The following is a 126,167-nucleotide window of genomic DNA, read 5'->3' on the forward strand; positions in this document are numbered from 1 at the left end:
CAGATCAACAAAACTAGAAGCTGGTTCTTTGAAAGAATTAATAAGATTGATAAACCACTGGCCAGACTCATCCAAAAGAAAAGAGAAAGGACCCAAATTAATAAAATTATGAATGAAAGGGGAGAGATCATGACTAACACCAAGGAAATAAAACAATTATTAGAAATTATTATCAGCAATTATATGGCAATAAATTAAGCAACCTGTAAGAAATGGATGCCTTCCAGAAACCTATAAACTACCAAGATTGAAACAGGAAGAAATTGACAACCTGAAGAGACCAATAACCAGTAACCACGTTTAAGCAGTGATCAAAAACCTCCCCAAAAAACAAGAGTCCAGGGCCTGATGGATTCCCTGGGGAATTCTACCAAACATTCAAAGAAGAAATAATACCTATTCTCCTAAAGCTGTTTCAAAACAGAGAAACAGATGGAAAGCTCTCAGGCTCCTTCTATGAGGCCAGCATTACCCTGATCCCCAAACCAGGCAAACACCCCATCAAAAAGGAGAATTTCAGACTGATATCCCTGATGAATATGGATTCCAAAATCCTCCACAAAATCCTAGCTAATAGGATCCAACAATAAATTAAAAGGATCATCCAGCACGACCAAGGGGGATTTATCCCTGGGATGCAAGGGTGGTCGAACATTCACAAATCAATCAATGTGATAGAACACATTAAGAAGTGGAGAGAGAAGAACCATATGGTCCTTTCAATTGATGCAGAAAAAGCATTTGACAAAATACAACATCATTTCCTGATTAAAACTCTTCAGAGTATGGGGATAGAGGGAACATTCCTCAAGTTCATAAAATCCATCTATGAAAAATCCATAGTGAATATCATCTTCAATGGGGAAAAGCTGAGAGCCTTTCCCTTAAGATCAGGAACACGTCAAGGATGCCCACTCTCGCCACTGTTGTTAAACATAGTACTAGAAGTCCTAGCAACAGCAATCACACAACAAAAAGAAATAAAAGGTATTCAAATTAGCAAAGAAGAAGTCAAACTCTCTCTTTTCGCAGACGACATGATACTTTATGTGGAAAACCCAAAAGACTCCACCCCCAAATTACTAGAATTCATCCAGCAATTCAGTAATGTGGCAGGATACAAAATCAAAGCACAGAAATCAGTTGCTTTCTTCTACACTAACAATGCAACTGTAGAAAGAGAAATTAGAGAAATGATTCCATTTACAATAGCACCAAAAACCATAAGATACCTCGGAATAAACCTAACCAAAGAGGATCTATACTCTAGGAACTACAAAACACTCATGAAAGAAATTGAAGAAGACACAAAAAGATGGAAAAACATTCCATGCTCATGATCGGAAGAATAAACATTGTGAAAATGTCTATGCTACCAAGACCAAGTTTACCCATCAATGAGAACAGAAGAACTCCAACCATAGGGGAATACTGCACATAGAATTCATGGTTTTTTACCATGATTCTTTAGACTTTCAAAGTTAATTCTTTTTAACTGTCTTTTCCTTTTTTTTTTTGAATTGCTCTTTTTCCCTTTTTCTTTTTTAAATTTTTTATTGTTATGTTAATCAATATACATTACATCATTAGTTTTTGATGTAGTGTCCCATGATTCTTTGTTTCTGTATAACAACCAGTACTCCATGCAGAACGTGCCCTCTAAATACCCATCACCAGGGCGCCTGGGTTTCTCAGTTGGTTAAGCAACTGCCTTCGGCTCAGGTCATGATTCCTGAGTCCTGGGATCGAGTCCCACATCAGGCTCCCGGCTCTGCGAGGAGCCTGCTTCTTCCTTTGACCATATCCCCTCTCAGGCTGTTTCTCTCTCTCTGTCAAATAAATAAATAAATAAAATCTTTTAAAAAAAATAAAAATAAAATAAATAAAATAAATACCCATCACCAGGCTAATCCATCCGCCCATCCCCCTCCACTCTAGAACCCTCAGTTTCTTTTCCAGAGTCCATCGTCTCTCATGGTTCGTCTCCTCCTCCGATTTCCCCCCCTTCATTCTTCCCCTCCTGCTATCTTCTTCTTTTTTTTTTTTAACATATATTGTATTATTTGTTTCAGAGGTACAGTTCTGTAATTCAAAGGTCTTGACCAATTCACAGCGCTCACCAGAGCACGTACCCTCCCCAATGTCTATCACCCAGGCACCCCATCCCTCCCACCCCCCACCATTCCAGCAACCCTCAGTTTGTTTCCTGAGATTGAGAATTCCTCATAAGAGTGAGATCATATGATACATGTATTTCTCTGATTGACTTATTTCGCTCAACACAACACCCTCCAGTTCTATCCACATTGTTTCAAATGGCAAGATCTCATTCCTTTTGATGGATGCATAATATTCCATTGTAAATATATACCACATCTTCTTTATCCATTCATCTCTCAATGGACATCTTCGCTCTTTCCACAGTTTGGCTATTGTGGATATTTCTGCTATAAACATTGGAGTGCACGTACCCCTTCAGATCCCTACATTTATATCTTTGGGGTAAATACCCAGTAGTGCAATTGCTGGATCATATGGTACCTCTATTTTCAATTTTTTGAGGAACCTCCATACTGTTTTCCAGAGTGGCTGCACCAGCTTGCATTCCCACCAACAGTGTAGGAAGGTTCCCCTTTCTCCACATCCCCGCCAACATCTGCCGTTTCCTGACTTGTTAATTTTACCCATTCTGACTGGTGTGAGGTGGTGTCTCATTGAGGTTTTGATTTGGATTTCCCTGATGCCGAGTGATGTTGAGCACTTTTTTAGGTGTCTGTTGGCCATTTGGATGTCTTCTTTGGAAAAATGTCTGTTCATGTCTTCTGCCCATTTCTGGATTGGATCATTTGTTCTTTGGGTGTTGAGTTTCAGAAGTTTTTATAGATTTTGGATACTAGCCCTTTATCTGATATGTCATTTGCAAATATCTTCTCCCATTCTGTTGGTTGTCTTTTGGTTTTGTTGACTGTTTCTTTCGCTGTGCAAAAGCTTTTTATCTTGATGAGGTCCGAATAGTTCATTTTTGCCCTTGCTTCCCTTGCCTTTGGCGATGTTTCTAGGAAGAAGTTGCTGCGGCTGAGGTCGAAGAGGTTGCTACCTGTGTTCTCCTTAGGATGTTGATGGACTCCTGTCTCAAACTGAGGTCTTTCAAACATTTAGAGTTTATTTTTGTGTGTGGTGTAAGGAAATGGTCCAGTTTCATTCTTCTGCATGTGGGTGTCCAATTCTCCCAACACCATTTGTTGAAGAGTCTATCTTTTTTCCATTGGACATTCTTTCTTGCTTTGTCAAAGATGAGTTGACCATACAGTTGAGTGTCCATTTCTGGGCTCTTTATTCTGTTCCATTGATCTATGTGTCTGTTTTTGTGCCAGTACCATACCATCTTGATGATTACAGGTTTGTAATAGAGCTGGAAGTCCGGAATTGTGATGCCGCCAGCTTTGCTTTTCTTTTTCAACATTCCTCTGGCTAGTCGGGGTCCTTTCCGGTTCCATACAAATTTTAGGATTAGTTGTTCCATTTCTTGAAGAAAGTGGGTGGTATTTTGACGAGGATTGCATTGAATGTGTAGATTGCTCTAGGTAGCATTGACATCTTCACAATATTTGTCCTTCCAATCCATGAGCATGGAATGTTTTTCCATTTTTTTGTGTCTTCCTCAATTTCTTTCATGAGTATTTTATAGTTTTCTGAGTACAGATCCTTTGCCTCTTTGCTTAGATTTATTCCTAGGTATCTTATGGTTTTGGGTGCAATTGTAAATGGGATTGACTCCTTAATTTCTCTTTCTTCTGTCTTGTTGTTGGTGTATAGGAATGCCATTCATTTCTGTGCATTGATTTTATATCCTGCCACTTTACTGAGTTCCTGTATGAGTTCTAGCAGTTTTGGGGTGGAGTCTTTTGGGTTTTCCACATAAAGTATCATATCATCTGCGAAGAGTGAGAGTTTGACTTCTTCTTTGCCAATTTGGATGCCTTTGATTTCTTTTTGTTGTCTGATTGTTGTGGCTAGGACTTCTAATATTTTGTTGAGTAGCAGTGGTGATATTGGACATCCCTGCTGCGTTCCTGACCTTAGGGGGAAAGCTCTCAGTTTTTCCCCATTGAGAATGATATTTGCTGTGGGTTTTTCATAGATGGCTTTTATGATATTGAGGTATATACCCTCTATCACTATACTCTGAAGAGTTTTGATCAAGAAAGGATGCTGTACTTTATCAAATGCTTTTTCTGCATCTATTGAGAGGATCATGTGATACTTGTTCTTTCTTTTGTTAATGTATCGTATCACATTGATTGATTTGTGGTTGTTGAACCAGCCTTGCAGCCCAGGGATAAATCCAACTTTGTCATAGTGAATAATCCTTTTAATGTACTGCTGAATCCTATTGGCTAGTATTTTGGTGAGAATTTTTGCATCCATGTTCATCAGGGATATTGGTCTGTAATTCTCCTTTTTGATGGGGTCTTTGTCTGGTTTAGGGATCAAGGTAATGCTGGCCTCATAAAATGAGTCTGGAAGTTTTCCTTCCATTTCTATTTTTTGGAACAGTTTCAGAAGAATAGGTTTTAATTCTTCTTTAAATATTTGGTAGAATTCCCCTGGGAAGCCATCTGGCCCTGGGTTTTAGTTTGTTGGGAGACTTTTGATGACTGCTTCAATTTCCTTAGTGGTTATAGGTCTGTTCAGGTTTTCTAGTTCTTCCTGGTTCAGTTTTGATAGTTGATACATCTCTAGGAATGCATCCATTTCTTCCAGGTTATCTAATTTGCTGGCATAGACTTGCTCATAATATGTTCTTATAATTGTTTGTATTTCTTTGGTGTTGGTTGTGATCGCTCCTCTTTCATTCATGATTTTGTTGATTTGGGTCATTTCTCTTTTCCTTTTGGTAATTCTGGCCAGGGATATATCAATCTTCTTAATGCTTTCAAAGAACCAGCTCCTAGTTTCATTGATCTGTTCTACTGTTCTTTTGGTTTCTATTTCATTGATTTCTGCTCTGATCTTTATTATTTCTCTTCTCCTGCTGGGTTTAGGCTTTATTTGCTGTTTTTTCTCTAGCTCCTTTGGGTGTAGGGTTAGGTTGTGTACTTGAGACCTTTTTTGTTTCTTGAGAAAGGCTTGTATTGCTATATACTTTCCTCTTAGGACTGCCTTTGCTGCATCCCAAAGATTTTGAACACTTGTGTTTTCATTTTCATTGGTTTCCATGAATTTTTTAAATTCTTCTTTAATTTCCTGGTTGACCCATTCATTCTTTAGTACGATGCTCTTTAGCCGCCATGTATTTGAGTTCTTTCTGACTTTCCTCTTGTGATTGGGTTCTAGTTTCAAAGCATTGTGGTCTGAAAATAGGCAGGGAATGATCCCAATCTTTTGGTACCAGTTGAGACCTGATTTGTGACCTAGGATGTGATCTATTCTGGAGAATGTTCTCTGGGTACTAGAGAAGAATGTGTATTCCGTGGCTTTGGGATGGAATGTTCTGAATATATCTGTGAAGTCCATTTGGTCCTGTGTGTCATTTAAAGTCTTTATTTCCTTGTTGATTTTTTGCTTAGATGATCTGTCCATTTCCATGAGGGGGTGTTAAAGTCCCCCACTATTATTGTATTGTTGTCAATATGATTCGTTGCTTTTGTTATTAGTTGGCCTATATAATTGGCTGCTCCCATGTTAGTGGCATAGATATTTACAATTGTTAGATCTTCTTGTTGCATAGACCCTTTAAGTAGGAAAAAGTGTGCTTCCTCATCTCTTATTACAATCTTTGGTTTAAAATCTAATTTGTCTGATATAAGGATTGCCACCCCAGCTTTTCTTTGGTGTCCATTAGCATGGTAAATGGTGTTCCGCCCCTTCACTTTCTTTTTTTTTTTTTTAAGATTTTATTCATTTATTTGACAGAGAGAGACACAGCGACAGCAGGAAAACAAGCAGGGGGAGTGGGAGAGGGAGAAGCAGGCGTCCTGCCGAGCAGGGAGCCCGATGTGGGACTCGATCCCAGGACCCTGGGACCATGACCTGAGCCAAAGGCAGATGCTTAACGACTGAGCCACCCAGGCGCCCCTCCACCCATTCACTTTCAATCTCGTGGTGTCTTTGGGTCTAAAATGAGTCTCTTGCAGACAGCATATCGATGGGTCTTATTTTTTAATCCAATCTCATAGCCTGTGTCTTTTGATTGGGGCATTTAGCCTATTTACATTCAGGGTAACTATTGAAAGATAGGAATTTAGTGCCTTTGTATTGCCTGTAAGGTGGCTGTTGCTGTATATTGTCTGTGTTCCTTTCTGGTCTATATTGCTTTTAGGCTCTCTCTTTGCTTAGAGGACCCCTTTCAATAGTTCTTGTAGGGCTGGTTTTGTGTTTGCAAATTCCTTTAGTTTTTGTTTGTCCTTGAAGCTTTTTATCTCTTCTTCTATTTTCAATGACAGCCTAGCCGGATATAGTATTCTTGGCTGCATATTTTTCTCATTTAGTGCTCTGAATATATCCTGCCAGTCCTTTCTGGCTTGCCAGGTCTCCGTGGATAGGTCTGTTGCCAATCTAATGTTTCTACCATTGTAGGTTATATATCTCTTCTCCCGAGCTGCTTTCAGGATTTTCTCTTTGTCTCTGAGACTCGTAAGTTTTACTATTAGATGTCAGGGTGTGGACCTATTTTTATTGATTTTGAGAGGGCTTCTCTGTGCCTCCTGGATTTTGATGCCTCTTCCCTCCCCAAATTAGGGAAGTTCTCTGCTATAATTTGCTCCAATATACCTTCTGCCCCTCTCTCTCTTTCTTCTTCTTCTGGGATCCCAATTATTCTAATGTTGTTTCGTCTTATGGTATCGCTTATCTCTCGAATTCTGCCCTCATGATCCAGTAGTTTTTATCTCTCTTTTTCTCAGCTTATTTTCCATCATTTGGTCTTCTATATCACTGATTCTCTCTTCTGCCTCATTTATCCTAGGAGTTAGAACCTCCATTTTTGATTGCACCTCATTAATAGCCTTCTGATTTCGACTTGGTTAGATATTAGTTCTTTTATTTCTCCAGAAAGGGTTTCTCTAATAACTTCCATGCTTTTTTCAAGCCCAGCTACTATTTTTAAAATCATGATTCTGAACTCTAGGTCCAACATCATACTAATGTCTGTATTGAGTAGGGCCCTGGCATTTGGTACTGCCTCTTGTTCTTTTTGTTGAGGTGATTTTTTCCATCTTGTGATTTTGTCCAGAGGAGAATATATGAATGAGAGAACAAACTGCTAACAGGGTAACAATGTCCCCAGAAAATATACACTAAACAAATCAGAAAAGACCTGAAACTGGGGGAAAAGACAGGGAAAGAAGGAAAAAAGAAAAAAAAAAAAAGATTAAAACAAACAAAAACAAAACAAAACAAAAAAACCAGAATATGATCAGAAATGATCAGGCTGGTGCATAGATCAGTGCCACACACTAGATTTTGGGCTTATTTTGGTCTGTTACAAGAAAGTGCCTCCCAAAATTTTAAAGAAAGAAAAACTTATATATGTACAAAAATAAGGGTTAATATGATGAAAGGATGGAATATGACTGAAAAGATGAAAATTATAAAAGATTTTATAAAAGGAATTGATAAGAAGTTGGTTGAAAAAAGACAGAATAGGATTTAAAAAAAAAAAAGAATTAAAAAGGGGGAGAATGTAATCAGGCAGGAGACTAGAATAAAGCCATACACTAGAGATTTAGGGTATATTTTGATCTGTTAGAAGAAACTGTATCTCAAAATTTTAAAGAGAAAACAACTTATATATATACATATATATATGTATATATACCAAAAATAAGGGTAACTACTATGAAGCGATAGAATATGGCTCTAAAAATGAAAAATAAAAAATATTCTTTTAAAAAAGAGATTGAGGGCGCCTGGGTGGCTCAGTTGGTTGGGCGACTGCCTTCGGCTCAGGTCATGATCCTGGAGTCCCGGGATCGAGTCCCGCATCGAGCTCCCTGCTCGGCAGGGAGTCTGCTTCACCCTCTCCCGCTCCCCTCTTTTGTGCTCTCTCTCTCTCTCTCACTCTCTCTCTCTCTCAAATAAATAAACAAAATCTTTTAAAAAAAAGAAGAGATTGATAAGATGTTGTTTGAAAAAGGGAAAAAGAGAGGGAGGAGCAAGATGGCGGAGGAGTAGGAGACCTGGATTTCATCTGGTCCCAGGAATACAGCTGGATAGGGATCAAACCATTCTGAACACCTAAACTCAACAGGAGATTGAAGAAAAGAATAGCAACAACTCTCTGAACAGAAAAGCGACCACTTTCTGGAAGGTACGACGTGCAGAGAAGTAAATCCGAGCAATATCCGGGAGGATAGACGGCAGAGGGGGGGCCTCCGTCGGCCACTTCTGGCAAGTGACAGAGCAGCGGAGCACAAAATGAGAACTTTTAGCAGTCGGCTCTGCTGAGGGACATCGCTCTAGTGGCTAAGCCGGGGGTGGAACCCTCGTGGGACACTGTGGTCTCAGGACCCTCGGGGTCACAAAAAGACCAGGGGTGCCTGAGTGTGGCAGAGCTCCCAGGTATTGGAGCGGGGAAGCCGGCTGCAGAGACGGAACCAAGGAGCAGGCTCTCAGCTCGGGGTTGCCATAAACCATGATCCGCGGCACAGTCAGGCCACTGCTCCTCCAGCAGGGACCCAGCAAGTGGCAGATCCAGGGAGACTCCCCTTCCTCCCCTGGGAGGAGTGGTGCAGGAGCACATGGCAGGGATCTGCTGGGTTTGGAGACTCCAATGGGGTCGGGTGCCAGAGATAGAAACGCTCCATCACAGGCCAGGTGAGCATGGAGTGCGGCCGGACACCAGGGAGATAGGAGTGATTGACTGCTTTTCTCTCGGGGCTCACTGGGGAGCGGAGCCCTGAGTTTTTGATTCATCCAGGGGAGAGATTGGGAGGTCTCTATTTTCACTCTTGTCCTCCAAAGCTGTACGGAAAGCTTGCAGGGAACAAAAGCTCCTGAGAGCAAACCCAAGCGGATTACTTAGCCCAGACCCTGCAAGTGCGGGGCAATTCTGCCTCCAGCAAAGACACTTGGGATCCACGGCCACAGGCCTCTCCCCCAGAAGATCAGCAAGAACAGCCAGCCAACACAAGTTTACTGATCAATGAGAATGGCAGAACTGCAGTGCTAGGACAATACTGCACATAGAATTCATGGCTTTTTTTACCATGAATCTTTAGTCTTTCAAAGTTAATTTTTTTTTCAATCTATACTTTCAGTTCCATCCCAATCAAAATTCCAATGACATTTTTCAAAGTGCTGGAACAAACAATCCTAAAATTTGTATGGAATCAGAAAAGACCCCGAATCACCAAGGAAATGTTGAAAAAGAAAAACAAAGCTGGGGCCATCACGTTGCCCAATTTCAAGCTATGTTACAAAGCTGTGTTCACCAAGACAGCATGGTACTGGAACAAAAACAGACATATAGACCAATGGAACAGAATAGGGAGCCCAGATATGGACCCTCAACTCTATGGTCAAATGATCTTCGACCTAGCAGGAAAAAATATGCAATGGAAAAAAGACAGTCTCTTCAATAAATGGTGCTGGGAAAACTGGACAGCCACATGCAGAATGAAACTCAACCATTCTCTAACATCATACACAAAGATAAACTCAAAATGGTTGAAAGACCTCAATGTGAGACAGGAATCCATCAAAATCCTAGAGGAGAACATAGGCAATAACCTCTTTGACATCAGCCACAGCAACTTCTTTCAAGATACATCTCCAAAAGCTAGTGAAACAAAAGCAAAAATGAATTTTTGGGACTTCATCAAGAGAAAAAGCTTCTGCACAGCAAAGGAAACAGTCAACAAAACAAAGAGGCAACCCACAGAATGGGAGAAGATATTTGCAAATGACACTACAGATAAAGGGCTGGTATCTAAGAGCTATAAAGAATTTCTCAAACTCAACACCCAAAAAACAAATAATCAAGTCAAAAAATGGGCAGAACACATGAAAAGACACTTCTCTGAAGATGACATACAAATGGCTAACAGACACATGAAAAAATGTTCATCATTATTAGCCATCAGGGAAATTCAAATCAAAACCACCTTGAGATACCACCCCACACCAGTTAGAATGGCAAAAATTGACAAGGCAAGAAACAACAAATGCTGGATAGATTGTGGAGAAAGGGGAATCCTCTTACACTGTTGGTGGGAATGCAAGTTGGTACAGCCACTTTGGAAAACAGTGTGGAGATTCCTCAAAAAATTAAAAATAGAGCTACCCTATGACCTAGCAATTGCACTGCTGGGTATTTACCCCAAAGACACAGATGTAGTGAAAAGAAGGGCCATATGCACCCCAATGTTCATAGCAGCAATGTCCACAATAGCCAAACTATGGAAAGAACTGAGATGCCCTTCAACAGATGAATAGATAATGAATATGTTGTCCATATACACAGACATCTTTATTTTTAAGTTTTATTTTGAAATAAACATAGATTGACAAGATGTTTCAAAAACAATACCTAGTTGCTGGAGTGGTGGGGGGTGGGAGGGATGGGGTAGCTGGGTGATAGACATTGGGGAGGGTATGTGCTATGGTGAGTGCTCTGAATTGTGTAAGACTGTTGAATCACAGACCTGTACCTCTGAAACAAATAATACATTATATGTTTAAAAAGGAAGAAGAAGAAGAAGAAGAAGAAGAAGAAGAAGAAGAAGAAGAAGAAGAAGAAGAAGAAGAAGAAGAAGAAGAAGAAGAAGGGGAAGGGGAAGGGGAAGGGGAAGGGGAAGAGGAAGGAGAAGGAGAAGGAGTAGGAGAAGAAGAAGGAGAAGAAGAAGAAGGAGAAGAAGAAGAAGGAGAAGAAGAAGAAGGAGAAAGAAGAAGAAGAAGAAGAAGAAGAAGAAGAAGAAGAAGAAGAAGAAGAAGAAGAAGAAGAAGAAGGAAACAGGAGGGGAAGATAAAGGGGGAAAATCAGAGGGGGAGAGGAACCATGACAGACTCTGGACTCTGAGAAACAAACTGAGGGTTCTAGAGGGGAGAGGGGTGGAGGATGGGTTAGCCTGGTGATGGGTATTAAAGAGGGCACGTTCTGCATGGAGCACTGAGTGTTATACGCAAATAATGAATCATGGAACACTACCTCAAAAACTAATGATGTAATGTATATTGATTAACATAATTGAAAAAAAAAACAATACCTAGAGGTCCTTCCACTAGCTTCCTGCAAAAGATATATTTTATGTATTTAGGTTCTTATGTAACAGTAGTCAAATATCTAAACCAGGAAACTGACATAGCACAATGGGAGTGTACAGTTTTGTGACATTTCATCACATGTGTGGATTCCTGTAACTGTCACGGCCATAAATTAGATAAGTATCCCATCACCGCAACGCTCTCCCTCATGCAACCCCAACAATCCTAAACCCTGGCATGTCTAGAACCAAGGTGTTTTTATTCTTCAGCAATACTCAACACAGTCTGAGATACACATTTATTGATAAAGGAAAATATTCCTGATATGTTTTAAAAGATGAGAAAAACATACCCAAAATGTTCCACTACTCTCTGATGGAATTATGGTGATTTTCTTTGCATTTTTACGTTTTCTTTGTTTTCCCCATGTCCATGTGTAGTAGAATTGAGCACTGCCATAATAATATAGTATTAAAGAGGTGTCATAAACCACAGAAATTTTTTTCTCAAATTTTTCCTGGAGGCTGGATTCCAAGGTCAACATGCCGGCAGGGTTGGTTTCTGGTGAGAGCTCCCTCCTGACTTGTAGATGGCTGCCTGCACCCTGTGTCCTCATATGATCTTTCCTCTGTGTATGGAGAAAGAGTGGGAGAGAGAGGGAAGGAGGGAGGGAGGGAAGGATAGAAACAGAGAGGGATGGATGAAGGCAGAGAGAAAACATTGGTGTCCTCTAGTTATAAACCAGAACTCTTCACTCTGCATCCCCCTGGCCACATGCCAGCACTGCCCTATCCCCACCACTCTTCCTGCTGCTCCCCCTGCTTTTATTCTGTCTCTCTCTCTCTCTCTCACACACACACACACACACAAACACATACACACACACACAGGCCTGTATGCCTTCCACAAAGAACTTCTGTGCCGCTCCCAGGACTGAGGACTCCAGATGCCCCATAATCTTGGATGTGCCCCTCCACCACCCTCAAGCCTCTGGACCTTTACAACCCATCATGGGATTGCTGAAGATCTTCCCACGGGGAAATATGAATCTGGATAACAGCAACAGGCTGGGGTATTAAGGAGAGCACATATTGCACGGAGCACTGTGTGTTATACACAAACCATGAATCATGGAACACTACACCAAAAGCTAATGATGTACTGTATGGTGACTAACATAACATAATAAAAAAAAAGAAGCAGTGGTATATATTTATACAGTTTAATATTACTCAGCCATCAAAAAGAATTATGTCTTGCTATTTGCAACAGGGTGGATGAAACTGAAGGGTATTATGTTAAGTAAAATGATTCAGTAAGAGAAAGACAAATACCATATGATTTCACTCATACATGGAATTTAAGAAACAAAACAGATGAATATAGGGGAAGGGAAGGAAACAAAATAAGATGAAAATTGAGTGGGAGGCAAACCACATGACACGCTGAACTCTAGGAAACCAACTGGGAGGGTTGTTGGAGGGGAGGTGAGTGAGGGGATGTGGTAATTGGGTTTGGGGCATTAAGGAGGGCAATTGATGTAATGAGCACTGGGTATTATATGCAACTGGTTAATCATTAAATTCTACCTATGAAACTGTTAAAAAAAAAAAAAAAGTAGAGATATGGGGACAAATGCTGAGATCAGCCTCCCAAACCATAACCTAGGGATACAGCCATCAGTTGACCTAAGTGCTCCTTACTACCTGCCTTCCCTAGCCAGGGTTTGTTCCACGTCTACCATGTCCCCACAGGCACAAGGTCCCATACACCACAGTAACTACTATACTCTATCTTCCCTTTCTTCTGGTTTCCCACCTTACAGATTGTTGTGGACTAAATGTTTGTGACCCTCTACCCAATTCACATGTTGAATCCCTAGCCCCTCCCACGCCATGTGTGGTATTTGGTGGTGGGGTTTGTGGGAGATAATTAGAATGAGATCAGTGTGGGGCCCTTATGGTGGGATTAGTGGCCTTGTAAGAGGAAACATCTGAGGGGCAACTGGGTAGTTCAGTGGGTTGAGCATCTGTCTTCAGCTCAGGTCATGATCCCAGGGTCAGGGATCCAATCCCACTTCAGGCTCCTTGCTCAGTGGGGAACCTACTTCTCCCTATGCCTGCTGCTCCCCCTGCTTTTATTCTGTCTCTCTCTCTCTCTCTTACACACACACACATACACACACACACAAATAAATAAATAATAAAATAAATAAATAAATAAATAAATAATAAGATCTTTGAAAAGAAAAAGGAAAAGACACCTGAGGGTTTTCCTTTTTTGCACTTTATACTTGAGAAGGGAGAAAAGGCCAAGGGAGCACACAGTGAGAAGGTAGCCAGGAAGAGTTACATCCTTTGGGTTGCATCCTTTTCTGAAACCTCTCCTTCCTACAAAGACTCTTCCACATGCTGAACATCTATGAGCTGGAAAACCCACCTCATCAGACTCTTCCACATGCTGAACATCTGTGAGCTGAAACAACCCCCAGTCTATGATATTTTGTTATGGGAATCTAAGCTAATACACAGGTCTTCAGGATTCCCTGACATGGGAATCAAGTCTACCTTGTTCATGTCCATTTCTATCAACGTAGCATCATGACTTAAAGAGTAATGCTTATCAAATATTTGAAAAGTGCCTGAATAAATTGGTGTGGATGAAGAGCTTCCCAGAACATCCTAGGATACAGGTCAGCAAACTACAGCCCATGGGCCAAATCTGGCTCACCACCTGGTTTTGTACAGACCACAAGGTAAGAATAGTCTTTACATTTTTAAACAGGTGAAAAATATCAAAAGAAGAATGATATTTTGTGTCATGTGAACATCACATGAAATTCAAATTAAGTGTCCAAAAATAAAGTTTTATTAAAACACAGTCATGATCATTCTTTATAGAGGATTTCATGCTACAAAGGCAGACTTAAATTGTTGCTATAGATTCTAGCCATGATGGTCAATTTCGTGTGTCCTCTTGACTGGGCCAGAGGATGCCAGATAGCTGGTTAAACATAAATTCTGGGTGAATCTGTAAGGGTGTTTACGGAAGGGATTACCATCTGAGTTGGGTTGGGTAACACAGAAGGCCCCCTCCAATGTGGATGGGCATCATCCAGTCCCTTGAGAGCCTGAATAAAATAAAAAAGTGGAGGAAGATTGAATTAACACAGCCTGATGCTTTGACAGGAACATCCATCTTCTACAATCAACATACCTAGTTCTCAGGCTTTCAGACCTAGAATGGAATTCACACCATCAGCTTTTGGGATCCCAGACCTTCAACCTACACCACCATTTTTCTGGGTCTCCAGCTAGCAGACAGCAGATTGTGGGACTTAGCTCCATAATCATGTGAGTCCATACCTCATTATAAATCACTTCATAAAAATGTGTGTGTGTGTGTGTGTCCTTTTGGTTCTATTTCTCTGGACAACCCTGACTAATACACTGGTCCACAAGGACTAAAACAGACATATCATGATCTGAGTTTTCAAACTATCTGTGTCATCATATGATGAGACAAGATGGTGTCTGTGAAATGGATTATACTTCAATTCTCCAGCAATAGAAATGTACTTTATAGAAATCTTTCAGCCTCTGAGTCAACTCTAGGTGCAAAAATCACTTTATTGCCCCCTTAAATCTCCATGAAGGCAAAACCTGTGTCTCTCTTGGTCTCTGCCTTAGACCTAATGAGAAATCAATATATTTGAATGAATGAATAATTAACAGCACAGAAAACAGAACCAAGAAATTTCAAAATCCATACTATGGTGCGAACTTTTCCATTCTTTTTTTTTTTTAAGATTTTATTTATTCATTTGAGACACAGAGATACAGAGAGAGAGAGAGAAAGCATGAGCAGGGAGAGAGGCAGAGGGAGAGGGAGAAGCAGGCTTCTCACTGAGCCAGGAGCCCAATGTGGGGCTCGATCCCAGGACCCTGGGATCATGACCTGAGCCGAAGGCAGACGCTTAACCATCTGAGCCACCCAGGCGCCCCCGAACTTTTCCATTCTTATGGATGCTTTTGGTATTAAAATCCGATGAGGTGGGTTTTCCAACTCATAGATGTTCAGCATGTGGAAGAGTCTTTGTAGGAAGGAGAGGTTTCAGAAAAGCATGTAACCCAAAGTGACCAAGAAATTGGGCCACATCGGGCCCTTTATATGTGGAAAGTTTTCTGGGCAAACTGAAAGACACAGAAAAATTCCAGATTATGCAGGTCTTGATGTCAAACATAGTTGACTTCTTTCACATGGTTGACGTGGTGAATTTCTTGAAACACACACAACAGTCTTCTTTATCCTCTCATTTGCTCAGAGAATAACCGTTCCAATTTTCCATGGGATAAGTGGATATAACTCAAGATATTTTTTAATTAACCTAGAAAAAATAATATTTAGAAATGTTATAAAAGACTACAGAAAGATAATTCTAAAGATTCCTTTGGGGCATCTGGGTGACTCAGTCAGTTACAGGTCTGACCCCTGGTTTGAGCTCAGGTTATGATGAGGGTTGTGACATCGAGCCCCATGTTGGGCTCCATGCTAAGCACAGAGTCTGCTTGAGATTCTCTCTCCCTCCCTCTCTGCCCCTCCCACTCATTGTCTCTCTCCCCCTAAATTAATAAATAAGTATTTTTTAAATTTTCCTATGAAAAACAAAATAAGAAATTTAATTAATCCTTCAATCACAAAATTTCCTTTCCAGGAAAATAGGTCAGAGGAAGAGCAAAAGCCCATACACTATTATATTTGGTGAGACCCTGGTCATCCCAGAAGTCCCATCTCCCTACAAATCTTAACCCCCAAGTTACAGAAAATAAGACCAATGAAATGTGCTACAGGGAAAAAAAAAAACAAACCTGTCTCTCTCAAGATGTATGTCCTCATCCCTCTGCTTCAAGGTTTGTGAAATGCTGGTTTACATGAAAAGAAATAAAAGAGGGAGGGTGGGAAATTAACACAAGGTTGGAAATGTTATGTGTTGTCAATCACCTAAGATATAAAGGAAAAAAACAGTGAATTCTCCTTTTTCTCCCTTATCCCTTGCATTACCTATACGAGTTATTTGTTCCTGGGGCTATAGAAAGCTTAGTGTGATTTCTGGTGTTTGAGTTAGGCAACTTCACATGCTTATCTCTACACAAGAAGGTTATAAAAATGGTGCTTTGTGAAATTACTCAGAACTGAATGCAAGAGCAAATATTGTGGTTTTCTTGAACAAGGCTTCAGGAAGCCACAGAAGAGATGCCAAGATGAGGGGGAGACATTCCTATATTTTTAAACATGAGAGGCACCGAATTTTAAGAGACAGGAGAAAATACAACTACATTAAGGAATGGATTTGCTTGGTCCTTTGCTCACAGACAGTAGAAACAGCTGATCAGATGACTTAACATTTTACACAGCTATCTGATGCTATTTTTCTCACAGAAAGTATGTTTCTTCACTGTGCAGATCATCTCAGGGGAGGGGGGCTGATATTTACTCAAACACTATAACACCAGGCAGATTTTCATGGTCCTACAATAGGCAAACCAAAACTATGTACAGTAGACAGAGTAATGATTCTCCCAAAGATGCCTACATTCTCCTCTCTGAATCCTGTGAATATGTCACTCCACACGGGGGAAAAAATGGACTTTTGAGCTAAAATTAAGTTATGTAGCTTAGATGGGAAGTGAGGCAGTGTAATGACTAAGGTCTTTTTAAAAGAAAGAGGGAGGAAGGAGAGTCGAAGACAGGAAAAGAGATACAACTGACAAAAGCAGGGGAGAGTGAGTGAGAGTGAGAGAGTTTTGAAGATACTGCAGCGCAGGCTGTGAAAGGTGAATGGAGCAGGGGGACACTATTTAAGGAAAGCAGGCAGACTCTAGGTGATGGAAAAGGTGAGAAATTAGAAACTCTCCTAGAGTCTCCAGAAGGAACTCAGCTCTGCTCACCCCTTGATTTTACTCCCATAAGACCCATTGGAAACCTCGAACTTCTAGACCTGTAAGATATATGTTTGTGAATTTTTAAAAGATTTACTTACTTTCTTATTATGTTCAGTTAGCCAGCATATAGTACATCATTAGTTTTTGATGTAGTGTTCAGTGATTCACTAGTTGCATATAACTCTGGGAAAGAGTATGGAGGGTCCTCAAGATGTTAAAAATACAGCTACCCTAAGACCCAGCAATTGTACTACTAGGTATATACCCCAAAGATACAGATGTAGTGAAAAGAAGGGGCACATGCACCCCAAAGTTCATAGCAGCAAAGATTTACTTATTTAATTGAGCAAGAGAGAAAGAGAGAACGAGAGAGTGCAGGGGGGTGGGGAGAGGGAGAGGAGAGAGAATCTCAAGCAGACTTGACACTGAGCCCGGAGCCCACTGTGGGGCTGGATCTCAGGACCCTGAGATCATGACTTGAGCAGAAATCAAGAGTCAGACACTTAACGAACTGAGCCACCCAGGCATCCCTAATATTTGTGTTGTTCTTAGCAATAAGTCTGTGAAAACTTGTAACAACAGCAAAAGGAAACAAATACAATTGAAGTATATATGTGGAAATGAGTGAAGGAAGCTCAGATCCTATTCAGGGACTCCTAGGGAAAAGCTCCAAGGGATGACGATATGGCCTTGCTGAGGCTGAGCTAACTAAAGAACACGGAGGTTAAGTACTGTCAGCATTCCCTAAACAGAAAGGTATGAACTATTTATTACATTCTTCCTGAATAATGCAAGCCCCAAGTGGGACAGGGCTGTGATACAGCCAGAATGAACATCTCCGATATGTGGACCCTTCCCTTGTGTGGTGGCATCAGCTGTACCGAGGGATGCTGCATTAGCTCCTGCTTGGTTACATTCACCATCCTTGGCTGAATCAACATCTACAATGTGTGTGAGAGATGTTCAGCCCCCTCCGACCAATGTATGAGCCACCTGAAAGCCTACACACGGAAGCAAATAATTAGTTCAGAATGAGCAAATTTAAGAAAACTGTCTAGTGTAGGGAAAAGAGGAAGGAGGCAATGGAAGATTTAAGATGTTTAGCAATTTGACCCAGTTCACATAGCAAGCACGTGAGAGAGCTGGTATTTCATTCCAGACCTGCTTCAGTCTGGGAACTACGAGCTACATGATGCTCATGGATCATAAGGAAATATTTGGGTCTTACTCAGTAGACATGATGGTCAATAATGAAACAAAGGGGCAGAGAATTATCTCGATATTCCTAAGAGAAAGTGATATCATAAACTCATCAATTCTTTACTCTACTGTTTTAATACCCTCCTGGTCAGGCAATTCATTCATTCATTTATTCATTCACTTGTTTGCTCCCTGGATAATTATCGAGCACTTGGAAAGTTGGAAAGAGACTGGTGAGCAAGACAGTTCTTGCACCTTCTGCAAATGCAGTTTATTCATTTAATTTAATCAGTCATGCAGCAATTATGTATTGAGCATTTCTATGTGCCTGGCCCTGTGTGAAATGCTGGGGATACATTAGAGGGAAAAACCAACATAGCACTCTCGGGGCTGAAATCCAGATAGAAGACAGACATTAATGGAACAGTGAAAACCAAGAGTAAATGACTCTGACAACTGCTCTGCAGGAAAGGCACAGGGGCTATCAGAGTGAAAAACAGGAGAATCTGGCCTAATCAAGGCAGGAAGAGAAGGCTTCTTGGAGGAATGGACACATGAACTGAGATCTGAAGGCTCACCTAGTTTTGAGTCAAGGAAAACAAAAGAGTGTTTCAAGGACAGCGAGTAGAGGGAGGATGTGCAAAGTCTTTGTTCCAAAGAGACACAGTGAATTTAAAAAATTGAAAGAAATCTGGTGTGGCCAAAATAATGGTGAGTTTATGGCAGATGAAGCTGGAGAGGAAAGCAGGAGACAACCCAAGCAAATACTCATTGATTTATGGATTTGGGGTTTGATCCTACATGTAGTGAGTTTAACAAAGGAGTGCATTATTTTATTTGTGTTTTGAAAAGGTCCCTCTGAATTATGTGTAAAATATGCAAGAGAAGCTGACAAGAGTAGAAAGGGGTGGTAAATTAGGATACAGCAGTTGCTCAGCCAAGCAAAGATGGCAGCCTGCTAAGGAGGAGTGATGAAGATTGAGCCAGCAGGACATACTGGGGACATACTGAGAAGATAAAAACAACAAGGATTGCATAATGGATAGCTTGTGGTGGGAAATAAAATCATTGTTGAGAGTTAACTTTTATGATCCAAATTTGTGCCACAGGATGATAGAGTATCATCCAGAGAGAGAAAGATGTCATGAGAAAGGATTAAATTGGGGTAAAGACTGCAAGTCTTCTACTGGAAGCCTGAGCTAAAGGTGTCTTCAAGACATAAGAAATAAGAAGCTGAAAATACTCGTCTAGATTTCAGAGATCAGAGCAAGAAAAATGTACATGGCCGTCATTTGTGTCTAGTGGTAACTAGAGAATAGATGCTTTGTCTAGGAGGAAAGATTTAACCAGGACTGAAGTTATTCTGGAACTGATCCATTAGATTAAGCAATGAAGGAAACAAAGAGAGAAAAGCTAGAGAGAATGGAAGAAAGAAATAGAAGCGTGTCTGAGTAGAATCTACACAGAATAAGGATGGAGTGTTTCACGAGAAAGGATGAATAGTTAGAAGTTGCTGAGAAAACTTTTAGGGACAGGGAGATCACTGTAGATCTAAGAGATGATTGTTTGGGTGGCATGATGGGGGAACCATATTTTCAAGAGTTGGGGGAGAAGGGAGTAAGTTTAAGGCAAGGAAATGGAGACAGAGAAGTCAACTCTTGGCTGGTAGCTAAAACGGAGGCAAGTAGTACATGTTTTTAAGATAGAGGAGAACCCCAAACATGTTTCCATGACTATGGGAGGAATATTGTTGAGATGGTGCCTTAGGGAAGTGGAAAGAGAGGAGTATGTGTGAACAATAATTAATTTTTTTTAAAGATTTTATTTATTTATTTGACAGAGAGAGACACAGTGAGAGAGGGAACACAAGCAGCGGGAGTGGAAGAGGGAGAAGCAGGCTTCCTGCGGAGCAGGGAGCCTGATGCGGGGCTCGATCCCAGGATCCTGAGATCATGACCTGAGCCGAAGGCAGATGTTTAATGACTGAGCCACCCAGGCGCCCCTGAACAATAATTTAAAGATAACTGATAAGGTATGAAGGATGGGATCCAAAGAGCAGGTGGAAGCATCGTCTTCATAGGGGAGGCCAAAAGTTAACAATTAATTAACAGCTAAACTATTAACATTAAACTAACAGGTAAAGAGTCAAAAAGCAAACCAAGTGTGAGTCACCCTAGGGCATCATCTACTGCACACTAAAGTTGTTCAGTGTGATAAGCATATGGTACTCAAGCAGATCACTTAGTGAAGTGCTCTGGGAGTAATGCGTGATCTTACCGTGCTGGGTTTGGAGGCATCAGACATGGCCTTGCTGGACAGTGTGTATTTCTCAGACTCAGCTCTTGTTTTCCTGATCCCTTTGAACCATTTCCCATATTGCTCCCGGACCTGCAGAGGCAAATACGCTCTGGATCAGCTCACTGAGAGGAGTGAGGATAGGAAGACTGCTGGGTGGGAGCTGGGCAGTGGTACCTGCTGGCTGAGGAGGCAGTACACCAAGAAGATGAAGAAGCCCTGCAGGCTGTTGATGATGGTGAAGAGGTAAGCCATGACATGGGCAGCTGGACCCACCTGCAGGATGCCCAGGCACCAGGTGCAGCCCAAAATGAAGAGTTGAGCTGTGGCCTTAAATGTCAGCATCCTGGGTTGGATGAGAAAGGTGGCTCATGATGCACCCGGGGCAACACAATGACAAACATTCTCCTCTCTACCCTATGGATTCTCCTTTCTTCCCCTTTTGGTGATAAGTTCTCAGACTGACTTGTGATCAGCTTTGATCTTTATTGTCAATGATTCCTTACAGAAAAAATGCCATGAGGGACCAGGGTGGTGTTTTGGTTTGGATTGAGGAGGATAGGGATACTTCATAATGTACGTTTCAAAAATTTTATGACGCTCCATGGAGATCTTGAATTTTATTCATTCAACACTACTGAGAAGGCATTTTGCATCCGGCTCTGTGCTGGGACCTGGGATTTAAAAAATAACAATGGCAAGATTTCTATTTTCTTTCTTTCTTTCTTTCTTTCTTTCTTTCTTTCTTTCTTTTTTTTTTTTTTTTGAGAAACTGTCTTTATTTTTTTTATGTTATTATGTTATGTTAGTCACCATACAGTACATCATTAGTTTATTTTTTATTTAAATTCAATTAGCCAAGGGAGATTTCTATTTTCATTTGGAATGGATAATAATAGGAACATGGAAGGGAAAGCAAAAATTTTCACAAAGGTTGCTGGAACAAAGGACTGCCCAAGCCTCCCAGAAGATTTGACGTTGACTACCATTTTCTCCACAGAGAGGAATGGAAGAGGGGTCAGAAGGAGCCTGAACTAGGGTAGGGTGTGGAAATGTAGGTTGGGTTGTGAGAGCAATCACAGGTTTTTCTAAGTGTTTCTTGGGAACATAAATATTCTCTGTACATTTGTCATAAGATTGCTGGCAAAAGTCCAAAGAACGTTTATTAACCAATGCCAATTCTTCCTGCTGCCAACAGAGTTACAAAATGGGGTTAGAAATAGATAGAACAGGGGTGCTTCAGTGGCTCAGTCAGTTAAACATCTGAATCTTGATTTCAGCTCAGGTCATGATCTCAGGGTCATGGGATAGAGCCCCATGTTGGGCTCCACACTGAGCATAGAGCCTGCTTAAGAATCTCTCTCTCCCCCCCCAGCCCTCTCCTCCCTCCCCCATACTCTCACTGTCTTTCTGGGAAAAAAATGAATAGACAGAACATCTTGGCCAGGGTGTCATCAGCACATCACTGAATCTGAGCCAGCTGCCATAGAAGGATAGCTGCATCTCTCTGCTCTAGGTCCCCTTAGCAGACCCCAAGAAGAAGCATCAGGGGCTGCTGAGGCACGTGGCTTTGTCCTTAGGACCACACATGTCTGTGCAGTTGTCACCCTCTTCTCCATCTTACCTTGTGTTCTGGAGGGTGGATACATCACTGCTGAGGGAAGACAGTTTGCTTTTCAAAATCCAGAGGGTCATCAGAACAAAAGCTAAATTGACCTTCAAGAAACCACAAAAGGTTTATTCAATGAAATTTCAATCTGTGATCTGTATCCTAGCCTGTCCAACATCAACTCCACATTTAAGTCATTTTCATATCAAGTAACAGTGTTAGAGTTTGTAGTTTGAGGAGCAGTCTTAGAAGACCAAACAATGACATGACAATCCAGGGACATTCTTGCCCCTGTCACACACACCCCCTTAAAATCCTGCTCTTCTCATGACCCCCAGCTAAGCATTAGGGATGCTGTGATATCATCACTCACAGAGAAGATGGTGCAGACTGGCCCAAGGAAGCTCCATATAAATCCCTTTCCTGGATTGAGCCAGCAGCTGAGCAAGAGAGTAAAAAATGCATTAGTCCTTGGGAATATAGAACTATTATATAAATTCATTCATTCGTTCATTCATTCATTCAACAACAAATATTGAGTGACTCTTTTGTGGCAGGCTCTGTCATTAGCTCCGAAGGTACAGTGGTAAAGAAAGTAAACATGGTCTTAAAACCCACAAATCTCACAAGGAGTGGAGACACACAATTAGACATACTGTAACAATACAACAAAAGTGTGAGGTTGTGAGAATGTATCATTGGATGTCCTGCTTAGTTTGGAGTCTGAGGGATTAGAATGGTTAAGGAAGATTCCCTAAGGAAATTATATTTTTAGCTGACATATTGACATTGGATGATGTTATGGAGATAAACAGTGTTGAAATAAAGAAGTCCACAAATGTGTTAACAGATTTTGACGAGTCCTGTGAGCCTAACATGCTTTGAGGGGCCTTTCTTGTGCTCTTCCATTGAATTTGTTTCCATCGGCTGCCAAACCCATCAACTTAGATTTAAATGTTTTCGTGGCTTTATTGAGATATATTTTGCAGACCATAAAATCCACCCATTTAAACTACACAGTTCAGTGATCTTTACTTTTTTTATTATGTTATGTTAGTCACCATACAGTACATCATTAGTTTTTGACGTAGTGTTCCATGATTCATTGTTTGCGTATAACACCCAATGCTCCATTCAATACGTGCAGCAGCATGTTGTGCTTAGGAGTGCACGTCCTGGGAACTGACTTACTGAATGGAGGAGTAAGGACCTTGGTGAACTTGCTCTCCTTCTAAAACAACAAAATACACACAGAACAGTGAAAACCAACTATTTCAAAACTCTGGCAATTACCCAAAACCACAGAACAAATTGAAAATAGTCTATCCAAGAGAAACTACTGAACCTCCGTAAGACTGGGGAGAAAGGAGTCTGGGATGGTTTAACTTGGACCTTAGTGGTGCGGCAGCCAAAAGTGGAGAGCACTGAAGACAATGGAGAGATCTATTTTTGGAGCTCCATTAAAAGCATCATCATCATCCCCAGAACAAAACCAATACTTTTTTTCTAACTCTGTAGTTCCTAACTCCTTTATTCTCTAAATTTGGTGGCTAGTTGATTTGATTGAGAACTCATGGGGAAGAAGGGAGCCTACTCTAGGGCACTACCAATACGAGAGCAAACTACTTTCACATCACCAGCTGTCTAGGTCTATGATGTCAGGTGCTATCAACAAGAACTCATCCAGCAATTTAAAAGGAAATACTGGAGAACCAAAGGACCATAAGAAATTTTGAAAACCTCTGAAATATTCCTCTAAATCTAAGGATGCACGAGGATATGCCTCACTCAAAAAAGGCATAGGGATGCACCCCAATGTTTATAGTAGCAATGTCCACAAACCCAAACTATGGAAAGAGCCCAGATGTCCATTGACAGATGAATGGATAAAGAAGATGTGGCATATACATGCAATGGAATATTACTCAGCCATCAAAACAAATGAAATCTTGCCATTTACAACGACATGGATGGAAATAGAGGTTATTATGTTAAGTGCATTAAGTCAGTCAGAGAAAGACAAATCTCAGATGATTTCACTCACATGTGGAATTTAAGAAGAACATTGGGGAAGGGAAGGAAAAATAAAATAACACAAAATCAGAAGAGGAGACAAACCATAAGAGACTCTTAACTGAGGGCTGCTGGAAGGGAGGTGGGGGGGGGATGGGGTAAGTGGGTGATGGTCATTAAGGACGTCATTTGATGTAATGACACTGGGTGTTACATATAATTGTTGAATCACTAAATTTTACCTCTGAAACTAACAAAACACTATATATTCATTTAATTGGATAAAAAATGTTTTTGAAAAGGCATAGGGAAAAAAGAAAGCACTAGTCTCTCATCTCTGACTGACCTTGAGGCTTTGTGCAATCAGAAAATGAAAGCTAAGACTGTTATGTGTACAACCCTAAGTTTGAAGGTGTGCCTTCTCACACACATACCTTTGTAAAAGAATGCAAAGCATTAAGGAAGTCTTCTGAAGAAACATTGGGTCGCCATTAAATTATCCTGACCCAGATGTGACCAACACCATAGTAACCCAGGACTAAAAATAAAACTAAGAACTTTAATTAAGTTAGCAGAGAATTCAGAGGTCACACACTGCAAGGAATGACCACTCTACAGAATTAGTCCAGGAAAGTCCCTAAACAAACAAACAAAAAAACCCACCAACATACCAGAAACAACGTATCTGGGAGGGAGGAGGAATCTGATAACAGAGGTGTTACAATATATTATCTAATATATTGACTTTTAACCAAAAATTTATGATCTATCCAAAGAAACAAGAAAATGTGCAACAGACACAGAGGAAAAAATCAGTCAAAAGAAAATGTCTCCTAAGAGGCACAGATTTCAAACTTTGTAGATAAAGTCTTTAAATCAGTTATTATAAATATTTTAAAAACACCAAACCAGGTCTAAAAAACTAAAGGAAGGGGAACCTGGGTGACTCGGTCAGTTAAGCACCTGACTCTAGATTTGAGCTCAGGTCATGATCTTGGGGTCATGGGATGGAGCCCCGAGGCAGGCTCCTCACTGAGCCTCCTTGGGATTCTCTCTTTCCCTCTGCCCCTCCCCTGCTCACACATGTGCGCTTGCGCTCTCTCTCTCTCTCTCTCTCTCTTTCTAAAAGAAAAAAAAATAAAGAAAATACAGAAAAACTAAAAACTAAAGGACAATATGACAAAAATGTCTCACCAAATAAAGAAATTGGATAAAACAATAGATACTACGTATGGACCCAAATAGGAATTCTAGAGTTGAGAAGTATAACTGAAATGAAAAATTCACCAGAACGGCTCAACAACAGATTGGAGTTGGTAAAAGTAAAAAATTAATAAATTTGAATATAGGTCAATAGAAATTATGGCATCTGAGGAATGGAAAGTAGAATGAAGAAAAATGAAAGGACCCCCAGAGACTTGTGGCACAGGACCAAGTGCACCAACATACACATACTGGAGTCCCAGAAGAAGACAAAGCTAAACGGCAGAAAAATGCTTGAAGAATGAAGCTAAAAACTTCCCAAATTTAAATAAAAATATTAATTTACACATCCAAGAAGCTAAATGAACTACAAGTGGAACAAACTCAAAGAGATCCACACCAAAACACATCATAGACCTACTGACAAAGACCAAGACAACATCTTTAAAGTGGCAAGAGAAAATTGATTTTTCACATACAAGAGATTCTCAATAAGGGGCTCCTGGGTGGCTCAGTGGGTTAAGCATCCTACTCATGATTTTGGCTCAGGTCATGATCTCAGGGTCATGAGATGGAGCCCCGCATCTGTCGTCACACAATGAAATAAAGTTCTCAGACACCGATCTGAGTGGCCACGCAGGCAGGGAGACCAGCGGCAGCTGAATCCTGCACATAGCTTTTCTTTTGTTTTGCGCCAGAAAAGCAAGGACAGATGCCTCAAATTATGGGCAAGAGTACAGAGGGATGGCAAATGTCTTGAAGCCGTAAAGCAGGCTTGCATTCTCCCCTACGCATAGGCACGCAGAGAGTCAGTCATGGGATAAGGGAGGAGCGGGATGTTTGGGCTAGCAATCACCAGGTGCAGAAAGTGGGGGCTGAGGGTTACATTCTTTTATAGCTCCTAACTTATGCTCTGCCCCTGGAGATTGCGGGATCCTGCTCCTACTGGGCCATTGTGTTCAATTGTGCTCACGTTTCAGCTGCTTCCACAGTCGCTCCTTAGGGTTTACAATATATTTCTAAGAATAACTCCACAGCATCAGGCTCTTTGCTGGGCATAGAGCCTGCATAAGATTTTCTCACTCCTTCTGCCCCACCATCCTCTCTCTCCTTCTCCTTCTCTCAAAAAAAAACAAAAAACAAAAAACAAAAACAAAAACAAAAAAACTTCAAGAAAATAAACACTAATCATGGAGATCAGAAAACAGTGGAATAACTTCTACAAAGTGTCAAAAAAATGATGGTCAACCAAGACTTCCACATCTAGCTAAATTCTCCTTGAAAAATGAAGAAATTAAGGCATCTTAAGAAAAACAAAAATAAGATAATTCTTGCTTGCTGAATTATCCTACAAGAAATACTAAATGAGTCCTTTGGGCTGATAGTGATGGACATTAGACAGTCACTTGAATCCAAACAAATGGAGAGAACAAGTCAAAGTAACTATGTAGGTATTATGAAAGACACTGTAAGTATATTTTTGTTTGTAACTCTTCTCCTCTTCTGTTTTAAACGATTACTACACAGAGCAATACTTATAAAACTGTGTCCGTGGGCTTGTAAGATACAAACATAATTTGGGGAGGAGGAAGGGAATGTAGGAATATTAAGTTGCACATGGTTTTAGATATGACATCCTAAGCATGAGCAACAAAAGAAAAAAAAAACTGGACTTCATCAAAATTAAAACCTTTTCTGCTTTAAAGGACATTATCGAGAAAGTGCAAAGACACAGCTTGGTAGAAAATATTTACAAATCACATATTGAGGAGGCACCACCAAAAGTCCAGAATCTATTATCAAAACCTCAACAATAAAAAGACAAATAACCCAATTTAAAAATGGGCAAAAGATCTGAAAAGGCATTTCTCCAAAGAAGATAGGCAGAGGCTCAATAAGCAGAGGAAATGCCACTCAGCATCACTAGTTAGGAGGGAATTGAAGCCTAAACCACAATGAGATATCTCTTCAAACTCCTGCAAAGGGCTAACATTCAAAATGTAGAAAATTAAGAGTTGATGATGTGAAGAAATTAGAACCCTCATGTGCAGATTGCTTGTGTGAATCTAAAATGGTGCAGACACTTGGGAAAACACATGGCAGTTTGTCCAAATGCTAAACGTAGATGTGTGACATGATCCAGCAATGCCACAAATGGATATATACCCAAAACCCATGAAAATACACGTTCACATAAAAACTTACACATGTATGTTTATGAAAGCATCATTCATAATGGCAAAAACTGGAAACAATCTAAGAGCTTATCAAATGATAGAGACACAAGATGCAGTATCTGTATAATGGAATATTATTTGCAAAATAATACCACCATCAGGAGTAATTAACAACATGGAATGAAGTCACAAAGTCACCATACTTGCAACGACCATGTGGGTGAGCCCTGAAAGCATCCTACAAAGGGAAGAATGCAGTCACAAGAGACCACATGTATGACTTCATTTACATCAAATATCCAAAACAGGCAGATCTATAGAGACAGAGGGTAGATTAGTGGTGGCTGGGGGCAGGGGTAGAGGAGGGTAGCAGGAATGAGGAGGGAATGTTGTGCACAAGAGGAAAGTGTTCTAGAACACCATTGTGGTGGTGACTGCATGACTCTGTGATTATTCTAAAAAACATTCATCTGTACACTTTTAAAGGGTCAATTTTACGGTATGTGAAATATATTTCGATAAAAAAATAAAACACAAAACTGGGTATTAGATGTGAAGATAACAGAGTATGAGCTCTGCAGCTTGACTCCCTGGATTGGAATCTCAGCTCTGCCGCTTACTAGCGAAGCACCTTGGGGCATTTAATTTAACTATCTGTGGTTCAGTTTTCATCTGTAAAATTGGGCAAATGACTGTACTTAACTCATAGTATTAATGTGAGGATTAAGCGAGTTAACACAATCAAAAATGGTTACAAAAAAGCATGGCATAAAGTAAGCACCTTCTAAATCTTAACTATAATACAATCTATTACTTCATTATTTAAATCAACTCCCCTTTTCCAAATGAAAACATTGGAACATCTGAAAGGATTTGGAAAAAGAACCATGAGAGACTATAGACTCTGAGAAACAAACAGGGTTTTAGAGGGGAGGGGGGAGGGGGGATTGGTTAGCCCAGTGATGGGTATTAAGGAGGGCACATACTGCATGGAGCACTGGGTGTTATACGAAAACAATGGATCGTGGATCACCACATCAAAAACCAATGATGTATCGTATGGTGACTAACATAACATAATAAAATTTAAAAAAGAAGAAGAAGAAGTAGATTCAATTTTTTTAATGATGTCCTAAGCACTTCTTTGGCTTCAGTTTTGCTATTCAAAGGACAGAGGTTTAAAGACATGCTGCTTAATTATTATAATTTTCCACCAGAAAAATGTCCTAAGGATTATTACTTCATGTGTCTTCTCTGTATTATGCTCGGGCATAATAAAAAATGCTACTCTGGCTCTAGTGCTGACCATGATCATGTAGGGAATTTGCATTTACCGGGTGGGTGTTCCATAAAGGTGAGGCCTGGATGCAGCAGAAATGGCCACAATTATAGCCGGGACTCCATAGCCCACGGGGAACATGAGCTTCTTCATGACCCTGCTCACACTGGAGTAGTTGACCACCGTTAGGTTGCGTGCAGTGAGGAAGAGATTCAGACCCTCCAGCAGCATCCAGGTGAAGGACGCCAGGTAGAGATAGTGTAGGGCACCCGCAATGATGGTGCACAGCACCTGGGGGAGGAGAAAGGTGTCACCAGGAGGGATTGTCAGGGAGGAGGGTGACCGCAGGACCCTTCCCATATCTTGCCATGGGGGAGAACTCTCATGTGTATAAAGAAGTTGTTAAGAGAAGGGTTCTTCTCTAGTTTTGTCAATGTGAAATAGGCTACTTACCCTTCAAAACTTTCCTTTGGGTCCTTGAGACCCAAAGCCATTTTATTAAGGTATCAGTGCAGCATGGCTCCATGAACTGAGCATCCCCTGGGGAAGAGCAGGGACTCCCCTATGACAATGTCAATACCTTGATCTCAGTCCAGTCGATGGCCATGAGGAAGAGCAGGTGGGCCAGGAAGAGGCAGATTGAAAGCTGCAGGTGGATCGAGGTGCTGGTGTTCTGGATGGCTTTGCACAGCAGGAAGGTGAGGGCTGCCAGGAGGAGGCACAGGAGAGAGAGGCCTAGACCCAAGTAGGTGATCACAGCCAGCACGGGATCCTCCACCTGGGACCCAGCATAGAGAAGCAAAGAGGACATCACAGTCACATTTTCCTGCTCTGGCATAATGACTCTTCCATTATTTTTTATTTTATTTTTTGGCGTAGCAACATCAAGAATGGAGGAACCAGGTTAATTTGTTATGTTATTCGGGAAATTCCTCCAGGTTCAGAATGCTAGAATTCTATGGGATTCTTTTTTTTATTATTATGTTATATTAATCACCATATATTACATCATTAATTTTTGATGTAGTGTTCCCTAATTCATTGTTCGCGTATAACACCCAGTGCTTCATGCAGTATGTGCCCTTCTTAATACCCATCACCAGGTTAACACATACACCCACCCCCCTCCGCTCTAGAATCTCAGTTTGTTTTTCAGAGTCCATCATCTCTCATGGTTCGTCTCTCCCTCCGATTTCCCCCTCTTCATTTTTCCCTTCCTACTATCCTTTTTTTTTTTTACATATAATGTATTATTTGTTTCAGAGGTACGGGTCTATGATTCAACAGTCTTATACAATTCATAGTGCTCACCATAGCACATACCCTCCCCAATGTCTATCACCCAGCCACCCCATCCCTCCCACCCCCCACCACTCCAGCAAGCCTCACTTTGTTTCCTGAGATTAAGAATTCCTCGTATCAGTGAGATCATAGGATACATGTCTTTCTCTGGCTGACTTATTTCATTTAGCATAATACCCTCTAGTTACATCCACGTCATTGCAAATGGAAAGATTTCATTATTCTTGATGGCTGCATAATATTCCACTGTATATGGGATTCTGAACTCATTCAGATCCTGCAAGAATCAAGGGATAGAGAGGGAAAAAAGATGGCAGAGGAGTAGGGACTCTATTTCAACCGGTCACATAAATTGAGCTGAATATCTACCAGACCATTCTGAACACCCACAAAATCAGCCTGAGAGGTAAGAGGATAGATCTGGATCTCTACAAACAGAATATCTCCAGCGCTTGGTTTTGAGGTATGAAGTGGAGAGCCAAGGTTCTGTGGGCAGATATCAGAATATAAATGGAAGGGGGAGGGACCCTCCATGATCTTGCTCAGGAAGGCAAAAGCCTCCCACTCTGGGGACCAGGCACAGACACACAGACCAGTAGTGGCGGGGAAAAGACTTTAGGCAAGCCCCCCAGACTGAAACCTGGAGCTACAGGGACAGGCGGGCAAAACAGGAGCAGCTTGTGGTTTTAGAAGTACAAAGGGCAGAGACGTGTCTGGCCCTGGGAGAGACAGCTGGGAGCGCTGCTGTGGGGTGCACAACCCAGGACACTGTGGTTTTTAGCACCACAGACAAAAATGGAGACAGTGTGGCCTGGAGAGCTCACTGAAGAACAGACTGCGATTTCTCTGTTCTGAGACAGAGGTTTGGACACTTCTGCTCTGACTCTCAGAAGAGACGTGGAAAACTGCCAGGGAAAGCAGCCAGAGAACAAAAGCCCCAAAAAAACAATTTTCACTGAGCCCATCCACCCTACAGGGGCAGAGCAACTCTGCCCAAACAGGGTTGCCTGAGTAACAGTGCAGTGGGCCCCTCCTCCAGAAGACAGGCTGGGAGAACAAGAGGGCAACAACCCTAAGGTCCCTAGAAAACAGGTGCATCTTGCTTGCGTTATGGTCAGTAATTTGGACTCTGTACATTCCCTCAACCAACCCTCAACAGAATGACTAGAAGGAGGAACCCCCAACAAAGAAAAGAATCAGAGACTGTGGCCTCTGCCACAGGTCTAATGGGTATGGATATAACCAAGATGTCAGAAATAGACTTCAGAGTAACAATTATGAAGGCAATATCTAGGCTTGAGAAAAATATTAACGAGAATATAGAATCTCTAAGGGCACAAATGAGATCTAATCAGGCCAAAATTAAAAATGCTACGAATGAAATGCAGTCTAAACTGGATGCTCTGACTGCCAGGGTAAACAAGGCAGAACGAACTAGTGAGCTAGAGGATAAGATGATAGCAAAGAAGGAAACCAAGGCGGCATGGGAAAAATAAATTAAAATGAAAGGGATCAAATTGAGAGAGATTAGTGACTCAGTGGAACATCCAATATCAGAATTATTGGGATCCCTGAGGTTTTGGAAAGAGAGAAAGGACTAGAAAATATCTTTGAGCAATTTGTAGCTGAGAACTTCCCTAATCTGGGGAGTGAAACAAACATTCATGTCCTAGAGGCAGAGAGGACCCCTCCCAAGATCAAGGAAAACAGGCCAATGCCCTGGCATGTAATAGTAAAACTCGCAAATCTTAGAACCAAGGAAACCATCTTAAGGGCAGTTAGGGGGAAGAGATTCTGTATGTACAGAGGGAGGAACATCAGAATAATGTCAGACCTATCCACAGAAACCTGGCAAGCCAGAAAGGCCTGGCAAGACATATTCAGAGTACTAAATGAGGAGAACATGCAGCCAAGAATACTTTATCCAGCAAGGCTGTCATTTAGAATGGATGGAGAGATGCAGAGCTTCCAAGACTGGCAGAAACTAAAAGAATATGTGACCACTAAGCCGGCCCTGCAAGAAATAGTAAGGGGGGTTCTATAAAAGGAGAAAAACCCCAAGAGAGATATAGAACAGAAATATACAGGGACAATCGATAGCAACAAGGTCTTCACAGGCAACATGATGACAAATAATTCATATCTTTCAATAATCACTCTCAACGTGAATGGCCTAAGTGCTCCCATGAAAAGGCACAGGGTTGCAGATTGGATAAAAAGACAGGACCTATCCATATGCTGTCTACAAAAGACTCATTTTGAACCTAAAGATACATCCAGACTGAAGGTGAAGGGATGGAGATCCATCTTCCATGCCAACGGGCCTCAAAAGAAAGCTGGGCTGGCAATTGTCATATCAGACAAATTAGATTTTAAACTAAAGACTGTAGTTAGAGACACAGAACAACACTATATCATTCCTAAAGGGTCTATCCAACAAGAAGATCTAACAATTGTAAATATCTAAGCCCCCAGGGGCGCCTGGGTGGCTCAGTTGGTTAAGCGACTGCCTTCAGCTCGGGTCATGATCCTGGAGTCCCGGGATCGAGTCCCACATCAGGCTCCCTGCTCAGCAGGGAGTCTGCTTCTCCCTCTGATCCTCCTCCCTCTCATGCTCTCTGTCTCTCATTCTCTCTCTCGCAAATAAAAAAAAATATGTCTATGCCCCCAACATGGGTGCAGGTAACTACATAAGCCAACCATTAACCGAAATATAGTCATATTGATAAAAATACATTAGTAGTAGGAAACCTCAATACTCCACTCTCAGCAACGGACAGATCATCTAAGCAGAAAATCAACAAAGAAACAAGAGCTTTGAATGACACACTGGACCAGATGGGCTTCATAGATATATACAGAACATTCCACCCTAAAACAACATTCTTCTCAAGAGCACATGGAACTTTCTCCAGAATAGACCACATACTGGGTCACAAATCAGGTCTCAACTTATATCAAAAGATTGAGATTATTCCCTGCATATTCTCAGACCATAATGCTTTTTTTTAATTCTCTTATGTTGGTCACCATATAGTACATCATTAGTTTTTGATGTAGTGTTCCATGATTCATTGTTTGCGTATAACACCCAGTGCTCCAAGCAATACATGCCCTCCTTAGTACCCATCACCAGACAAACCCATCCCACAACCTCCTCCCCTCTAAAACCCTCAGTTTTTTTCTCGGAGTCCACAGTCTCTCATGGTTCATCTCCCCATCCAATTTCCCCCACCCCTTCATTTTTCCCATCCTTCTCCTAATGTCCTCCATGCTATTCCTTATGCTCCACAAATAAGTGAAACCATATGATAATTGACTTTCTCTGCTTGACTTATTTCTTTTTTTTTTATTTTATTATGTTATGTTAATCACCATACAATACATCATTAGTTTTTGATGTGGTGATCCATGATCCATTGTTTTCATATAACAGCCAGTGTTCCATACAGTATGTGCCCTCTTTTATACCCATCATTGGGCTAACCAATCCCCCCTCCCTCCTCCCTTCTAAAACCCTGTTTGTTTCTCAGAGTCCATAGTCTCCCATGGTTCATCTCTCCCTCTGAATTCCAGCCCCCTTCATTTTTCCCTTCCTTCTCCTGATGTCCTGCATGCTATTCCTTATGTTCCACAAATAAGTGAAACCATATGATAATTGACTTTCTCTTCTTGACTTATTTCACTTAGCATACTCTCTTCCAGTCACATCCATGTTAATGTAAAAGTTGGTATTCATCTTTTCGGATGGCTAATACTCTATCATATATGGACTACATCTTCTTTATCCATTCCTCTGTTGCAGGGCATATCAGCTCTTTCCACAGTTTGGCTATTGTGGACATTGCTGCTATGAACATTGGGGTGCATATGGCCCTTATTTTCACTATATCTGTGTCTTTGGGGTAAATAACCAGGAGTGCAATTGCTGGGTCATAGGGTAGCTCTATTTTTAATTTTGTGAGGAACCTCCACATCAACTTATGTTGAAAAAGCATTTGACAAAATACACGATCCTTTCCTGATTAAAACTCTTCAGAGTGTATGGATAGAGGGAACATTCCTCAATATCATAAAAACCATCCATGGAAAGCCCACAGCAAATACCATTCCAAATGGGGAAAGGTTGAGAGCCCTTCCCTTGAGATCAGGAACATGACAAGGATGCCCACTCTCACCTCTATTGTTCAACATAGTACTAGAAGTCCTAGCAACAGCAATCAGACAACAGAAAGAAATAAAAAGTATTCAAATTAGTGAAGAAGAAGTCAAACACTCTCTCTTCGCACATGACATGGTACTTTATGTGGAAAACCCAAAAGACTCCACCCCCAAATTACTAGAACTCATACAGCAGTTCAGTAATGTGGCAGGATATAAAATCAATGCACAGAAATGAGTTGCTGTCCTATACACTAGCAATGTAACTGTAGAAAGAGAAATTGGAGAATTGATTCCATTTACAATAGCACCAAAAACCATAGCATACCTGGGAATAAACCTAACCAAAGAGGTAAAGGATCTATACTCTAGGAACTACAGAACACTCATGAAAGAAATTGAAGACACAGCAGCAATGTCCACAATAGCCAAACTGTGGAAAGAGCCAAGATGCCCATCGACAGATGAGTGGATAAAGAAGATGTGGTATAGATATACAATGGAATATTATGCAGCCATCAAAAGGAATGAGATCTTGCCATTTGCAACGACATGGATGGAACTGGAGGGTATTATGCTGAGCGAATTAAGTCAAACAGAGAAAGACATATATCATATGACCTCACTGATATGAGGAATTCTTAATCTCAGGAAACAAACTGAGGGTTGCTGGAGTGGGGGGTGGGGTGGGAGGGATGGGGTGACTGGGTGATAGACACTGGGGAGGGTACGTGCTCTGGTAAGCGCTGTGAATTGTACAAGACTGTTGAATCTCAGATCTGTACCTCTGAAACAAATAATGCAATATATGTTAAGAAAAAAAAAAAAATGAAGGTAGCAGGAGGGGAAGAATGAAGGAGAGGAAATCGGAGGGGGAGTGGAACCATGACAGACTCTGGACTCTGAGAAACAAACTGAGGGTTATAGAGGGGAGGGGGGTGGAGGATGGGTTAGCCTGGTGATGGGTATTAAAGAGGGCACGTTCTGCATGGAGCACTGGGTGTTATGCACAAACAATGAATCATGGACCACTACATCCAAAACTAATGATGTAATGTATGGGGATTAACATAACAATTAAAAAGAAAAAAGGAAAAAAAGAAATTGAAGACACAAAAACATGGAAAAACACTCCATGCTCCTGGATTGGAAGAATGAACACTGTTAAAATGTCTATGCTACCCAGAGCAATCTATACTTTTAATGCCATCTCGATCAAAACACCAATGGCATTTTTCAAAGTGCTGGGACAAACAATCCTAAAATTTGTATGGAATCAGAAAAGACCCGAATCGCCAAGGAGATGTTGAAAAACAAAAAGAAAGCTGGGGGCATCACGTTGCCCGATTTCAAGCTATCTTACAAAGCCATGATCACCAAGACACCATGGTACTGGCACAAAAACAGACATATAAACCAATGGAACAGAATAGAGAGGCCAGATATGGACCCTCAACTATATGGTCAAGTAATCTTCAACAAAGCAAGAAAAAATATGCAATGGAAAAAAGACAGTCTCTTCAATAAATGGTGCCTGGAAAATTGGACAGCTATATACAGAAGAATGAAACTCGACCATTCTCTAACACCATACACAAAGGTAAACTCAAAATGGATGAAAGACCTCAATGTGAGACAGGAATCCATCAAAATCCTAGAGGAGAACACAAGCAGTAACCTCTTCGACATAGGCCACAGCAACTTCCTTCAAGACACAAGTCCAAAGGTAAGGCAATCAAAAGCAAAAATGAACTTTTGGGACTTCATCAAGAGAGAAAGTTTCTGCACAGCAAAGGAAACAGTCAACAAAACAAAGAGGCAACTCACGGAACGGGAGAAGATATTTGTAAATGACACTACAGATAAAGGGCTGGTATCCAAGATCTATAAATGACTTCTCAATCTCAACACCCAAAAAAACAAATAATCAATTCAAAAAATGGGCAGAAGACATGAACAGACACTTCTCCAAAGAAGACATACAAATGGCTGACAGACACATGAAAAGATGTTCATCATCATTAGCCATCAGGGAAATTCAAATCAAAACCACACTGAGATACTACCTTACACCAGTTAGAATGGCAAAAATGGACAAGGCAAGAAACAACAAATGTTGGAGAGGTTGTGGAGAAAAGGGCACCCTCTTACTGTTGGTGGCAATGCAAGTTGGAAAACTTGGAAAACAGTGTGGAGGTTCCTCACAAAATTAAAAATAAAGCTACCCTATGACCCAGCAACTGCACTCCTGGGTATTTACCCCAAAGATACAGATATAGTGAAAAGAAGGCCATATGCACCCCAATGTTCATAGCAGCAATGTCCACAATAGCCAAACTGTGCAAAGGGCCAAGATGCCCTTCATCAGATGAATGGATAAAGAAGATGTGGTGCATATATACAATGGAATATTACTCAGCCATCAGAAAGGATGAACACCCAACATTTGCATCAACATGGAGGGGACTGGAAGAGATTATGCTAAGTGAAATAAGTCAAGCAGAGAAAGGCAATTATCATATGGTTTCACTTATTTGTGGAACATAAGGAACAGCATGCAGGACATTAGGAGAAGGAAGGGAAAAATGAAGGGGGAAATCAGACGGGGAGACAAACTATCAGAGACTATGGACTCCGAGAAACAATCTGAAGGTTTTAGAGGGGAGGGGGGTGGGGGGATGGGTTAGCCCAGTGATGGGTATTAAGGAGGGCACGAGCTTCATGGAGCACTGTGTGTTATACAAAAACAATAGATTGTGGATGACTACATCAAAAACTAATGAGGTATTGTATGGTGACTAACATAACATAATAAAATTAAATTAAAAAGAAAAACTATTGATGTGCTGTATGGTGACTAACATAACATAATACAAAAAAAAAATCAAAGGATAGGAGAGTCCTTCCTCAAGACAAAGCCCCAGAATTCACAATGGTTTGTTTTACTTTACAGGTCACCTGAGTGAGACATTAGTTTTGGTGACTGAGAGGAAGTGACCAGCTCACCTGGCCAGGGCAGCAAGCAAACATAGTTCCTAATCTACCTGTCCTCACTGGCTTCCCAGGCCCTCTGACCTCTGACACCACCATATCTTCCATTCTATAACCCCTAAACACTCCTGCCCTGAGGACACCTCTGTTATGCAAACTGTAATTTGGCAGTGATAGAAGGTATACACACACCTTCTATTGGGTTTTCAGCTAAAGGCCAAATTGTGTTGTTCTGAAAGGATTTTGCAGATGGAATTCAGGTCCTATTCAGTTGACTCTAAGAGAGAGAGTTTATCCTGGGTGGGCCCGGTCTAATCAGGGAGCCATCAAATCTCTGGGCTCTTCCTGGATTAAAAGATTCAAAATTAGAGACCATTTGAGGTGAGGGAGCTCCTTCTGCTGGCCTCTGGATAGAAATGTTGATACACTGGTTGAGGGCAGCCAGAGAAGGAAAGCAGGTAGTCCTTAGTGGCCAAGCATGATCCCCTGATCACAGGCAGCAAGAAAGTGGAACCCCAGTCCTACCACTGCAAGGAACTGAATCCTGCCAAAAACAGGGAGCTCACAGGAGGAACCTGAGCCACAGAGGAGAATACAAATCTGGCTGATTTCAGGCTTGTAAGACCCTGAGCAGACAATTAGCTATGCCCTGCCCAAGTGCTGCCCCAAAGAAACAAGATATAAATTTGGTTTTTTTTTTAAGCCCCGTATGTGGGGAAATATGTTTCAGAGCAATAGGCATGGAACGCAGCCTCTCTCAGGGCTCTCACCGGCACATCGTAGTGGGCCATGAGGATGGCAAAGCTGCTGAGGTGGGTGCACTGGCAGGTGGTGCCGGTGTCTCCAGTGGCCACCATCCTGCAGCCTGTGGTGGACCAATGACCATATCCATCCGGAGTGTGATTCCAGAAGACGCAGAACACCTTTTGTGTTGGCCCAGGGGTCAGTGACTGTAGAAACAGAGTGTAGGTGGGACCTGATTGTTCTGGTGCTCAGAAATGCATATCCAAAGCTGGCTTGCAAAAGGCTTTCTTTGGGGAATGATGCAGCCATGGGGGAGCCCCCAAGAACCTCAATCAAGACTGAGCTGAGCAGCGAGGCTGTGCCCAAGACCCAGGCTCCTTCCACACCCACAGTCCCATCTCACCAGCACTCACATGGTGGGAAAAGATGAAGGTGATAGGGGAGTTGAGGTTCTGGGTGTCCCTGTTGCTCATAAAGGCAGAGATGACGTCTGAGAGCAGGACAGAGGAGACTCCTCGCAGCACGCCCTTTTGTGCCCCATGTGGAACTGCCTGCCTCTCAGGCCCCAGGACCAGGCGGGCCTCAGCCAGCAACTTGCCCATCCCCGGTGTGGAGACAAGGCCCACCACAGAAGGACCTGCAGGAAGAGGTCAATGTTGATACCTTGGGGTTCCCACAGGGCCCTTTTCTCCTCAGATGGATTCTTTGGGCCTCACTAAATCCCCCCTTCCCTTTAATCTTCAGTTCCCTGTTTGTCACATCCTTGGGCATCTTGTGACCTTCCCCCCATCTCAGCCAGTACCTGAGTCACCAGACTCGTGCACCACATCCCAGTTCAGCAGCATCTTCACCTGATTTGAACTCAAAGTGACATTTCTGTGTCCTTGCTCCTGCACCTTCAGGGACAGGTCTATGAGTGATAGGAGTTAGATAAGGGAGTTAGGTTAGTAATTGTGCCTGTGGGGTTGCTATAACACCATTATTTTATATGTGTGGTGGTAGGCACATGCACACACTCTCACACACACACACACACACAGTTACAAAGGACTATAAGAAAATACGATGAGCAATTGTACACCAACAAACTGGATAATCTAGATGAAAGTGACAAAATCCTAGAGACACACAAAGTACAAAAGTAACCGAAGAACTAATAAAATTGAACAGACCTATCACAGGCAAAGATAATAAACAGGTAAAAATTCCCCAAAATAAAAAGCCTAGACCAAATAGCTTTACTGGTGAATTCTGCCAACCTTTTAAGTAAGAATTAATAAGAATCCTTTGTAAATTCCTCCAAAAGTAGGAAAGGATAGAATACTGTCTAAATAATCTTATGAAGCCACCATCACCCTGATAACAAAACCAGAAAAATCCATTAGGAGAAAACTATAGACCAATATTTCTTGTGAGCATAGATGTAAAACAACCTTTAACAAAATATTATTAGGAATAAATCTACCCAAGGAGGTTCAAGACTTGTACACAACAAACTACAAAAAAAAATTGTTGGGATAAATGAGAGACCCTAAGTAACTGGGAAAACAGTCTATATTCATGGTTTAAAAGGCTTAATATTGATAAGATGGCAATATTTCCCAAAGAGGTCTACAGATTTAATATATACCATATCTATATTCCAAAAACATTTTTTTGGAAATGGAAAAGTCCATCCTAAAGTTCACAGGGCATTGCAAGGGGCCCAAACACCCAAAACAATCTTGAAAATGAAAAACAAAATTGGAGTACATGCACCTCCTGATTTCAAAACTATTAACCTACAGTAATCAGAACAGTAGGGCACTGGCATAAGGATAGACATACAGACTAGTAAAATAAAATGGAAAGTCCAGGGTGCCTGGGTGGCTCAGTCTGTTAAGCATCTGCTTTGGCTCGGGTCGTGATCCCATGGTCCTGGGATCGAGCCCCACATTAGGCTCCCTGCTCAACGGGGAGTCTGCTTCTCCCTCTGCCCCTCCCCCTCGTCATGCTTGCTCTCTCTCTCTCTCTCTCTCGCAAAAATAAATAAATTGAAAAAATTGAAAATCCGGAAATAAACCCATACATCTGTGGTCAATTGAATTCCGACAAGGGATGCCAAGACCTGGGGCGACTGGGTGGCTCAGTTGGTTAAGTGTCTGCCTTCGGCTCAGGTCATGATCCCAGGATCCTGGGATCGAGTCCCGCATCAGCTCCTTGCTCAGCGGGGGGGGGGGGGGGGGGGGGGGGGGGGGGGGGGGGGGCGCTTCTCCCTCTGCCTGCCGCTTTCCTTGCTTGTGCTTTCTCTTTCTCAATCTGACAAATAAATAAAAATCTTAAAAAAAAACTAACATAATAAAATAAAATAATTAATTAATTAATTAATTTTAAAAATCTATTTAAAAAAAGGGATGCCAAGACCCTTCAGTGAAAAAAAAAAAGTCTCTTCAGCAAACAGTGTGGCACATCTGGATCTCCACTTGCAGTAGAAGGAACTGCACCTTACACAACAAACAAACATTAACTCAAAATGGGTCAAAGACCTATATTTATGAGCTAAAACCAGAACAGTTAGGAAGAAACACAGGTGTAATATTCATGGCCTTGGATTTGGCAATGGATTCTTAAAGAAGACACCAAATGCACACACAACAAAAGAAAAATAGAGAAAACAAAAGAGAAATTTCATCAAAACAGAAGCTTCTGTTCATTTAAGTGAAAAGACAGTCTATGGAATGGGAGAAAAACTTAGCAAATCACATGTCTCATAGAGTGTACTATACAATATATAAAGAACTCTTACAGCTCAACAACCAAAAGCCAAACAAAGAATTAAAAAATAGGCAAAGGACTTGAATAGATGTTTCAAAATATATATATACAAATATTCAACAATCACATAAAAAGATGTTAAATGTCATTAGTCATTTGGGAAAGGAAAATCAAAACCACAACAAGATATCCCCTGACATACACTAAAAAGGCTGAAGGAAAACAAAATGTAAGTACCAAGTGTTGCTGAGACTGTGGATATGGGAATCCTTGTGTGTTGCTGGTGGGGATGTAAAATGGTGCCTCCATTTTGGAAAAAGAGTTTGGTAGTTCCTCAAAAAGTTGAACACAGAGTGACCTCATTGCTTAGAAATTCCACTCCTGCAGCACCTGGGTGGCTCAGTCAGTCAAGCATCTGCCTTCAGCTCAGGTCATGATCCCAGGGTCCCGGCATCAAGCCCTGCTTTGGGCTCCCTGCTCCATGGGGGGCCTGCTTCTCCCTCTCTCTCTGCCACTCCCCCTGCTTGTGCTCTCTCTCTCAGTCAAATAAATAAATAAAATCTTTTTTAAAAAAATCCACTCCTATGAAGAATGAGTGGGGGGAAATCGGAGCGGGAGATGAACCATGAGAGACAATGGACTCTGAAAAACAAACTGAGGGTTCTAGAGGGGAGGGGGGTGGGAGGATGGGTTAGCCTGGTGATGGGTATTAAAGAGGGCACGTTCTGCATGGAGCACTGGGTGTTATGCACAAACAATGAATCATGGAACACTACATCAAAAACTAATGATGTAATGCATGGTGATTAACATAACAATAAAAAATTTAAAAAAATCCACTCCTATGTATGTATGCAAAGAGCTAAGAATAGTTATTCCAACAAAAACTTGTCCAGCAATATTCACAGCCATGCTATTCAAAATAGTCAAAAGCTGGCAACAACCCAAAAGTCAGTCACTGGATGAATGATACTCAAAAGGTACTATATCCACAATAATGGACTATTATTCAACCATAAAAAGGAAAGGAATTCCGCAACATGCTACAACAGGGATTCCCCTTGAAAACATGAGGCTGTGTGAAAGAAGCCAGACCATAAGGTCACCTACTGCATGATTCTATAGGTATGAAATGTTCAGAATATTCAAATCCACAGATACAGAAAACAGACTGGTGGCTGCCAGGGTCTAGGGAGGGAGAGATGAGAAGGGACTGCTTAGTGGGTACACTATTTACTTTTGGGTGATGAATATATTTTAGAAATGGAGGTGATGGTTGTACAACTCTGGGAGTGTACTAAGTGCCACTGAATTTTACACTTTCCTTAAAATGGTGAATTTTATATTACATGAATCTTACCTCAATAAAACAAATCATACTTAAATATCAAGTATTATCAAATTTGCATTCTTCAAAATTTAACAAATTGTCTTCTTTTGAAGATGTTTCTATTTTGTTATCTTAAATTCTAATTATTTCATCTGTTGATAATTTATATTACAGTGAAAATGTGTATGATTTACAGTTTTATTCACTTAACCTTTTAATTGGCTTATGAGTTTAATACGGAGATATAAGCATGGTCACACACGCCAGTGAGGCTGGGGGACAAAGGAGGTGGGAACAGGCAGAGCAGAGCCTGGGGCAGACCCCAGTACTTACCTGTGCCTGCAGATGCATTGAAGGTCAATGTCCCACTGGGCAGGGCCTGGCTCAGGTTTCTCAGGACATCCTCCAGGCCAACAAGCAGGTTAGTGGCCACACAGTGCTGCTCTGAGTGGGGCAGGGCCTCCAGGTCGTCAGGGGTCTCCAGCAGCTCATCCACCTCCTGTATGAGGCCCTGGGGGGATGGAGACACAGAGCTAGTGAGCATGAAGACGCTGCTCACTCAGCCCCAGACAACAGACCCTGGAGACTCATTGGTAGATGAAGGTGGTACTGGATCAGAGTCCCTGGGTCTTTGCCCCTGAAATCCAGAAGTCAACCCTGTTCACAAACCAAGAATGACATTACCCCAGTGTTCAGAAACAGTAAGAAGAAAAGTAAATTTGTGATAGTACCGCCTCAGCAAGATGGCAGAGGAGTAGGAGACCTGGATTTCGTCTCCTCTCAGGAATTCAGCTGGATAGGGATCAAACCATTCTGAACACCTACAAACTCAACAGGAGATTGAAGAAAAGAATAGCAACAACTCTCTGAACAGAAAATCAACCACTTTCTGGAAGGTAGGACGTGTGGAGAAGTGAATCCGAGGCGATATTCAGGAGGATAGATGGCAGGGGAGGGGCCTCCGTCTGCCGCTTCTGGCAAGTGATAGAGCAGCGGAGCACAAAATCAGAACTTTTAGAAGTGGGCTCTGCTGAGGGACGTCGGTCCAGTGGCTAAGCGGGGGCGGGGGGGGGGGGAAACCCTGACAGGACAGTGTGGTCTCAGGACCCTTGGGGTCACAGAAAGACCGGGGGTGCCTGAGTGTGACAGAGCTCCCAGTTATTGGAGCAGGGAAGCCAGCTGCAGAGACAGAGCCGAGGCGCGGGCTCTCAGTTCGGGTTGCCATAAACCGTGATCCAGGGCACATTCGGGCCACTGCTCCTCCATCAGGCACTGAACAAACGGCAGATCCTGGGAGACTCCCCTTCCTCCCCCGGGAGGAGTGGTGAGGGACTGCACCACAGGGATCTGCTGGAATTGGAGACTCCACACCGAGTCGGGTGCCAGAGATAGAAACGCTCGGTCACAAGCCGGGAGAGCACGGAGTGCGGCCGGAGACCGGGGAGACAGGAGTGACTGCTTTTCTCTGGGGATGCACTGAGGAGTGGGGCCCTGAGTTCTCGGCTCCTCTGGAGCAGAGATTGGGAGGCCGCCATTTTCACTTTCGTCCTGCAAATCCATGCGGAGAGCTTGCAGGGAACAAAAGCTCCCAAGAGGAAACCCGAGCAGATTACTTAGCCCAGACCAGGCAAGAGTGGGGCAATTCCACCTCCGGCAAAGACATTTGGGAACCACAACAACAGGCCCCTCCCCCAGGAGATCAGCAAGAACAGCCAGGCAAGGCCAAGTTTACCTATCAATGAGAACGGCAGAACTCCAGCGCTAGGGGAATACTGCACATAGAATTCATGGCTTTTTTACCATGATTCTTTAGTCTTTCAAAGTTAATTCTTTTTAACTATCGTTTTTTTTTTGTTTTTTTTTTTTTTCCCTTTTTCAACCAACATCTTGTCAATCCCTTTTTTAAAAAACATTTTTATTTCTCATTTTTAGAGTCATATTCTATCCCTTCACAGTAGTTACCCTTATTTTTGGCATATATATAAGTTGTTCTCGTTTTAAAATTTTGAGATACAGTTTCTTCTAACAGACCAAAATATACCCTAAATATCTGGTGTATGGTTTTGTTCTAGTCTCCTGCCTGATCACATTCTCTCCCCCCACCTTTTTTAAATCCTCTTCTTTCTTTTTACAACCAACTTCTTATCAATTCCTTTTATATCTTTTATAATTTTCATCTTTACAGTCATAGTCCATCCCTTCATCATATGTACCTTTACTTTTGTACATATATAAGTTTTTCTTTCTTTAAATTTTTGGGAGGCACTTTCTTCTAACAGACCAAAATAAGCCCCAAATCTAGTGTGTGGCACTGATCTGTGCACCAGCCTGATCATATTTCATCATATTCTGTTTCTTGTTTCTTTGTTTTTATCCTTTTTTTTTTTCTTTTTTCTTTCTTTCCCTTTCTTTTCACCCAGTTTCAGGTATTTTCTGATTTGTTTAGAGTATATTTTCTGGGGACATTGTTACCCTGTTAGCATTTTGTTGTCTCATTCATCTATTCTCCTCTGAACAAAATGACAAGATGGAAAAAAATCACCTCAACAAAAAGAACAAGAAGCAGTACTGACTGCCAGGGCCCTACTCAATACGAACATTAGTATGATGTCAGAAGTAGAGTTAAGAATGATGGTTTTAAAGACACTAGCTAGGCTTGAAAAAAGCATGGAAGTTATTAGAGAAATGCTTTCTGGAGAAGTAAAAGAACTAAAATCTAACCAAGTCGAAAACAAAAAGGCTATTAATGAGGTGCAATCAAATATGGGGGTGCTAACTGCTAGGATAAATGAGGCAGAAGAGAGAATCAGTGATTTAGAAGACCAAATGATGGAAAATAAAGAAGCTGACAAAAAGAGAGATAAACAACTACTAGATCATGAGGGCAGAATTCGAGAGAGAAGCGATACCATAAGACAAAACAACATTAGAATAATTGGGATCCCAGAAGAAGAAGAAAGAGAGAGAGGGGCAGAAGGTATATTGGAGCAAATTATAGCAGAGAACTTCCCTAATTTGGCGAGGGAAACAAGCATCAAAATCCAAGAGGCACAGAGAAGCCCTCTCAAAATCAATAAAAATAGGTTAACATGCCAACATCTAATAGTAAAACTTACGAGTCTCAGAGCCAAAGAGAAAATCCTAAAAGCAGCTCGGGAGAAGAGATATGTAACCTACAATGGTAGATACATTAGATTGGCAACAGACCTATCCACAGAGACCTGGCAGGCCAGAAAGGACTGGCAGGATATATTCAGAGCACTAAATGAGAAAAATATGCAGCCAAGAATACTATATCCGGCTAGGCTGTCATTGAAAATAGAAGAAGAGATAAAAAGCTTCCAGGACAAACAAAAACTAAAGGAATTTGCAAACACAAAACCAGCCCTACAAGAACTATTGAAAGGGGTCCTCTAAGCAAAGAGAGACCCTAAAAGCAACATAGACCAGAAAGGAACACAGACAATATACAATAACAGTCACCTTACAGGCATTACAATGGCACAAATTCATATCTTTCAATAGTTACCCTGAACGTAAATGGGCTAAATGCCCCAATCAAAAGACACAGGCTATCAGATTGAATAAAAAAACAAGACCCATCTATATACTGTCTGCCAGAGACTCATTTTAGGCCCAAAGACACACCCAGATTGAAAGTAAAGGGGTGGAAAACCATTTACCATGCTAATGGACACCAAAAGAAAGCTGGGGTGGGAATCCTTATATTAGACAAATGAGATTTTAAATCAAAGGCTGCAATAAGAGATGAGGAAGGACACTATATCCTACTTAAAGGGTCTATCCAACAAGAAGATCTAACAATTGTAAATATGCCCCTAACATGGGAGCAGCCAATTATATAAGCCAGTTAATAACAAAAGCAAAGAAACACATCAACAACAATACATTGATAGTGGGGGACTTTAACACCCCCCTCACGGAAATGGACAGATCGTCTAAGCAAAAGATCAACAAGGAAATAAAGACTTTAAATGGCACACTGGACCAAATGGACTTCACAGATATATTCGGAACATTCCATCCCAAAGCAACACAATACACATTCTTCTCCAGTGCCCATGGAACTTTCTCCAGAATAGATCACATCCTAGATCACAAATCAGGTCTCAACTGGTACCAAAAGATTGGGATCATTCCCTGCCTATTTTCAGACCACAATGCTTTGAAACGAGAACCCAATCACAAGAGGAAAGTAAGAAAGAACTCAAATACATGGCAGCTAAAGAGCATACTACTAAAGAATGAATGGGTCAACCAGGAAATTTAAGAAGAATTTTAAAAATTCATGGAAACAAATGAAACACAACTGTTCAAAATCTTTGGGATGCAGCAAAGGCAGTCCTAAGAGGAATGTATATGGCAATACAAGCCTTTCTCAAGAAACAAGAAAGGTCTCAAATACACAACCTAACCCTACACCTAAAGGAGCTGGAGAAAGAACAGCAAATAAAACCTAAACCCAGCAGGAGAAGAGAAATAATAAAGATCAGAGCAGAAATCAATGAAATAGAAACCAAAAGAACAGTAGGACAGATCAACGAAACAAGGAGCTGCTTCTTTGAAAGAATTAACAAGATTGATAAACCCCTGGCCAGACTTATCCAAAAGAAAAGAGAAATGACCCAAATCAACAAAATCATGAATGAAAGAGGAGAGATCACAACCAACTCCAAAGAAATACAAACAATTATAAGAACATGTTGTGAGCAACTCTATGCCAGCAAATTAGATAATCTGGAAGAGATGGATGTATTCCTAGAGATGTATCAACTACCAAAACTGAACCAGGAAGAAATAGAAAACCTGAACAGACCTATAACCACTAACGAAATTGAAGCAGTCATCAAAAATCTCCCAACAAACAAAAGCCCAGGGCCAGATGGCTTCCCAGGAAAATTCTACCAAACATTTCAAGAAGAATTAATACCTATTCTTCTGAAACTGTTCCAAAAAATAGAAATGGAGGAAAACTTCCAAACTCGTTTTATGAGGAAGAGTGGGGAAAGATGGCGGAGGAGTAGGGGACCCTATTTCAACTGCTCCCCGGAATTGAGCTAGGTATCTACCAGACCACTCTGAGCACCCACAAAACCAGCCTGAGGTGTAAGAATATCTGGATCTCTACAAACAGAATATCACAGGGGGTTGGTTTTGAGGTACAAAGCGGAGAGCCGTGGTTCTGCGGGCAGATATTGGAGGATAAATGGCAGCGGGAGGGTGCCTGGCCATGGGGATCCTACACAACCAGTGAGTGACAGCCTCGCGCACTATGGACGGGCACAGACTCGCAGACTGGTAGCGTCGGGAAAGGACTTTAGTGCAGCCCCCAGGGTGAAAAACCAGACTGGCGGGGTCGCGCGCACGTGAACCGCAGCCACCCCGACAGAAACCCAGAGCGACGGTCACGCGCACGTGAACTGCAGCCTCAGAGACGGAAACCCGGTGCGCCGGGGTCCCCCAGGTGAACTGCAACATCTGGGGTGGAAACCCCGAGCAGCAGAGTCGCGCGCATGCAAACTGCAGTCCCCAGGACAGGACCCCAAATGGCGGAGTCCCACGCACGCGTGCGAACTGGAAGTGGCTGGTGGTTTTAGAAGCACAAAGGGCAGAGACGTGCCCCGACCTGGAGGCAGGACTGGGAGTGCTGCAGAGGGGCGCATAACCCAGGACGCTGCAGTTTATAGCAGCATGGACAGAAATGGAGATGGTGTGGCCTGGAGAGCTCACTGAAGAACAGACTAAGGTCTCTCTGCTCTGAGGCAGAGGGATGGAATCGGTCTCTTCTGCTCTGACTCGTGGAAGAGATGCAGAAAGCCACCAGCGAAAGGCGCCAGAGAACAAAAGCCCCAAAGACTGATTCCCACTGAGCCCGTCCCCTGCCACAGGGATGCAGGGCAACTCTGCCCAAACAGGGTTGCCTGAGAAACAGCGCAGCAGGCCCCCAGAAGACAGGCTGGAAAAAAAAGAGGCCAGCAACCCTAAGGTCCCAAGAAAACAGGTGCATCCTGCTTGGGTTCTGGTCAATAGTTTGGACTCTATACATTCCCTCAAACACCCATCAAAAGAATGACTAGGAGGAGGAGTCCCCAAAACAGAAAAGACTCAGAGATTATGACTTATGCTGCAGATTTACAAATGGATGCAGATATAACCAAGATGTCGGAGATGGAATTCAGACTAGCAATTGTGAAGACAATGGCTAGAATGGAGAAATCAACTAATGGCAACATAGAGTCTCTAAGGGCAGAAATAAAAGGTGAATTGGCAGAACTTAAAAATGCTATCAATGAGATCCAATCCAATCTAGATAATCTAACAGCTGGTGTAACTGAGACAGAAGAGAGAATAAGCGATCTGGAAGACAGTATAATAGATAAAAAGGGAAAAGAGGAGGCCAGGGAAAAACAACTCAGAATCCATGAAAATAGAATCAGAGAAATAAGTGACACCATGAGGCGTTCCAGTGTCAGAATCATTGGAATACCGGAGGGAGTGGAGAGAGAGAGATGGCTAGAAGATGTATTTGAGCAAATCGTAGCTGAGAACGTCCCTAATCTGGGTAATGAAACAAACATTCGACTCCTACAGGCAGAGAGGTCCCCTCCCAAGATCAAGGAAAACAGGCCAACACCCTGGCATGTAATAGTAAAACTTGCAAATCTTAGAACCAAGGAAACCATCTTAAGGGCAGTTAGGGGGAAGAGATTCCTTACGTACAGAGGGAGGAACAGCAGAATAACGTCACACCTATCCACAGAGACCTGGAAAGCCAGAAAGGCCTGGCAAGACATATTCAGGGTACTAAATAAGAAGAACATGCAGCCAAGAATACTTTATGCAGCAAGACTTTCATTTACAATGGATGGAGAGATGCAGCACTTCCACGACCGGCAGAAGTTGAAAGAATATGTGACCACTAATCCGGCCTTGCAAGAAATATTAAGGGGGGTTCTATAAAAGGAGAAAGACCCCAAGAGTGATCTACAACAGAAATTTACAGGGACAATCTATAAAAACAACATCTTCACAGGCAACATGATGACAATTAATTCATATCTTTCAATAATCACTCTCAATGTGAAAGGCCTTAACTCTCCCATAAAACGGCACAGGGTTGCAGATTGGATAAAAAGACAGGACCCATCCATACGCTGTCTACAAGAGACTCATTTTGAACCTAAAGATACATTCAGAATGAAAGTGAAGGGATGGAGGTCTATCTTCCATGCCAGCAGACCTCAAAAGAAAGCTGGGGTAGCAATTCTTATATCAGACAGATTAGATTTTAAACTAAAGTCTGTAATAAGAGACACAGAAGGACACTATATGATTCTTAAAGGGTCTATTCAACAAGAAGATCTAACAATTGTAAATATCTATGCCCCCAACATGGGAGCAGCTATCTACATAAGCCAACTGGTAACCAAAATAAGGAGTCATATTGATAACAATACGTTAATGGTAGGAGACCTCAATACTCCACTCTCAACAATGGACAGATCATCTAAGCAGAAAATCTACAAGGAAACAAGAGCTTTGAATGATACATTGGACCAGATGGACCTCATAGATATTTACAGAACATTCCACCCTAAAACAACAGAATACTCATTCTTCTCGAGCACACATGGAACTTTCTCCAGAATAGACCATATACTGGGTCACAAATCAGGTCTCAACCGATACCAAAAGATTGAGATTATTCCCTGCATATTCTCAGACCACAATGCTCTAAAACTGGAACTCAATCACAAGAAAAAATTTGGCAGAAATTCAAACACTTGGAAGCTAAAGACTACTCTGCTCAAGAATGTTTGGGTCAACCAAGAAATCAAAGAAGAACTTAAGCAATTCATGGAAATCAATGAGAATGAAAACACATCGGTCCAAAACCTATGGGATACTGCAAAGGCGGTCCTAAGGGGGAAATACATAGCCATCCAAGCCTCACTCAAAAAAATAGAAAAATCCCGAATTCACCAACTAACTCTACATCTTAAAGAACTGGAGAAAAAGCAACAAGCGACGCCTAAGCCACGCATTAGAAGAGAAATAATTAAAATTAGAGCAGAAATCAATGAATTAGAAACCAAAAACACAGTAGATCAGATCAATGAAACTAGAAGTTGGTGCTTTGAAAGAATTAATAAGATTGATAAACCACTGGCCAGACTTACCCAAAAGAAAAGAGAAAGGACCCAAATTAATAAAACTATGAATGAAAGGGGAGAGATCACAACTAACACCAAGGAAATAGAAACAATTACTAGAAATTATTATCAACAACTATATGCCAATAAACTGAGCAATCTGGATGAAATGGAGGCCTTCCTGGAAACCTATAAGGTGCCAAGACTGAAACAGGAAGAAATTGACAACCGGGATAGGCCAATAACCAGTAACCAGATTGAAGCAGTGATCAAAAACCTCCCAAAAAACAAGAGTCCAGGGCCTGATGGATTCCCTGGGGAATTCTACCAAACATTCAAAGAAGAAATAATACCTATTCTACTGAAGCTCTTTCAAAAAATAGAAACAGAAGGAAAACTTCCAAACTCATTCTATGAGACCAGCATTACCTTAATCCCCAAACCAGGCAAACACCCCATCAAAAAGGAGAATTTCAGACTGATATCCCTGATGAATATGGATTCCAAAATCCTCCACAAAATCCTAGCTAATAGGATCCAACAATGCATTAAAAGGATCATCCACCACGACCAAGTGGGATTTATCCCCGGGATGCAAGGGTGGTTCAACATTTGCAAATCAATCAATATGAGAGAACACATTAATAAGAGGAGGGAGAACTGCTATTCAACATAGTATTGGAAGTCCTAGCCACAGCAATCAGACAACAAAAAGAAATGAAAGGCATCCAAATTGGCAAAAAGAAGTCAAACTTTCACTCTTTGCAGATGATATTATACTTTATGTGGAAAACCCCAAAGACTCCACCCCAAAACTGCTAGAACTCATACAGGAATTCAGTAAAGTGGCAGGATATAAAATCAATGCACAGAAGTCAGTGGCATTCCTATACACGAACAACAAGGCAGAAGAAAGAGAAATTAAGGAGTCGATCCCATTTACAATTGCACCCAAAACCATAAGATACCTAGGAATAAATCTAAGCAAAGAGAGAAAGGATCTGTACTCAGAAAACTATAAAATACTCATGAAAGAAATTGAGGAAGACACAAAGAAATGGAAAAACGTTCCATGCTCATGGATTGGAAGAACAAATATTGTGAAGATGTCAATGCTACCTAGAGCAATCTACACATTCAATGCAATCCCCATCAAAATACCATCCACTTTTTTCAAAGAAATGGAACAAATAATCCTAAAATTTGTATGGAACCAGAAAAGACCCCGACTAGCCAGAGGAAGGTTGAAAAAGAAAAGCAAAGCTGGTGGCATCACAATTCCGGACTTCCAGCTCTATTACAAAGCTGTCATCATCAAGACAGCATGGTACTGGCACCAAAACAGACACATAGATCAATGGAACAAAATAGGGAGCCCAGAAATGGACCCTCAGCTCTATGGTCAACTAATCTTTGACAAAGCAGGAAAAAATGTCCAATGGAACAAAGACAGTCTCTTCAACAAATGGTGTTGGGAAAATTGGATAGCCACATGCAGAAGAATGAAACTGAACCATTTCCTTACACCACACACAAAAATAGACTCCAAATGGTTGAAAGACCTCAATGTGAGAAAGGAGTCCATCAAAATCCTAAAGGAGAACACAGGCAGCAACCTCTTCGACCTCAGCTGAAGCAACTTCTTCCTAGAAACATCGCCAAAGGCAAGGGAAGCAAGGGCGAAAATGAACTATTGGGATTTCATCAAGATAAAAAGCTTTTGCAAAGCAAAGGAAACAGTCAACAAAACCAAAAGACAACCGACAGAATGGGAGAAGATATTTGCAAATGACATATCAGATAAAGGGCTAGTATCCAAAATCTATAAAGAACTCATCAAACTCAACACCCAAAGAACAAAGAATCCAATCAAGAAATAGGCAGAAGACATGAACAGACATTTTTCCAAAAAAGACATCCAAATGGCCAACAGGCACATGAAAAAGTGCTCAATATCGCTCGGCATCAGGGTAATCCAAATCAAAACCTCAATGAGATACCACCTCACACCAGTCAGAATGGCTAAAATTAACAAGTCAGGAAACGACAGATGTTGGCAAGGATGCGGAGAAAGGGGGACCCTCCTACACTGTTGGTGGGAATGCAAGCTGGTGCAGCCACTCTGGAAAACTGTATGGAGGTTCCTCAAAAAGTTGAAAATAGAGCTACCATATGATCCAGCAATTGCACTACTGGGTATTTACCCCAAAGATACAAAAGTAGGGATCTGAAGGGGTACGTGCACCCCGATGTTTATAGCAGCAATGTCCACAATAGCCAAACTGTGGAAGGAGCCAAGATGCCCATCGACAGATGAATGGATAAAGAAGAGGTGGTATATATATACAATGGAATATTATGCAGCCATCAAAAGGAATGAGATCTTGCCATTTGCAATGACGTGGATGGAACTGGAGGGTATTATGTTGAGTGAAATAAGTCAATCAGAGAAAGATATGTATCATATGATCTCACTGATATGAGGAATTCTTAATTGCAGGAAACAAACTGAGGGTTGCTGGAGTGGGAGGTGGGGTGGGAGGGATGGGGGGACTGGGTGATAGACACTGGGGAGGGTATGTGCTCTGGTAAGCGCTGTGAATTGTACAAGACTTTGAATCTCAGATCTGTACCTCTGAAACAAATAATGCAATATATGTTAAGAAAAAGAAGAAGAAGAAGAAGGTAGCGGGAGGGGAAGAATGAAGCGGGGGAAATCGGAGGGGTAGACGAACCATGAGAGACGATGGACTCTGAAAAACAAACAGGGTTCTAGAGGGGATGGGGGTGGGAGGATGGGTTAGCCTGGTGGTGGGTATTGAGGAGGGCAATTTCTGCATTGAGCACTGGGTGTTATGCACAAACAATGAATCATGGAACACTTCATCTAAAACTAATGATGTAATGTATGGGGATTAACATAAGAATTTTAAAAAATTTAAAAATTTAAAAAAAAAGAGGAGGGAGAAGAACAATATGGTCCTCTCAATTGATGCAGAAAAAGCATTTTACAAAATACAACATCCTTTCCTGATTAAAACTCCCCAGAGTATAGGGATAGAGGGAACATTCCTCAAGTTCATAAAATCCATCTATGAAAAACCCATAGCGAATATCATCCTCAATGGGAAAAGCTGCGAGCCTTTCCCTTAAGATCAGGAACACGTCAAATCGGTTGAGACCTGATTTGTGTCAGGGTGCCCACTCTCACCACTGTTCTTCAACATAGTAGTAGAAGTCCTAGCAACAGCAATCAGACAACAAAAAGAAATAAAAGGTATTCAAATTGGCAAAGAAGAAGTCAAACTCTCCTTTTCGCAGACGACATGATACTTTATGTGGAAAACCCAAAAGACTCCACCCCCAAATTACTAGAACTCATCCAGCAATTCAGTAATGTGGCAGGATACAAAATCAGTGCACAGAAATCGGTTGCTTTGTTATACACTAACAACGCAACTGTAGAAACAGAAATTAAAGAAACGATTCCATTTACAATAGCACCAAAAACCATAAAAAACCTCGGAATAAACTTAACCAAAGAGGTAAAGGATCTATACTCTAGGAACTACAGAACACTCATGAAAGAAATTGAAGAAGACACAAAAAGATGGAAAAATATTCCATGCTCATGGATCGGAAGAATAAACATTGTTAAAATGTCTATGCTACCCAGAGCAATCTATACCTTCAATGCTATCCCGATCAAAATTCCAATGACATTTTTCAAAGTGCTGGAACAAACAATCCTAAAATTTGTATGGAATCAGAAAAGACCCCGAATCGCCAAGGAGATGTTGAAAAAGAAAAAGAAAGCTGGGGGCATCACGTTGCCCGATTTCAAGCTATATTACAAAGCAGTGATCACCAAGACAGCATGGTACTGCCACAAAAACAGACATACAGACCAATGCAACAGAGTAGAGAACTCAGATATGGACCCTCAACTCTATGGTCAAATAATCTTTGACAAAGCAGGAAAAAACATGCAATGGAAAAAAGACAGTCTCTTCAATAAATGGTGCTGGGAAAATTGGACAGCCACATGCAGAAAAATGAAACTCGACCATTCTCTAACACCATTCACAAAGATAAACTCAAAGTGGATGAAAGACTTCAATGTGAGAGAGGAATCCATCCAAATCCTAGAGGAGACCATAGGCAGTAACCTTTTGACATCAGCCACAGCAACTTCTTTCAAGATACATCTCCAAAAGCTAGTGAAACAAAAGCAAAAACGAACTTTTGGGACTTCACCAAGATAAAAAGCTTCTGCATAGCAAAGGAAACAGTCAACAAAACAAAGAGGCAACCCACAGAATGGGAGATGATATTTGCAAGTGACACTACAGATAAAGGGCTGGTATCCAAAATCTATAAAGAACTTCTCAAACCCAACACCCAAAAAACAAATAATCAAGTCAAAAAGTGGGCAGAAGAGATGAACAGACACTTCTCTGAAGAAGACATACAAATGGCTAACAGACACAGGAAAAAATGTTCATCATCATTAGCCATCAGGGAAATCCAAATCAAAACCACACTGAGATACCACCTTACACCAGTTAGAATGGCAAAAATGGGCAGGGAAAGAAACAACAAATGTTGGACAGGTTGTGGAGAAAGGGGAACCCTCTTACACTGTTGGTGGGAATGCAAGTTGGTACAGCCACTTTGGAAAACAGTGTGGAGGTTCCTCAAAAATTTAAAAATAGAGATACCCTATGACCCAGCAATTGCACTACTGGGTATTTACCCCAAAGACACAGATGCAGTGAAAAGAAGGGCCATATGCACCCCAATGTTCATAGCAGCAATGTCCGCAATAGCCAAACTGTGGAAAGAGCCGAGGTGCCCTTCAACAGATGAATGGGTAAAGAAGATGGGGTCCATATATACAATAATATTACTCAGCCATCAGAAAAGATGAATACCCAACTTTTACATCAACATGGATGGGACTGGAGGAGATTATGCTAAGTGAAATACATCAAGCAGAGAAAGTCAATTATCATACGGTTTCACTTATTTGTGGAACATAAGGAATAACATGGAGGACATTAAGAAAAGGAAGGGAAAAATGGGCAGGGGGAATTGGAGGGAGAGATGAACCATGAGAGACTATGAACCTGAGAAACAAACAGGTTTTTAGAGGGGAGGGGGGATTGGTTAGCCTGGTGATGGGTATTAAGGAGGGCACGTCCTGCATGGAGCTCTGGATGTTATACGAAAACAATGGATCGTGGATCACTACATCAAAAACTAATGATGTATTGTATGGTGACTAACATAATAAAATTTAAAAATAAAAATAATAAAAAAATTTTTAAAAGTAAAATAAAATAACTTGTTTTATGAGGCCACCATTACCATGATCCCCAAACCAAAGACCCCCATCAAAAAGGAGAATTATAGACCAATATCCTTGATGAACACAGATGCAAAAATTCTCACCAAAATATTAGCCAATAGGATCCAACAGTACATTAAAAGGATTATTCACCACGACCAAGTGGGATTTCTCCCTGGGCTGCAAGGTTGGTTCAACATCTGCAAATCAATCAATGTGATACAATACATTAATAAAAGAAAGAACAAGAACTATATGATCCTCTCAATAGAGGCAGAAAAAGCATTTGACAAAGTACAGCATCCTTTCTTCATCAAAACTCTTCAGAGTATAGGCATAGAGGGTACATACCTCAATATCATAAAAGCCATCTATGAAAAACCCACAGTGAATATCATTCTCAATGGGGAAAAACAGAGCTTTCCCCCTAAGGTCAGGAACACGGCAGGGATGTCCACTATCACCACTGCTATTCAACGTAGTATTAGAAGTCCTAGCCACAACTATCAGACAACAAAAAGAAATAAAAGGCATCCAAATCACTGTTTGCAGATGATATGATGCTTTATGTGGAAAACCCAAAAGACTCCACCCCAAAACTGCTAGAACTTATACAGGAATTCAGTAAAGTGGCAGGATATAAAATCAATGCACAGAAATCAATGGCATTCCTATACACCAACAACAAGACAGAAGAAAGAGAAATTAAGGAGTCGATCCCATTTACAATTGCACCCAAAACCATAAGATACCTAGGAATAAATCTAAGCAAAGAGAGAAAGGATCTGTACTCAGAAAACTATAAAATACTCATGAAAGAAATTGAGGAAGACACAAAGAAATGGAAAAACGTTCCATGCTCATGGATTGGAAGAACAAATATTGTGAAGATGTCAATGCTACCTAGAGCAATCTACACATTCAATGCAATCCCCATCAAAATACCATCCACTTTTTTCAAAGAAATGGAACAAATAATCCTAAAATTTGTATGGAACCAGAAAAGATCCCGACTAGCCAGAGGAAGGTTGAAAAAGAAAAGCAAAGCTGGCGGCATCACAATTCCGGACTTCCAGCTCTATTACCAAGCTGTCATCATCAAGACAGTATGGTATTGGCACAAAAACAGACACATCGATCAATGGAACAGAATAGAGAGCCCAGAAATGGACCCTCAACTCTATGGTCAACTCATCTTTGACAAAGCAGGAAAGAATGTCCAATGGAACAAAGACAGTCTCTTCAACAAATGGTGTTGAGAGAATTGGACACCCACATGCAGAAGAATGAAACTGGACCATTTCCTAACACCACACACAAAAATAGACTCCAAATAGTTGAAAGACCTCAGTGTGAGACAGGAGTCCATCAACATCCTAAAGGAGAACACAGGCAGCAACCTCTTCGACCTCAGCCACAGCAACTTCTTCCTAGAAACATCGCCAAAGGCAAGGGAAGCAAGGGCAAAAATGAACTATTCGGACCTCATCAAGATAAAAAGCTTTTGCACAGCAAAGGAAACAGTCAACAAAACCAAAAGACAACCAACAGAATGGGAGAAGATATTTGCAAATGACATATCAGATAAAGAGCTAGTATCCAAAAATCTATAAAGAACTTATCAAACTCAACACCCAAAGAACAAAGAATCCAATCAAGAAATGGGCAGAAGACATGAACAGACATTTTTCCAAAAAAGACATCCAAATGGCCAACAGACACATGAATAATTGCTCAACATCGCTCGGCATCAGGGAAATCCAAATCAAAACCTCAATGAGGTATCACCTCACACCAGTCAGAATGGCTAAAATTAACAAGTCAGGAAACGACAGATGTTGGCAAGGATGCGGAGAAAGGGGAACCCTCCTACACTGTTGGTGGGAATGCAAGCTGGTGCAGCCACTCTGGAAAACAGTATGGAGGTTCCTCAAAAAGTTGAAAATAGAGCTACCATATGATCCAGCAATTGCACTACTAGGTATTTACCCCAAAGATACAAATGTAGGGATCCAAAGGGGTACGTGCACTCCAATGTTTATAGCAGCAATGTCCACAATAGCCAAACTGTGGAAAGAACCAAGATGTCCATTGACAGATGAGTGGATAAAGAAGATGTGGTGCATATATATACAATGGAATATTATGCATCCATTAAAAGGAATGAGATCTTGCCATTTGCCATGACATGGATAGAACTGGAGGGTGTTATGTTGAGCGAAATAAGTCAATCAGAGAAAGATATGTATCATATGATCTCACTGATATGAGGAATTCTTAATCTCAGGAAACAAACTGAGGTTGCTGGAGTGGTGGGGGGTGGGAGGGATGGGGTGACTGGGTGATAGACATTGGGGAGGGTATGTGTTATGGTGAGCGCTGTGAATTGTGTAAGACTGTTGAATCACAGACCCGTACCTCTGAAACAAATAATACATTATATATTAAATTAAAAAAAAAAAAGATAGTAGGAAGGGAGAAATGAAGGGGGGATATTGGTGGGGGAGACGAACCATGAGAGACTATGGACTCTGAGAAACAAACTGAGGGTTCTAGAGGGGATGGGGGTGGGAGGATGGGTTAGCCTGGTGATGGGTATTAAAGAGGGCACGTACTGAATGAAGCACTGGGTGTTATACGCAAACAATGAATCATGGAACACTACATCTAAAACTAATGATGTAATGTATGGTGATTAACATAACATAATAAAAAAAGAAAGAAAAGTCATTTGTGGGTGCAAGGGAGTATCTAACAGTAAGTAGGAATGCCTGCATGTCTGCTCTTCCCACCCACCCTGGGAGAGGCAGGGCCTCATAGAGGAAGCCAGTGTGTTGGCCTGCCTCCTCCTAGTCCATAGCTTGCCAGGCCTCTATGGGATGCCTCCACCTTGCCTATCCTGGGATGTGCCCTTACCTGGATGGTGTCCTGAGCCAAGGCTGGCTTGAAGTCTCTGCGCAGATCTTGAACTTTTTCAAAGAAACAGGAGAGTCTCTAGGATAGAGATGTACAGATCAGAGAGCCCGAATTGTGGGTTGGGGAGCTGGGGGAAAATGGGTGGATCAGGCGAGCTGCACAGAGGGATTCCTGCCTCCTGGTCCCTGCTGGGGCCACTCACCTGGCTCTTGATTCCAGGGGGTGGGGTCCAGGTGGGGAAGGACACCTCTGCAGGGGATAGAACACCATTCATTAGGTGTGAGAGTATCTGTGTGTGTCAGGGGTGGGGTCTGGGGTCAGGTCAGACCAGATACCTTCACAGGTGGTGTTGGGCTGCCTATTCTGGAATCCGGGTTTGGGCTCCCAGCCCCGGCGACAGTGGCATTTGTACGAGCCCATGGTGTTGATGCAGACGGTGGACTCGTGGCACGTAGGCTGCCCAGAGCTGCACTCATCCACATCTGGGGACACAAAGATGGGAGTCAGGACCCCTTTCCCCTCCATGTCCTGCCCCCTTTTCCTGTGTTAGTGTCTCCCCTTGGCTGGAGGTGATATCACCCGCTGAACCCACATCCAGGTGATGAAGGGGTCATGGGAAGTGTGGGAAGCCTGACATGTAGCACATGAGCCCTGTACAGATGTGCAGGTTGTAACTATAGAAATACCTTTGTCCCACGTAGCAATTAGCTGCTGTCTGGGGTCTCCAAGGAGCCTGCTCCTTGGTACCCCAGCTCCTTCCCCAAGACCCCCAGATTTTTTCCAACCAGTCTCAAAAGAATTAACTCCTGGCACAACAGGGCACCCCCAGGGGTCATTCTGCTTGGTTTGTGTCAGTGCCACTGAATATGTGATCAGATGTTCTGAGTGTGGGTCTCCAGGATGTGGCATCTGAGCTCTGTACCTTCACAGACGGTGTTCTTGGGGCCATTGCGGGACCCAGGAACTGGCTTCCAGCCAGGGCGGCAGCGGCACTCGTAGCCCCCAATGTTGTTGAGGCAGTGGGTGGAGTTGTGACATGGGTTCTGCCCTGACGTGCATTCATTCACATCTGAGGACAAAGCCAGAGGGTCAGGGTCCCCTCCATTCACTGCACCCATCCTGCCTGCCCTTTCTCTCAGATTCCTTAGTACTTCACACCAAGGAAAGACACACACACACACACACACTATGTACCAGCCACCTAGCCTGTCAAGATAAACTTTATGATAGCATTTTCTATTGTAAAAACTCCATAATCTCAGATTGTCCCTGTAAGGTAGACAGGGTAGAACCATGTGTGTAAGACAAAGCTGAGACCCTTCGCATATGGTGCAGATTAGACTAAGTGTCAGGTTCAGGGAGGGGGGAGACTGTGATGGACCTCTAACCAAAGAGGCTGTGACACTGAGCTGCCCTAGAAGTGACACTTCTGCTAGAATGTGACAGATGAGGAGGGGCAAGTAGGGGTGTTGCTCATAGAGACCAGGGGCTCCACAAGGAAACCCCAGGCACAGAAAGCCCTGCTGCTTCCCTGCTCTGTGGACGACCTTCTTGGGAGGTAAATCCTTGGGCAGAGCAAACACCTGGAGTTTCGGGAACCTGAGGGTCTTCTCCCTTCTCCTGGGGCTACGGGATCCACCTCGGCCCCTCCCCAGCTCCAGCGCAGCCTCACAGCATCTGCCAGGGCCTCTACCTGTGCACAGATTTGGGTCACCCGGGCTGAGCTCCAAGCCGGGCGGGCACTCACAGGTGTACCTGCCCTGGGTGTTGGTGCAGATGCCGCAGCTTTTACAGATTCGGGGTTTCAGCTGACATTCGTCCACGTCTGCAGGGGGAAGGAGAGGGTGATGGGTGCCTGCAGCTGTGTCCTGGGATAGAAGCATCTGGACGGCCCCACTGTCTCTTCTCTGGTGAGTGGGTGCCTTTTCTAATTGACATGGAGGCGTGCTATGGGCGAGCATGGTGGCCCAGATGTTCTGTTTCCAGATGTTGCCAGAAGTGGTCCAAGTCCTCCCCGTCTGCCAGCCCTGGCTCCCTCGGCCTCTCTGGGCAGCTCCCAGCTGGGGCAGGGACATCACGGCCACCTGTGTCCCAGCCTGAGGACTTGGACAAGTCCAGGGTGGGCCTTCCTGGGAACCAAGTGCAGGGGAAATGCTGCATTCCCGGACCAGGACCTGTCATGGCTCCCAGCGATGGCCTTTGTCCTAACTCCCCCAGGGTGGCCGCTCACTGGCTGAGTTCACGCTTGGAATCCCAGTGATCCTTGCAGAACACTCCCATCCATGCAAACTCTGAGATTCCATCTCCACGGAGATGGACAAGACCCACCCCTGAGCCAGGCCCTCCAAGGATGAGGCTTCTGGGTGGGGCAGGGAGAGTAAGGATGGTTCCAGACAGGTCAGGGCTGTCCAGACAGTGGGCACCAGGCTGGGGTGGACAGTGTCACTGATGTCCAGTCAGGCAGCCTTGGGACAGTGAAGATGCCTTTTTCTGGCAGGTGCTGATGAGCGAGAGGTGGCCCATGTTTCTGTCTTCTTGGCCTTTGGCCTCCCACCAGGGATGCACACACTGGGCCCAGCTGAATGGGGCTCAGCCTCCGTCTTCAGTCCCTGAGCGGTCCAGTGCTCCATGGGACCTGAGTTGACCTCCTCAGGAGAGGGTTAGACCCAGGGCAATGGTCCTGGATGACAGCCTCTCTTGTCATCTGGTCCAGACAGGAGCTTCTGGGTTCACCTGACTCTCTAAGTGTGTGTGCATGTGTGTGCGTGGGGTGGGGGGTTGGTGTCACCTGGCCCACCCCAAACAAAACATCCTCTGGGTCCTGGTCATCCAGGCTGAATCAAAGCTACCAGGGAGGGTCAGGATAGAGCCTTGTGCAGGGAAACAGAGGAAGGCTGAATGGCTGAGAAGCTGGGGTCAGGGTGTCAGGAAGAGCCTTCTCCAGGTGAGATGCTGGCTAGGGCAGGGCCAGCCGCACACCCGCCCTCAAATCTCCATCCTCCCACCTTTCCTGATGGGGTCCCTGGGTCTGTCATGGCCGAGGGCCTGAGAGGGCTCCTGGTATGGCCAGGCCCATGTGGGCTCCAGTGGGGGCAGGTCTCATTCAGGCGGTTACTGATGGTGGTGAAGAGGATGGATATTGCACCTCCTGCCAAGTATCTTGAATGCCATTCCCCTCTTGTTTTATGCAAATAAGATGCTGGGGAGGCAGGGGGACAGTCCAAACATCTGAAAGTGACCCTCCGGGGAGGGTTCTGAGCCTTGGGATTCAGAGAGTTTCGGGACACCAGGTGGGTGCCTAGGACGTCCTCTGATGCCTGGGGGAAAGTGGAGCAAGGCCCTGGGTCTCCCGTCTGCAGCAGATCCCACTGCCATGACATGGCAGCATGTGTCCTCAGCTGCGGCAAAGGCTGAGCCCGTCCCAGAGCTAGGTCTTGAGGCAGCAGGCCCTGGGCCAAGCCAGCAGACTGTTCTTGCCCTGTCACGCATCTTGAGGTCCACAGTGGTCCCTCTCCCGTCTCTTGTGCATCCATGTCCCTGCCCAGCGGCCTGACCGAGCCCCCTCTCTCAGCCCTGGCCTGTTCTGATACAGCAATAGAGCCTCTCTGTAACCACAGCGACCACCCATGCTGGGGGCTCACAGCAGTCGGGGGGCGGCACCCCCTGTCCAGGCATATGTCACGGAAAGGCTCTGTCCTCTGGCCAGGCCACAGGTTTGGGGCCGAGCATTCACCCAGAGGCCCCTAGGGAGCAGCAGAGCTGTGGACAGAGCCCTCCCCCTGGGCCCCACGGACGCGCAGGTCCTCCCTTCCCTCCCACTGGCAAGGCTCTGCAGCCCTCTGTCTGCACGCAGGGCAGGACAGCGCTGGGGACCAAGGCTGTAGGCTCTTCTCTCCACAGCAGGGAGGGCCTATGGACCCACCCCAGAGCCCCAGCTCACCTCGTCCTCGCCTCTCACTTCTGCTCTCCTCCCCTGCTCTCTCTCTCTCTCTATTCTGTGCTAACCCCCTCCCTCTGGGCAAGTGGTTGCTCCTGCCCACTCACTGCTGGCCCTCTCTGCCCCCTGTGGATACCCGAAGCCCCTTCCTGTGCTTGCTGCTCTCCCTGGGAGGGGGGCAAGTCCTGGTGATGCACAGAGGCCGGGCTTCACCTGGGCCCGCACTGTGGCATCACCTGGCAAGACCACGGCAAGAGATGTGACTGCGGTGGGGGGTGGACGGGAGCAGCCGGTCTCCATGCCCATCCTGGGGCGGACCCCAGGGGTGCCCATCTTGGAGGGGGTGCATTAATCATGATGAGGATCATTCAAAATCCAACAGCCACCATTCTGTGCTTTGCTGTCTCTATTTTCCCAGCAATTCTATGAGGTAAGCACCATTGTCACTCCCTTTTTACAGATGGGTAAATAGCCACAGAGCAGCGAAAGAACTTGTCCAAGGTCACACAGTTAACAAAAAGCAAAGCTACTTTTCTTTTTATCTGTAAAAAAATAGGGACTCTTTAAAAACACACACACACACACACACAAAAATCACAATAATGTTATCACATCTTGCACATTAACAGTGATTTCCGAATAAGTGTCCTGGCCAGTGTCACACACACACAGCTATCACAGCTATCAAGTGGCAAAGTCAGGATTTGGGCCCTTGGCCTTCACACTACCCTGCCTCTCTGTGCTGGAGGCTCAGGAACAGGCAGACAGATGTGGGATGATTCAGGAATGGCTCTGGTGACCCCAAACCTCATGGACGAGGAGATGGAAAGTGCGGGGTGGCTCTTACCTTGACACGTGTTCTCACTCTCATTCCTGAACGTTCTTGCCTGGGAAGCAAGCTCATACCCTTGGATGCACGTGCAGTAGAAGCTCCCCTCTGTGTTCTGGCAATCTGCGAATTTTCCACAGGACACTGCCGAGGATGGTCCACACTCGTTGATGTCTGGAACACAACAGGGCAAAGGATCACCTTTCAAAGGTGTGAGTTCCCATAGGGCAGAGGCGCTGGTCTCCAGCCCTACTCTGCCATAGAGACTGGACAGAACTCAGCTCACAGTTTGTTGGATGAGCTGGAGCCAGCTGCTCCAAACGCCTGCTCACTGTTCTGCTCATCTCTGCTCTCTGGCTGGGCCTGAGGCACCTAGATTCAGACACTCTGCTGTGCCATCATGGGGGCTGGAAGGAGGTCTGCAACTCCTTCTGCAGGGTGGTGTAGACAGAGGAACTGAGACTCTGAACTACTGGGGACCTGGGAGTGGGCTCCAGTCAGGGTGACCATGGCACTGAAGGCCACTCTTGAAGCTCAGTCAGTGAAGGGAGTCATGGCTGGATGACACTCACCATTCACACTTGAGATAACACCAAGAGGTCAATCCACTGTCCACCTGCCTTCAAGATGGGATGGAATGGAGTGGGGGACAGGTGGGAATGAGGCATACAGGAGGGGAATACATGACAATTTGAAATTCTCAACCTCAGTCATGCTTCCTTAAAGCAGCTGGGATCCAGTCACGCCATCAGCAGCTCTCCTTGCCATGCTCACCCAGCCATGATTCTCCATGAGATACACAAGCAAATGCAGGGATCCGTTAGGGATACCTCTCAGGCATAGAGGGGCTGGACGGTAGTCACAACACCACCTTTTTCTTTTTCATGATAAAATTTACTTTCCCCCTGGCGAGGGGAGGAAGATGGTGGAGGAATAGGGACCCTAGTTTCATCTGGTCCCTGGAATTTGGCTAGTTAGCTATCAAATCATTCTGAACAATTGCAAACTCAACCAGATATAAAAAAAAAAAAAAAGAATTGCTGAAAGTCTATAAATAGAAAACAGACCACTTTTACAAGAATGACAAGACAGAAGAACTCACCCCAAAAAAGAGAACAAAAGGCAGTACTCACTGCCAGGGACTTAATCAATATGGATATAAGTAAGATGTGGGAACTCGAATTTAAAATAATGATTATAAAGACACTAGCTGAGCTTGAAAAAAGCATAGAAGACACTAGAGAAAGGGTTCTGGAGAAATAAAAGAACTAAAATCTAATCAGGTTGAAATAAAAAAAGCTATTAATGAGATGCAGTCATTGATGGATGCTCTTACTGCTAGGATAAACAAGGCAGAAGAGAGAGTCAGTGTTATAGAAGATAAAATTATAGAGAATAAAGAAACAGAAAAAGAGAGATAAACAACTACTGGATCACAAGGGGAGGATTCCAGATATCAGTGATGCAATAAAGTGAAACAATGTTGGAATAACTGGGGTCCCAGAGGAAGGGGAAAGGGGGGAGCAGAAGGTTATTTGAGCAAATTATAGCTGAGAACTTCCTTAATCTGGGGAAGGAAACAGGGCATTCAAGTCCAGGAGGCAGAGAACCCCCCTCAAAATCAATAAAAATAGGTCAACACCTTGGCATACACTAGTGAAGCTGGCAAATTTCAGTGATAAGGAGAAATTCCTGAAAGCAGCTCAGGCAAGAGGTCCTTAACCTACAAGGGTAGAAACCTAAGGCTGGCAGCAGAACTATCAACAGAGACCTGGCAGGTCAGAAAGGATTGGCATGATATATTCAGGGTGTTAAATGAGAAATATATGCACCAAGAATGCTTTATCCTGCAAGGCTGTCATTCAGAATAGAAGGAGAGATAAAGAGCTTTCAGGACAAACAGAAACTAAAAGAATTTCTGATCACTAAACCAGCCCTGCAAGAAATATTAAAGAGGATCCTTTAAGTGAAGAGAGAACCCAAAAGTAACAAAGACCAGAAAGGAACAGAGACAATATACAGAAACAGGGACTTTACAGGTAATACAATGGCACTAAATTCATATCTTTCAATAATTACTCTGAATGTAAATGGGCTAACACAGGTTATCAGATTGGATAAAAAAGCAAGACCCATCCAAAAGCTGACTACAAGAGACTCATTTTAGACCCAAAGACTCTTCCAGATTGAAGGTTGAGGGGGTGGAAAATATTTATCACGTTAATGGACATCAAAAGAAAGCTGGGGTAGCAATCCTTATATCAGTTAAAAATAGAGCTACCCTGTGACCCATAAATCGCACAACTGGGTATTTACCCTGAAGATACAGATGTAGTGAAAATAAGAGCTACATGGACCCCAATGTTCATAGCAGCAATGTCCGCAGTAGCCAAACTGTGGAAGGAGCCAAGATGCCCTTCAATATGTGAATGGATAAAGAAGATGTGGTCCATATATACAATGGAATATAACTCAGCCATCAGAAAGGATGAATACTCACCATTTGCATCGACATGGATGGAACTGGAGGCCATTATGCTAAGTGAAATAAGTCAAGCAGAGAAAAACAATAATTATATGGTTTCACTTATTTGTGGAACATAAGGAATAGCATGGAGGACATTAGGAGAAGGAAGGGAAAAATGAAAATGAAAGGGGGAAAATCAGAGGGGGAGACAAACCATGAGAGACTCTGGACTCTGGGAAACAAAATGAGGTTTTCAGAGGGGTGGGGTTTGGGAGGGATGAGTTAGCCCAGTGATAGGTATTAAGGAGGGCTTGCATTGCAATGAGCACTCGGTGTTACACGCAATGAATCATGGAACACTACATCAAAAACTAATGATGTACTGTATGGTGACTAACATAACATAATAAAATAAAATAAAAACTAATGAAGTACTCAATGGTGACTAACATAATATAATAAAAATATAAATAAATAAATATATATATGCCATGTTCCTGGATAAGCAATCTCAACATTTAAAAGATTAATTTATTTCTAATTAATTCAAAAATAAAATATAATTCTAATAAACATTCAAATAGAAAAAGAAAAATTGGATTTAGTCACCATACAATACATCATTAGTTATTGATGTAGTGATCCACGATTCATTGTTTTCATATAACACCCAGTGCTCCATGCAGTACGTGCCCTCCTTAATACCCATCACCAGACTAACCCATCCCCCCACCCCTCTCCCCTCTAAAACCCTCAGTTTGTTTCTCAGAGTCCATAGTCTCTCATGGTTCATCTCTCCCTCCGATTTCCTCCCCTTCATTTTTCCCTTCCTTCTACTGTCCTCCATGCTATTCCTTATGTTCCACAAATAAGTGAAACCCTATGATAATTGACTTTCTCTGCTTGACTTATTTCACTTAGCATAATCTCCTCCAGTCCCATCCATGTTGATGTAAAAGCTGGGTATTCATCCTTTCTGATGGCTGAGTAATATTCCATTGTATATATGGACCCCATCTTCTTTATCCATTCATCTGTTGAAGGGTATCTTGGCTCTTTCCACAGTTTGGCTATTGCGGACATTGCTGCTATGAACATTGGGGTGCATATGGCCCTTCTTTTCACTACATCTGTGTCTTTGGGGTAAATACCCAGCAGTGCAATTGCTGGGTCATAGGGTAGCTCTATTTTTAAATTTTTGAGGAACCTCCACACTGTTTTCCAAAGTGGCTGTACCAACTTGCATTCCCACCAACAGTGTAAGAGGGTTCCCCTTTTTCCACAACTCTCCAACATTTGTTGTTTCTTGCCTTGCCAATTTTTGCCATTCTAACTGGTGTAAGGTGGTATCTCAATGTGGTTTTGATTTGAATTTCCCTAATGGCTAATGATGATGAAAATATTTTCATGTGTCTCTTAGCCATTTGTATGTCTTCTTTGGAGAAGCATCTCTTCATGTCTTCTGCCCATTTTTTGACTTGATTATTTGTTTTTTGTGTGTTGAGTTTGAGAAGTTCTTTATAGATCTTGGATACCAGCCCTTTATCTGTAGTGTCATTTGCAAATATCTTCTCCCATTCTGTGGAAAGACTCCACCCCCAAATTACTAGAACTCATACAGCAATTCAGTAATGTTGCAGGATACAAAATGAGTGCACAGAAATCAGTTGCTTTCTTATACACTAACAATGCAACTGTAGAAAGAAAAATTAGAGAAATGATTCCATTTACAATAGCACCAAAAATCATAAGATACCTCAGAATAAACCTAACCAAAGAGGTAAAGGATGTATACTCTAGGAACTACAAAACACTCATGAAAGAAATTGAAGAAGACAAAAGAAGACAAAAAGATGGAAAAATATTCCATGCTCATGGATCGGAAGAATAAACATTGTTAAAATGTCTATGCTACCCAGAGCAATCTATACCTTCAGTGCCATCCCGATCAAAATTCCAATGACATTTTTCAAAGTGCTGGAACAAACAATCCTAAAATTTGTATGGAATCAGAAAAGACCCTGAATCGCCAAGGAAATGTTGAAAAAGAAAAACAAAGCTGGGGGCATCACGTTGCCCAATTTCAAGCTATATTACAAAGCTGTGATCACCAAGACAGCATGGTACTGCCACAAAAACAGACATATAGACCAGTGGAACAGAATAGAGAGGCCAGATGTGGACCCTCAACTCTATGGTCAAATAATCTTTGACAAAGCAGGAAAAAATATGCAATTGAAAAAAGTCTCTTCAATAAATGGTGCTGGGAAAATTGGACAGCCACATGCAGAAGAATGAAACTCGACCATTCTCTAACACCATACACAAAGATAAACTCAAAATGGATGAAAGACCTCAATGTGAGACAGGAATCCATCCAAATCCTAGAGGAGAACATAGGCAGTAACCTCTTTGACATCGGCCACAGCAACTTCTTTCAAGATACATCTCCAAAGGCTAGTGAAACTAAAGCAAAAATGAACTTTTGGGACTTCATCAAGATAAAAAGCTTTGGCACAGCAAAAGAAACAGTCAACAAAATGAAAAATTGATTTTAAACCGAAGACTGTAATAAGAGTTGAAGAAGAACACTGTATCATAATCAAAGGGTCTATCCAACAAGAAGATGTCATAATTTTAAATATTTATGCCCCTAACTTGGGAGTAGCCAATTTTATAAACTAATAAATAACAAAATTATACAAATACATTGATAATAATACAAGAATAGTGGGGGTCTTTAACAACTCACTCACAGCAATGGACAGATTATCTAAGCAGAAGATCAACAAGAAAACAAGAGCTTTGAATGACACACCGGACCAGATGGACTTCACAGATATATACAGAGAATTCCATCCTAAATCAACAGAATACTCATTCTTCTTGGGTGCACATGGAACATTCTCCAGAATAGATCACATAGTGAGTCACAAATCAGGTCCAACCAGTACCAAAATATTGGGATTATTCCCTGCCAATTTTCAGACCATAATGCTTTAAAACTTAATTCATTCACAAAAGGAAATTTGGAAGGAACACAAATACATGGAATTTAAAGAACATCCTACTAAAAAATGAATCAGTCAAGTAGGAAATTAAAGAAAAATTTTTAAAATATATGAAAGCAAATGAATATGAAAACACAACTCTTCAAAACCTTTGGGATGCTGCAAAGGTGGTCCTAAGAGGGAAGTACATAGCACTACAAGACTTCCTCAAAAAACAAGAAAAATCTCAAACACACACCTAACATTATACCTGGAAGAGCTGAAGAAAAAAAAAACATCAAATAAAGCCTAAACCTACCAGGAGAAAAGAATTAATAAAGATTAGAGCAGAAATGAATGAAATAGAAACCAAAAGAACAGTAGAACAGATCAACGAAACTAGGAGCTGGTTCTTTGAAAGAATTAATAAGATTGATACACTCCTGAAAGAATTAATAAGATTGATAAACTTGAATAGCCAGACTGTTGGAAAAGAAAGGAGAAATGACACAAATTAATAAAATCATGACTGAAAGAGGAGAGATCTAACCAACACCAAAGAAATACAATTATAAGAACATATTATCAGCAACTATATGCCAACAAATTAGGCAAACTGGAAGAAATGGATGCATTCCTAGAGATGTATAAACTACCAAAACTGAAAAAGGAAGAAATAGAAGACCTGAACAGACCCATAATCAGGAAGGAAATTGAAGCAGTAATCAAAAATGTCCCAACAAACAACACTCCAGGGCTGGTGGCTTCCCAGGGGAATTCTACCAAAGATTTAAAGAAGAAATAATACCTATTCTTCTAAAGCTGTTTCAAAAATGTGAAATGGAAGGAAAACTTCCAAACTCTTTTAATGAGGCCAGCATTACCTTGATCCCAAAACCAAAGACGCCACCAAAAAATGGAAAATTACAGACCAATATCCCTAATAAACATGGATACTAAATTCTCCCCAAGCTACTAACCAATGTACCAACAGTACATTAAAAGGATTATTCACCACCACCAATGGGATTTATTCCTGGACTGAACTGTGGTTCAATATGCATAAATCAGTCAATGTGATACACTACATTAATAAAAGAAAGGAAAAGAACCATATGCTCCTCTCAGTGGTTGCAGAAAAAGCATTTGACAAAGTACAGAATACTTTCTTGATTAAAACTCTCCACGGTGTAGGGATAGAGGGAACATACCTCAATATCATAAAAGACATATATGAAAAGCTCACAGAAAATATCATTCGCAACAGGGGAAACCTGAGAGCTTTTCCCCTAAGGTCAGGAAAACGACAGGGATGTCCACTCTCACCACTCTTGTTCAACAGAGTACTAGAAGTCCTAGCATCAGAAATCAGACAATAAAAATAAATAAAACACATCCAGATCAGAAAATAAGAAATCAAACTCTCACTCTTCGCAGATGACAAGATACTCTGTGGAAAACCCAAGACTCCACCCCAAAATTGCTAGAACTCACACAGAAATTCAGCAAAGTGGCAGGATATAAAATCAATGCACAGAAATCAGTTGCAATTCTATACACTAACAATGAGACCAAAGAAAGAGAAATTAAGGAATGATCCCATTTACAATTGCACCAAAAGCCATAAAATATCTAGGAATAAACCTAACCAAAGAGGCAAAGGATCTGTACTCTGAAAACTATAGAACACTTATGAAAGAAATTGAGAAAGACACAAAGAAATGGAAAAACATTCCATGGTCATGGATTGGAAGAACAAATATTATTAAAATATCTATGCTACCTATAGCAAACTACACATTCAATAAAATCCCTATCAAAATACTATCAACGTTTTTCACAGAGGTGGAACAAACAATCCTAAAATTTGTATGGAACCAGAAAAGACCCCGAATAGCCAAAGGAATATTGAAAAAGGAACCAAAGCTGGAGACATCACATTTCAGACTTCAAGCTATATTACAAAGCTGTGACCATCAATACAGTATGGTACTGGCACAAAAACAGACACATAGATCAATGGAACAGAATAGAGAGCCCAGAAATGGACCCTCAACTTGGTAGTCAACTAATCTTTGACAAAGCAGGAAAGAATATTCAATGGAAAAAAAACAGTCCCTTCAACAAAAGGTGTTGGGAAAATAGAACAGCCACATGCAGAAGAATGAAACTGGACCACTTTCTTACACCATACCCAAAAATAAACTCAAAATGGATAAAAGATGTAATGTGAGACAGGAACCCATCAAAATCCTAGAGGAGAACAAAGGCAGCAACCTTTTGACATCTGCCACAACAACTTCTTGCTAGACTTGTCACCAAAGGCAAGGGAAACAAAAGCAAAAATGAACTATTGGGACTTCATCAAGATAAAAAACTTTTGCAGAGCAAAGTAAACAGTCGACAAAACCAAAAGACAATCTACAGAATGGGAGAAGATATTTGCAAATGCCTTATCAGATAAAAGGCTAGTACCCAAAATCTATGAAGAACTTATCAAACTCAACACCCAAAGAACAAATAATCCAGTCAGACATACAAATGGTCAACAGACATATAAAAAAAGTGCTCAACATGACTCAGCATCAGGGAAATACAAATCAAAACCACAATGAGAAACCACTTCACACCAGTCAAAATGGCTAAAATTAACAAGTCAGGAAATGACAAATTGGCAAGGATTTGGAGAAAGGGGAACCCTCTTACACTGCTGGTGGGAATGCAATCTGGTGCAGTCACTCTGGAAAACAGTATGGTAGCTCCTCAAAAAGTTGAAAATAGAGCTACCCTACAACCCAGCAATTGCACTACTAGGTATCTGCCCCAAAGATACAAATGTAGTGATCTGAACAGGCACCTGCACCCCAATGTTTATAGCAGCAATGTCCACAATAGCCAAGATAAGGAAAGAGCCAGATGTCCATCGACTGATGAATGGATATAGAAGATGTGATATATATATATATATATATAATAGATACACAATGGAATATTACTCAGCCATCAAAAAAATTTAATCTTGTCATTTGCAACAACATGGATAGAACTGGAGGGTATTATGCAAAGCAAAATAAGTCAATCAGAGAAAGACAATTATATGATTTCAGTCAAATGTAGAAGTTAAGAAACAAAACAGAGGGGCATAGGAGAAGGGAGGGGAAATTAAGATAAAATCAGAGAGGGAGACAAACCATAAGACATCCTTTATCGTAAGAAACAAACTGAGTGTTGCTGGAGGGGAGGGAGGTGTGGGATGGGGTAAATGGGTGATGGGCATTAAGGAGGGCATGTGATGTAATGAGCACTGGGTGTTATATAGAACTGATGAATCACTGAACTCTACCTCTGAAACTAATAATGCAACATACATTAATTAATTGAATTTAAATAAAATAAAATTTTTAAAAAATTTACTTTCCCCCCAAATATTAAATGAAACATGGATACTTAGAAGAGAAAGAAAATGTAAAAAATGAAAACAAAGAAAATCACCCATAAGTCCACTACGCAGACTACTGGGAAATTTTAGGTATTTTTTTCTTATCTTTTCAAATGTATTAGGAATAAATTTTCTGGGTGAGCTCATGCTAGGAAGAGAGCCTGAGCTTCCAGGACCTGGGTGTTTCTTCCCTCCTGTTGCTTCCACTACTTCTCCCTTTCCTTGTGCTATGAGAACATCACAGTAATGACAGCAGTGACCATGAAAATAGCTTGTGTTTGACAGTCTGCTCTGTACTAGTCCTTACGTGTTCTTCACACACGTGAATTTTAAATCTCACTCCAACCACGTAGGGCAGGTACAATGATTACCCCCAATTTACAGACTAACAAACTGAGCCATAGAGAGGAGAACATCTCCCCCCCATCACCTCCCTCCACTGTCTCCACACCCCTGCACCACCCCAAGTCCTTGTACCATCACAGCTCTCCAAGCGGCTGGTGAACATCTCCCCGGACGAAGAAATGAATCCCGGGGAGCAGCGACAGGTGGTGGCATTGACACACGTGGATTTTGGAGGGCACCAGCGAGCACAGTCTGTGGAGGCAGAGGTTGTGGGGACAGAGACCACAGTCAGAAGACTCAAGAAATGGAGGGAGCCAGCTGCCAGCTGGGGGTCCAGGAGCAGGGGAGGGGAGGTGGAGGAAGGAGAGGGGTGGCTGCCATTGGAAGAAGAAAAGATAGAAAACTCTGGACGTTTGGGGAGGTAAAAGAAGTCTCTGTTATCTCCAGAAGACCAGAGCCTCACTTGAAGAATATGCCCCCCTTTTCCCCTTGCTGGTGTGAGGACCCAGACCCCTTCATGCACCCCCAGCTTCTGTCACCAGTGGGGCTGGCTGGGCAGACTCACCACTAGTCTTCTGGGCTGCAGCTCCCAATGGCAACAGCAGCAGCATCAAGAGTCCTGGGGCAGAAAAAAGAGAGAGATGACAAAGAGAAGAGGTGGAGCTCCAGGTTCAACCCTTGTCCTCACGGCCATTGCATCCTGGGAGGTGGCTCTGATGCTGTGGCCCGTGGCTCTCCCAAGGCTCTAGTAATTTATGAAGATTTGAGGACCAGTCCTCTTCCCTCCCTCTCCTCGGACTCCCTGAGGAATCAGTCAGTGCTACAGGTAAGGGGACAGAATATACACAGGTAATGTCAGGGACACAACATGGAAATTCCAGCCTCTCCCAATGGAGGGGGTAAATATTTTTTTAAGAAATATTTATTTATTTTAGAGAGAGAGGAGAGAGAGCACAGCTGGGGAGGGGGGAGGGGCAGAGAGAGAGAAGCAGACTTCCCACTGAGCAGGGAGCCTGACACGGGGCTGGATCCCAGGACCCAGGGATCATGGCCTGAGCCGAAGGCAGATGCTTAACCAACTGAGTCACCCAGGGGCCCTGGCAGGGGTAAATCTTAAAGCACAAAGTCCACAGATGGGTGTGTGCTCTGTCCACAGCCAGGTCCTTTGTTCTCTGGCAATGGCAGAAGTCTACCTTGAGGATTTCTCTTCCAGGATCACTCCCCTCTGTTTAACCCACATGTTTTGGGGCACACAAGAAGAGCATGGGTTTGGGAGTCAGCCAGCCCCAAGTCTGAGTCCCAGCTCACAGTGGTATTGGTCGTGCAGGGAGCCATGGAATCACGAGAGGGGGAGCTGATGACAGGTGAGGGGTGAGAACTATTACACTGGCGGTTTGAGCCACCATCTCCTGGTTAAGTGGCCGCTCCAGGTGCAGCACCCATGGCTTCTATGGTTCCTTCCAAGTGAGCTCCTGGCCATCCTACAGTGCACTGAGGACACAGCATTTCCATTTATCTCCCAGTCTGGTCCTGAGTGATGGGTCACTGGGCAGGCATCATGGTATGAAAACCACTGCAGGTGTGAAGGAATCTACCCTACGGGCAATCTCCTGGCCACCTGTTAGAGTCTGTCATTCCGTTCATGGGATGCATGATGCTGCTGTGAAGGTCATTCTTTAAATGAGATTGACAGCGAAATCAGTAGACTCTGAGTAAAGCTGATATTCTGGGTGGGCCTCATCTAATCAGTTGAAGACCTTAAAAGGGGAAAAAAGACTGACCTCTTCCAAGCAAGAGAGAATTCTGCTTCCAGACTGACTTCAGACTTGAGATCAAGATCAATGTCCCTGGAAACATCCCTGGGTTTCCAACCTGCCCTACAGATTTTGGACTTCCCAACTTTAACAATCTCATAAACCAATTTCTTAAACTAACACATTCTTTCTCATCTCCCTATTCACACACATATATACACATATATATACACACACACTTATATATACATCTCTATACATATATGTACATATACCAAAACTTGGTTCTGTTTCTCTGGAGAACCAGGTCTAATATAGGCCAGAAAATGAGAAAGCTCTGATAAGTCCCAAAGATTGCCCTAGAAATAAGTGCCACCTACTTTCTTCTCTGAGAACTTAATATAATTGAGTTAATGCCATTAAAACTTTTTCCTTGCTCTCCCTTACACAGATAGTGAAAAAAAAAAAACAGAAATAGAGCAAAAACCAGAAATAAAGCAAAGAACAGAGAAAATACTCAAACGGGATAGAGTTTCCGGGTAGCTTTAGTTGCTCTATCACCATTGTTGTAATTCTGCCTACCTGGCAGCAACCTTAGATGCCCGTTCCGCATGGTGCAGACACCAGCAAGCCCAGCCACAGAGGATGCCGTCTGGTCTTGGTCTGGGTGTGCTGAAAGACTTCCTGTTTAATTATGTCTAACTTCTTAGTAAACTGCTGCTCTGGACGCTTCTTTCTCCTGTGTTTCCCCATGATGAATATCTCTAAAACTCACCCTTCACTTTTTAAGTATTTCTTTAGCATTTCTAGTATTCCTACTGAAAGCCTCCTTGATGGTTTCTATCTTTTTGATATAGGAAGACCTCCCTAACATGAAGCTAATTCCACTGGTGTTTTGGCCCCTGTGAGGTCTATGGTTCAGAGTGAACAGATCATTTTTTATCTATGATTATCTAGTCACAGAATATTTATTCTTAAGTTTTTATTTTGAAATAAGCCTAGATTGACAGGAAATTTCAAAAACAATACGTAGAGGTCCTTCCCCTGGCTTCCTGCAAAAGATATATTTTATGTATTTAGGTTCTTATGTAACAGAAGTCAAATATCTAAACCAGGAAACTGACATAGCACAATGGGAGTGTACAGTTTTGTGACATGTCATCACATGTGTGGATTCCTGTAACTGTCACTGCAATAAAGTAGAAAATATCCCATCACCACAAGGCTCTCCTTCATGTGACCCCAACATCTCTGAACCCTGGCACGTCTAGAATCAAGTTGTTCCCATTCTTCAGCAATACTCAACACAGTCTGAGATTCATATTCATTGATAAAAGAAAATATTCCTGATACGTTTTAAAAGATGAGAGAAAAGTATCTCCAAATATTTCACTAGTCTCTGTAGTGGAATTGTGATGATTTTCTTCGTTTGCATTTTTTACATTTTCTTTGTTTTCTCCATTTCCATGTGTATTAGTCTGTGAATGCTGCAATAGAGTATTAATGAGGTGGCTTAAACCACGGAAATTTATTTTCTCAAATTGTTTCTGGAGGCTGGGTTCTAAGGTCAAGGTGGGGGCAGGGTTAGTTTCTGGCGAGATCTCTCTCCTGACTTGTAGATGGCCACCTTCCTCCTGTGTCCTCATGTGTGGAGAAAGAGTGGGAGAGAGAGGCAAGGAGGGAGGGAGGGAAGGATAGATACAGAGAAGGAGGGATAAAGGGAGAGCGAGAACATTCGTGTCCTCTAGTTACAAACCAGAGCTCTTCACTCTGCATCCCCCTGGCCACATGCCTGCACTGCCCTATCCCCACCACTCTTCCTCTGGCCTGTATTCTTTCCACAAAGTACTTCTGTGCCACTCCCAGGACTGAGGACTCCAGATGCCCCATAATCTTGGATGTGCCCCTCCACCACCTCAAGCCTCTGGACCTTTACAACCCATCATGGGATTGCTGAAGATCTTCCCACGGGGAAATATGAATCTGGATAACAGCAACAGGCTGGGGCACTGAGAGATATGGAGTCAGAAGGGCACCTCGAACCACAGACACTGGGGACAAGACTGTGGTCAGAAGCCCCAGGGCATGGAGGAAGCCAGCTGCCAGGTGGTGACCAGAGAGTGGAGGAGGGGAAGGTTGGCTGCTATTGGAAGAGGAAGAGTTCAGGAAACTCTAAGCATTTGAGGAGGAAGAAAGTTTCTCTTATCGCCAAAGATCATATCTGAGGATCTTTCACAGATTAAGCCTCCTCTCCCTGGCTCTCCCCTTGTAGTGAAGGAACCCAGACACCAAGCTGCCATGCCCTCCATCAGTAAAGGGGCCAGCTGGCCAGGCTCACCCCCAAGGTTCAGGTCTGCAGCTCCCAGTGGCAACAGCAGCAGCACAAACAGCCCTGGAGCAGAAAGAGTGGTGAATGAAAGGAGTCAAGCTCCAATGCAACCCTTGTCCATATGGCCACTGCGTCCACACTAGGTGGCTCTCATCCTGCGGTTCCCCGGCTTTTTAGCAGGATCCCAGAGGCTCCCCAGACCAGGCTCTCACACTCTGCATGGAGTCTTGGGCTCAACCTCTCCCTGCCATCTCCTGGAACTCCCCAAGGAATCAGTCACGAGCAACCGCAAGCCCTCATGGAATCTCAGGTGCTACCAGTAAGGACACAGAATATATGCAGACAGCTGATGCCAGGTGCACAACATAGAAACTCCAATCTCAGGGCACCTGGGTGGCTCAGTTGGCTAAGCATCTGACTTTGGCTGGGGTCATGATCTTGGGGTCCTGGGATCGGGCCCCAAGTAGGGCTCCCTGCTCAGCAGGGAGTCCTCTTCTCCCTCTCTCTCTGCCCCTCCCCCCGGCTCATGTTTGCTCTCTCAAATTAATAAAATCTTTTAAAAAACAAACAAACAAACAAACAAAAAACCTCTCCAGCAGAGGGGGTAAATATTAAAGGAGAAAGTCCTCAGATCAGCCCGTCATTGCCCAGAGCTAGACCATAATAGAAATCTTTCTCTTTCAGGATTCCTCTCCCTGGATTACTGATCTCCCTGTTCCAGGACATACAAGTGAAGAGTGGGTTTTGAAATCAGCCCCAAATTTGGAGTCCTCACTCCTCCCCTTACATGGAGCTTTAGTTTCACCACTTAAATTTTTGAATCTCAGTTTGCTCAATTGTAAAATGGGTATAATAAAAGTGACAATAGAGTGTCATTATTATAGAAGTATGCTCTCAGGATTGAGATGTTGAAATAGCTAAAAGGAAAAAGGAAAAAGCAGCCTTTCCTCTCTTTCTCTACAATTTGTTCTTGACCCAAGACTCTCCTGCCTGTGAGTCACATGAAGGATCTGGCCCTGTATGATTCTCTTCTCCTGGTTCTCCCATGTGGACAAGATTCCTTCCTTTTCACTGGTTGCCCTTCTCCCCGGGAATGCTTCTGCCTTTCCCTGTGTGGCACAGCATGAGGTTCCAGCGGGGAGACTGCACAAGACGGCCTGAGTTCAGCCCCCAACTCTGACACTTTACAGCTGTGATATTGGGCAAGCCTCTGTTTCCTAATCAGCAAAATGGGGATTTTAAGAGTCCCTACTCATAAGGTGAGTCCCTAACTGTACACATGGAGCAGAAAGCCTGGCACACAGTGAGTGATTAATAAGTGTTGGGCTTTTGTTCTATCCCGCTTGGGTCCCTTTATTACCAAGCAGTACAGCCCGAATCAGTTATCTTCACTATGACTTTCTTCTTGCAGAACTTTACCATTTTGTTCACAAAGTAGTATATATTTATTATCTGGAAAGGAGACCATGCTGGACTCACCGGGTGGGCCCTAAATCCAATGACTGGTGTCCTTATAAAGAGAGGGGAGGACTCCGTGAGGCTCGCAGAAGGAGGCCACGTGGAGACAGAAGCAGAGATTGGGGTGATGTGTCTGTAGTACCCGAATCAAGTGTCTCGATCGGAGGGGGGCCCCCTAAATATGAAGTGACAATCGGGTGGAAGCTGGTGGTGCAGGCGGTGACAGGAATTCACCCAAAGCAAAATAAAGGAGATAGAAGTTTACTGAATACACCACAAGGGAGCGGAGGGCGGGACAGCAGGGGAGAGACTGTCTGCCAAGAGGCAGTGGGTGGGGGTCATTTTTAAAGGGGGCAGGGGAGGCGGTGTGGCAACATATGGAATCTTCCCTTTTGGGGGAACTGTGCCTGGTTGTAAGTAGCCCGTTGGTCAGTTAGGGCCTGCAGATATTTTGAGGTGGGCCACCTGATGGGCCTGTCTTCAGACGGTGGGTCGCTGTGGCCCTTTCTGCATTCTGTTGCCCAAGCCCGTTGGCCTAAAAGCAGCCTCTAAGGCGGCCACAAGCCAGGGGGCATCTGGGGCCCCCAGAGCTGGAGGGGGCAATGAAGGGCCCTCCCCAGAGCCTCCACAGGGACTGTGACCCTGCCAGCTCCTGGACTTCAGACTTCTGGTCTCCAGAACTGTGAGAAAAGAAACTTCTGTTGTTTAAAAAACAGCCACCAAGATTGTGATGATTTGTCATATCAGCCACAGTAAACTAATACAGTCCAGAACTTGGATCTGAATCTAGGATATCGGCTCTGGAGCCAGCCTGCTTGGCTTTGAATCTTATTCTATCGCTTACCATCTGTGCATCCTTCAGGGTCACAGAGCTTTCCTAAGCCTTAATTTCCTCATCCATAAAACTGGGCTAATAGAAGCACTTCCCACACAGGGCTGCTGTGTGAATTCAGTCAGTGATACTCATTAACCACCCAGGAGAGTAACTACCACATGGTGTGTGCTCCCTGTGTTACCTGCCATTAATAATGGGAGCAAGAAGACGCTCACGTAGGTATTACACTTTGAAAGCTGCTTCTTTTCAACGATGGATGAAATCAGTCGTGACTGAATTTGTATCCAACAATCTATTCCACATTTTTCCTTTCCAGATTGAAATTCTAAACTCCTCAAGCAATTTCTTTTCCCTTTTCTCATGATAGCATTTCCCAAAATATGACACCCAAAGCCTCCTATTTTGGATGTGATTTTACATTTGGTTTACATCATGGACTCTGGAGTGTATTCTTTTTTTTTTTTAATTTTATTTTATTATGTTATGTTAGTCACCATACAATACATCATTAGTTTTTGATGTGGTGATCCACAATCCATTGTTTGCGTATAACACCCAGTGCTGTATTCTTTTTTTTTTTTTAAGATTTTATTTATTTATTTGACAGAGAGAGACACAGCGAGAGAGGGAATACAAGCAGGGCGAATGGGAGAGGGAGAAGCAGGCTTCCCGCGGAGCAGCGAGCCCGATGCGGGGCTCGATCCCAGGACCCTGGGATCATGACCTGAGCCGAAGGCAGACACTTAACGACTGAGCCACCCAGGTGCCCCCCAGTGCTGTATTCTATGTAAATGTCTAAACTTTTAAACTCTGTGAAGGCACTAGCTTGGCTTTCTATTGCTTTTACAACTTCAACGGCATTTAGACCAATGTTTGACAGGTGGAAATTACCCAATAAACACAGCCACTAGTCAAAAATTGCATTTCCCATAGCAGGCTAACGTAAGTGATAAATGTTTCCCCAAAATCAAGAAACAAATTAGAAAGCATATATTGAGCACCTACTGTGTGTTAGCTACTCCACCAGGCACCAGAGAGAAAAAAGTCATAGAGAAACTATAGTTGACCTCTCAAGGAGGCCCTCCTCAATTTTACACTATTGCCCTTCAAATTATTCAATGGCCAACAGGTAAGCCACATCTGATCTTTCTTAACGTATTTGGGGAGCGAGAGGTTACAGGTTTATGGGATTTCAGCTTATAGCAATAATTATATGGGGAGAAAAATGAAAAATCCCCACATAAGTACTCTTTCCTTTAACCCAAGTACCAGCCTCTTTTCCCTGAGACACTAATAAAAATAAAGTCTTATTTTTGTTTTCCCCTCTTTTCTTTCATTTCTCAGGATAGCACAAAAGCAAGTTGGGGGAAAAGCAAAATAACAGAAAAGATTCTCCAACTGGGTAAATAGTTCTCACATCATTTGGGCTGTAGGGGTAACAAGACACATTCAGTGAGGTGTGTGAAGAGCACAGACCAGAAGTCCCCCCACTCAATGAATTTTTATATGTGTGCAAACTTATGTGACCAAGCAATCAAGGCATAAAGTTCCTGCCTCATCCTCCCAGTTGATAACCACCAAAGGTAGCCACTATTCTGATTTCTCTCACCATTGATTGATTTTTCCTGTTCTTAAACATTTCCAAACAGACTGAAATAGACCATACATGCTGTTATAACTCTACCCAGAGGGAAATGGCAGAGAGCTGCTTCTCATGGGTCAGAGGCCATCTAGCTCAGCTACGGAGAACTTTCTATCTTTTCTTGTAAGCAAAAAAAATATTTCCTGTTCAAATGAACCACAGGAGAATTCATATGTGTGGCTTCCCTTGATACATGGACATGAGAAACATCTAGCATGGATGCTGTCTTCCTCATATTTTATTATCAGGCCCACAGTTTGGCTTTTTTTTTTTTTCTTTTCTTTTCTTTTCTTTCCTTAGCATTACCAGTGACTGTACAGCCAGCCCATTTGGTGGTGCTTTGGGTTTCCTATTGATGAGGGAACAAAGAATACGACAGTGCCCCCCACAAGGAAGCTTCCTGACTAGCTCATGAAAGGGTTCCTACAACTCTGTGAGATGAGCATCAATCTATGGCTTCTTAAACGAGAAAACATGTCCGACATCACAAAACCAGAACTGGCAGGACCAAGAAACACATTCCGGGCTCTTGACTGCCAAAGTCTGAGCTCTTTCTACTAAGTCGTTCTCTCTCTCTCTTTCAACTTTTTATTTGAATTCAACTTAATTAACATACACTGTATTATTAGTTTCAGAGGTAGAATTCAGTGATTCATCAGTTGCATAGAACACCAAGGGCTCATTACTTCAAGTGCCCTCCTTAAAGCCCAAAACCCAGTTTCCCCATCCCCCACCTCTCTCCCCTCCAGCAACCCTCAATTTGTTCCCTAGAGTTCAGCGTCTCTTATGGTTTGCCTTCCTCTCTGTTTTCATCTTATTCTATTTTTCCTTCCCTTCCCCTATGTTTCTGTGTTTTGTTTCTTAAACTCCACGTATGAGTGAAATCATATGGTTATATTGCTCTCTTGTATAACCAGAGAGGGTGCAGAGAAAACAACCAGGATGGAGAGCCTCGCTGGGTGCCTGGCAACACACAAGAGAGGGATTTGAGGAGGGAGCGTCTCCTAAGTCTGCAAGTACAGCCTCAGACTGACCAAGATGCCTAGAAAGTGCCCCATGAATGCCAGGCACTGTGCTGTCTGCACTCAGCATGGAGACTGCTGGGTGGTAGCAACTTTCAGCGGCCACAGCTTTGACTTGGTGTTGGTGAGAGGAAGCAGCCCACAGGATCCTGCAGCCTGTTGGGTTACCCGGGAGCAGCTGCTCGGTATGAACTCACATAGACTCGGCAAGCACGCCGAAGCCTTATTTTCTTTTATTGTGGTGGTGATGGTGATGATGATGATGATGATGATGATGATGATGATGATGTTCAGTTAGCTTATTTTCTGCCCAGTGCAGTGTTGGGCTTAAAGGAAGTTGCGCTGAACAAGCTCCATGTGATCTCTGCTTTAAGGGAACTTACAGAAAAGAGGAAGTTGATGTCATAAATAACCAGTTCCTAAAAGACATATGATTTAGGGAAGAACCTGGTTTCCGGCCTCCACCTTGGATGTAGAAACCTGCCAGGCCACCAGAGCAACGGGAAAAGGCTGAATAATCAACAAAAACATAACTTCCTTGAACCCATCAGAGAGCTGAGGTCACAGGCAACCCACCAGCCAGAAATCTAGGGGAAGAGAGATGGATAGGAGCACTGGCTTACCTGTAGCACGGGATGAAGACAGCGCCACCGAACAAGAGGGGAGATTTCTGCTAGAAGTTTTAACTAATTCCTAAAGGCCAGGTGTGGGCTGGTGTGAGGGTAGAGAATCCGGGAGAATCAGACACAAGGGGACTTCTCACCCACCGGCAGGCTCTTCTGGGATCAGCACCAGGCCATCATGAGGAGGTTGGGGGTAGGGCCAGAGATGGGGAAAGCCCGCCCCCTCTACCAGATCCACAAGTTCATGGTCTGTCTCAAAAATAGTTTTGCTAATGGTTCTCATACCACATAACCATGTAGGCTTCTTCTAACACCTGGCAGCAGGTCCCTCACCTTATCTTAAGCTGAAATTTCTTCACCCCTCTAAACATGCTTTCTTGCTGCCAAAGTCCAAAGTCAATGCCAAATTTTAAGTTTTTGTTACAGCAGCATCCACTTTCTGATACTAACTTCTGTGTCTGTTACATTATGTGCTCATAAATCTGTAAGTCGGCAATCTGAGCTGAACTCAGCTGAGCAGTTCTACTGATGGTCTCACCTAGGGTCATTCATGCCACTGCAGTCACCTGGAGGCTTGCCAGGGGCCAGATGGTCCAAGATGGCCTCACTTGCATGCCTGGTGGTTGGTGCCCACCATCAGCAAGGCCCTTTTCATGTGGTCTCTCAACCTAGAGGAGCGGTCGGTCCAGGCTTCTTCACACTTTGCTCCTAAGATTCTAACCATAACTTGGGGCGCCTGGGTGCCTCATTCAGTTAAGTGTCTGGCTCTTGATTTTGGCTTAAGTCATGATCTCAGGGTTGTGAGATTGAGCCCTGGGGTGGGCTCTACACTCAGTGAAAAGACCGCTTAAAGTTCTTTCCTTCTCCCCCTCCCCCATTTGAGTGCATGCTCTCTCTCTCTCACTTGCTCTTTCTCAAAATAAAAAAATAAAATCTTTAAAAAAAAAGACTCTAACCATAACTAAAAGAGGGCAAACCCCAGTGTGTGTTTTACAAGCATCTGCTCCCACCATGTTTCATAATGTTCCATTAGCCAAAGAAAGTCAGACGGTCGAGCTCATCTTCAAGACATAGAGGAATAAATCGTACCTCTTGATAGGAGGGGCAGCAAAGTCACATTGAAAATAGATGTACAAAAAACTAATGATGTAATGTATGGTGATTAACATAACATAATTAAAAAATGTGAATAAATAAATAAATTTTAAAAAAGAAAAAAAGAAAATAGATGTACATTGACGGGTAGGAGGAATTATTGTGGCAATCATCTACTACAATATTACACACACACACACACACATAAATGCAAATTAAAACATAAGAAACCACTTACACATCCACTAACATAGCTAAAATTAAACAGGAGAAGGAGTTAAGATGGCAGAAGAGTAGGGAACCCTAATTTCGTCTGGTCCCTGGAATTCAGCTAGAGAGTTATCAAATCATTCTGAACACCTGTGCAATCAACCAGAGATCTGAGAAAAGAATTGCTGCAATTCTACAAATACAAAAGTGATCACTTTTTGTAAGGTAGGAGGTGCGGAGACATTAATCCGAGGCGATATATTGGAGGATACCGTGTGGAGAGGGAGTCTGCTTAAGGAGGCTACTGCAAAGTGCTATAAGAGCAGAGCACAGAATCAGAACTTTTAGAAGTCTGCTCCAGTGGCGGAGGTCCCTGCCTGAAATGGGCTCAGGTGGTGAAGAGGTGGTCCCAAGTGTGACAGCATGGTCTCAGGATCCCCAGGGTCACAGAAAGAATGGCGGTGCCTGAGTGTGGCAGAGTTCCCAGGCATCAGAGCAGGGAAGCTAGCTGCAAAGAACGGTGTTACCATAAACCACAAACCCCAGCTGGGTCAGGTGACCACTCTCTGGCCAGGGTCCAGGCAAGGGCAGAGACACAGTGAGACCCCCCCACCCCGCCCCCAGGAGAAGCTGCACGGGTGTGAGCCACAGAATTCCGTAAAGTTTGGAGACTCCAAATGGGGTCACCTGCCTGAGATAGAAATGCTCAGTTACAGGCTGGGTGAACACATAGTTGGGATGGAAACCAGGGAGACAAGAGTGATTGACTACTTTTCTGTGAGGGCACACTGAGAGGTAGGGGTGCAACCTTTCAGCTACCCAGCTGGAGACGGGGTGCAGCCATTTCCATCCCCCCATTAGTGCTAAAAGCCTTCAGGGAGCAAAATAGCATCACATAGTACAATCTGGAGCCACTTACACTGAGCCAGCATGGCAAGGGGGGTGCAATTCCACCTGAGCAAAGACCCCTGAGTCAACCCAACAGGCACCTCCCCCAGAAGACCAGCAGGAACAACCAGGTAGCACCAAGTTTACTGATCACAGAGAGATGCAAAACTCCAACTCTCGGGGAAAATAGTATATAGCATTCATGGTTTTCTTATTATTCCTTAGTTTTTCAGTTTTACATTTTTTTCTTTTCAACTAATTTCTTATTTTATCAATTCTTTTTTTGTCTTTTTCAATTTTTATTTTTATATTTACATTATGTATATTTTTGCATTTTGGTTTCATTTTTTTTTCTTTTTTCCTATTTTGGTATCTAATTTCTTCTAACAAACAAACCAAAATACTGCCAGGATCTAGTTTATTCTTGTGTTCTGTTCAACTTCTGGCTTGATTTCTCTCTCTCTCTTTTGTTTGTTTCTGTTATCCCCCAATTTGTTTAGTCTGTATTCTTCTGGTGTTGTTGCTATTTTTGTATTTTCTCTCTCTTTCATCTATTATTTTCTGGACATAATGATGAGATAGAAAAACTCACCCAAAAACAAAGCATAAGAGGCAGCACTCAATACCAGGGGTGTAATCAATATGGATACAAGTAAGACATCAGAACTAGAATTCAAAGCAACTATTATAAAGATACAAGCTGAACTTGGCTAATTGAATTTAAATTTTTTTAAAATGATACAAACTGGGTTTGAAAAAGCATAGAAGGGGCGCCTGGGTGGCTCAGTTGGTTAAGCGACTGCCTTCGGCTCAGGTCATGATCCTGGAGTCCCTGGATCGAGTCCCGCATCGGGCTCCCTGCTCGGCGGGGAGTCTGCTTCTCCCTCTGACCCTCCCCCCTCTCATGCTCTCTCTCTCTCTCATTCTCTCTGTCTCAAATAAATAAATAAAAAAAATCTTAAAAAAAAAAAAAAAAAAAAAAAAAAAAAAAAAAAAAAAAGAAAAAGCATAGAAGACACTAGAGAATCCCTTACTGGAGATTTTGTCTGTCAAAAGACAACTGACAGAATGGGAGAAGATATCTGCAAATGTCTTATCAGATAAGGGGCTAGTATCCAAAATCAATAAAGAACTTACCAACTCAACACCCAAAGAACAAATAATCCAGTCAAGAAATGGACAGAAGACATGAACAGACATTTCTCCAAAGACATACAAATGGCCAACAGACACATGAAAAAATACTCAACATCACTTGGAATCAGGGAAATACAAATCAAAACCACAACGAGATACCACCTTACACCAGTCAGAATGGCTAAAATTAACAAGTCAGGAAACAACAGATGTTGGTGAGGATGCAGAGAAAAGGGAACCCTCTTACACTGCTGGTGGGAATGCAAACTGGTGCAGCCACTCTGGAAAACAGTACAGAGGTTCCTCAAAAAGTTGAGAATAGAGCTACCCTACAACCCAGCAATTGCACTACTAGGTATTTACCCAAAGGATACAAACACAGTGATCCAAAGGGGCAACTGCACCTCAATGTTTATAGCAGCAATGTCCACAATAGCCAAAATATGTAAAGGGCCCAGATGTCCATTGACAGATGAATGGATGAAGGTGTGTGTGTGTGTGTGTAATAGAATATTACTCAGCCATCAAAAAATGAAATCTTGCCATTTGCAATTACATGTATGGAACTAGAGAGTATTATGCTAACCAAAATAAGTCAATCAGAGAAAGACAATTATCATATGATTTCACTCATATGTGTGATTTAAGAAACAAAACAGGATCACAGGGGAAGGGAGACAAAAATAAAATAAGATGAAATCAGAGAGGGAGACAAACCGTAAGAGACTCCTATCTATAGGAAACAAACTGAGGGTTGCTGGAGGGGAGGCGGGTGGGGCGATGGGGTAACTGGGGATGGGCATTAAGGAGGGCACCTAATGTAATGAGCACTGGGTGTTGTATGCAACTGAGAATCACTAAACTCTTCCTCTAAATCTAATAATATGCTATATGTAAATTCAATTTAAAGGGGGAAATCGGAGGGGGAGACGAACCATGAGAGACGATGGACTCTGGAAAACAAACTGAGGGTTCTAGAGGGGAGGGGGGTGGAAGAAGGGGTTAGCCCGGTGATGGGTATTAAAGAGGGCACGTTCTGCATGGAGCACTGGGTGTTATACACAAACAATGAATCATGGAACACTACATCAAAAACTAATGATGTAATGTATGGTGATTAACATAACAATAAAAATTTTTTAAGTAATTTAATTAAACTAACAGCATGCATTATCAGGACGTGAAGCAAACCAAACTTTCATGCATTGATAATGGATGTAAAAGTTGTTTCAACCACTTTGGAAAACTGTTGGCAGTATATACCACAGCTCACAGTCTGCTTACACAATGACCCAGCGATTCTGCTCCAGGCTGACACCTGAGAGAAATGAGAACATTTGTTCACGGTAAGATTTGTCCAAGAACATTCACAGCAGCTTTATTCCTAACAGAAAAATCTGGAAAGAACCCAAATGTCCATAAACAGAATGGAATGTTTTGGCTGTGGGATATTCAGACAATGGAATATTACCCAACAGTTTTTAAAGAGAATAAACTACTGATAATGTGGCAAAATAAATTTCACAGACACTATATTAAATGAAAAGCCAGCCACAAGAGGGTAGAGTGTGGGTTCCATTTCTATGAACAGGAAAAACAAATCTATGGTGACAGAAATCAGAATACTTATTACCTCTGGATGGGGCTTATTGGCCAGGGTAGGGCCCAAGGGAAGCTTCTGGGGAGATAAAATGTTTAACATCCTGATATGGTGGTGTAGACATATATAAAATTCACAAGGCGTGCACTAGGATTTATGAACTTTTACACAAGTTATAACTGTTAGATTTTTTTATTTTATTTACTTGAGAGAGAGAGCATAAGCGGGGGCGGAGGGGCAGAGAGAGAGGGAGAAGCAGACTCCCCACTGAGCAGGGAGCCTGACGTGGGGCTGGATCCCAGGACCTGGAGATCATGACCTGAGCCGAAAGCAGATGCTTAACCGACTGAGCCATCCAGGCGCCCCTAGAATTTTAAAACACAGAAACAGGGGCACCTGGGTGGCTCAGTCGGTTAAGCATCTGACTCAATTTTGGCTCAGGTTGTGATCTGAGGGTTGTGAGATTGAGCTCTGCGTTGGGCTCCACGCTGGGTACAGAGCCTGCTTGACTCTCTCTCTCCCTCTCCTTCTGCGCCTCCCTCTTCTCTCCGTCTCTCTCTAGAAAGAAAAAGAAAAAAGAAAACCCAACAACACACAAAAACAGATCCCTGTGAGACTGAGAACAGATACAAAGGAAGAAAAGTCCCCCAGAGTAAAGCACTGTGTTCAGCCCCTGCATTTTGGAGCCAGACTCCATCACTTACCACCTGTATGACCTTGGTTAACTCACCTCGACTGGCTTGGCCTCAGTTTCCTCATCCATAAACTGGGGATGATAATAGTGTCTACCTCAAAGTGTCATTGTGCAAAACAAGTAACTTAGAAGATTCAAAGCTTAGGGTAGTATCTACTATCTGCTAACAGTAAGCTCCAAACAATGACTTGCTGTTATGAAAATGAATAGTTGAATATTCATCACTAGGGAGAAAGATGGTCACTAGAAGAATAAAAGGAACAATTTGCTGAAAACATTAAATATCAAAAATCTTCTCATTTGACTGCTTCAAAATATATAAATTTAAAAGTTGACAGAATTACAAGATTTATTCAGCAATCATGGTGGGAGAGCTTAACATAGCTGTCTCAGTACGCACATCATAGACGGATGTGGACTGAATGTTTGTGCCCCCTCCCCCCCATTCACATTCTGAAGCCTAATTCCCACTGTGATGGTATTAGGAGGTGGGACTTCGGGAGGTGACTGGGTTATAAGGGTGGAACCGTCATGAATGGGACGAGTGCCCTTCTACAAGACACCCCCCAGCACTCCCCTGCTCTCTTTCTGCCATGTGAGGACCAGGCAAGAAGACGGCCATCTATGAACCATGAAGCAGGCCTCACCAGAGAGCAATCTGCTGGCATCTTGATCTTGGACTCCAGTCTCCAGAACTATGAGAAAAAAGTTCTGTTGTTTATCAGCCACTCAATCGATGGTAATTTTGTTATGCAGCCCAGACTGATATTGACCAATATGTATAAATGTTTAGAAGATTTTGAAACACAAATAATATGCTCAAATCTAGTAGACATATGTGTAATACAATACATTGATTTCAACCACCCATGAAGCATTTATGAAAACTGACCCTATACTAAGTGCATCAGTGAGATACTGCATTTGGTGGTAATAAACCCATCCTACCCTCTCCCACCCCACCCCCAAAACAGCAATGTCATGTGCCAGTAAGAAGTGCATCTTTTTCATGTCACAAGATGTCCACAAACAAACAGTCCAGGGCAGCTACACAAAGATACCACGGGGAAACGGGTTGGTGTGACTTCTGGCCACACTCTCCTCAGCCTGTAGTTTTTACCCTCATGGTCATGGGATGGTTCCTCTAGCACCAGACATCATGTCTGTTTGTACAAAGGGCAAGACGTGCAGGGATCAAGCTAAATGTCCTTTGCAACATCCTTCCCAGGTATCACACCCAATGACTTCTCAGACTTAGAAAGGCCAGGACTGGGCACGCGGCCCCTCCTCCAGCTGCAAGGACTGGGAGATAGAGGTTTTTTTTAACAGTGCACGTTACCAATCTGAACCAAAAAACGTAAGTCCTTTCGTAAGGAAGAAGGGGCAATTTTGACAGGCAACTAACAGGATACACCACACTAAAAACAGATACCTAACATTCAATAACATAAAGACCACATTCTCTGCTCACAATGTAATTAAATTAGAACCAACAGCAGAAAGTTATAAAGTAAAAAAACACCCATACACACGCAGGAACTCTCCAGAAGGATAGAAATGTTCTCTATCTTAAATGGCGTGTTGGTTACATATATATGTGTACGCACCTGTCAGAGTTCTCCAACTGTACACTTAAGATTTATGCATTTCACTATAAGCAATTATACCTCTATAAAAATAAACCCATGTCCTGTTATTTTAAAATCTAATTACAAATAACTCACAGGCCAAAGAGTAAGTGATAATAGAAACTAAGACAATATTTAGATTTTAACCAAAATGAAAATATTATACATCAAAACATGTGACGTAGCTAAACCAGTACTACGAGAGATGATTACAGCCCAGAACGTGTATACTTTTAAAACTTGGAAGTCAGTCAGCAAGGGGCCTCCCACACGGATGGGACACTGATAAAGGCAGGCCACCGTTCCTAACGTTCTCTCTCCCGGCATGAATCCTTTTATGCACAGTAAGTGAAGAGCTGTGCCTGAAGGCCTTCTCACACTGATTGCATTCATAGGGTTTCCCCGCAGTGTGAGTTCTCACGTGCACGATAAGGTGTGAAGACTGACCAAAGGCTCGCCCGCATTCCTGACAGGCATAGGGCTTCTTGCCGGTGTGGGTCCTCGCGTGTTTCCTGAGGGATGAAGGTTCACTGAAAGCTCGTCCACATTCCTGACACACATAGGGCTTCTCTCCAGTGTGAGTTCGCATGTGACTCTTGAGTGTTGAGAGGCGACTCAAGACCTGCCCACAAGTAGCGCACTCATACAGTTTCTCCCCGGTGTGTATCCTCTTGTGGACGTTGAGATGAGTGCTCGTCCGGAAGGGCTTCCCACACTGGTTACACGCATACGGCTTCTCCCTGGTGTGAGTGCGCAGGTGCGTCTTCAGCGACGAGTGCTCCCTGAAGGCTTTCCCACACTGACTGCATCCAAAGGGCTTCTCCCCGGTGTGAGTCCTCAGGTGGCTCCTCAGAGAGGTCGGCTGATTAAACGCTTTCCCACAGTCCTTACACTCATAGGGCTTCTCGCCCGTGTGGTTTCGCTGGTGCAGAATCAGGTTAAAGTTCCTTGTGAAGGTTTTCCCACACTGAGCACATTCGAAGGGCTTCTCCCCAGTGTGAGTCCTCAGGTGGCGCCGCAGATTCGAGGAGTACTTGAAGGCTTGCCGACACTCCAGACATTCAAAGCACTTCTCTGTGGTATGAGTCTTCTGGTGCCTGATCAGGTCGGAGCTGTATCTGAAGGATTTCTCACATTTGTTACATGCATAGGTTTTGTCCCCATGACGGATCTTATCAGGTACAATCAGGTGAGCGGGCTGGAAGAAGGATTTTCCACCCTCATGGCATTCATAGGGGTCGCCTCCAGCATGAATTCTCTGGTACTGAAAAAGTGGTTCAATGCCGTGAAAGGGTTCCCCAAGTTCACTGTATTTATAGAGTTTATCTCCAGTCTGGGGTTGCTCCTGTCAAGTGAGGAAAACAGGAAGACCAAAGACTCTATTACGTTCAGACTCTCCCCCAGGTGAATTACGTGTAGGGAAAAGGCATTTCTATAGCTGAAGCTTTTACCATTTTAGTGCGTCTGGACCATTTCTACCCTGAGTCCCTTCAAGTGGATGCTCTGCCACAGAGAGCTGTCATTTTTGTTACGTTTGTGAGGCCTCTTAGACGCAGAGTTTTGCCAAGTTAAAGGCAAATTAAGTTTTAAACACTTGATGTCTGTTCACATTTATAAACATGGCTGCTTGTGGAAACTCTGGGAAATACATGCCTTGATCTACATGGAGGGTTTTCCCCAACTCATGACATTCACAGACTCTCTCCCAAGAACCTGCTTTCCCCTGGGTAAACACCACTTGCCTTGAATCTCTCTCCCTCTCTCTCTCTCTCTCTCTCTCAATCTCTCTCTCTCTGGCCTCTTGTGCTGCTTTTCTAATCTACAGCAACCCCAGACTTGTCCTACAACAGAGAACCAAGAAGAATCCTTGGGCACCTTACCCTTTTCATGCCAATGGATGGAATCTCTGCAAAAATATCTTGGTTAGAAATTGGATCTTGGGGTTGATGCTGAGGTTCTGGAATGAATAAGGATAGAAAAATTAAGTACACGGGGGAGGAAACTGTGGGACCAAGGCAACCAAAAAACTAAGCAGAGAACATGTGGATTTTCTTTTTTAAATACTGATTCTAGGGCGCCTGGGTGGCTCAGTCAGTTAAGTGTCTAACTCTTGATTTTGGCTCAGGTCATGGTCTCAAGGCTGTGAGATCAAGCCCCGCATCAGGCTCTGCGCTCAGTAGGGAGTCTGCTTGAGATTCTCTCTCTTCCTCTCCCTCTGCGCCTCCCCCAACTCATGTGCACAAATACTCTCTCTCTCACACACACAAATAATCTTTTTTAAAAAAATAAAAAATACTGATTCCAACTATGGGAGGAAATTGTGAAGAGGAAGAATGTATCAAAGAATAAAGGAAATTTTAAGGTATTTGGCCATGTAAGGAGTCACATAACCATAGGAACAAGGAACGGAGATGGTAGATGTTAAGTTACTGAGAAAGAGTTCTATGAAGATTGAGACTGAAATTGAGAGAAAGTATTGGCAAAAAGATACACTGGGGAGGCACTGGATAAGCATACACATGCTATATACACATAAAATCCACACATGATAAACTATACACATGGAAATGATAAATGTGAAGAGGAGGTAGGACAAATCATTCTATGAAACCAGAGTAGAGTATTATGGACAAAAAGGAAGGAGGTGGAATCCAGTAAAGCAGCACCCGTCAAGGGCACTCGAAGTGTTTCCCTTACCGACAATTTCCAAACCTAACACTCATCTTTCGGTCAGAGCTGTTGCTCCCTGATCTGCCTGCTGTTCACCTGGACAGGTTCCTGGGAAGCTTCTTCTCTCAGGGGGCCACAGCTCTTCTCCTGGCTCCAAATGGGAAAACGTACTGGGTTTGCCTAGCTGATCTCCTGCTCATGGGAAAGATGCAGGGTGTGAGCAGACCGTGCCTGCCACTAACCAGGGTTGATATTCTAAGTCTTTAGGCGCACCGGGGATGGGAAGAGCAAAACGAGCCTGCCTGCATTCTCACGGGCATGGCAGGGCTCTTACACTAAGGAACCAAAGTATAAGCTCCCTCACTGGGTCCCAAAGGACAATGGGATTCTCCAGTCCCCAAAACCCAGGGCCTCACTCAGAGACACACTTGAAAAGCCCAGAAACTTTTAACCATGGAGAAACAGCAGCAAAGATACCTTCATTTCCACAGGGGAGCCCCTAAACTGTAAGCACCATGAGAGCAGGATTTGTCTGTTTTTTTCACCTCTTGATTTCCCAAACCAGCACACCTCCAGGAACCCACAGGTGCTGCAGGAGTGTGTAGATAAGGCAACAAGCCTGGCCTTACCCACGGAGGCCAGGTTTCTATAGTTCTCCAGCATCACATCTCTGTACAGGCTTCTCTGGGCAGAGTCTAGAAACATCCATTCTTCTGGGGTGAACAACACAGCCACATCCGCAAAGGTGACTGGTTCCTGAAACACACACCCATCGCAGCTCAGCCAGGGGCCACCCCCGCCAGTACTCAGGAGGCTGGCGAGGGGGCCAGCAGCCTGGGCAAGGGAGACCCATGCAGAGGATTCTCAGACCTTTGGCTCAGACCCCAGAACTAGAACACTCCTCTATCTACTCATTCCTCCCTGAGGGACAGCATCCAGACATGTGGCATCAAAGGACTGAGCCACTGGCAACTAGCCAGGAAGCCCTGGCAGTTTTTTTCCCTTCCAGCTCCAGGATCCCAGCGGACCTGAGCATGTTGCCGGCAAGAGAGAAGTATTCAGTAAATGACAACTGTTTGCCCCAAGAGACCGTGAAGACTAGGAGGCAAGGACAGCTCACATCCTTGCTGTTTTCCCTCCTGATGCTCAGCAGAACGAGGCACTCCACAGCTAGAGAAGGTCTGAATGAAGCAGTGGGACTGCTGCCTGGGATGTCCCATGCACCTCCCCCTGACACATATTACGGGAGGTCCAGTGCCTGGAGGCCTGGAGACCAGCCCTGTGGGGTCGAGAAGCTCTAGGCCAAGGGAAGAGGACAAGGGCCCAAGCAAGAAGAGCAACAGGGATTTCTTACTTACCCGCAGACAGGTGATCAGTACCCCCGGAGCCACAGCTTCATCCTCTGTGCCCTCCTGCTGGAGCCAGGCAGGGTCCGGGGCAAGCAGAGCTATAGAAAAGGAGGGAAGGCCAGGAGGCCCCGTGAGCACACCCACAGGACCGAAGGCTGCCCACCCCGACTGTGAGTGACCCCATGTGCACACACGTATGTGCACACTCACAGGGACACACACACGTACAAGAGACACACACATGCACTTGCACGCGCTCACACACTTAGGGACACGTGCACACTCACACACGTGCATGCATTCACACAAACATGCTGACATATACACACAGACACAAAACATACATACACATGCACATACACATACTGAGAAGAACATGCACACAAACACACAGACACACGTGCAAACACGCACATACACGTGCATGCTTTTTCCATTCCAAATCCTGGAGTCAAGGTCTCAATTCACCAACAGCCTCTGGAGTTTCTGGCGCACCCCCCACTGCCCCTTGATTCAGCCCTGGGTCAGCATTCCTCCCTAGCTGCTCGGCCCCTTCCTCTGCCCCACTCTGCAGGGCCAGTAGCACCCCAGGACTTACCACAAGGAGGGTACAGAGAAGCTGCCCACACCCCAAGTCTGCCTGTGAGAAGGCAGCATCTCCCCTTCCTGCCTTCAAGTCAACCACACCCCTCCACCCCCGACCCGGGGCCTCCTGGCTCAGCCTATTACAGACGAGCAAGTGACCCCACACACACCATCTCTTGTCTCCCTGCACCCTCACCTCCCACTGCAATGGGACCCTCCCCCTCAGAAATCAATCCTGACCTAAAAAATAATGCATATCATACAAATAAATAAAATAAATTGCAGATAATAAAAAAAGAAAACCTGAGCCATGCCCAATCTCTGACCCCACATATTCCCCTCCTGGGGCTGGTGTAACAAAATACCACAAACTGAGAGGCTTAAAGCCACAGATGCGTATTCTCTCTCGGTTCTGGAGGCCAGAAGTCCAAGACCAAGGTGTCAGCAGGGCTGCGCTCCCTCTGACGCTCTGGGCAGAATCCCTCCTTGCCTCTTCCTGGCTCCTGGCAGTGGCTGTCTGGAATCCCGGGTGCTCCTTGGCCTGCAGCTGCGTCCGTCTGATCTCTGCGTCTGTCATCACGTGGCTGTCCTCTCCCCTCTGTGTCCCTGTCTCCCCCTGGCATGTTTCTCTCTTTTTTTTTTTTTTTTAAGATTTTATTTATTTGACAGAGAGAGAGCAGGGAGAAGGGGCAGAGACAGAGGGAGAAGCAGGCTCCCCACTGAGCAGTGAGCCCGATGCGGGGCTCGATCCCAGGACCCTGGGATCATGACCTGAGCCGAAGGCAGACACTTAACCGACTGAGCCACCCAGGCGCCCCACATGTTTCTCTTCTTAAAAGAACACCAGTCACACTGGATGAGATTCCCCCACCCCGCCCCATCCCAACCTCACCTTAACTCGATGGCAGCTGCAGAGACCTATTTCCAAGTAAGGTCCCAGTCACAGTCATAGGTACTGGCAGCTAATTAGGACTTCAATATGCCTTTTTGGGGGGCCACAATTTAAGCCAAAACACTCTGCTTTTCCCTCTACATACTGTTTTTGTTCCCCACTGTGGGCAACCAACCCACCGTCCATTTCCTCACCCCCTGCTTACTCACAATCATCACCACTCCAAGGACAGGCACCTCACTCAGACCACCAGTGACCCCCCCATCCCTGGTGGGGATCCAGTCAATGCGTGCAGTCATCTAATCCCTCCACCCTGAAGTGACCACACCCCCAGCTCCTTCTGTCTCCTGTACAACACCCTCCTCCATCCCTCACCCTTCTCACTTCCCTCAGCCTCTGCCTTTGCAGGCAGCCTCACCCACTCTGGGCATCAGGTCCCAGCCCGGCTGACCGGGCCCAAACCCCCAGGCTGATTCTCTCCCCTGAACTCCAGACCCACCTCCACACCATCAGCTCAGGTCCCCACTCATCTGTCTGGGGAATTTGCCTTACGACCACAGTGAGCTGGGGGGCAGGGCTGCTGCCGCTGCAGACCTTAAACTGGCCCTGCTGGGTTTCGAGACTGCTTGGGACCCATAACCCCTTCTTTCTCTCCCTTTGGGAGAGGGAGCGTGTACCCTGCGCATGTCCCACTGATGTCTTTTGGAAGCAGAGGACTTGTTTTCTCATTTCACAGGTTCACAGATGAAGAAGAATTTTGCCCCTGGGAGAGACCACAACCCGAGTCTCACCCATGCCAGATTTAGATGATTCATATGGACTTGGGGACTTTTTGAGTTGATGAGATTTGGGACTTAGAGTTGATGCTGGAATGGGTAAAAACTTTGGGGGTGTCAAGATCATCTGACTGTATTTTGTATGTGGAGAGGACATGAATTTGGGGGAGGGGGATCAAGAGGGCTGACCATTATGGGTTGAATTGTGTCCCCCCAAAATTGTGAAGTTGTAAGCCCCCACTACCTCAAAATGTGACCTTATTTAGAAACAGGATCTTTGCAGATGTGATTAGCTAAGATGAAGTTACAGTGGAGTGGAATGGTCCCCACACCCAATATGACTAGTGTCCTACAAAGAGGAGAAAAAACAGAAGCAGGGACACAGGAGGGGAGAGGGCCCTGTGACGACACAGCGATGTAGCTACAAGCCAAGGAACACCAGGGATTGCCAGGAAGGAGCCTGCCCACAGGCTTCACAGGAAGCACGGCCCTGCCAAACACCCTGACTGGAGACTTCCAGCCTCCAGAAATGTGAGATATGAATTTCTGTTGTCTCATCCCCCCTCAAAAAAATGTGCTCATCACCTTACTCTCAAAGGCTGTTCTTCCAGTGTCCCTGATATCAGGAAGCGACATTCCTGCCTCAGATGGGAAATCTCGCCCCTGACACTCTGCAGACCCCAACAATTAATCAAAAAAAAAAAAAAAAAATCCAAAAACTAAACCAAAAAAAAAACACCACTTCAGTGATGACATCTCTACAGGGAGCACTCATCTCTCCTGACCCCCACCCACCCCACTCCCTTTCCTCCTACCCCAGTCCCCACCATGGCTCATGCCACAGCAGGCCTTTCCTTTTTGAATCCACTTAAAGGTCACTCACTCCCTCAGAGTGCCTCCCCTCCTCAGTATCCTTCTTTTCTCTAGAAGGACCCTCCCCCTTTCCTCACAGCTCCTGCCTATTTGTAACCACATGGTTACTGGCTTCCTTAGGTGTGCATTTTCTGCCACCCTCGCAGGATTAGAAGCTTCGGAAGAACAAGCCTGGGTTCCCTTTCCTTTCACTCCCGCCCGTCCCGCACTGTGCTTGGCACATGAATGCTCTGGATTGTCTGGTAAATGAAAGCATACAGGACTCACCAAATTATCTCAAATCAACCTCCTGCCTATGTCTTAAATCATTCCACAAATCCCTACCCTGTAGACAAGAATTAACACAATAGGCCTGCCTGCTGGCCCTTGGGAACATGGATCTCCAGAGGGTTCCCTCCACCCTAACTGGCAAGAGGGGCTCACTCTTTTTAAACTGTTTCTATGATCACTGTGGTTTGTGCTGAACGCCTGCTCTCCTTCCAGGAGTCCGGCACCTGCTGACAGGAGTCAGGTTCATGCTGGGCAGAGAGTGCCGACGTGACCAGCCCCGAGTGAAAAGCCTGGGCGCCAAGTCTCTCCTGAGCTTCCCTGGTAGACATCACCTCACGTGTGTTGTCACAGCTTATTGCTGGGGGTATTAAGCATGTCCTGTGTGACTCCGGAAGCTCGTGCCTGGACTCCCCCAGACTTCACCTAATGCTCCAGGGGACTGAGTTCTGCGCCCCTTCAGTGTGATAAATCACCACCATAAGTACGACTGTGGGCCGAGGCCTAGGAGTCCTAGCGAATGGCCACAACTGGGCGTGGTCTCAGGGACCCCGCCACACCCACTCCGCACTCACCGCTGGTCGAGGCCACTGCCACCCCATTCCTCACTGCCTCCACCCACCGCTCGGATCCTCCCTGAGGCCCCGCCACCTCCCAGGTGCTGGAGGGTTCTGCTAAAACTGCAGATGCACAGCACCACTCACCCAAACACATCCCTGGCTCCCGGCAGCTTAAGCACACAGGCCCAGATTCTCCTCCCATGCTTCCAGGCCCTGAATGATCTGGAGCCCAACCATCTGCAGTCAGCTCACACCACTCTCCCCTTCCCTCTGCTCCCTTCACACAGCCTTCCGTGGGCCCTCGGGCACACCAGGCTCTCTGCCTGCCTGCCTCCCTTCTGGGAGGAATTTTACAGATGCCATTCCTAGGCCTGAAATCCTCCCCCCCCAAGCCTTCTCAGAACACCCCAACATCTTGCCACACTAAATGATACAGTAAATATCATGGTCTAAGTCGATACTCATCCCCCAGGGCACACGTGGCAAAGTCCGGTATCTCAGTCAGCTCCGCTGCATAAGAAAATACCACAGACAGGGCAGCTTAAATGGTAGAAACTTACTTCCTCACAGTTCTGGAGGCTGGAAGTCTGAAAGCAGGGTGCCAGCATGGTCGGGCTGGTTAGAGCAGTCTTCCTGGCTTATACACAAGTCTTCTCACTGTGTCCTCACTTGGCAGGGAGCTCTGGTGTCTCTCCCTTTTTTTACAAGGACATCAGTTCTATGGTATTGGGGCTCCACCCTTATGACCTCCTGCAACCTTAACCACCTCCTTCAAGGCCCAGCCTCCACCCAATATGGTCACATGGGAGGTTAGGGCTTCAGCATATGATCTTGGTGGGCAGGGGGGTGGGGACCAGCCACAGCTTCTGCAGACATTTTCAGCTGTCATGACTAGGGGCTGTTACAGGCTTAATTGTGTCCCTCTAAAAATTCATAGGATGAAGTCCTAATTAATACCCACTACCTAGGGGCGCCTGGGTGGCTCAGTTGGTTAAGCGTCTGCCTTCAGCTCAGGTCATGATCCCGGGGTCCTGGGATCGAGCCCCACATTGGGCTCCTGCTCAGGAGGGAGTCTGCTTCTCCCTCTCCCTCTGCCTGACACTCTGCCTACTTGTGCTCTCTATCTCTCTGCCAACTAAATAAATAAAATCTTTAAAAAAAAAAAAAAATACCCAGTACCTCAGAATAGGACCATATTTGGACATGGGGTCTTTAAAGAGGTCATTAAAATGGGGTCAGTTGGGTGGGCCCTAATCCAATATGACTGGTGTCCTTATAAGAAAACAAAATTTGAACAGAGACACATACAGAAAAAGAAAACACAAGACAGCCACCTATAAGCCAAGGAGAGATGCCTGGAACAGATCACAGCCCTGAGAAGAACCAACCCTGCCAATCCCTTGATCTTGGACTTCTGGCCTCCAGAACTGTGAGCAAACAAGTTTCTGTGGTTGAGCCACTCGGTCTGTGGTACTTTGTTACAGTGGCCCTGGTGGACCAGTACAGGAGGCGCTACTGGTGTCTAGTGGCTGGAGATCAGGGATGCCGCTAAACACCCTACGGTGCACAGAATGGCCCCACCACAGAGAAGGATCCGGCCCCGATGTCAGTGGTGCTGCAGCTGAGAACCCATGGTCTGACTTCCAGTTTCCAGAAACTCCTCTCTGCCCCCAAGATAAAGTCCTCGTGTTACATGCTTCCATTGTATTCTGGTCTTCGTTGAAAAATCTGACCGCCCAGGCAGACTGTGAGCTCCACGCGGAGGGGGCCAATGTTTTGTTTGAGATTGTCTCCCGGTGCCCAACTCACCACAGGGTGGCCACCTAGAGCACCTGAAGAGTCGTACTTCAAGAGCACAGGGTACTCCAAGTACTTCAAGAGGACTTCAAGGCAAAGCCTTGGCCAGAAAGCTTACCAAAAATACATAGAAGAGCAACACATAACATAATCTAAGAATTACTTCCTGTCAATGATGTAAGAGATTCCAAATGCAAGCCTGAATGATATTGTTCAGAAACAAAGTTTATTATTCTCACTAGAAGGCAAGATGGAAGGAGATCAATGCCTTGAACTTATAGCTAAGATGTTATTTGTCCCCCGGAATTAATTTTTCCCCCACTTCTCAGGACATATGGTTTGTTTTAACCTCATTTTTTATAAACTCAGTTAAAACATATGCCATTTACAGTAAATTCAACTGTCATCTTCAGCATTGACATAACTGTGGAGAATTTAACCTTGCCCAAAAAGAGGTCTGGACTTGGCCACAGCTGAAGGGGATCTGCTCTTTCTTAACAGAAAGACCAAAGACCAAAAAAAAAAAAAAAAAAACCAAAAAGATTCCCAGCCCACAATCCTGAAAAGGTGCCTTTCCTCTTGAATGCATAAAGAACGTTGACATGACTTTATGTATTCTCTCCTTCCAGTACAGGGAAATGCCTGCGGTCGGAGGAAAGGGGGGGCGGGGCAAGTACCCGGACACAACACAGCACAGGCGGGGACCCCCAGGCTGCCAATTCCACTGGCGCTCACTCACCAGAACCCCCAGCCGTCCCCAGCTCAGGAACACCCAGTGCGGGAACTGGCATGGCCGCCCTCTGAATCTGCACGGCCACCTTCAGCCCCTAGACAGCATGACAGGGACAGATCAGAGTCACACGGTCAATGGAATACACTCCCAGCTCCTCACCCTGACCGAATTTGCAAGACTGACCCTGCTCTGGAAACACACTGATAACTGAGACACGCCCAGTGTAGCTTGTCCAGATTAATCCAATCCGTGGGTACAAAACTAATCACTGTGATAGAATTTCAACTTCAAAAAGGAATGGAGAGGGGACCCGGGCTGGGCGGAGGCAACCTCTGAGGAGCCTCCAGCAGCGGGGGGAAACGCTGGAGCAAAGAGGGGCGTGGATGGCCAGCAGGCTGAGGGGTAGTGGGGGGACGAGGAGGTGGACCTCCACGCATGAGGATGGTCAGTAAGTTATTCCTGGAAGGAAGCCCTGTGGTGGGAGAAAGGATCTGAACTCTCCTCCACTGGCGGCTTTTCCCTCAGGGAACCTGACTTGCATTTCTAAGGGCTATCTCTAGCCTCTGTGTCCAGGGTGGGGCCCAGTAGAAATGGGGACCTGTAGGGAGCAGTTCCAGGGGTCCCAGAGAACTAACAGTGGCTCTGGGCAGGGTGGTGGCAGTGGGGACAGCAGGAGCAGTCAGAGATAAATTATATTTCGGGGGGGAAAAGCTCGCAGGACTTGGTGATGGACGGGAAGAAAATGTGGCAGGTCCCTCAGGGCAGGTGATGGGCAGAAATCCTGAACCGCGGGCCTTCCTGGCTGGCATTGGGCCCTCACAGCAAACATCCTCCCTGGCTTACTGTATATCCAGAAGACCGAGGTGACACCCAGAGAGCCGGATGGTCCTCTGGAATCGAAGGTGTCCCCCTGTCTCCAATTGTGGGCCTGATCTGCATCCTCAGGTCCAGCCCTGGCCCCTAGGAGAAGGCACAGAGGGGACTGAGCAGGACAGAGGTGGCACTGAGGCTGCTCTGGGCCTGAAAGACCCTCAGATTTGGGGTAGTGCCGTCACAAGGCAGGTATGCAGGTCTGGCAGCTTCAGACCTGGTAACTCCCCCTACTCCACTGTGGGCCCCAGCCACTGAGGGTCTCAAGTGTGGGCCCCAGCCACTGAGGGTCTCAAGGACTGATCATGCCGCAGACGCAGAGGTGAACCTGACCCTTTCTGGTTCTGGGGGTTAGGTTAGGGGGTTAGGCCACAGGCTCTCAGAGGCACTGCAATACGCTTCACTGAAGAAAGGCTAGGAGCCCTCGGCTCTGAATATGAATGTTGTTCTGTTTCCTTAGTCTGTGTTTGTCTATTTGGCAGCCATCAGTCGCAGGACCAAACTATTGGCCAGAGCTATTTACATCTGCCCTGCCATCCACAGCCCATCCTCTGAACCCTGTCCTTATCCAACGCTCACGCAAGCCAATATCCCCCTGCCCTGAAACAGCGTGGAGGGGACACGGCATGGGGGCGAGGGGGCTAGGACAGTAGAAGGGCTGAGCCTGGAGACCACTTGCTCAGCCTGTTTTGGGGCTCTTCTGGGAGCAGTCTCCAGCCCTCTATGTTCCTGTCCTCCCCTGGCCTAGCTGGCCATGAGGGGGAGGCCACAAGGCCTTATCCTCACATGACAGGGAGGCCTCAGAGCTGAGGATGAGGATGAGGATGAGGCCCACTGATGCCCGGAAGGGCTAGCTGAACCATCAGCACCTTTAACCACGTGGCGGGTTGTACAATTCCCAGCCGGTAGATCCTGGCAGCTAGAACAGCAATCTCTGCAATTAGAGATCTGCATCCTGGATTTGACTCCCAGCTCCAAATGTGACTGTACCACTTATGGGCTGTGTGTCTTCATGGATGACCCACTCAGCTTCTCCACATGTGTGTCCGGGTAGACCTCCTCTGCCCGCTCAGAACATTCTGTGACCACTCGTTTCCTTGTTTCCTGAGGCTCAGATGCAACAGAAGCCCCTCCTCTCCCACACCCAGTGCTCACTGCTGAGCTGGGAGTGAAACTCTGTGGAAGGTGCTAGAATCCATACTAAGAGGAAAGAGCCCACAGAAACTCAAGAGGACAGCTGTCCCTTGTGGGTCCTCCCCCTCCCTCCCTCACAGGGTCCATCTGCTAATCAAGACAGGGGGGCGGTGATGGCCTGGAGTACCTGTGTTCGTGCCTTCACTGAACAAGCATTAATTGAGGGCTCTGTGATGATGCACAGAGTGCTCTGCATGGGGTTACTGCAACGATCCTGTCAGATGAGGCCCCTGCAATCCAGCAGCTCCAGTGAGGTATTTTCAGACCTCAGGGTCTCCAAAGCAACACGCCCTTTCCCAAGCAGCTATTGGAGGACATTCTCCACCTAAACAAAAATGTGAACCAACGGTGAGGAGGACCTGAGCAGTGAGGAGTGTCTTAGCTGCCCTGGGGTCTGATGCAAGCCATGCAGGGGTGAGGCTTTCAGCTGCCCGGCAGCCCACACCAGGCTATGCAGGGTTGAGGCTCCGCATGCTCAGAGCAAAGCAATGAAACGGGTCTCTACCATCCAGGCCCTGCCACCCCATCCACTGGGCTGGCGTCTCTTCACCATGAGTCTGACACCATCCATGACAGAGGTGGAGGGGCACAGACTGAGGGAGCCCAGAGATCTCACTGGCTCTGGGACAAACAGGCCCAGCCTGGGGGTGAAACTGGGCTCTACGTGTCCCTCTATCCACACCCTAACCCTCACCTTTGAAATCCCCAAGAACGGGAACCCAAACCTGGGAAATTCCTCCAGTGTGGGGAGACAGGAACTCAGGGCCAAGGTGGGAGCAGCGGGGCTCAGTCTGTTCCCTGGTACACTGGAATGCACCAGCCAGCTCTAAAGGCTCTTGCACACTTTGACAGGGGCTTATTTCTGCTGTGAGATCTCGATTTGTCTCCTACGTGGAGAGGGGTCCGCAACAGCTCTCCCACATCCCTTGCAGTCAGGGTGACCCTCTCTCCCACGGTTCTCTTGTCAGGTCTAGGTTAGAGTACCTCCTGAAGCCATTCTGGATGCGGCTGAATCAACTCTCCAGGCAGAGTTTGCTCCTGGCCAGGGGTGAGTGACAACAAAAACCCCGCCAACACCGGCAGAGCGCCCAGGGCTGCTCCCCTCCCTGTCGAGGCACGTTTCTAGCACGTTCAGAGGTGCACCTCGCTTAAGCAGGTTGAGGGCTCAAGGACGTTGAGGGCTTTCTCCCATTCGTGATTTCCATGGGGCTTCTCCAAAAGGCAGGAGTTTCCCATGACTGTTGAGGAGTAAATCATACTGCACACAATCAATGTCTGACTCACACTGATGGCAATGTTTACTTGGGAGAACATTCGAAGAAGGGTCCTGAGTGACAGAAAGGGTTTACCCAAATTCAGGAGTCATGGCCACTCCCTTCAGACCATGTGGGAATGTCCTTGAGGAAATGCCCCAAATGTCTCCCTGGCTCTGGTGTGCATTTCCAACTCACAAATTCCTCAACTTCTCCCAAGAGGGAATAAGGATAATCCCCCATGAATCTTACCATTTGCATATCATGGGATGAATTTTCCTCCAAAATATCCTGCACAGGGGTCGACACTTTGGATTTGAGATTCCCAGTCTAAAATGAATCAGAAAAAAAAATTAAGTTCTTTCAGAAATAGTGCTATGAAATTGACCAAAATAAATATTTAAGTATTTATTGTTTTAAAATATTGTTTTTTAAATATTGAGCCTAAACTTGGGACGGTACTAAAAGGGAAGAAGGCATCAGTGAGCAAAGGGAGACTCTGAAGAATACAGCTGTGTGTGGAATCTGGCAGTGACAGGAGCGGGGGTGGGCAGGGATGAGAAACTATGTCTTCTGGGGATTGAGACAGATGTCGCCAGAAAGACAGCCTTATCAGAGAAATAAGTAAGAAGCAATTAGACAAAGAACACACACAGAAATGTTCACTTTCATGAAGAATTGGACAATAAGTGTGGTTATGATGTGGAGCAACTGGAACCCTCAACCACTGTTGGTGGGAATGTAAAATGGTGCGTGCACCTATCTGAGAAGGCACTTTGGTGGTTCCCCAAAAAGTTCAGTAAACTTCCCCCAAAAGTTCAGTAAAAGACCCAGCAACTCTACTTCTAAGTGTCAACCCAAGAGCAATGAAAACATACCCACTATTCACAAGAGCCAAAAAGTAGAAACAAACCAAACGTCTGTCCATAGACAAATGGACAAACAAAACATGGTCCACCCATACACTGGAACAGTATTCAGCCCTAAAAAGGAACAAGGCTCTGACACTCGCTACAATGTGGATGAACCTCGACAACACCACACTAACAAAAGAAGATAGACACCCAAGGCCACATGTTGTGTGATTCTCTTTATATGAAGTATCCAGAACAGGCAAATCCATAGAGACAGAAAGCAGATGGGGGGGAGGGGAGCGAGACTGGTGAAGGTGGCACAACTTTGTGAATATACTGAAAACCAGTGAATTGTACACTTTAAAAGGGTGGATTCTTTGGTATGTGAATATCTCAATTAAAAAAGAGAGAGAGAGAGATTTGAACAGATCATTTTCTGAGATCAATGAGAAGTAGGAGAAGGCTAGCAGAAGAGAAAAAACACTACAGGAACTCACTTGAGAAACCTCACCCCAAAGAGTCTCATTTCCCCTTGCGATAAAAGGCCTCTGGGAGGGGTGAAAGATGGCGGAGGAGTAGGGTACCCTATTTCAACTGGTCCCCAGAATTGAGCTGGATATCTACCAGACCACTCTGAGCACCCACGAAACCAGCACACAATCAGAAGATTTGGATCTCTACAAACAGAATATCGCAGGCAGTTGGTTTTGAGGTATGAAGCGGAGAGCCGTGATTCTGCGGGCAGATATCAGAGGATAACCGGCGGCGGGAGGGTGCCGGGCCATGGGGATCCTACACCGCCAGTGAGTGACAGCCTTGCGCGTTGCGGACGGGGCACAGACTCACAGACCGGTAGCGTCGGGAAAGGACTTTAGGACAGCCCCCGGGGTGGAGGACCAGACCGGCGGGGTCACACGCACACGAACTGCAGCCCCCTGGACAGAAACCGGAGCGAGGGTCGCGCGCACACAAACTGCAGCCTCCGAGACAGAAACCCGGTGAGCCGGGGTTGCGCCGGTGAACTGCAACCTCCGGGGTGGAAACCCCAAGCAGTGGAGTCGCGCGCACGCATGAACTGCAGTCCCCGGGACAGGACCCCAAGCGGCGGAGGCACGCGGGCACAACCTAGGAGTGGGTGGCGGTTTTAGAAGCACAAAGGGCAGAGACGTGCCCCGACCTGGAGGCAGGACTGGGGGCACTGCGGAGGGGTGCACAACCCAGGCCGCTGCAGTTTATAGCAGCACGGACAGAAACGGAGACGGTGTGGCCTGGAGAGCTCACTGAAGAACAGACTGAGGTCTCTCTGCTCTGAGGCAGAGGGTTGGAAACGGTCTCTTCTGCTCTGACTCACGGAAGAGACGCAGAAAGCCACAAGGAAAAGGCGCCAGAGAACAAAAGCCCCAAAGACTGAGTCCCACTGAGCCCATCCCCCGCCACAGGGGCGCAGGGCAACTCCGCCCAAACAGGGTAGCCTGAGTAACAGCACAGCAGGCCCCTCCCACAGAAGACAGGCTGGGAAAACAAGAGGCCACCAACCCTAAGGTCCCAAGAAAACAGGTGCATCTTGCTTGGGTTCTGGTCAATAATTTTGACTCTATACATTCCCTCAAACACCCATCAACAGAAGGACTAGGAGGAGGAGCCCCTAAACAGAAAAGACTCAGAGATTATGACTTATGCTGCAGATTTACAAATGGATGCAGATATAACCAAGATGTCGGAGATGGAATTCAGGCTAGCAATTGTGAAGACAATGGCTAGAATGGAGAAATCAACTAATGGCAACATAGAGTCTCTAAGGGCAGAAATGAAAGGTGAATTGGCAGAACTTAAAAATGCTATCAATGAGATCCAATCCAATCTAGATAATCTAACAGCTAGGGTAACTGAAGCAGAAGAGCAAATAAGCGACCTGGAAGATAATATAATAGATTAAAAGGGCAAAGAGTAGGCCAGGGAAAAACAACTCAGAATCCATGAAAATAGAATCAGAAATAAGTGACACCATGAAGCGTTCCAATGTCAGAATCATTGGAATCCCAGAGGGAGTGGAGAGAGAGAGGACTAGAAGATGTATTTGAGCAAATCAGAGCTGAGAACTTCCCTAATCTGGGGAATGAAACAAACATTCGACTCCTAGAGGCAGAGAGGACCCCTCCTAAGATCAAGGAAAACAGGCCAACACCCCGGCATGTAATAGTAAATGCAAATCTTAGAACCAAGGAAACCATCTTAAGGGCAGTTAGGGGGAAGAGATTCCTTACGTACAGAGGGAGGAACATCAGAATAATGTCAGACCTATCCACAGAGACCTGGCAAGCCAGAAAGGCCTGGCAAGACATATTCAGGGTACTAAATGAGAAGAACATGCAGCCAAGAACACTTTATCCAGCAAGGCTTTCATTCAGAATGGATGGAGAGATGCAGAGCTTCCACGACCAGCAGAAGTTGAAAGAATATGTGACCACTAAGCCGGCCCTGCAAGAAATATTAAGGGGGCGTTCTATAAAAGGAGAAAGACCCCAAGAGTGATCTACAACAGAAATTTACAGGGACAATCTATAAAAACAACGTCTTCACAGGCAACATGACAACAATTAATTCATATCTTTCAATAATCACTCTCAACGAGAATGGCCTAAATGCTCCCATAAAACGGCACAGGGTTGCAGATTGGATAAAAAGACAGGACCCATCCACATGCTGTCTACAAGAGACTCATTTTGAACCTAAAGATACATCCAGACTGAAAGTGAAGGGATGGAGGTCTATCTTCCATGCCAGCAGACCTCAAAAGAAAGCTGGGGTAGCAATTCTTATATCAGACAAATTAGATTTTAAACTAAAGTCTGTAATAAGAGACACAGAAGGACACTATATCATTCTTAAAGGGTCTATCCAACAAGAATATCTAACAATTGTAAACATCTATGCCCCCAACATGGGAGCAGCCATCTACATAAGCCAACTGGTAACCAAAATAAAGAGTCATATTGATAACAATACGTTAATTGTAGGAGACCTCATACTCCACTCTCAGCAATGGACAGATCATCTAAGCAGAAAATCAACAAGGAAACAAGAGCTTTGAATGATACATTGGACCAGATGGACCTCATAGATATTTACAGAACATTCCACCCTAAAACAACAGAATACTCATACTTCTCAAGCACACATGGAACTTCCTCCAGAATAGACCATATACTGGGTCACAAATCAGGTCTCAACCGATACCAAAAGATTGAGATTATTCCCTGCATATTCTCAGACCACAATGTTCTAAAACTGGAACTCAATCACAAGAAAAAATTTGGCAGAAATTCAAACACTTGAAAGCTAAAGACCACTCTGCTCAAGAATGTTTGGGTCAACCAGAAATCAAAGAAGAACTTAAGCAATTCATGGAAATCAATGAGAACGAAAACACATCGGTCCAAAACCTATGGGATACTGCAAAGGCGGTCCTAAGGGGGAAATACATAGCCATCCAAGCCTCACTCAAAAAAATAGAAAAATCCCGAATTCACCAACTAACTCTACACATTAAAGAACTAGAGAAAAAGCAACAAACGACGCCTAAGCCACGCATTAGAAGAGAAATAATTAAAATTAGAGCAGAAATCAATGAATTAGAAACCAGAAACACAGTAGATCAGACCAATGAAACTAGAAGTTGGTGCTTTGAAAGAATTAATAAGATTGATAAACCAGTGGCCAGACTTATCCAAAAGAAGAGAGAAAGGACCCAAATTAATAAAATTATGAATGAAAGGGGAGAGATCATGACCAACACCAAGGAAATAGAAACAATTATTAGAAATTATTATCAACAACTATATGCCAATAAACTGAGCAATCTGGATGAAATGGAGGCCTTTCTGGAAACCTATAAGCTGCCAAGACTGAAACAGGAAGAAACTGACAACCGGGATAGGCCAATAACCAGTAACGAGATTGAAGCAGTGATCAAAAACCTCCCAAAAAACAAGAGTCCAGGGCCTGCTGGATTCCCTGGGGAATTCTACCAAACATTCAAAGAAGAAATAATACCTATTCTACTGAAGCTCTTTCAAAAAATAGAAACAGACGGAAAACTTCCAAACTCATTCTATGAGGCCAGCATTATCTTAATCCCCAAACCAGGCAAAGACCCCATCAAAAAGGAGAATTTCAGACCGATATCCCTGATGAATATGGATTCCAAAATCCTCAACAAAATCCTAGCTAATAGGATCCAACAATACATTAAAAGGATCATCCACTGGGGCGCCTGGGTGGCTCAGTTGGTTAAGCGACTGCCTTCGGCTCAGGTCATGATCCTGGAGTCCCTGGACCAAGTCCCGCATCGGGCTCCCTGCTCAGCAAGGAGCCTGCTTCTCCCTCTAACCCTCCCCCCCTCATGTACTCTCTCTCTCTCATTCTCGCTCTCTCAAATAAATAAATAAATCTTTAAAAAAAAAAAAAAAACAGGATCATCCACACAACCAAGTGCGATTTATCCCCGGGATGCAAGGGTGGTTCAACATTTGCAAATCAATCCATGTGCTAGAACACATTAATAAGCGGAGGGAGAAGAACCATATGGTCCTCTCAATTGATGCAGAAAGAGCATTTGACAAAATACAACATCCTTTCTTGAGTCAAACTCTCCAGAGTATAGGGATAGAGGGAACATTCCTCAAGCTCATAAAATCCATCTATGAAAAACCCACAGCGAACATCATCCTCAATGGGGAAAAGCTGAGAGCCTTTCCCTTAAGATCAGGAACACGTCAAGGGTGCCCACTCTCACCACTGTTGTTCAACATAGTACTAGAAGTCCTAGCAACAGCAATCAGACAACAAAAAGAAATAAAAGATATTCAAATTGGCAAAGAAGAAGTCAAACTCTCTCTTTTCGCAGACGACATGATACTTTATGTGGAAAACCCAAAAGACTCCACCCCCAAATTACTAGAATTCATCCAGCAATTCAGTAATGTGGCAGGATACAAAATCAATGCACAGAAATCAGTTGCTTTCTTATACACTAACAACGCAACTGTTGAAAGAGAAATTAGAGAAACGACTCCATTTACAATAGCACCAAAAACCATAAGATACCTCGGAATAAACCTAACCAAAGAGGTAAAGGATCTATACTCTAGGAACTACAAAACACTCATGAAAGAAATTGAAGAAGACACAAAAAGATGGAAAAATATTCCATGCTCATGGATCGGAAGAATAAACATTGTGAAAATGTCTATGCTACCCAGAGCAATCTATACCTTCAATGCTATCCCGATCAAAATTCCAATGACATTTTTCAAAGTGCTGGAACAAACAATCCTAAAATTTGTATGGAATCAGAAAAGACCCCGAATCGCCAAGGAGATGTTGAAAAAGAAAAACAAAGCTGGGGCATCACGTTGCCCGATCTCAAGCTATATGACAAATCAGTGATCACCAAGACAGCATGGTCCTGGCACAAAAACAGACATACAGACCAATGGAACAGAATAGAGAACCCAGATATGGACCCTCAACTCTATGGTCAAATAATCTTTGACAAAGCAGGAAAAAACATGCAATGGAAAAAAGACAGTCTCTTCAATAAATGGTGCCTGGAAAATTGGACAGCCACATGCAGAAGAATGAAACTCAACCATTCTCTAACACCATTCACAAAGATAAACTCAAAGTGGATGAAAGACCTCAATGTGAGACAGGAATCCATCAAAATCCTAGAGGAGAACATAGGCAGTAACCTCTTTGACATCGGCCACAGCAACTTCTTTCAAGATACATCTCCAAAGGCTAGTGAAACAAAAGCAAAAATGAACTTTTGGGACTTCATCAAGAGAAAAAGTTTCTGCACAGCAAAGGAAACAGTCAACAAAACAAAGAGGCAACCCACAGAATGGGAGATGATATTTGCAAATGACACTACAGATAAAGGGCTGGTATCCAAAATCTATAAAGAACTTCTCAAACTTGGGTGCCTCGGTGGCTCAGTTGATTAAGCGACTGCCTTCGGCTCAGGTCATGATCCTGGAGTCCCTGGATCGAGTCCCACATCAGGCTCCCTGCTCAGCAGGGAGTCTGCTTCTCCCTCTGACCCTCCCGACCCTCCCCCCTCTCATGCTCTCTCTCTCTCAGTCTCTCTCTCAAATAAATAAATAAAAAATCTTTAAAAAAAAGAAAAAGAACTTCTCAATCTCAACACCCAAAAAACAAATAATCAAGTCAAAAAGTGGGCAGAAGAGATGAACAGACACTTCTCCAAAGAAGACATACAAATGGCTAACAGACACATGAAAAAATGTTCATCATCATTAGCCATCAGGGAAATCCAAATCAAAACCACACTGAGATACCACCTTACACCAGTTAGAATGGCAAAAATGGACAGGGAAAGAAACAACAAATGTTGGAGAGGTTGTGGAGAAAGGGGAACCCTCTTACACTGTTGGTAGGAATGCAAGTTGGTACAGCCACTTTGGAAAACAGTGTGGAGGTGCCTCAAAAAATTAAATATAGAGCTACCCTATGACCCAGCAATTGCACTGCTGGGTATTTACCCCAAAGACACAGATGCAATGAAAAGAAGGGCCATATGCACCCCAATGTTCATAGCAGCAATGTCCGCAATAGCCAAACTGTGGAAAGAGCCGAGATGCCCTTCAACAGATGAATGGATAAAGAAGATGGGGTCCATATATACAATGGAATATTACTCAGGTATCAGAAAAGATGAATACCCAACTTTTACATCAACATGGATGGACTGGAGGAGATTATGCTAAGTGAAATAAGTCAAGCAGAGAAAGTCAATTATCATAGGGTTTCACTTATTTGTGGAACATAAGGAATAACATGGAGGACATTAAGAGAAGGAAGGGAAAAATGGGCGGGGGGAATTGGAGGGAGAGATGAACCATGAGAGACTATGGACCTGAGAAACAAACAGAGTTTTAGAGGGGAGGGGGGAGGGGGGATTGGTTAGCCCGGTGATGGGTATTAAGGAGGGCACGTACTGCATGGAGCACTGGGTCTTATACGAAAACAATGGATCGTGGATCACTACATCAAAAACTAATGATGTATTGCATGGTGACTAACATAACATAATAAAATTAAAAAAAAAAAAAAGGCCTCTGAAATGCTCTCAGACTGATACTTCCCAGCACACCGCCCCCCCACCTGGTGCGCACCCCCCAAACACTCACCCACACCCATGGAGCCCTCAGCTCTTCCTCTGGCCCCACCGGGGAGCCCAGACTGGGTTTGCATGGTGGAATCCCCACTCCTGGACAAAGACACACATGCTGAGGGAAGCAGGGAGGGTTTGCAGTGGGCTTCCCGCTTCCGCGTGGGCTTTAGCTCCTGGCGCTGAGCGAGTACCATGGGTAGCAAAGTGATCATGCCCCATTTCCAATGAACTAGTGAAGCTCTTTTACAAGGGCCCACACCACAAATACCCTCCTCTCTGCCCCACAGGGATGAAGCCCTGAAACCCAAGGCCAAGTTCAATGAGACTCATGCAGGTTCTGACTATAGAAAGAATGAATATAATACAACGGATGGAGCTCTGTTTTCCTGTGGAAGCCCACACATCTTCTTTGGCCTTGTAGCTGGCCCTTAAGTGGCATTAAACACCTGTGTGGGAGAAGGACCAGCCTGATGCTAGCCTTACCCCTGGGGGCCAGGGTCCTACACTTGTCCAGGATCACGTATCGGCACAGGTTCTTCCGTGCACCGTCCAGCAACGCCCACCCCTGGATGAGCCCCACCACCACATCCTCGAAGGTAACTGACTCCTAAAACAACACACATATATTCTGGCTCAGCAAGGACCACCTGTAGGACAACTGGTTATCACTGGGGAAAGGAGCACGTTCAGAACACTCCCGCCACAGCAGGGCTCAGCAAACCTGGCCTGCCTCCTGTTTTTATAAATAAAGTTTTACTGGCACACAGCCTTGCCCATTTGTTTGTCCATCTCTACAGCGGGTGTTGTGCTGTAACAGCTGTGACCGCGACAGGGATCACATGGCCAACTGAGCAGACAAGATTTCCTTTCTTTTAACGGTTGGACAAATCCGAGAGTGTAAGCTTTGGCTCTCTTTGTCACTTCACACCACCAGTGACTGCCCGAGCCTATTTCTGGACTCTAGAGAGTTTTTCCTAAAATCTTTATTTAAGGCATCAGAAGTTTGGGATTGATCACTTAATTTTCATGAAATCCCTAGACCCCCTTCCCGAGAGTTAAGCACTATGTAATCTTTTATGTCTGTGAGAATAGGACTACCACTGCATCTGAGAAACTTAATGGTCTTTTCATCTCAGAACCCTGTAGTGCAGCATGCTCTGACAGAGCTTCTGTGAGGATGGGAATGTTCTAGGTCTGTGCTTTCCAAAAAGGCAGCCACCAGCATGTGTAGCTATTGAGCACTTGAGTGGCTCAGGCAACTAAGAAACTGGGTTTTTAATTTTACTGAATTTTAATTAATTTCAAGTTATACAGACACGTGTGTTTTTGGTAGGCCTCCCAAGGGATGGCCCAGGTGTGGAGCTCTGCTGCTGCCAAGTCTAAATGAGCCCCATTCTGCAGTCAGACTCCAGAATTAGGCACAGAGCCCCGGGGTCACTGTGGGGACCCTCCTCCCAAGCCAGTTCCCACCAGAGCTCAGGCACTGAAAGAGACTATCAGGTCCCCTGGGGCAAGGCAGAGGGTGCTCCACACTTCCCCTCTCCTTTCTTCCTCAGTTGGGGGTGGGGAGAGAGGGGACAGACCCAGAGTACATAATCATGCTCCCCTCCCGCAATGATTCCGACTCCTCCAGTCCCCTCACCATGACACCAGCACCAGGATTTGAGGTCTCATCAGGCATCCTCCCTGCAATAAAAGAGACCAAGGTAATAAAAAAACAAAGGGGGGGTGAGGGTGAAGCAGAGCCCCACACAGGGGTTTGGCCCAGGTAATACCACTTCCATGGGCCTTCAGCAGGGCAGCCCAGTGAAAACCCTCACACTGCATCTTTCCCAATAAGCAACATATTGCGCCCAGAGCCACCTTCCAGACCTCAGCCCCCGTAGTGGTTCCTCTCATCTAATAAAAGGATTATTTCTCCTCTTATATTCTCTCAAAATACCTCTAACAGCCTCTACTTTTCCTCCACTGCCTCTTATCAAGTTGTGATTTTTAATTTATTTGCTTAGGTGATTTTGCCTCTCCCTCTCCAACTATAATGTACATTCCCGAAGTACAGACCTGTGTTCACCTTTTTCAGGACTCCAAATCCTGCCACTAGCACAGTGCTTGATGCGAACTGAGTACTTTATATATTAGGGGTTGGCAAACTTTTTCTTCAAAAGGCCAGAGTTAATATCTTAGGATTTGTGGGCCAAATGGCCTCTAAACCAACAATCTAACTGTGGTTGTAGCACAAAAACAGCCACAGACAACAGGTAAACAAAAAAAACACATTTGTTTTTCCATTAAAAAAACCTTTTTTATGGAAACCAGCATTGGGTCAGATTTGGCATAGTTTGCCAACCCCTGCTCTGTAATGTGATAGAGAGAATACATCAACCAAATTCTCTCAACTGCACATCCTACATGCTCTCAAACATGCCAACTTTGCCAGTTCCCCAACCATCATCAGGCCCCAGCTACCAGCATGAGTCATGAGTTGATTCTAGCTCATATATGGACTTTCCAGACACCCTATTTATGGCCAACTCAGTTTCAATTCCCAGTACCAACATATATGGACTCTCCATTCATTCTTGTCCACATGCTCAATCCAGGCGTAGGTGTTTTGTCTAAATCACAAACACTCTGTCACTCTCCTACTTAAAACTGATTCAGTGGTGGGGCGCCTGCATGGCTCAGTCAGTTAAGCATCCCACTCTTGACCTCAGCTCAGGTCTTGATATCAGGGTTGTGTGTTCAAGCCCCGCAATGGGCTTCACCCTGGGCGTGGTGCCTACTTTAAAAAATAAAGAAAATTTTTAAAAAACTGAAGGCTTCCCAATGGCCTTAGAACAAGGTCCAAAATTTACCCTGGCCTTTAGGGCCCTGCCCACCTCTCCAACCTGGCTCATACATTCCACACTTTGTTTTCTCTACTTTAGCTGTCCCTCTTCTCTCAACTCCTGAAACACACCAGGCCTAGTCCTGCCTGAGAGGCTGTGCATCTAGAATGTTCTCTCAAATCTCCTCCCTACTCCTATTCCTAAATCCTTGTCTAGCTACATGCAGCTCATTTGGGGGATTCAAACATTTATCCCTTGTAAGGGGTTTTTCCTGACCTCCTCCCCAAGTTCTCCTGCTCCATGTTTCCTTATCACCCTGGTCATGATTAATTTAAGGGAGGATAAAACCTCCACAGAGGCAAGTATTATATTTATTTCAATCACACTGTTTCCCCCTGTACAAGGCCCAGTTCATAGAGGGCAATCCCAATGGAAATGTGCCAAACAATCAACACTCCCCCAAAATAACTCAGCATAGCCAGCCTGAGGCATGCACCTGCACAGACACACAGAACAACAATGTAACACCACAAAATCAAATATAAAAATGACTTAAAATGCCTGTTCATATAACATAAATCAACACTAGCTTTCAGATGTCTTTAAGAAACAATGTTAAGTCTTTCTAAGATGGCAAGGCAGAACCTGGGCTCTTTTCGACAACAAACAACCTCACTTGAAATCTGAAGTCTACTTTTCTTCCAGAATTAATTTTTTTCCCCATTTCTCAAAAGTTAGTTTTAACCCTATTATTAAAAAAAAAAAAAAAAAGACACTCCATTTATGACCAACTCAATTTCAATTCCCAGTACTAACAAAGCTATGTCATCTTTTTTCCTGGAGTCCCATATATTTTTAAGCCTCGTGGTGATTCATTCACAGGCTTGAGGTAACCAGACTGGGAACTGCCGGGAAAAGAACTGAATAATCTTCCTTTTCGTTGATGGTAAGACTTCTGACATGACCGGGAAATAGCTTTTCTTAAGACACCCTCATCTTGCAGTGAAAACCACTGATGCTCACAAATTAAAAGCTCTTTTAAATGAAAGAAAGGAATAAAGAGAAAGGAAAGGAAAGGGAGAGGGAAAAATGAAATGAACGCTAAATTAACAGCCCCTAAGCTAAAGAACTACACATAGTCACCAAAAAAACTAAAAAACAACAGCAACAACAAACTCTTGCCATCCCTTGATAGAGGGGACATTCCATTTTTTAAATTCACTTGACAGTCACTCAAACCAATCGGCACATGCAGCCTCAGCACCTAACTCTCCAGTTGCAGAGTAGGTAACATGAAACGTCCTATGAAATAAAACGTGAATTACTAATAAACAGCTCCATGCATAAGGGAGGTACGGGAGTGCCCTACAAATCCGGGAGGACGGGTGAGGGCTGGGCCGGCTGGGGGCACCACATTCCTGAGCTCCGGGACCTGGACCGTACTACGTGATTTCCCTTCTGATGGATGGGCGACCGTCCTGTCTGCCCGGACAGGCGGTACCTGAGGGCAGGGGGCCGGGCCGGGGGTCGGGATGACGGCCGCGAGGCCGAGTGGTGCGGGCCCCACCCCGGCGCGGGGTGCCACCGCGAGGAGGAGGCGCCGCCGCATGGGCGGCGGTCCGGGGCCCTCCGGCCCCTCCTCGCGCCCGCAGGGCCCTCCCGCCTTCCCGAGGGGCCGGGCCGCACCTGCAGATCGGCCGGAGACACTCCCACCGCAGCGCGCCGCGCGGCCCAGGACACCCGCCGCCGCCCGTGGCCGCCGCGCACTTCCGCTTCCGGCCTGGAGGTCGCCGGGAGCGGAAGTGGCCGGGGCTCCAGTTCTCGGGACTAGAGGAGCTTCAGGCGGTGCCAGAAATGTTGACCCCTTCTTCATCCGGCCTCGGAGAGTAAATCCTAGTTTCCTTCCCCGCGGGGTGAAGTTAGGCTCTGGAATGGGGTCGGACTGGACCTTGAATGGGGCGGGTAGAGATGGGGCCTGTGCCTGAAGGACGAGGCTAGGGGGGAGGGGGGCGTCTAGGTTGATGGGCGGGGCCCGGGCTTGGTGGGCGAGGATAGCGGTGGGATCTCGCTGGCAAGTTGGGATGCTCAGTGTTTAACTTACCTTCGCCCACCTACGCTTTGATCCTTTGGTTCAATCCATACTCCTACAAAAACATACCCATGGGTAAAATTTATTTTTCAGTCTTTCTAATTTCTTCTAAAAATAGGATTATATATTTTATGTCTTCCACAACTTACTTTCTCACTAAAAATAAGATGTGAAAAAATGTTCAAGACAATAGAAAATCTGACTCTTCTTTTTAAGATCTAATCTGGGGGCAACTGGGTGGCTCAGTGGGTTAGGCCTTGGCTCTTGATTTTGGCTCAGGTCATGAGCTCGTGGGTCGTGGGATCCAGCCTCCCCACCCCCACTCCCCGTGGGGCTCCGCCAGCAGCGTGCAGTTGGCTTGAAAGATTCTCTCCCTCTGTCCCTCCCCCAACTCGCGCTGGGGTGCTCGCTCTCAAATAAATCTTTTTAAATATTTTATTTATTTATTAGATAGAGAGAGACACAGCTAGAGAGGGAACACAAGCAGGGGGAGTGGGAGAGAGAGAAGCAGGCTTCCCTCTGAGCAGGGAGCCCGATAAGGGGCTGGATCCCAGGACCCTGGGATCATGACCTGAGCCAAAGGCAGACGCTTAAGGACTGAGCCACCCAGGCGCCCCAATAAATAAATATTTTTTAAAAACAAAAACTAATGTGTTTGGTATATAATATACATAATACATACACATAGGAGTTGAAATGGGAGGGGTCTCAATCCATCTCCAAATTTTCCCAGAAATAACCACTGTACCCAGTTCCCTGATAGTCTTTATATATCAAGCACATGTGTGTATTATTTCTTTCAATAAATACTGATAGAGGATCGGTTGATTGCTACATGCTAAGTGCTAGGATTACAAAGTGCCTTCCTGCAGGGGTGTTCCAAGTGGAGAATTGGAGGGGAGATATGGAGAAAGAGATGAGGTTGATGCATTCCAGTAAAACTAACAACACGGTGTAGTATGTGCTATGTTAGCAGAATTTGGGGAAAAAAAAAACATAAGGAGATATGGAGGCAAAATCAAGAAATTTGGTATGATTGAAAGTGAGTCTTGAAGGATGAATATCAAGCCATTGAAATGGTTATAGGAAAATGTTACAAGTATCAGGTATCGTGTAAGCAAGAACACAGCAGCATAGGGGATATACACATTCTGGGAATACTGAATAATGTGTTATGGCTAGAAATTAAGGGTACGTGTGTGTTATTTTCATAAACATAGACAAATAGATCCAAGACGAAACAGCTCAGAAGCAGATTGAGGCATATATGGACATTCAGTATGTGTTAGTATTTCAAGTCAATGGGGAAGGGAAACTGTTGGGACAATTGGCTAAAGGATTAAGTTATTAGGTCTCTATTTCACATCATTCACAAATAATTTCTTTATATTCTACATGTTCCAAAATTTCACTATGATCTACTCAGTAGGCTTGTTTAATATAGAAATGAATGTGTTTCAGCTCTAGGAAATTGTTTTATATTCTTTCCTTGAATAATAGCCTCCTTTCTGTTTGGTTTTTTGTTTGTTTCTTTCTTTCCAAAATTCCTTAAGCTTTATGTTTTTGGTCTGCTTGCAGAGTGTCACCACTTTATATCTTATCCTTCTATTGATTTTTTATGTTGGCTGCCATAACTTTAATTTCTTAAAGCTCTTCTTTATTCTCTGAAGATTCCCTTTTTCCCCAACTGTTCTGGTTTCATCTTTTTGAAAATACAAATTAAAAGTATGTTTAAGAGTTCTCTTTGTTCCCAGAATTAGTTTGGACACCGTGGAATCTCCCTACTGCTCACATTGTCAAAACTAGGAATCCACTGAGGTTGTGAATTAATCTGCAGCCTCTGCAGCTGTAATTCTGCTATCTGCAAAATAAATTTTGAGGTTAGTTTTAGAGTTATTTCAAACTTGAGGCTATAAGAAATAAGAGATTGGGTGGTTCAGCATTCCCAAATCAATCAATGTGATAGAACACAGTAAGAGGAGAGAGAAGAATCATATGGTCCTCTCAATTGATGCAGAAAAAGCATTTGACAAAATACAGCATCTTTTCCTGATTAAAACTCTTAAAGAGTATAGGGATAGAGGGAACATTCTTCAAGTTCATAAAATCCATCTATGAAAAACCCACAGCGAATATCATCTTCAGTGGGGAAAAGCTGAGAGCCTTTCCCTCTAGATCAGGAACACGAAAAGGATGCCCACTCTAGCCACTATAGTTCAACATAGTACTGAAAGTCCTGCAACATCAATCAGACAACAAAAAGAAAAGTATTCAAATTGGCAAAGAAGAAGTCAAACTCTCTCTCTTCGCAGATGACATGATACTTTATGTGGAAAATCCAAGACTCCACCCCCAAATTACTAGAACTCATCCAGCAATTCAGTAATGTGGCAGGATACAAAATCAATGCACAGAAATCAGTTGCTTTCTTATACACTAACAATGCAACTGTAGAAAGAGAAATTAGAGAAATGATTCCATTTACAATAGCACCAAAAACCGTAAGATACCTCAGAATAAACCTAACCAAAGAGGTAAAGGATCTATACTCTAGGAACTACAGAACACTCATGAAAGAAATTGAAGAAGACACAAAAAGATGGAAAAACATTCCATGCTCATGGATCAAAAGAATAAACATTGTTAAAATGTCTATGCTACCCAGAGCAATCTATACTTTCAATGCCATCCCAATCAAAATTCCAATGACATTTTTCAAAGTGCTGGAACAAACAATCCTAAAATTTGTGTGGAATCAGAAAAGACCCCAAATCGCCAAGGAAATGTTGAAAAAGAAAAACAAAGCTGGGGGCATCACGTTGCCCAATTTCAAGCTATATTACAAAGCTGTGATCACCAAGACAGCATGGTACTGGCACAAAAACAGACATACAGACCAACGGAACAGAATAGAGAGCCTAGATATGGATCTTCAACTCTATGGTCAAATAATCTTTGACAAAGCAAGAAAAAACATGCAATGGAAAAAAGACAGTCTCTTCAATAAATGGTGCTGGGAAAATTGCACAGCTATATACAGAAGAATGAAACGACCATTCTCTAACATCATACACAAAGATAAACTCAAAATGGATGAAAGACCTCAATGTGAGACAGGAATCCATCAAAATCCTAGAGGAGAATATAGGCAGTAACCTCTTGGACATCGGCCACAGCAACTTCTTTCAAGATACATCTCCAAAGGCTAGTGAAACAAAGCAAAAATGAACTTTTGGGACTTCATCAAGATAAAAAGCTTCTGCACGGCAAAGGGAACAGTCAACAAAACAAGGAGGCAACTCACAGAATGGGAGAAGATATTTGCAAATGACACGACAGATAAAAGGCTGGTATCCAAGATCTATAAAGAACTTCTCAAACTCAACACACAAAAAACAAATGATCAAGTCAAAAAATGGCCAGAAGACATGAACAGACACTTCTCCAAAGAAGACATACAAATGGCTAACAGACACATGAAAAAATGTTCATCATCATTAGCCATCAGGGAAATTCAAAACAAAGCCACATTGAGATACCACCATACACCAGTTAGAATGGCAAAAATGGACAGGGAAAGAAACAACAAATGTTGGAGAGGTTGTGGAGAAAGGGGAACCCTCTTACACTGTTGGTAGGAATGCAAGTTGGCACAGCCACTTTGGAAAACAGTGTGGAGGTTCCTTAAAAAATTAAAAATAGAGCTACCCTATGAACCAGCAATTGCACTGCTGGGTATTTACTCCAAAGACACAGATGTAGTGAAAAGAAGGGCCATATGCACCCCAATGTTCATAGCAGCAATGTCCACAATAGCCAAACTGTGGAAAGAGCCGAGATGCCCTTCAACAGATGAATGGATAAAGAAGATGGGGTCCATATATACAATGGAATATTACTCAGGTATCAGAAAGGATGAATACCCAACTTTTACATCAACATGGATGGACTGGAGGAGATTATGCTAAGTGAAATAAGTCAAGCAGAGAAAGTCAATTATCATATGGTTTCACTTATTTGTGGAACAGAAGGAATAGCACAGAGGACGTTAGGAGAAGGAAGGGAAAAATGAAGGGGGGCAATCAGAGGGAGAGATGAACCATGAGAGACTATGGACTCTGAGAAACTAACTGAGGGTTTTAGAGGGGAGGGGGTGCGGGGATGGGTTAGCCTGGTGATGGGTATTAAGGAGGGCAAGTATTGCATGGAGCACTGGGTGTTATATGAAAACAATGAATCATGGATCACTACATCAAAAACAAATGATGTACCCAAAATCATAAGGTACCTAGGAATAAATCTAACCAAAGAAGAAACGAATCTGTACTCAGAAAACTATAAAACATGCATGAAAGAAATTGAGGAAGACACAAAGAAATGGAAAAACGTTCCATGCTCATGGATTGGAAGGACAAATATTGTGAAGATGTCAGTGCTACCTAGTGCAATCTACACATTTAATGCATTCCCTATCAAAATACCATCAACCTTTTACAAAGAAATGGAACAAATAATCCTAAAATTTGTATGGAACCAGAAAAGACCCCAAATAGCCAGAGGAATGTTGAAAAAGAAAAGCAAAGCTGGTGGCATCACAATTCTGGACTTCCAGCTCTCTTACAAAGCTGTCATCATCAAGACAGTATGGTACTGGCACAAAAACAGACACATCGATCAATGGAACAGAATAGAGAGCCCAGAAATGGACCCTCAACTCTATGGTCAACTAATCTTCGACAAAGCAGGAAAGAATGTCCAATGGAAAAAGACAGTCTCTTCAACAAATGGTGTTGGGAGACTTGGACAGCCACATGCAGAAGAATGAAACTGGACAATTTCCTTACACCACACACAAAAATAGACTCTAAATGGTTGAAAGACCTAAATGTGAGACAGGAGTCCATCAAAATCCTAGAGAAAAAAACACAGGCAGCAACCTCTTCAACCTCAGCTGCAGCAACTTCTTCTGAGAAACATTGCCAAAAGCAAGGGAAGCAAGGGCAAAAATGAACTATTGGGACTTCATCAAGATAAAAAGCTTTTGCAAAGCAAAGGAAACAGTCAACAAAACCAAAAGACAACCGACAGAATGGGAGAAGATATTTGCAAATGACATATCAGAAAAAGGGCTAGTATCCAAAATCTATAAAGAACTTCTGAAACTCAACACCCAAAGAACAAATGATCCAATCCAGAAATGGGCAGAAGACATGAACAGACATTTTTCCAAAGAAGACATCCAAATGGCCAACAGACACATGAAAAAGTGCTCAACATCACTCGGCATCAGGGAAATCCAAATCAAAACCTCAATGAGATACCACCTCACACCAGTCAGAATGGCTAAAATTAACAAGTCAGGAAAGGACAGATGTTGGCGAGGATGCGGAGAAAGGGGAACCTTCCTACACTGTTGGTGGGAATGCAAGCTGGTGCAGCCACTCTGGAAAACAGTATGGAGGTTCCTCAAAAAGTTGAAAATAGAGCTACTGTATGACCCAGCAATTGCACTACTGGGTATTTACCCCAGAGATACAAATGTATTGGTCCAAAGGGGTACGTGCACGTCAGTGTTTATAGAAGCAATGTCCAAAATGTCCACAATGTCCACAATAACCATGTTGATGTCCATCAACAGATGAATGGATAAAGAAGATGTGGTATATATATACGATGGAATATTATGTAGCCATCAAAAAAAAAAAAAAGATGAAATCTTGCCATTTGCAACAACGTGGATGGAACTAGAGGGTATTATGCTAAGCGGAATAAGTCAATCAGAGAAAGATATGTATCATATGATCTCACTGATATGAGGAATTCTTAATCTCAGGAAACAAACTGAGGATTGCTGGAGTGGTGGGGGGTGGAAGGGATGGGGTGGCTGGATGATAGATATTGGGGAGGGTATGTGCTATGGTGAGCACTGTGAATTGTATAAGACTGATGAATCACAGACCTGTACCTCTGAAACAAATAATACATTATATGTTAAAAGAAGAAGAAGGGGTGCCTGGGTGGCTCAGTCGTTAAGCATCTGCCTTCAGCTCAGGTCATGATCCCAGGGTCCTGGGATCGAGTCCCGCATTAGGCTCCCTGCTCAGCGGGAAGCCTGCTTCTCCCTCTCCCACTCCCCCTGCTTGTGTTCCTGCTCTCGCTATCTCTCTCTCTGTCAAATAAATAAATAAAACCTTTAATAAATAAATAAATAAATAGGGCACCTGGGTGGCTCAGTTGGTTAAGCGACTGCCTTCAGCTCAGGTCATGATCCTGGAGTCCCGGGATCGAGTCCCGCATCGGGCTCCTTGCTCGGGGAGGAGTCTGCTTCTTCCTCTGACCCTCCCTACCTCATGCTTTCTCTCTCTCTCAAATAAATAAATAAAATCTTTTAAATAAATAAATAAATAAATAAATAAATAAATAAAAGAAGAAGAAGGTAGTAGGAAGGGAAAAAAGAAGGGGGGGAATCGGAGGGGGAGATGAACCGTGAGAGACTATGGACTCTGAGAAACAAACTGAGGGTTCTAGAGAGAAGGTGGGTGGGGCGATGGGTTAGCCTGGTGATGGGTATTAAAGAGGGCACATACTTCATGGAGCACTGGGTGTTATATGCAAATAATGAATCATGGAACACTATATCAAAAACTAATGATGTAATGTATGGTGATTAACATAACATAATAAAATAAAATTTAAAAAACAAATGATGTATGTTGAATAACATAACATAATAAAATTAAATTTAAAAAAAGAAATGAGATTATTTTAATAAAGTAATATGAAGGCCCTGATTCCCTGACAGTGGCTTGAGCAAATATTTTATGACTTTGAGCTTGACATGCTTTTAAGCTCCCTGTTACATACAGAAGGAACCAACTGACCCAGCAGTCCTCAAATTCGTCACCTGCTTCTTGCTCTTCAATGCCAGTGGCCACTTCCCCCAAGCTTTCAGTGGCCACTCCTTCCAGATGATGAGAGGCCATTATTTAACTGTTTCACAGCGACTGGCACCCCACCCCTTAACACTAATGGGATTTTCACTGCCTGTAGAGCCCTCACCAGACCCCACTGACCAATTCCCGATGACCATTTCATTGAGGATCTGTGGTCTGCAACCACTCCTGGTACTACTTTCTATTTCAGTGAGGGTTCTTAGTTCCAAAAAAATAGAAACCCACTCCAAATACTTCATGCTAACCATGAATTTATTTTTTTTTTTAATTTTATTATGTTATGTTAGTCACCATACATTACATCATTAGTTTTTGATGTGGTGATCCACGATCCATTGTTTTCGTATAACACCCAGTGCTCCATGCAGTACATGACCTCCTTAATACCCATCACTGGGCCAACCAATCCCCCCTCCCCCCTCGCCTCTAAAACCCTGTTTGTGGGCGCCTGGGTGGCTCGGTTGGTTAAGCGACTGCCTTCGGCTCAGGTCATGATCCTGGAGTCCCGGGATCGAGTCCCGCATCGGACTCCCTGCTCAGCAGGGAGTCTGCTTCTCCCTCTCCCGCTACCCCCTCTTGTGCTCTCTCTCTCTCTCACTCTCTCTCTCAAATAAATAAATTAAATTAATTAATTAATTAATTAATTAAAACCCTGTTTGTTTCTCAGGTCCATAGTCTCTCATGGTTCCTCTCTCCCTCCGATTTCCTCCCCTTCATTTTTCCCTTCCTTCTCTTAATGTCCTCCATGTTATTCCTTATGTTCCACAAATAAGTGAAACCCTATGATAATTGACTTTCTCTGCTTGACTTATTTCACTTAGCATAATCTCCTCCAGTCCCATCCATGTTGATGTAAAAGTTGGGTATTCATCCTTTCTGATGGCTGAGCAATATTCCATTGTATATATGGACCCCATCTTCTTTATCCATTCATCTGTTGAAGGGCATCTCGGCTCTTTCCACAGTTTGGCTATTGCCGACATTGCTGCTATGAACATTGGGTGCATATGGCCCTTCTTTTCACTACATCTGTGTCTTTGGAGTAAATACCCAGCAGTGCAATTGCTGGGTCATAGGGTATCTCTATTTTTAATTTTTTGAGGCACCTCCACACTGTTTTCCAAAGTGGCTGTACCAACTTGCATTCCCACCAACAGTGTAAGAGGGTTCCCCTTTCTCCACAACCTCTCCAACATTTGTTGTTTCTTTCCCTGTCCATTTTTGCCATTCTAACTGGTGTAAGGTGGTATCTCAGTGTGGTTTTGATTTGGATTTCCCTGATTAACCATGAATTTATAATGGATATCAATATCTCAGAGACTCCAGGAGTTTATATAAACAGGAGTAGGGCCCCAAATGAAACTTCAGAAATAATGTAGAGAAAACCCTGTCAGCAGTGCTGGGCACTGTGATACTCGGGGGTACTGTTTGAGACTCTATCTCCTATAGAAATCAAGAATACAAATGGGACACATGAAACTCATCAGATGTGTTAAGTGTAGATAGGTTACTAGCTTTCAAGACAGAGGTAAAATTCATAAGATATGTTAAATAAAATTGAGTAAGCAGATCGTATATGTGTTAGACATGGAAAGTGATATTCTGATTCACTGCATATATACAAAGCATACAAAGCATTCAGTGTTCACGCGGTCTTCATTCAGCCACCCCTCAGTTAACACCAATTTGGACCCAAATGTCTTGTGCCCAGAAAACACCATGGCCACTCAGCAGGCTACTTGGCAAGCTATGGTTGTGGTGAGGTGTATTGTCCCTGCATCTCTCCAGAAGAGCAAGTATATGTCATTGGTCCTTCTGTCTGGGGACGGCTCGCTCAAACCTCAGCTCTGTCCTCACAATCACATTGGCAGCAGGGAAGCATGACATGGAGGGAAAGAGATAAGACCTACAAACATTCTATATCCTATGAGTCAGCTTGATCTGTCTACTCACACCCTAAGTGTGCTAATTTAGTCCATCTCTCCTCTTATTTCTCACTGTGTGTGTTTGTTTTGAGAGTGTGTGTGTGTGTGTGTGTGTGTGCGCGCGCGCATGCGCGCAAGAGCAAGCGGGGTGGGGGCAGAGGGAGAGAGAATCTTAAGTGGGCTCCGCACTGGGCGTGATGCAAGGCTCCATCTCACAACCCTGAGATCATGACCTGAGCCAAAATCAAGAGTTGGACGCTTAACCAAATGAGCCACTCAGGCCCTCCTCTCACTGCGTGTTTTAAATTATTTAGTAAACCATGTGATTTAAGCATTTCGGTTTGGTCCGTGAGCCTTTCTATTCTGTGACCTCCAGTGTGGCTTGCCCAGGGATGCAACCGGAGGCTATCTTGGCATTAAGGCAATTTCCCACATGCACAGACACCACAGCCTGTAAGGGGATGTGGCCAACCCTGGGTGCTAGATGCTAACTCTTGATTGTCTAGCAAGGGCATCCCTGGAAAACCTTGTGTGCCTGCTTCTACCCTCGCCTGAAATTCTTGCTCTCTGCACTGCTGGATTGGGATCCAGGTGAGGCTGCATCTGTTTGGTGGAGCCTAGACCTTTGCTTCAGGACAAGAAGGAAAGGCAGGATCTGACTTCTAGAGTGAGAAGCACAGACAGTGATAACAGGAGCTAGGCACTCAAAGAAAGACAAATATTCTCTACAGCTGATCTGGTCTGCCCTCCTTCTCTCTGCATATATGCAGACAGGGATAGATGATGGGAGGCTGCCCACCAACATCAAACCTCGTTGTTTCTGGAAGGTGAGCTTTTGCATTATTTATTGTTTTCTTATTTAGACTTGACTATATTACAGAAGTCCCTTCTTATCTGCACAAGATAGGTCCAAGACCCCCAGTGGAAGCCTGAA

The 126,167-nt window shown here is 43.8% G+C and overlaps 2 protein-coding genes across 9 annotated transcripts; both read right to left on the reverse strand.

Annotated features, from left to right (window-relative positions):
• Positions 1 to 14,996: 14,996 nt before the first annotated feature.
• Positions 14,997 to 75,072, reverse strand: ADGRE2 (adhesion G protein-coupled receptor E2). 2 transcript variants are annotated; one of them, XM_064569675.1, is made up of 21 exons: positions 74,989 to 75,072; positions 73,218 to 73,271; positions 72,785 to 72,904; positions 63,430 to 63,585; positions 60,339 to 60,470; positions 59,568 to 59,714; positions 58,981 to 59,127; positions 58,848 to 58,894; positions 58,646 to 58,723; positions 42,539 to 42,716; positions 38,924 to 39,031; positions 38,535 to 38,758; positions 38,148 to 38,327; positions 29,504 to 29,701; positions 28,979 to 29,214; positions 22,625 to 22,691; positions 22,267 to 22,358; positions 20,820 to 20,988; positions 20,625 to 20,735; positions 16,074 to 16,127; positions 14,997 to 15,592 (listed from the first exon to the last, which is right to left on the reverse strand). In XM_064569675.1, exons 1-20 carry the CDS (start codon positions 75,017 to 75,019, stop codon positions 16,098 to 16,100), a joined length of 2,505 nt encoding a protein of 834 aa, XP_064425745.1. In that variant the 5' UTR covers positions 75,020 to 75,072; the 3' UTR covers positions 14,997 to 15,592; positions 16,074 to 16,097. The 2 variants fall into 2 exon arrangements, with proteins under 2 accessions (XP_064425745.1, XP_064425744.1); XM_064569674.1 differs by lacking the exons at positions 38,148 to 38,327; positions 60,339 to 60,470 and having other exon boundaries at positions 15,001 to 15,592.
• Positions 75,073 to 89,402: 14,330 nt separating this feature from the next.
• On the reverse strand, positions 89,403 to 116,154 carry ZNF333 (zinc finger protein 333). 7 transcript variants are annotated; one of them, XM_064569682.1, is made up of 12 exons: positions 115,953 to 116,040; positions 113,081 to 113,124; positions 111,455 to 111,534; positions 103,639 to 103,716; positions 102,261 to 102,458; positions 100,913 to 101,029; positions 100,076 to 100,163; positions 93,596 to 93,684; positions 92,867 to 92,993; positions 92,334 to 92,429; positions 91,448 to 91,524; positions 89,403 to 90,912 (listed from the first exon to the last, which is right to left on the reverse strand). In XM_064569682.1, the coding sequence occupies exons 5-12, from the start codon at positions 102,327 to 102,329 to the stop codon at positions 89,815 to 89,817; spliced, it is 1,761 nt and encodes a 586-aa protein (XP_064425752.1). In that variant the 5' UTR covers positions 102,330 to 102,458; positions 103,639 to 103,716; positions 111,455 to 111,534; positions 113,081 to 113,124; positions 115,953 to 116,040; the 3' UTR covers positions 89,403 to 89,814. The 7 variants fall into 7 exon arrangements, with proteins under 7 accessions (XP_064425752.1, XP_064425753.1, XP_064425751.1 ...); XM_064569683.1 differs by lacking the exon at positions 111,455 to 111,534 and having other exon boundaries at positions 115,953 to 115,969; XM_064569681.1 differs by lacking the exons at positions 111,455 to 111,534; positions 113,081 to 113,124 and having other exon boundaries at positions 115,953 to 116,074.
• Positions 116,155 to 126,167: the final 10,013 nt, after the last annotated feature.

The sequence above is a fragment of the Mirounga angustirostris genome, unplaced genomic scaffold (assembly GCF_029215605.1).
Source record: "Mirounga angustirostris isolate CCGP_5_RB_7025 unplaced genomic scaffold, mMirAng1.0.hap1 SCAF_1, whole genome shotgun sequence".
NCBI classification, from domain to species: Eukaryota; Metazoa; Chordata; class Mammalia; order Carnivora; family Phocidae; genus Mirounga; species Mirounga angustirostris.

Coding starts and splice junctions, on each gene's coding strand:
- ZNF333 (XM_064569676.1), bottom strand. CDS start 116,139: ATGAAGAAGGGGTCAACATTTCTGGCACCGCCTGAAGCTCCTCTAGTC. Junction 113,125..115,952: donor TGTCTCCGGCCGATCTGCAG/GTGCGGCCCGGC, acceptor CTTTTATTGCAG/GGAGGATGCCTGATGAGACC. Junction 90,913..91,447: donor CATCCATTGGCATGAAAAGG/GTAAGGTGCCCA, acceptor CTCACTTGACAG/GAGCAACCCCAGACTGGAGA.
- ADGRE2 (XM_064569675.1), bottom strand. CDS start 75,019: ATGCGGAACGGGCATCTAAGGTTGCTGCCAG. Junction 59,715..60,338: donor TGACCCAAATCTGTGCACAG/GTAGAGGCCCTG, acceptor CTTTGTCCTCAG/ATGTGAATGAATGCACGTCA. Junction 58,895..58,980: donor GCCCAACACCACCTGTGAAG/GTATCTGGTCTG, acceptor TATCCCCTGCAG/AGGTGTCCTTCCCCACCTGG.